Source organism: Nelumbo nucifera, chromosome 2, assembly GCF_055504915.1.
Source record: "Nelumbo nucifera cultivar China Antique chromosome 2, China Antique-T2T, whole genome shotgun sequence".
In the NCBI taxonomy this organism is placed as follows: domain Eukaryota; kingdom Viridiplantae; phylum Streptophyta; class Magnoliopsida; order Proteales; family Nelumbonaceae; genus Nelumbo; species Nelumbo nucifera.
In genome coordinates this window covers 56,509,499-56,653,677 of record NC_142650.1, presented here as the reverse complement: position 1 = coordinate 56,653,677, position 144,179 = coordinate 56,509,499, and the positions used below count along the sequence as shown (strand labels likewise).

The window sequence follows — 144,179 nt, the reverse complement described above, 5'->3', positions numbered from 1 at the left end:
AACCCAAGTTGCAGTACAACTCATATCAGAAAGATATGATATCTAAAAAACTTCTGACCAATCGGTTGAAAATTGATAGGCAGGTTTTAATGGGTCAAAACTCTTCTGGTAGCATGTATTTTCCACATCATAGATTTTTTCTAATAGTAAAACATATATGAGTTATAACCTAATCTCACATTTGTTACTTGGGTTTAGGGGTGTCAATCAACCGGTTTTGGACTGGATACAATCTGATCCAAATCTTATTAAATTGGATTTGGACGTCCATTATAATAATTGGATTGGGACAATCTAAAATAAATTGGTTCATATTCTTATTGGTCTGAATTGGATCTAAACCAATTTTTCAATAATCCGTTAATGAGGCCAAACCCTTGTCCAATTTAAAACTGATCAAAACTGAAGTCGGCATAAAATCACTTTTATGGAAGCACTTTTACAAACGCACTTTTATGAAAGCATTTTTATAAAAGCACTTTTACGAAAGCACTCTTATGAAATCACTTTTATAAAAGAACTTTTACGGAAGTACTTTTACGAAAGCACTTCCATGGAAGTACTTTTATAAAAACACTTTTACGAAAGCACTTCTGTGGAAGTATTTTTACAAAAGCACTTATACGAAAGTAATTTTATAAAAGTACTTTTATGAAAGCACTTTTTCAATATCAAAAGGGCATATTTTTTGTAATTTTCAAATTTTCTTCATTTTAATATATTTTTGTAATTTTTTATATTGTTCTGTTTTTTATATAATTTGTTATATTTCATTCGGTTTGGATTGGATCCAATCCAGTCCATATACATTTTAATGGATTGGATTTGATTTAATTTGGACTGAATTGAATCCAGTCCATTTGTAAGTGGACTCACATTGGACTGGATCGGGTTGGACCAAATCCAGTCCAATTGACACCTCTACTTGGGTGTGGTCTATCCTGATCTCACTGGATTCGGTTGGCACCGATTTGAAAAAAAATTAAAGGGGAATAATCTCTGCTTTGACTGAAAAAATAATGTGGGTGAGTCCTACTGATGGAACCAGATTGAGACGGGGACTCGTACGAGTAATGCATAACCCACAATTACAAAATTGACCCACCATGGTGGCATGGAGGGTTTGCCCTTACCCTTAGTCAGCCAGCCACTAAATCCAAATTCCAAACGTAAAGATGATGGTAGAATTTGAAGTTGGTCCCTTGTTTCCTGGCTGGTTGCACTGTCGATCGGGTGTCACTAGTGGGACCCAAAATCACCGTTTGTACTGACGTGGACTCCACACAATTTCAAGCCTTGTACAAAGTTTGATCTTACCCATGCTTCTCAATTTCAAGCCTCCACACAAAGTCATTTCATTTAATAATTTTAGGCAAAATCTATAATGCTTTTGTTGTGTTGTGCAACAAAAGAAGTGATTGGTTGAACGTGATGATAAGCTTCTCTCTCTCACACACAATGGGGTAGGGGTAGCAGATCCCCCAAACCTTGGTGGCAATGGGGTTTGATCCTAGGTCTCTGTTATAAATACGATGATAAGTAAATCTTGTTAAATGTGAAAAATACACTTTATGAAATATGAACCAATGAAAATGTAAGCAGACTTTAATGTGATTAGTTAAAATCTGGCATGATGAATATCGAATATTAAAGATATGCCTGTTTCTTTTTTTTTTTTTTGCAAATTTTCATTTTTTTTCCTAATTTTATTTACTTTTATATGTTCTTTGTTCAATTTATGCTATCATGGATTAATTTATTTGACTTAGATGGTTGAACCATCAATTTACCACTTACATGAAGACATGGTTCCATTTTTCCATTGGTTTTTAAAACATTAATTCCAAAGGCTCTTTATTCAATGTTTCAGTTTGGTGTTAATGACTAGCATCCTAAATCATCTAAGCTTTGTCTCAACTATAAACGTCCAGTTATATGAATCCTGTTTCACCATTCTATCATGTTTAATGATATATCTATTGTTAAATTATGAATACTTAAATCATTTCTTATTATTTTTGCTCATGTCATTTTCAATCTATCCCTATCTCTTCTAGCCCTTTTAACTTATAATAAATGGATTTTTCCAATTTAGTAGATTCCCGGTGTGAACATGGTTAAGAGAGGGGATCAAGTTGGGGAAGGCATTGAAACTGGGTTCTGAGTGGGTGGATGAAGATTTCATTCAAAGATCCATGAAATCTTTTACTTAATTTTTAATATTTGCTTCTAAGCATGGATGAAAACGATTGTCTACTGTATTTTTTTTTTTTTGTGTGTGTTGTGTGTGGAGAGAGAGAGGTTGGATCAACAGTTTCACTTTTCCTAAATATCTGAATTGGACCATTTCTATTGTATCCACTCATTCATTTGCTTTTGGAGTTCGCGCGGGATATATATAACAATCAACATACAAATATCTCTCACCTTTCCTTGCTTTATCCCTCAGAACAACTTCAACTTTAAGATAAGCTTTGGATGGACCTTAGCGACTCTTATTAAAGTACATGGTTTTTAAAACTAAATTGGTCAGGGGTCTGGTTATCGGTTCGAACAGTCTGACCGTTTGACCCAAATGGTTGGTCCGTTTTGACAAAAAAAAAATTGAAAATTGGTCAAAACTGGTTAAATAATTAATCAGCCGATTCAGTAGTTTATTGACCAAAATCAACAGTTTTAGAGAAAAACAAAACCGATCATATGACTGATTCTCATTTTTTCTGGTCCGATCCAATTTAGAAAACCATGTTAAAACATAAAAGAAAGGAAGGAGAGAAGAGGAGATGATGAATAAGAAGAAAAGCATCTCTCTCAACATTTTAAGATCTATACTATACTATTGGATTGGATGGTTTCAAAATTAAGGGAACCTCAAATTTTAAGGAACATAATTAAACCCTAAAAAGGATGTAAAGAAATAGAGAATAATTATGTACTTTCAGAGAGGGATTAGACAATGCATATCAGATATTGTCCTTTCTTTTTCACCAAAGAAGCTGAAACAGTGAGCTCCATAGGTCAAATAGGGCCAACAATTGGCATTTTGTGGACATGAATTAACTATTCTATTGCTGAAAGGAGGTTCTAGTGTGATCTAATTCTTTCTTTGGGTGTTGATAGGAGGTAATAATATGGAAGCCCTTATAAAGAATTAAGATGACCATAACACAAATGGAGGGGCTGCATCTATATCTTTTGGTGTAATCAATAGTGCTGATCCAGAACCCACCAATTGGATTTTCCCGACTTTGAATACATGGGAGATGGGACCCAATTCAGCTATGTTGATGTAGGGTATTAATAGCCTAACTAGCAGGGGGCCCACTTCGCAAGGGTTAGAATGGAACCGTCGACCAGTTGACCCGGTCTTTGGTTAAAAACCATTGAATTGGTCAACGATTCATTGATCCGAGTGGTTGAACTATCGACCCATTGATCTATAAGATGGTTTTTGACCATTTTTTATTTATTTCTAATTGGGAATCATCCAAGTAATTCGTTCTGTTTTATCCTAATCTCGGTCCCTAGTCAAAAAGCGTTGAATCGGTCAACGACCCATTGACTAGGAAGGTCGAACCATTGACCAATTCAATGGTTTTTGGTCGGTTTTTGTTTTTAAATTTTGTTGTTAGAACGAGCCATCTGTTCAAACCAAATAGTCAAACCGAAAAACCAATGGCCAGAACGATTCTATTTTTAGGTCGGATGAGTCACACGCTCGAATGACATAACATGTATGGTACTGCTTAATGAACCTCGCACACTCAATTTTTTGCCTATAATTTTTGTTGTCAAAATGGGTCGTCCATTTTTTTATTTTTTTTAATTGGGAATCGTCCAGGCAACCAATTCCGTTTTACTTCAATCCCGGTCCTTGGCCAAAAACCGTTGAATCGGTCAACGACCCATTGACCTGAGTCATCGAACCATCAACCCGTTGACCCGTTCAATGGTTTTTGGTCATTTTTTATTTTTTTAATTTTTGTTGTCAGAACGGGCCGTCCGTTTGAATTGGCCGGTTGAACCATCAACCCGAAAACCAGTGGCCAAAACGGTTTCATTTTCGGGCCGTATGAGTCACACGCTCGAATGACAAAACATCATGGTTTTTAAAACCAACCCGGACAAGGTCGAACGGTCCGACCATTCGAACCGAACAGTTGACTCGTTCTGACAAAAAATTAAAAAAATAAAAAACTGTTAAAATTGTTCGAACGGTTCAATATCTAGTTATTAACAATATTTATAATAACTAATATATATTTATATAATTATCGAACGGTTGGACCGTTCTGACAAAAAAAATTAAAAAAATGGTCTCCCAACGGTTCGATATCTAGTTATTAACAATATTTATAATAACTATTATATATTTATATAATTATCATTAGATAATTATATATATCTAATTATCTTATATAATTATAGAACGGTTGGACCATTTTGACAAAAAAAATAAAAAAATAAAAAACGATCAAAACTGTTCAAACGGTTTGAACGGTTCGATATCTAGTTATTAATAATATTTATAATAACTATTATATTTATATAATTAGATAATTATACAAATCTAATTATCTAACAATATTTATATAATTAATAGGAAATGGGTTGCTCTCACGTGGGTACGAGTAGATTCCATTTTTGTACGGAGAGAGCACCCCAATCCTATTAATATATATACTAGCGGAGGGGGTCCTGCGTTGTAGGGGCTTGCTCATAAACTATTAGGCTCAAGCTCAAGCTCGGCTCGAGTCAAAAGCTCGGAAGTTTGAGCTTGGCTACCTTTGATTGTAGGTCTCTAAAGCAGCCGAGGTGTCGAGCTAAGGTTTCGAGCCGAGGTCTCCCTCAACTGTTGAAGTATCGAGCCGAGGTTTCCCTAGCAATAGGTGTCGAGCTAAGGTCTCCCTTAGTTGACAAGGTGCTGAGCTAAGGTCTCCTTTAGTTGTTGAGGTCCTGAACCGAGATCTCCCTTAGTGGCTGAGGTGTTGAGCTGAGGTCTCCCTTAGTGGCTGAGGTGTTGAGCCAAGGTCTCCTTCAGTGGTCGAGGTGTCGTCTAGCTCGAGCTCGATTCGAATTAGAGACTTGAGCTTAAGCTAAGAAGTTCGAACTCGGCTCAACTTGAACTCGACTACCTTTGGTTGTAGGTCCCCTAATAGCCAAGATGCCGAGCTGAGGCCTCCTTAATTGGAGAGTGGGAGTCTTGTAATTTATAAGGAGAGAGAGAGAGAGAGAGAGAGAGTGGCATTCTTGTAATTTGAAAGAAAAAAAAAACAAGAAAGAGAGAGAGTGGCATTCTTGTAATTTGAAAGAAAAAAACAAGAGCGAGAAAGAGAGAGAATTGGTAGGAGAGAGAGTGGCATTCTTGTAATTTTAAAGAAAAAAACAAGAGCAAGAAAGAGAGAGAATTGGTAGGAGAGAGTGGCATTTTTATAATTTGAAAGAAAAAAACAAGAGTGAAAAAGAGAGAGTTGGTAGGAGAGAGTGGCATTCTTATAATTTGAAAGAGAAAAAAAAAAAAAGAGAGAGAGAGTTTCACAAACAAATTCAAATAGTCTGATTTGGAAAACTTTTTAAAACAAGAAACATGGAAAACATGTTCTTTGTTGCAAATCTGTTTTGTATTTTTAAACTGAAACCAAAAATGTTCTCTTGAATTTCGTGTTTGAAAAATATGTTTTTGTTTTAAATCGTATATTATATCTCATCGTCTTTCATACCTGTACTCTAACATTTCTCTTTTTAAAAACGTGAATTGTTTTTACTTTTTTTTTAAACAAAATCAACTTGTTTTTGCTTCTTAAAACAAAAACATGTTCTTGAACAAGGTTTTTGTTTTCAAAGGAAAAAAGAATTTGGTTTTGTTAAAAAAAAAAAAACAATACATGTTTTTGAACTATAAAAATAATGATTTCTAAAACAAAAAACAAATTTTATAATGTAAAAATATAAATAGGTGAAAATATGTTTCTAAAACCATACATTCAAGAACATGTTTATTCTTTTAGTCAAGCTTTTGAAAGCCGACCCAGAAATGGAATCGTTCTGGGCATCGCTTTTCGGTTCAATGGTTCAACCATCTAGTCAAACCATTTGAACCATGACATCATAAATAAATTAAAAACAAAAATATAAATAATAAAAGTACCATAAAATTAAATAAAATATAGAAAAACAAAAAATCGTATGGAGAATTTAAAATATATAAATATAAAAATAATAAAATATAGAAAGTACAAAAAATACAGAAAAACACCAAAAAATTAATGAAAATAGGAAATAATTTCCTAAAGAAGGAAAGTAGAAAATAGAGGATGAGATTTTGTAGTGGTTCAATGGAGTTTCCGCTACTCAATACTTGCTAGTCAGCATAAGTGGTGGTTGTAGTGCAATAAAGCCCCAGTGTTGTAAAAAAAAGGGAAATTTCCCAATTAGTACCATGCCCTTTGGGCCTAATGCCACTTTGGTCCCCAAACTTTAAAATGCGACAATTTAGTACTCAAACTTTCAAATTGTGTCAATTCAGTACCTATCATTAACCAATCCATTAAGCAGCCGTTAAGTGATATTTGAAAAGACAAAAATGCCCTTTGAGTATGATCTACAACCATCCACATGTTGATAAAAGTGATCAGTCTCAAATCCTTGCCTCTTCTATTCAAGGATTTGGGACTGTTCATTTTTTGTCAATGTTTGGATGGTTAATAAAGAGAATTAGATGACACTCAAAGGGTATTTTTGTCTTTCAAATGGCGCTTAACGGCTGGTTAACGGGCTGATTAATGGCAGGTATTAGATTGGCACATTTTGAAAGTTCGGGTACTAATTTGTCGCATTTTAAAGTTCGGGGACCAAAGTGGCACTAGACCCAAAGTACAATGTACTAATCTGGAATTTTCCCTAAAAAAAGAAAAGAAAACCTAGATGTCTAATGCGCAGAGATCTGAGAAAAAAAAAACAGGAGCAAGTTTTTTACTTGATAATCGTGGTTGCAATCCTTCCACAGTGGTTGTCGTCAGCAGTTGGTTGTTCGGAAATGTAGGTGCCAGTATGCCACCATCTCTTCAAGAGATGTTGTACTGTGGAATATGGATTTTTACCCTGAACCAGTCACTCCGTCATGGTCGCTGATTGCCGCCATTTCTCTTCTTCGATGAAGCCTGAAGGAGATGTTAGGTTTTGGCAAAAGAAAACCCTAAACAAAGAGGCATCGAACGAGAGAATAGTTGGGACTTGTTGGCCATTTTTTAATTTGTTTTATTTTTATTTTAAAATTAAATAATTAATCAAAATAAATTTAAATGGCAAACTGCTACCCATTACCCGGGTCGAATGGGTTGATGGTTCGATTGTCCGGGTTAACAGGTTTTTGACCATTTCAACGGTTTTTAGCTAGATGACGGTTCAGGGTAAAAACAAAACCATAGGAGTGACCGGTTTTTGGTCTGACCATCTAGGTTAACAATGGTTTGAAAACCTTGGTTTTTTGTTTTGAAAATAAAAAACTCATACACAACCAAAAACATGTTTTCATGTTTTTGTTTTGAAAAACAATATGTTTACATATCAAATGGTTTTGATTTGTTTTTAAAACCAACAAAAAAATAATAATTCACATTACACACATGGGGTTGTGACTTGTGAGTGGAAAACTAGTCTATGTCCAGGATCAATATTTGTTCCAGACTTCCGGTACACCCATTATTAAATATGGTTATGGTCGCATGCATATAGTAGGAAACTTAAACAAACCCTAGGATTTGGATCCAAACCGTTTGCATAAGAAATGAAAAGAAAGAACCAAAGAAACAACCCAATTGAATTCCAACCCATAGAAATGATAGATAACTCGAAGGACCCGAAACCCAGAAAGCTCTAATCAAGTTAGAATCAGATCATGCCTTGTCCAAGAAAATCCAATGCTGAATGATTCTCAGAACCATGGCATATTGAGGGAGTAGTCTCAGAACCATGGCATATTGGGCTGATAAGTGTGGAAACACGGGCTCGAATTTGAGAGCATCCACTTAATACAAAAAAAATAAAATAAACGGTGAAGGTTAGGTTCGCATCTAATCCACCCCTCCCATGACTACATATGAGTGAAAAATGTTGGGTAATGGCCGTTTTTATAATTGATAAGAAAAGTAATAATTAATTGAACAAACTTGAGTGAAATATAAAGATACATAATAGAAGATCAGGACCATCCATTTGAGATTGATGCCGATTTTTCAGAAATTGGTGCCACACCACAGTTACATCCGCGATTTTTAAATTATCAATTGGGTAAAATACAGAAATCTTCCTGAAGTTTCTGACAATCATAAAAACCTCTTACAATTTTATTTTAGTAAAAATCTTCTTTCTATTTTTGATAAAATTAATAAAGAGATGATCTTTCTTTTCAAAATACCTATTTTATCATTTCTCGAATACTGTTCATCTTCTTCCCCCTTCGAACCCAGAAATAGATGCAGCGGAGACACCCCTCTAAATCCAATCTTTTCCTCTTCTCTCATCTTCTTCGGCTTATTGTTCTTCCCCTTTTTCCTTTCTTTGGTTGCAGCGGCAGATTCGAACTCAACGTCGATCCTCCTTCTCCCACCATCTTTCTCCCCCGTCTACGCTCCCTCTCTTTCTTCTTCTTCTTGTTCCTCCTTCCCCTCCTTTCTTCTCCTTCCCCTATCTGCGTTTTTCGTATCGCTTTCCATCACTGTTATCTGATCATCACCATAGTCGCATCCATGACAAACTGAACTTTAAATCCTACATCTTCAACAACACCTGAACTCTAGAGCAAACAAAGAAAAAGCAAAAACAGAACTGAAACCAAATCATTAATGGCATTTAACGCAGGAAACAAAATCTCAAAGATAAAACGGAAAGAGAGAAAAATAAATAATGACCTAGCACACGAGAACAGACAAGAATGTTCAGATCGGACTGGGTTGAGAGTAACATATACGGGAGAGAATCTGATGGAACCTATTCCATCGATCTTCTCCCCAACCACAAATCCTCCCTGTCAAAGGAAATATAGAGAAGATCCGGTTCAGGGTGAGTATCTTACTAATCTCCTAATCGATGGTTTGGTGCTGCCAACGGGAATTCTAGTGAGTTCGATGTGTTCAATAATAGAGAAAGAGGGTATGGAAGGGTGGAATGATCGAATCTGCTCCCACCTACAAGCTTGAACTAATGGACGACGACCTCCAGGTGCTTGACTCACGACAGTGTTCAATTGAAGGAATATCGTTCACGGAGCGAGGACCTTGGATGGTTGCAAAACCGGATGACGACGGTGCGGTTTCACCTCTGTTAGTTTTCCCCCATAACCGGTATGAACTCAGAGATGCGAAGGAGATTTGAAAATTCCACCGCGTAAGGCAAAAATACGCTGATGGTTTGCAGGGATGAATTCAAATCTGTCGCTGCTCGAGAGGAAGAAGACGATCAATAGTTCCTTCGAGTCTACTACCACTGTCACCGTTGCTGCGCTTAGTCTCAAATGGAAGGCGATGAACAGGGGGGGAGGGGGGGGGTATTTCCAAGTAACTAGAAGAAGAAGAAGGAAATGAAAGAAAGGAAGAGAGGGAGGAAGGGAGTGGCTGAAAGGGGGTGCCGCCGCCGCTACTCTGCTTTGGGGTTCGAACAGGGAAGGGGAGGAATAGTGCCTTTTTGATTGATTTATGTTGAGGGGGAGAGGGGCAATAGGAAAGAGAGATTGAGAGGGAGAGAATGGCGGAAAGGTCGAGGTTTTGCATGAAGCACCACCGCTGCTGAGAGTTGCAGCGGGGTGGTAGAAAACAGGGGCGATGGAAGGGGACAATGTCAGGAGAACAAGAAGCCGAAGAAGATGAGAGAAGAGGAAGAGATCAGATTTAGAGGGGTGCCACCACTGCCTCTGCTTTTGGGTTCGAAGATGAACAATATTCGAGAAAGGGTAAAATTGGTATTTAAAGAAAAAATATATCTATCTCTTTTAACATTTTTCATCTTGATCATTGACGAAAGGGAGATATTTTTTTAATTTTGTCAAAAATAAAGGTGAGGCTTTACTAAAATGAAACTATAAAGGAGGTTTTTATGATTTTTAAAAACTTCAGGGGTGATTTTTGTATTTTACCCATTATTTTATTGTTTGATTGATCAATTTCTGATAAATCAACTATTAAAATTGGGCTGAAAAGAAGAATCATCAATAATGTTTTAGGCCAATTCTGATTATTTTTGGATAATTTGGTATTTGACATGGATAGGGGAAATAGTTACCATAAACACAAAAGTCACTGCTGGTAATCGATACTGAATAAATTCAAAACCGATTTCTGCGAATGATACCAACTATCAATTCTCTGATTACTAAGAAACCAGTGATCTCATAAATCAGTGATTTTTAAAAAATTTCACCAAAGAATCACATTTATCCCAAACATCTATGTTAAACCACTCATTATGGTTGTGGCTGTGTTTGATTGCACTTCTATTTACAACCTTTCCTTTTAGCTTGGTCAATAGACATTTTGTGAGAATATGAGTGGTCAATACAACCACTCATTATGATTGATTGTGTTTGATACCAAATGCATTGATTTATCAATACAATGCATGAAATATCAAATATTATATTTTTACTAGAAATACCAACACCCAATTCAATACATATATTTTTTAATTTCCATAAATGATCAAAAGAGACATAGATATATAGATGGCCTGACTTGAGTTAATAAAGCATTCTTGTTTTAGCTCGATTCTTAAAGCAAAGCAAGCTTTGACAAGTAACAATTTCATCACTCATCACAATCAGTCTTTTGTGCAGATATGAAGCCGACCAGGAAAATTTGTTCGAATGGAATGTTATTGAAGAGCCAGTTGGGCCAAATTTCAAGTGAGGACTCCTACTATGCAATGTTGTATACATTAGATTAGCCAGTACTGTAGAAGAAAATTACTACTGGAATTTAAAAATAATGTGAATTGCTTAGAAGTAATCTAATCTTATAGACTTTTGGTGAGGAGTACACAATCCAATGAAATTGGAGAGTGGGTCTTGGTCCAGATGTTACATGCACCAACCCGTTGGAGAAAGGTAGGTCTTGACTCTTGACCGTTGGGCACACACAAGAAGAAGGGATACCACTTGTCACATGCCCCACATAAATCCACCTACAATTTGGCCATTGATTTGATCGTTCAAGAAGGGGAGAATTGCATTCATTCCAGAAGCAACATGAGTTTGTGAAACTATATATTTATATATTTACGATTAAAATAATGGCCCTAAGTACCTCCTAAGACCTTCGAGTCTTGGAAAAAACAGTGGAACAATATAAAACAAACTCAGTTTACTGATGTTTGACAATTGGAATCTTACGTATGGGGTGAGCAAAAAACCGAAAAATCGGTTAACTAAATCGATCGATTTTGGTTCAGTGTTTTAAAAAAAATTGAAGGTATCCGTTTGGTTTCAGTTAATCAATATAAAAAATTGGCTGTTAATTAAACTAAGTAGTATACATATATTTTTATATATTTTATATATACTTGTGTATAATATATATATATATATATATATATATATATATATTATAAATTAATAAATATGTATTATATATAAATATATTTATAATATATGATATATTATTCATTATTTAAAATATAATATTTTATATATTTATAATTGTTTATTATATTTTTATAATATATTGTAAAAATTAAAAAATCAAAAAACCGACGATTAACTGAACTAGTCAATCGATTGGCTTTGGTTCGGTCTGGTTACCGGTTTTTCAAAAACCAGTAGTACTGGTTCGACTACAAAAAAAAAAGGCCACCGAACCACTGTGAGCACCCCTAGTGTCAGAGAGAGAGAGAGAGAGAATTAGGGTGTATTTGGTTCATGGGGTTTGGTATCGAGCACACTGGTATTTATTCTTAGCTGGATGGTATTCACCCATTTGAGGAAATAGCCATTCTGGCCTCTCACCTTCAGCCAAAAAAGAAAAAGGACAAGTGACTTAAAAATGACTCTTGATCTCCTGCCCACACAAATTCTATCCACGTCCACCCACAACACACTATGTCACTACCCCCGTTAATTGAGAACATCTCCCCATGCATAATACTATGTAGGAAGATGAGATGACTTTATGTATGGCTGCGATGTTATGTGGGTAGACATGGACAGAGTTTGTATGAACAGGAGATCCATACTCCTTATAAACCCCCTCAACCTATTTTTCTTTATCTAGCACCAACCTTCATCGAAAATTGTACACATCTTATGAAATCTGATTTTAATTCTGATATAAATCAAGCAGATAGAGGAATAGGTGATTCTGATTCTAACTACAAACCAAATAGAACCTTAGTATCCAGGGTGACATGCTTTGTGGAGAAAAGTAGTTATCAAGTCTTTGAGAGAAATAGGGAATCGATTGCTAAAAGTTGGTCGGTGTGGGAGTGGGACATGAGTATTGACATTGTCATATATATTGATGTGGCATGTGTTTACAGGGTCACTAATTGTATTTATTTTATTCTTGAAGGAAACACAACCATGTTATTGTTCTTATCAATATTTATCTTGTGAGAATGAGACCTGAGAGGGTTTACCCCTCCTAATTAGATCACTTTTTATTTTTTTTATATTAAATCTAAAATAGCTGGAACAAGGAAGAAGAAATGTAATAATAATAATAATAGCCCAAATCTCTATAAGATATTTTAAAACAAGATTGTTATGCTTTTTTAAGAAAAAATTAAAAAAAAAAAAAGAGATAAACAATCACCACATGTTGATAAAGTTTCCTATAAATTTGTAGACCAAAAGAAGTTGGTTTGAATGGGTTTCTATGAAATCAATCGTCAAGTTTGTATTATTGGACTGTTTCAGCATATAAATTTTCATACTTCTAGGTTCAAACCTCCTTGCCAATAGCCTTGTTAGCAACTGAACGGACTGTTTGGTTCAGTTTTTCTACTAATAGAGGAGGAAAACGTCCATTCAATGAAGATTGAAGACTGGATTAAAGAGAGAGAGAGAAAAGAAACTTAGATCAAGTCCAAGCACCAGTAACCTGACCAACCCAATTAAAAGATTTGTTGTTATTGTTTTTCCTACCTAACAGGGTTATGCGAGCAAAATTTCCCGACCATGTTTTGAAGCTTGTTTCTAATGGGTCTCACCGTCTTTTGATGGCTATTAATGATTTCGACTTTGAGAAATATTTACACCAAACCAATAAGGTTTGATAAATTTTAAAACTAAATTAAATCATTTTAGTATAAAAATCAAATTAGCCCAAACCATTTTATTACGATTTGATCTGGTTTTTAATATGATTTGGAACATTATATAAGACTTAGGTTGCATTTGGTATTCTTTATTTTAAGGACTTTTCTTTTTTCAGTTAAAAACTATGGGCATTTTAACAGCAAAAAGGAGACAAGTCCTTAAAATGAGGAATGCCAAATGTAGCCTTAATCTAATTAAAAAGTCCAAATAGCATCCATACCTACATAAATTAGAAATATAATTAAAATATCAAATTGAAATGTTAACAATTTACACCTATTACTACTATACATTCGCACTTTTTCAAACATAAATTTCTTCTTGGGCATTAATTACAAGGTAAAAATTGAAACAAACAATAGCAATGTATGAACAGTTAAATTAATATATGTGATACATTAATAAATACACCAATGGAGCTTTTTGCTTTTTTTCCAACTCGTCTTCTTGCGAAAAGACTCACGAATAAACGCGCCTTAATCAAACAATCTTCAAACTGTTAAGATCTTGATGCAAAAACTTACATCGTCTTTTGACTATCAGAGTTTCCAAAAGATCATTCAAAAGAGACTTACCAAACGACCCCTATATTATTAATAATTCAGTTTATGATTTGCTCTAGTTTCTAAAATTTAGAAAACAAGCCTAAACCGTTTGAAGACTGAACCTGACAAAACCATCACTTTCAATTTGATTCGGTGAGATTTGAGAATCTAAACCATATAATGAACACCCCTAGCTAAGGAGTGATCTGTCCCATTCATGTGTGTTTAGAAAATACAAAATCACTAGTACAAATATATAGGAGTGTAAATGAAAAAAATGCAAATTATCATTTATTTTTTTTTGGCTTTACTTTATTCTACTTCACGCCTTAATTTACATCATTTGTACTACAATCAAACAAGATAAGTTAAAATTTGAAACAAAATTAGGTCAAATTTTACATTCAAATCATTTGCATTGCCATAGTTTTGTATCGGTGCAAATTTATTTGCATTGCAACCAAACACAGCCTAAATAACAATAACTTCCTCAAAACAATTGATCTTCTTGACAGAGTTCCTCAAAGATAAAAAAAATAAAAATAAAAATGACTAAGTGTAAATGATAAGATAATGATGTATTTATTATTAGGGAAAATTCCCAATTAGTACCTTGTACTTTGGGCCTAGTGCCACTTTGGTTCCTAAACTTTAAAATGCGACAATTCAATATTCAAACTTTTAAAACGTGACAACCCAGTACCTGTTGTTAACTAGCTGTTAACCAGGCGTTAAGTGGCATTTGAAAAAAACACAAATGCCCTTCAAGTGTTATTTAATTTTCTTTATCAGCCATCTAAACGTTGACAAAAAATTCACAATCCCAAATCCTTGCCTTCTCCATTCAAGAAAGTTGGGGTCACGTTTGAGTGAGCATTCTGGTGACCCCAACTTTCTTGAATAGAAGAGGCAAGGATTTGAGACTCTTAATTTTTTGTCAATGTTTGGATTGTTGATAAAGAAAATTAGATGACACTCGGAGGGCAGTTGTGTCTATTTCAAATGTCGCTAAACAGTTGGTTAATAGTTAGTTAACAACAGGTATTGGATTGTCATGTTTTGAAAGCTCGAGTACTGAATTATCGCATTTTAAAGTTTTGTGACGAAAGTGGCACTAAGCCCAAAGTACAGGGAATTAATCGGAAATTTTCCCTTATAATTACATTGGGCAAGATTTCGTGTTTTAGTAGTACAAATTCCAAGGAAAATGTGATGGGGGGGGGCAAATGAACATTGACACAGAATCATTGAAAGGTATCAATTGCCAAGGCCGTGTTTGGCTTTTTCCTTGTTAAGTTTCATAAGCATTAAGCAATGAGTTCTTAAGGCCGTGTTTGGTTGCAGTGCAAATTTATTTGCACTAGTACAAGTGTATGGGAGTACAAGTGTAAAAAATACAAATTCTTGTTTAATTTTGTTTTGGATTTCACTTTATTCTGCTTCGTGCTTTAATTTATTTCATTTGTATTGCAATCAAACAAAATAAGAAAAAATATGAAATCAAGCATGCTTTAATTTACTTTACTAGTACATGTACTGTTTCATGTTTTGCATCAGTGCAAATTTATTTGCATTGCAATCAAACACATCCTAAAGGAGGGATATGCTTGTATATGCTCTCTACTACAAATAATCAGAATTTAGAAGGACAAGAAGAAATCACAATTTCAATGGGAAGTCCAATATTTTGGACAATTTAGCAATAGTGGTGCAAGTTGGGTGGGCCTACTCCAAATCCGATCCGATTCAACCCATGATTTTGCATGAATTGGGCCTGAGTTTTTGGGCTTGGGTTGTGTGGTATCAGGTAGTTATAGCCCGGCCTGGCCCAACCCAACCTGAGCCTGTCCAAATAAATGCATTTATACATAATTTTTGAAGCCCAATAAAAACGATTGTTTAAAAAAATATAATCATAAAATCTTTTAAAACTGACTAACCCAACCAAGCCTGGATCAATCCAAATCGAATCCGAACCAAATCTGAATTGTGTTGAGTTATGCTCAGGTTAGGCCTGATTTAATAAACTCAAGGTTGACCTTGGGTTGGGCCAGACCTGAGCCCGAAGTTTGTATCTTAGGGCTGGGCCTGACTGACCCCCCACCTGACCCAACCCGCCCAAGTTGCATTCCTTTTCGATCTTTTTTTAAGAAAAAAAAATCACTGATCAATTAAAAGTGTAGAAATAAAAAAGTGTAAACAATTCTAAATTTAATAAAATCTATGTCACAAAATAATAGAAATCAAGTTACCATAATTTCTTTGTAAGCTTGGGTTATGAGTCAAGGCAGGCTACGTCATCCTCTATATCCTTTTATTATCTGAGATAGGATTAGCTGAATGTAATAGTTATTCAGCATGTGCACATCTATTATATATATGTATGTGTGTATTAAAGGAAGGTTTTCACGCAACAGTCATCACCCTTTAGACATGTGGCATTGTAAATTTCAATAGATAAAATTGTAGAAGAGGTTAAACTCTCACTCCTAAAAAGTCTATTCATTCACAAAAAAGTGATAACTCCACTCTCTTAAAATTTACACACCTAGCATCTTAATCCCTAAAAAGTGGCCAGTTTAAATGTTATGGTAGTAACTGAATTTTATTCAAACACAACCATTTCAAAAGTAATGATTAAACAAATAATTTAATTTAAAAATATTCAAAATATTAAATGGATAAAAATAAAAATATATAGCATTCATAAAAGTGACTAAACAATTAATACAAATGGTATGAGTTGCATTCTTTTAGATGAAATAGTTTATTAATTGCAAACTAGATTTAACTTTTTTTGGAAGAGTAACCTAATTTAGCTTTTAAAAATAAATTTATCAAATAAATAGTAAATACCAATTAAAGTGGGTTACTGCTTACAAATAAGACCTCATTTAATCTCTTAAATTATATTAAAAACAACATAAATTAATAGTGATTTTCAAACAAAATAGGTCAAATAGATTGTCAATTACAAAGATGTAAGACCCATGTTAATTTTTCTAATATTTTTTTATAGTTAAATAGTAAATTTCAAATTCAATAAAAAGCTTAACCTAAATGTCTAAAATAAATAATTTAAAAAAATGAAATAATTCAGATTAATTATCTCGTACATAATACGGGGGATCATTCCTAGTCAGTCATAAAAGCCCACAACCTTTCGACCTCTTAGTGTGGGCTCCATTTATTTTATTACTAGTGTGGGGCATTATAATTGATCCCACAATCTGCTACACAGCTAAAGCGCTCAATTAATGGTTAATAATGGCATGGTTTTGAAAACCGGACCGGAGTGGAAAACCTAAGAACTGGTCAGTTAACAAGTTCTGTTTCACCCTAAAATCGCTTTTTGGCCAAAAATCATTGATTTGATCAGTAACCTGCTGACCCGGGCGGTCAAATCATCAAACTATCGACCCGGACAACGGTTTTTAACCGTTATTTATTTTTTTATTTTTTAAGCCAAAACAGACCGTCGATTCAAACCAAATGGTTGGATCGGTTCTATGTCCGATCCGATTTTAAAACCTTGAATAATGGTTAATAAATTTTTAAGTGATCGCCCCTTCACCTGGAGTAAAGTGTTAAAATTCAAAAAAAAAAAATCAAACTGTCATAATTTTGTTGCGGATACATTGGATGGAATACAGGGTTAGCACTGCTCTAGCCAAGATAAGCCCAGGCGCACCTTGCTCCACTTAGTATGACAATGAACTACAACCAGGCCCAAACTCAGCCTGAGGTGTTGATCGTAAACCCAGCCCAACTATGTGGTATGGGATTCAGATGTCAGGCCGACCAAAACCAACCCAACTACAAATGGGAGCGGCTCTGATCGACAGGTGGTTAAACAAACTCACAGAACAACCTAGGAATCCACCACGTGGCAACTTAGTGAATACTCCACACCTTTTTATTTATTAAAAAAAAGAATGTTGGCCCAATTATCTTCGCCAAATTGTCAACCTCATTCCATAATATATTGGGAACGTTGGAGGACATGCCTTCTATTCTACCACCTCCTGATTTTTAGATCTAAAAAATGTTTAAATCCTAAATCTACCATCTCCTGTTTTTAGATCTGAATCTTAAATTCTTAAACCCTAAATTTTAAAATCTAAATCCTAAATCTTTAAATTTTAAGTCTCTAATTCCTAACCTTAAAATCTTAAACCCTAAATACTAATCTTAAATCTTAAGACACTAAAAATCTAAATTCTAAATTTAAGCCCCAAAACCCAAACCTAATCTAAACTCTAAACCCTTAAATCCTAAACCTAACACCCCTAAAATCTGCAATGTATAAAATGGATATGGTAGGTAGGACGCATGTCTTCCAACGTGGTAGGAACCCAGTATTTTTGGGCACTGTGGGCCTTAGGATGGGCCGTCCGATTCTCTAGCCTCGCAACAAAAGATTCTAATCCAAGCGTATGAGCTTGGATCTATCATATCAAAATGTAGCCACTTCCAGAGATCAGTAACCCAACAGGTGGGAGCTCAAAGGATGCATGCATGACTGAAAGTTCTGGACGTGTCTGTCTTGTAACAAAGTCCACCCTGCATGGTCGCCACGCTAGACGCTAACGGCTGCCCCTCAATTTACAATTTTAACCTTCCTCTGATTTTCTCTGTCTCCTGCTATTCTCTATTTTTTTAGTTATCTCACGAGGATAATTACGTAATTTTGGCATAGGCACGTCCACTCTTAAGTACTCCATCTCTGCAACTGCTAAAAAGAAGCTCTCCTTCTCCATCCATCCATCTATCTCTGGCAAAGAAGATGGGTCGAGGTGCTCTAACTTTCACGGTGGGTGTTGTGGCCTTAACCTGCACACTCACAGTTTCAGCGGTTCTCGGGGGCAGTATAGAAGAACCGAGAATATTTCAAGTCACAGATGATCCGACCAGCAGAAAGTTCGGGGGAGATTGGCATCTGGGTACTGAGAGAAAGTTCCAAAGCTTCGTGAATAAGTACGGTAAGAAGTACTCCACCAGGGAAGAGTATCTTTACCGACTCGGTGTTTTCGCTAAGAATATCATCAGAGCTGCCGAGAACCAGGCTCTTGATCCAACTGCAGTTCATGGAGTCACCAAGTTCTCTGATCTCACGGAAGATGAATTCGAGAGGTTGTTTACGGGGTTCAGAGGTGGATCTCCTTTCAACGATGTCTCTGCTACTGCACCCACCATGGAAGTTAAACGCCTGCCCAGGAATTTCGACTGGAGAAAGAAGGGTGCCGTCACCGACGTCAAGATGCAGGTTTGGAGCTCTCTCTCTCTCTCTCTCTCTCTCTCTCTCTCAGCTCCCACTGCTCTGAAATTTCAGTGGAAAGTTGAAAACGTCGAAATTGATGATGCAGGGAACTTGTGGAGCTTGTTGGGCATTTAGCACCACAGGAGCTGTCGAAGGGGCCAACTTTATAGCAACTGGGAAGCTTGTCAGCCTTAGCGAGCAACAGCTTGTGGATTGTGATCACATGGTTCACTGCTTTGATGACTCTAACCATAGCTCCATTTATCAGAATTCAGAAGCAATGTTGCTTCATACTTCATTTTTGAATTGATTATGATTTGTTCCATGTTTGTGTTTGTTTGTTTAGTGCGATAAGACGGACAGGACTTCCTGTGATAGTGGATGCGGTGGAGGCCTAATGACCAATGCCTACAAGTATTTGATGGAGGCCGGTGGCTTGGAAGAGGAGGAGACATACCCTTACACTGGAAAACCTGGTGAATGCAAGTTCAACCCAGAAAAAGTGGCTGTTAGAGTCGTCAACTTCACAAATATCCCTCTTGATGAGAATCAAATTGCAGCCCATTTAGTCCACCATGGCCCTCTTGCAGGTGAGCATTTTAAGTTTCTGGTTTAGATCTCTGAGACTACTGATCTTACACCATTGCTAGCTTCCTGTATCATCTCATATGAAACCAGGTGTTCGACTGTTTGTGTTTGTTTGTCTGATAGCCATGAAATTTATATATGCAGTGGGGTTGAATGCGGCGTTCATGCAAACCTACATTGGTGGAGTCTCTTGTCCTCTGATTTGTCCTAAAAAATGGCTAAATCATGGTGTGTTGCTGGTGGGTTATGGCGCCAAGGGGTTCTCCATTCTCAGGCTTGGATACAGACCCTACTGGATCATCAAGAATTCATGGGGGAAGGAATGGGGAGAGCAGGGGTACTACCGCCTTTGCAGGGGTCATGGCGTCTGTGGAATCAACACCATGGTCTCATCAGTGGCAACTGTGGCCTAGTTTATAAGCTTCTACTTCCTCAAAGCATGACATGTGTAGTTACTACTTACTAGTTAGACATCAAGTTGTAGCCAAATGGCAAGAAAATTACTACTGTGTAAACTAAATTTGGTGATGCAGATGTGATCTCGCATCATGTATATATAGCTAAACACCTTTAATTGCAAGCAAAAGAGATATGTGATGAGCCTCTCTAATGAAACTTCGGTTAACCCACCCCTTCTTATGAATGCTTCCAGCGTCCATCCTCTTGTATTCTTCCAACGTCTATTCAAGTAACTCTCGAGTAGGATCTTGTAGCATATACATGGGGAAAGAAACCTATTAACTGATAAATTCAAATTGGAGAAGGATAAGCTTAAAGGGAACCCAGAGACATTTCCTCCGATTCTTTTGCTTCTGTGTCGTTTTTAGTTTCGGATCTGTGGTTACCACCTATTTGCATTTCACTGGATCCCCAACAGGACTGCGCACTACAAAACCTCCATGATTATTCTTCCTCTACAATTTCACACCGCACGCCCTTCTTGGTATTAGCTCCCAGAAAGCAAATCTTCAAGTGTGGTGGTCTAATCCATCTCTCTGGTAGGATCAGTTGTTTAACTCAGAATTTTTTAGTAAATTCTAATTTGTTTATCTATAAAACAAAAACAAAAAAAAAAAAGATGAGAGAAATCCCATCTGACCAACATGAACTTCTTGGAAGTCGGGAACAACTTTTATTTAGAACGAAAACAACACGGCTGAGGTGAAGATGGTGGCATTGATGACAGAAAAAAAAAATAAAAAACTAGAGTTTCATCTCCGAGGAAACCTATGATTGCATGTAGATGTCATGGTTTTTAAAAACGAACCGGAAACAGAACCGATCAGGGGACCGGTTTCCGGTTAAGCGGTTCAACCATCAGGGTGACGTCATAAATAAATTAAAAATAAAAAAAAGCATAAAATTAAATAAAAAATAGGAAAAGTTACAGAAAATAAAACTATCTAAATAAGAAATAATACAGTAACAAAATATAGAAGATATAAAATAAAATACAGAAAAAAACATAAAATAATTCAAAAAATATAGAAAAATAAAACAGAAATTTGCAAAAATACAGAAAAAAAACTCTAGAATGCTAAATCCTAAAATGCAGAAATCCTTGACCTTCCCTGGCACCAAAATAAAAGGGGAGAAATATGAGCATTTCACTCTAGAATTTAATATTGCTATGCAACTTGTATGTCCTTAGTTTCAATCAAAACAATATACATTTATGTGTAATACCCTTAAACTGGACACATATGAGACTCGTGTTAGTTTATAATCTTCACAACCGTTGGATAGATCTGGGGAGATTTATCTTGTCAAGACTTACACTGATGTGCCGCCAAGTTGGTTGGGGTGGCTTGTCTCAGCTGCTAGGGTGAGACCTGAGGTACATGCAGTGAGTTTTTCTTGAAACCCTGAATCGGATCAAAATTCTAGTATTGCCCTGGACCTTTGAGATAGATGGGTAAAACTGAAATGTTACACCTAACCCCTAGACTCGATTATGATACTACACTAGGTATCGGATTAGGTTGTCTTTGATACGTCAATCAGTGAGATCCTTAGAAGGGGTCAAAACCTGGGTATATTAGGACAATTCAAGAATTCATCTAAGTGGGTGATCATAGTAACAGGATCAACCCCTTTGTCAAACAAAGTGAATGATCGGGGATGCACTTTCTCTGATGGAGAGGTTAAGTGCCATTGAGGGTAATACCTGATGGGCTAATCTTGCATCTGCCCACAGTCCTTGGGTTTTTATAAGATGGCTTGACCCAATGACCATTTAATGTAAATGTTGGGCTCATTAAGAGCCCATGGTGATTGACTCAGGGGTTCACTGTCTCCTACAATGAATTCAGCCAGGCCTTGTAACAGAGGCTAGGCTGAACCCATGTGGTTGATGTGTAGATCAATATTTAGGTCCCACGCCATACAAGGATAACCAACTGGGCAGCAGATTGAGGGGCTAGTGAACATATAGACTTAATGGGCCTAAAGCCCAATTCGAACTGGCATAATGAGATTAATTAAAAGGGGGTGGTTCTAGGATTTAGATCAACAAATAGGATAAAGAATTATCCCTATCCACTAAGAGAGTCTGGATCCAAATAAAGATTTGGATCAGGAAACTCCTAATTAGATTAAGAAGGTTGATCTTTATCTGCAGATAAGATAAGGGATTATCCTTATCTCTTAAAAAGAATCTAGATCCAAATACAAGATTTGGATTAGGAAACTCCTAATGGAATTAGGAAAACCTCTCTTTAAGGCTATAAATAGGAGAGCAAGGCGAACCCTCAGTACACATCAAAAATCATCTGACTAACTGTTGAATTCCAGAGAGAGACAACACAGTTTGACTGCACTGTCTCCTTCTCTCCTGCTCTTGTCGTCATACCAGTTCGACCTCCACTTGTGGGAGCGATCAAGAAAAGTTCTTGATATTACCTTTTGGTAGAAAAGGTAATCTGAAGTCGTGCTCACTAGCCCTCAATCACATTCTTACTGAAGAATTTGGTTCTTGTTGAAGAATCGTCCTGCTGATTCTACTTCATCCTGCACCGTGTCATCTTCGATGGAATCAGTCTTTGGATCTTTCCTTGGGCGTGAATACCTTCATTGGATTTGGTCTTTGGATTCTACTTCGTATCAGGCATATCCCTCCACTCCATTTTGGTTTCAGATTTGGTCTGGTTTTGGTTCAAGATTGATCCTTGAAAATGCAGTTTTCCAAAATAGGGAATGAGATTCTCACATGAGAGAGAGAAATTTTTGAAATTTCGCCCAACCTTCCTGCAGGGTTCGGCCATCCATATGATGGATCTCTCATCCCTTCAAATTGATCTCTAAAAGACTTCAATATACATTAATTTTACCTAATTGATCAAAAAATTACATTAATTTGTACCTAAGCACCATGCCAAATGCTGCTCCCTAAGCTTCAATCAAGCAAAACTTCAAATTTCTTTTTTTTTAATTTCTGAGAATTTTTTTAGAACTACTCCCAGGTGTCAAAACACTCACAATCAATCTCCAAATCTTTAGAACTACCCGTCACTGCAAACTTGCCTGCCGCAAAGCCTAGAAGTGCTACAAATTGCAAAAAACGCTGGCCACCGCTGCAAATTCACCATCACCGATCGTAGTTAATCGTTGCAGGTCGGTGTGTCACCGTCGAATGCCGGAGGTGTTGGCCGCTGCAGGTGGTCAATTGGGTGTGAGGGATGGCCACCGCTACAAACTCACCTACCGCAAAGACTATAAGTGTTGCAAATTGCAAAAAACGCTAGTCGTTGTTGCCGATCACTGTTAATCGTTGTCGAACGCCAAAGGTGTTGGTCGTCGTAGGTGGTCAATTGGGTGTGGGGGCTGAGAGGAGGGAAGAACGAAGGGTTAGAACAAAAATGGGGTTCTAACCCTACTCTCGATTAATCGATTTGGGATGGGGATATTAAAGTAATTTTATTTTTTGTTTTTTTTATTTTAATTAAAATAGTGAAAATAAAAAAGAGAACCCATGACCTACTGCCCGGGTCAAACGGTTTAGTGGTCTGACCGCCCAAATCAGCGGTTTTTTAACTTTTTCAACGTTTTTTAGAGATTTCCAGTTTTTAGTATAATCGAACCTGGGGGCCTGACCAATTACCGATTTTTCCGGTCTGACTGTCCGATCCAATCCGGTTTTAAAAACCATGGTAGATGTTATAAAAGGGTCCTCCAGGACATACGGTTAGACCTGACAAAAAGTTGATCCACAAAAAAAAAATTGGATTGGGTCATGGGTCAATTATTAGGTTTAATTGGGATTATTTGTATATTCTTAGACGCTTTTTCTCTTTCATCTTTACTATTGTTACTCTTTATCGTTTATGTTTAAGATTTATTTAGAATTTATAAGGTTAATTTCTTTAATTTTGATATTTTTATGTATTTTTTATTTATTTTATAAAAAAATTTATTATTTTAGGGATTATCCAAATTGACCTGTGCATCAAACCCTAACCCGAACATTTAGGGTTAGGGTCTAATATTTGTTGGCCCAACTCCAAATTTAACCCAACCCGAAATCAATATAGACCCAACCCGAACCCGATCCACCAGGTAATGAAAATGCATCAGTGAAAATTAAAGGCTCTATGCCTCTTATCATGCGTAGGCGTAATTTGATGTCACGAGGATGAATGAAGTATGCTTTAGTGTGACGGGATCTGCTCCTCACAAATCGCCTCACACGCACATCCACCGTGTGTGTATTGGGAGCATCTCCCGTGAATATTTATTAACAAGTACGGAAGATGTTCCCAATGCATGATAGGATGTGTGTGTGAGGCGCCAATTGCGAGGAGCAGATAAAAAGGAAAGACGGGCCAACATCCAAGCGGCCGATCTCTAGGGCTGAGGTAGAGCATGGAAATGGAAGATGTGAATGTGATTGCCTTAAATAAACAGCAGAATTTACATTATCCACCTTGCTCGCAACTGTTGAAATCATGAATTATACAAGATCACATCTCCGCCCCACAATGCCCCACAGTACATCCCCGCCGGGTATTGTGGGGCGGCTCCTTGTGGGGGCGGAGATGTGAAATCGAATTTTACCAGGTCTATTACTATTAATTAGTACTGCAATATTGGAGCCTAGTAGAGATTTTCAAATGGACAAATTGTCACAGACTCGGACCATGAACAAAAAAGTTATTTTAAATGAAATTGTTTGATTATTGTCAGTAACTTCCAACAACACGCAAGAACGGAAGAGGTATGAATATTATAGACGAAAGCAACCTTCTGTAACCACATCAGGTTAAGTCACAGACATCAGGATACGAGTTAATAACCCTTATCCACCTAAAGTACTACCATCACAATAATCAGAAAAACTGGGCTCAAAGAAATTGTCCTGTGTATTCATCTTTGTGATTGAAAATCAAAAGAACGGCTGAGTTGATTTCATCGAATTGATGTTAGATGCAAGATTCTTATTTGGGTACTTTACGCTTTACACAAGTCAGCTTATTGCTAGGAAGCAATTATGACATGGTCAAGTCTGCTTCATATACACCAAGATATTTTTGACATTGAGCTTATACATGATGACTGTTGTGTGTCTTAGGAGAATTCACCCTAAAAACTCCCTGTTAGAGGGAGGGAACCCAAGCACATATATACCCCACAACAGCATCCCATACTACCTATATGGGATACCTCACATTAACATCCCATACTACCAATGTGGGATACCTCACATTAGCATCCCATACTACCAACATGGGACAAATGGATCGTAACAGACTGCTGCTTAGCAGACCAAGGAATTGAATGGTACCAGCTTGAACAGCTTGTTGAGGAATTTATAGTTGGCTGTTTTCATTTGAACATGAGATAAAAGCTGACTTCTACTGGTGTTCAGTTGGTAATAGAGCCACAAGGAAGAGGCTTACTTTGTGATAAATGTTAAGCCTCGGTGATAATTGTTAAGACTGAAGTGTTGTTCTGTGAGCCCAATGGAGAATCAGAATACAATAAGGTGGTGATGTTTATACTTCCCCAGATGACTCAAGGAATCAGGAATGCATTGGGGCAGTGGGGAGAAGGGAAGAGTGTTGAAAAATGGTATTAAAATGGGATAGAGGAAAATTTTTAGGAATTGGGACGAAAGAACGACTTAATGGGGATTAAAGAATAATAACCTAAAAGAAACAAAGACAAAATGTGGATCCCTCAACCCAAAATGTGAAGTATTAAGGTATCCTGGACAGCTTTGAAAATAATTGGATCTAGGGTCTAGAAAACAGAAGTTTAACCATAGCTGTCAACGGGCCAGATTTGGATCTAATATACCTAGAACCTATTACAATACAGACATTAAATTTTAACCATTGGGTTCTGATTGAACTTGGGCTGAATTAGAACATTATACAGCACCAATGAAATATCATTGACAGTATGAATTAGATACTAGTCAATGGCTTCTGTTTTATTAATGAAGTGAACTAAAGATAATTTCCATTAGACAAAAACAATCAATTTAATTAAATATACAAAACCTACAAAAAAAATAAAAAATACAACACCTAAATCAAGTCCAACCATATTGGATTGGATATGGACCTGATCCAATTATAACTAGACCCATATCCAGATTAATCAATATGAATCTAATTGGATCATACATCGACTACCCTATTTCACAAATCTAGAAGCAGGTCAGAATATATTATGCTAAGGTATACAAGGTCTGTTATAAATCTCATCTAAAAATACTTCCAATTTGATTAGTCCCCCTATTAAGAAGATGTCAAATAGTTTCCTATGGACCTATCTGCTAAGCAAGGAAACAATGATCATCAGATGTGTTGATAGGTCCTGAAAATGACCAACCTGCAGAAATCCCATGCAAATTGATTCTTTTATCAGTAACTGACTTTTATTAATTTATGTCAAAAAAAATGTGAATATATACAAAAGGTAAGACAACCATCCCATATTTAGGCTAGCCTTGCCACCTAAACCAAGCTCGCTTCCTTGTTAGATTGCATCATCATTCATTTCTCCTAGGAATGATTCCCCAATACCAACATATTCTGTTGACCCTTTGTTTAGCCAAATCAGTAGGAAGAGAACAATATTATAGACTCATGATATGCAAGAGGTTTTTCTTCCTTTTTCCCCGTTAGCATATAAACTGGAGGTATATCAATAGATTGAAGTTGGGGTGCAGAGTTTCCAGCATTTTTTTATGAATGTAGCCAGCAAAAATATTGAGCACCCTATGAGAGAAGGCCATTAACCAGCTTCGTTCCTAACTGCAGTTTTGGGAGTAGTGAACCGGATAGACCAAAACTCCAACATTTTTAGCACAAAGTGGAAACTCTTAGGCTCACCCAATTTCTTATGTTTGTCCACCCGAAAATTTCCCCTCTCACCAAGCAATGGTCCCTACTTGAATGGCTACACACAAAAGATTAAATTATTTAAGATTTTTTTATGAATAAGCCATTTAAGAGTTCTCCTATGATAAATAACAATGTTCTGAGAACCAGACCGGGCATAGAACCAGAGAGGAGAGAGGTTCATGAGTCAGAGGTTCAACCTGGGTCAAACCGGAGGTCAAACCATGATGACATGGCATATACAAATATACTAGAGGTCATATAGATATTATATAATACATTTTACAACTTTTAATATACTTAAATATGGTGTATTGATGGAAAGTTCCTTAATTTTTAAAGCAAATTATTAGGGTTCAAGTCTCTTAATTTACATTTTCTTTAAATACATGCATAATAAAGTAATATGTACAATAAAGAGTCATTAATTAACAAAAGTTAAGAGGTGGACTAATGGTAATTAAGCAATATATAAAAGTAAGAGGTCATAGATTTAAATCTTGCTAAGCACATTTTAAACTTTCTATTAATTAAGGACCCGGACGATTTCATGAAACTGGGACCGTTCACTGGTTTTCCGGTTAAACCGGCCGGTCAACCGGTTTTCACCAGTTTTTTAACCAAAGCGATTATCGGGGTATGACCAAACCAGCCAAAGTCACGGGTTACAACTCAATCGGTCCGACCGGCCATTCCGGTCCAATTTTCTAAACACTGATAAATAACCATTTTGACCAATAAAATGTGCATTTTGTCCATGAACACAGAATATAAAACTTTCAAAAGGTCAACAAACATATGATCCTAAGACTAAGAGGATTGTTATCTCAGTGGCTTCAGCAGTTCGAACCCGAGGAAGAAGAAGAAGAAGAAGAAGAAGAAAAGGAACAGTCGAATCCGATAGCTTAAACCCTATCAGTCGACTCTAATATGAATTAGCCTCTAATTAGTTGTACAAAGACTAAACTACCCCCCACTTAAGCCTTTTGTAAACAAATATATAGTTCACTCCCCTGAGCTTAAGCCTTTTGTAAACAAATCTGCCCATTAATCACCTGAGCCGACATGTTCTATGTTTATCTCTCCAATAAGGACCTTCTCCCTCACAAAGTGGCAATCAATCTCTATGTGCTTTGTTCTCTCATGAAAAACAGGGTTAGATGAGATGTGGAGTGCAGCTTGATTGTCACGGTACAATTTCATAGGTCTATCCATGGAAAACCCGATTTCTTGTAGGAGATTCCTCAGCCATACTAATTCACATGTAGTGTGCCATGGCTTTGTATTCGGCTTCAGCACTGCTCCTTGCCACAACCGCCTGCTTCTTACTCTTCCATGTCACAAGATTTCCTCCAAGAAATGTGCAATAACCTATAGTAGATCTTCTATCAGACACAAAGCCTGCCCAATCTGCATCTGTATACCCAATTACCTCAAATCTTCCTCCTGATTTGTACAATAACCCACGGCCTGGAGCTCCCTTCAGGTACCTTACAATTCTAAGAACTGCATCCGAGTGAGGTATCTGAGGGTTCTGCATAAATTGGCTCACCACACTGACTGCAAAGGAGATGTTTGGTCTCGTGATAGTCAAATAGTTCAACTTCCCCATTAACCGTCTATACCTTCTAAGATCATCAAATATTTCCCCTGTATCACTGCTCAACTAAGCATTTGGCTCCATGGGAGTTTCAGCCGGTTTTGCACCTGACAGTCCTGTTTCATCCAGCAGATCAAGAACATATTTTCTTTGGCACAGGTTTACACCTTGTTTTGATCTAGCAACTTCTATACCCAAGAAATACTTCGATGTCCCAAAGTCTTTTATTTGAAAATTGTTTTGCAAAAAGACCTTTAGTTTATCGATCCCAACTTGTCACTACCAGGTATGACAATATCATCCACATAGACCACTAATAAAATCTTTCCGACTTCTGAATCATAGTTGAACATTGAGTGGTCAACTTGGCATTATTACATTCCAAAATTCTTCACCATTTCACTAAACTTCCCAAACCAAGCACGAGGCGATTGTTTCAACCCATAAATTGCCTTTTCCAATCTGCACACCTTACCATCTTCCCCCTGAGCAACAAACCCAGGTGGTTGCTCCATATATACCTCCTCCATAAGGTCACCATGAAGAAAGGCATTTTTAATGTCAAGTTGAAACAAGGGCCAATCATACATAACTGCCAAGGAAATTAAGACACGGACAGAGTCAATCTTAGCCACTGCAGAGAAGGTCTCAATATAGTCTACCCCATACAACTATGAATAACCTCTAGCAACTCTGACCTTCAAACACTCCACACTACCATCCGGCAATTATTTAACAGTATACACCCATTTACAACCCACAACATGCTTACCAGGAGGAAGAGTAGTGAACTCCCACGTTTGAGTATGCTGAAGGGCAGAGAGTTCCTCCTCCATTGCCTGCCACCACCCAGGTGAGCTAAGAGCCTCTTGGACATTCTTAGGTATAGAAATAGATGACAACAGTGAAACAAACTAGCGATGTGAAGCGGAAAGGCAAGAGACTGAAACAAAATTGGAAATGGGATGGAGGGTACAACTACATTTACCTTTCCGTAAAGCAATGGGAAGATCAAGTCCTGAAGGTTCTCGGACAAGAGCAACAACAGGATCCATAGACAAGATAGAAGTTGGAGGAGCCGGTGTCTGTCGATGAGTATACACGTGCCGGATCGGTGGTCATTTAGTAGGGATCTGCACTGGAGGAGGTGAAGGGTTAACCCCAACTGGAACAACCGGAACGGGATCACGAACTGGAAGAGGAAGAGGAAGCAAAGGTGGAGACACCAATGCTTCAGGTCCTCTGAGAAGAAGGGGACAGACTCAAAAAATGTGACATCAAGACAGACATGGCACTTTCGAGTAATGGGATTGTAACACTTATACCCTTTTTGAGTCCGAGAGTAGCCAAGAAAGACACACTTAATAGAGTGTGCATCCAACTTGTCTATCCCAGGACTCAGATTGTGAACAAAGCACACACAGCCAAAGATGTGGGGTGTTAATGGAAAGGGAGACAAGGTGGGGAACAAAATAGAAAAGGGAGACCGACCATGAAAAATGAAGGAGGGCACCCGATTAATAAGGAAACGCGCAATAAGTACAGCATCACTCCAAAATCATTTAGGAACACTCATATGATGAAGAATAAACCGAGCAGTTTCAAGGAGAAGACGGTTCTTTCGTTCAGCCACCCCATTTTATTGAGGAGTGGATGCACATAAAGTTTGATGAATGATGCCATGTTGTTCTAAATACTGTTGAAAGGAAGTAAGAAAGTATTCACAACTGTTATCTGAATGAAGAACTTTGATTGGAACACCAAATTGTGTATGTATTTCAACATGAAATTTTTGAAAAATGAAAAATAATTCACTCATTTCTTTCATTAAATAAATCCATGTCATCATTGAACAATCATCAATAAAAGTGACAAAATACTTGTAACCATTATAAGACTCTATTTTAATTGGACCCCAAACATCTGAATGAACCAAAGCAAAATGACTCAACATACGACTATCAACTCTAGGGCTGAAGGGAACCCGACGATGTTTCCCATACTAACACGACTCACACTGTAAAGACAACAAATGACTCAAAGACGGAACCAGTATCTTGAGTGCCTTGAGAGATGGATGTCCCAATCGACAATGCCACTGTAGAGGAGTGAGTGAAGTCTGAAGTGCAACTAACAATCCACCACCGTCAAGGTAATACAATCCACCAGCCTCATGCCCCCCACCAATCTTCTTCCCCGTCTTGGGGAAAAATGTAATAGATCAATTAAGAGTCTTGGTTAATTTGCTAACAGACATAAAATTGAATGAAAACTTAAAGACATATAGAACAGATGATAAAGAAAGAGAAGTTGTGTCAACATTACCAACACCACAGATGGAAGAAGAGGAACCGTTAGCAAGGGTAACAGTTTGAGATGTGGAAGTTTCAGAGAGCAAGGGTAACAGTTTGAGATGTGGAAGTTTCAGAGAGAGAAGAGAACACACCTGGAGTCCCGGTCATGTGATCAAAGGCTCTAGAGTCAATAATTCAGGGAGAGGGTTTGGATGCCAGACAAGCTATACCTGAGTGGGCAAGGGTGGTTGTAGTATGATGTGAAGTAGCTTGGAGGAACCTCTCATACTCATCGCGCGGTACACTCACTATCTCCTTCCCGGAAACAGATGTAGATGTGGAAGGTGTTAGATCTGCCTGTTGGTTATCACTGACATCAACCCCACCAGCTACTGCATGATTAGCCCATGTAGAAGGAGGGACATGGAGATCATAATAGAAATTCACCGAATGTCCGTCCTTGCCACAATGGGTACACTTCCTTGTAGAGTTACTTTTTCCTTTACCACGGCCTCCCCCTGAGTCACGACCACCACCACGGCCAAATACGAAACCACCACGACCTCCTCGGGAGGCATATCCTCCCCCTCTAGTACCACGTCCACCTCCTCTGGCTATCACAAATGTTGATCTGTCAGACTATGTGGGATTCTCTGTAGATCCCAAAGAAATCCTACAAAGCCATGCAAAAACTTCCTCAAGTGTAGGAAGAGTAGAGCCTCCCAATATTTGGGCCCTAACTGGTTCATATTCTGATTTCAACCCCACTAAGAACCTAGTGACATCTAGTTGTTCCCTCTGTTGTTGCTGAACCTTAACATCTAGAGTGAGGGGATGATAGACATTGAGTTCATTTCTGAGGTTCTTCATACTGGCATAGTACTTTTCTAGGGTTTTATTCCCTTGCTGCAGATCGAAATACTCCTGATAGAGCTGATATACCCTTGTAGTATTATCCTACCCAGAATAAAGCTTCTTAGCATGTTCCCATATGTCCTTAGCTGTATCTAAGAACATAAAGTTGGCAATTATTTTGGGTTCCATACTATTCCATAACCATGTCATGATTTGGGCATCTTCCTATTCCCAGTCATCAAACCTTGGAGAGTCAGTTGATGGTTTATCTTCCTTCACGTGTTTCACTTTCCTCTTTGCCTTGAGGAAAACTTCCACTGACTTGGCCGATGGCACATAATTCTCACCATTAAGTTTAATGGAGGTCATCTGCACACCCAAATAATAAGAGGGGATCATCACACTCGGTTTCTGGTCACTAGAACCATCTCCCGTTGCTACCATTATGTCTCCCCCACTACTATCTCTAATGCTGAACTCTCAGTCACCAACCAAATACTACAGCAGCCAAGGCAACACTATAGCAATCTCTAAACTCAGGTGATAGGTTCACAACAAGTCACAATCAATCACCACTGTGCACAAACTACCATTCAGATTAAGAACAAAAGGTAAACCAACATTTAGACAACACCAACAAGGCAAAAAACTGATGTAGGCAATGCGGTCATTCCTTCCAACCAAAAAAACAAACAACTTTTGTTCTTGCTCACACCACTACTAATTACACAGAGCCATAAATCACCACTACAATAATTCAGCAATTTACTAACCACATACAAGCCCTCTTGAGGCTGCTCAATAAAGGGTGAGCATCAAAAGCATCACCACACCACCATCTCTGTCCTACATAGTACAGGTCTGTCTAACCCTTTTAAAGGTCACTACCAGTCCAAAGACATCAACTACAACCACTACAGTAACCCTTACACCATTCAGTCACTGTAAACAAAGCCTGTTCTTGGGCCTTTTGCCAAGAACCAAGGCTACAAATAACCTAGTTCTTTAAGTTCTGATCAGTCCAAGCAGATTTTTGAGGGTTTTCCAACCCAGAAACACCAACAACACAAAAAAAAAGGATAACCAACCTTGATGGAGAGATTCAGTCGACCATCCACTTATTTCTGGAGTTATTCTCTTGAAAGGCAATCAAGTTCTAAGCAGAGAAAGAGAGGCCGAAGTGTTCTCAGACCTAAGTCGAGTCTGTGTTCTCCATTTGCAGTCCAGAGAGAAGAAAAAGAAGTCACAAACAAAAAGGAGCAACAGTCACGAGCAGAGATTTAAAGAGCAACGTCCTACTCTGATACCATGTTATCTCAGTGGCTTCAGCAGTTCGAACCAGAGGAAGAAGAAGAAGAAGAAGAAGAAGAAGAAGAAGAAGAAAAGGAATAGTCGAATCTGATAGCTTAAACCCTATCAGTCAACCCTAATATGAAATAGCCTCTAATTAGTTGTACAAAGACTAAAGTGCCCCCCACTTAAGTATGGGACAGGAAGTCTCTATTAAAACTACCACATAAGCACATAACTTAACAAAAATAAAATAACTAATCTACCCTTATTCAGCTAGCTCTAACAAGGATAATTTATGATGATGATGACGATTAAAACCGCTTGTCCAAATGAAAGCACAAAATATATACAACCTCCTATCTACAAGATAATAACAAAGCATATCGCCAATCTTCTATGTTCAAACCATTTTCTCTTACCAAATTTAGGCATTAATCAAATGATATCACTTATAAAAAAAAATATAACTGCTACACATAAAAATTAGCTAGGTAAAGAAATACATCAACAGCTACTCTTTACTACTGCAGATAAAAATAAGAAATTAACAAATATGAGAGGGGATTCTTATCCTGTTTTTTATTTTTCGAGATTTCTTGAATAGAACATGTTTCAACAAACACTTGAAAGGAAATGGCGAAGGCCTATAACTTATCCTTCGTAATCTACTTTTACCTGCACAAAACAGAACAGGAAGCAATAAGTAATCACTGAAATAATATGTAAGTAAAAAATAATTACAGCGCTAACTCATATTAGGAGAGGATAAAATGATGATCCCAAATCCCAACTCAAACAAATTTTAAGAATCAGATAAGCAGAAATTATGAGTTTATTCACTGATGAAACTTAATATTTGACAATAAAGTGAAATTTTTGTTAAACAATACTTAGCAAGCCCAAGCATCAAAACATTTCAGATAAAAGGCTATATTCTTTCAAATAATACTGCAGGCACCAAGTCCTAAAGTAAAATCATAGAATTTTAATCTTATGGAATGAAGTTTAAATCAAGGTAAGCCCCTTACCCAATTTAGACTTGTCCAATGTCATGGTGTTGTTTTGAGTCTTTTGACAGTTAACTCCTTTTTGCTCTTCTGTTTCAATTAAAACCTCCTTTAGTGGCTCATCGTCTAAGATCAAGTCTGCATCTCCTTTCATCTCATCATAAGATTCTGGGAACTGCATCTCACCTATAAGAGGAACTACACCATCTCCATGCTCCTCAATCCCTTCTGCTTTTGCAAAACCATCTTGCAAAGGCACATTAGATACACTCAAATGAAAGTCTCTTTGCTCCTGGTCTACTCTCTCAGCTATGACTGACTTCATTCTAATATCCTGGACACCTGAAACTGCATCAACATTTTTTTGCAAACACCCAATGTCCATGGATGGAGTAGAGTGTTCCAGAGTATCAACCGATGATACCAGATCGCCTTCAATAGGAGAAATACACTTTGATGGTGAAACCACATCCAACATACCAGACTCCATAGGCTCATTGCATGCATCAGAAGCAGGAACTATAGTGGTATCACCTGGAAATGCAGGATTTTCAGAGGTAGTCATGAGATCTCTGGACGCTATATCATGCAGTTCTGTTCCAACTGTAGCCAAAATGGGGTCACACCTATTTGAACTCCTAAGCTCCCCATCCCATGGTTTAGGAGTCTCTTTCTGGGAACCAATGAAAACTGCTGATGTATCATTTGGTGTCACAGGCTCCAGAAAACCTTCAGAACCAGAGGTTTGATGCTTTAACGGAGATGTCCAATTTTCATTAGGAACTTCATTGATGCAATTTGATTGATTGGACACTTTAACAACAGCAGCTAATCCCTCAGGATTCTTGGCTGCATGTAACAGGTCTGAAGTATTATCTGGTGCCTGCAATTCAGCTCCAGTGCCATACACTGAATCCATTAATTGCATATTGTTTAACAGTGTTCCTTCTGAGATTGAAGTAAAATCAATGGCTTTTAAAATCTTGGGGTCTTCAGCAGATGAAGAGAACATCTTGGAAATATCATCTAACAGAAGATCACCATCACCACTAGAAATTTGATCCCAATTATGACATTCCACAAACCAAGGCTCCGACTTCATCTGTTCCCCAGATGAAATTTTTTCAATTTTTATGGCCTCCTTGAAATATTTCTTCTTCTTCAAAGAACCAGCTATCAGGGTCCTGCAAAATATAAAATAGAAGATAGAGAATCTAAAAATCCAAGTTCTATTTCTTAAAAGAAAAGGAACACCAGCAATTCTGCAATTTAACATACCTGCAGTTCTTGGAAATAGCTGCTTTAGCTCGTTCCATAGAAAGGCCAAACAATGATGATAAATTTGCAACGTCATATGGCCCTCTAAGTTCATTTACGGTAGGGACAGCACTTGAGAAAATGAGATTTTTCCCTCGTGTCCAGTCCACCAGCAACTGAAGGTTGTATACATGTTTTTGATTGTTAGGTTGTAGATTATATATTAGATGAGTAAATTAATGCTCACTCTAAATGACAAAGTACAGCATGCACAAGATACACATGGAGGTTTAAATAAATGAATCCAGCTATTCCTTGTTCTGCCACCAAATCTTGTCAAATTGAAACTCCACATCAATGTCCCAAAAAAATTCACTCATTGAGATTAATAAACAAAAAATGCCCATATTTTTTTATCAAATGTATTTATTTTGTTCAAATTTTCTGAATAACGAATACCAACTGCTCCTATTGGATCTTCCAAGAAAGTGTTACATAATAACTCACAACTGAATGTGGATGCAACTTTTGATTTTTCTTTACTAGAAACCATACTGGAAATGATGATATACTTCCCAATACAAGCATTTCTTGTTCAGTCCTATTACTAGCATACCTGCTCGTTTTCTCAAGTAACAAAGCAAGAGATACCCTCTGTAGATGTCCAATTCAATTGATAAACTCATAGTTAATTTTCCTTTTGATATTATCAAATGATACTATGGTAAGATAAATGTTCAGAGGACAGTTTTTCCTATTGTCACCCAATATCTTTCATGTGTCATTTTAACTGATTTATTCCTAGTAGGATTTCATTACTGATCTTATCTTGGTTGGTCAATTGTTTAGCAAGCACAAGTCATATCTTACAGAATTTTGTGCCCTTCTCTATCTACTGGGACATCTAGAAAGAAAGAAATCTCAGAGTCAGCTTGGTCATGGGAAAGGTGGAAGTGCAAAGTCTTTTGCTGGTCTTCCAGATAAAGAAATTTGATGGTCTGATGTTCTCTCAATTTTGTAATGCCTAGGCCACTATCTTTTCCTTTATGGTTTGATTGTTGTCTGAATGTATATTTCGTATCTGAGCACACATTTTTGCTATAGAGTATAGGCTCATCCCCATCATGGCTCTCTATATAGTTGCTGCATTTATTTAATGGTTGGGATTGACCATCAGAAAATGAGACGCCTGAATAGTTATGAGTTATAACAAGCCTAGACCATTCTATGGCTATGTAGACCCTAAACGAAGATATTACCTTTTAAGAATATGTTCAATAACTCAAGCCGCAAAAAAAAAAAAGATGAATATCAATAAACTACCTGTTCAAAATGTGGGATAATAGACCACAATTGTGTGTATGTAGTGTAGTCTCCATATAAACTCGTTTTTCAATAGATAACAATACAATATTGTCAGAAAGAAGATAGAGCACCAGACCTTAGCAAGGAGGCTGGCTACAAGAACAAAGAAAAAGATGCAACAATCACCAAGGTGATTGCATAAGAAAAAGGAAGTAGCAATACAAGCCCAGGTTCATAAAATCACATTGGGTTTGGGAGTCATCTTTTGAGAAAATGGTTCACTTCCCACCTTTTTATCCAGCAATAAAAGAGCATTGACGTGCCTTACCAGCAGCACACAAACAACATGAAGGATTTTGATTTGGCATTGGACATGTACAAAATTTCTTTTATCTTTTGCTTCATTTGTTTCTGTTTTATTTCAGTAAAAAAGTGCAGAACTAGCCTAAGAAGCATGACTGCAGAGAGGAAAATTGTCCTCATTTTATGACACTAATCAATATAGAAGATATTATTTTATATGAAAACAAGACAAGGAAAGTTATTAATATGAGCAACAATTAACAATTTGAGACTATTTATCAAAAAAAAAAAAGAAACGACTAACAATTTGAGACACAACAAGCAGCGAATATTTATATCCAATTATACATGATTTCGCACCTTTGCATTTGAAATCATTTGCCTCCTAGCTTGAATGTCAGAGATAAGGGGAGAGTAGGTAATCTCGAAATATATCCCGCGCTGCACATTGATATGCAAGTAAAAGTTTATTGGATTCATTCTTCAATAAAACAGAATAAGAAAAATAAAATAAAAACCTTTGAGAAGTGAAGAAGAAACCTCTATTGCTGCTTTGACCATGGGTAGCTTCAAACGAAATGGTAGGTTCTGAGAGAAATCTATTGCAATCAAATCTACCTACGTCGGAAGTTTGAAGCGAAGATAAGGTCCACTTTACATTGATGATTCACGATAGAATTGAAAGAAACAAATTGTAAAAAGCAAAAAAGAAAGATCTGTGCCCCACAAACCTCAGAAACCTTGCAGGCTTCTTCAAACGTAACCTGATTCAGAGGGCGAACAGCAACCAAATCGTAAGTCTTGAGCACAGGATTTCCGGAATTCAAGGCGCGAATCTGAAGAGAGCTGTCGACAATGACCGTCAAACGAGTATACTGACGAAAGGGAGAGGATGAAGGAAGTCCCAAGAGCTCTCTGTGAAACTTAACGGAGGTGGAGAGAGAGGGGGCCACTTTGAGAAGAGAAGAGAGAGGAAAGAGAGAGATGGTGCATCGATCGGAATCGGACATGACGCCTTTGATGGAACGATTAAAAGCGACTCCAGTGTAGCCGAGTTCCATTGCCTTCACTACAATCTTTAGTCTCGTGTCCTTCTTGCTGCTCTTATTGGGTACATGTTTTTCTGATCCTCCTCCCTCCAGGTAAGGCACGTTGAGGTCGAAGAACCCCATTCCTCTTTCTCTTCACTTGTTACCTCACCAACTGCAGAGACCCGCGCGAACTAGAGCTAGGCGGCAGCACAGACTTTTTACGCTTATGGGTTTTGGGTTTTGCTTTTAAAATTGGGGTTTTTCGACTAAGGAGTATAAATACAAATATGTGCAGGGCAAAACCTTCTATTTTATATTATTTTGTATGTAATTGTATTGTATATATTTATATTTAAATTTTTTTTAAGTTGAACCATAAATATAAATATAAATATCTACTGTATATATACATATATAAAATTTTGTACTTTATATATTTGTATTTGTATTCCTTCTAAACTGAGCCAGTTGTTTGGATCAGGGTAAGATTAATTTGATGTATTGATGTGGCATTGTCTAAAATCAGTTAGTATTGAATCTAAAATTATAAATCTTTAATATTTTTTGTTAGTCAGTTTTGATTGTACTTGAATCCAACTCACCCAATCCGTTGATAGCCCTAAATAACTAAACAATCATGAACATCCCTTTTACAATTTATTTTTCTTTTTTTTAATATATATATATATTAAAAGAAAAAGTCTAAAATTTTTTCCTTTTTCTGAATTTTTCGATAGGATGTCTAGATTTTTCGATAGGATGACTAAATTCATGATCTATTCTTTTTTTATGATTTTTTGACATATTTCTCTATTTTATCTGAAAATTGAATGAATGTAATGTTCCACATCGGCCAATGGTCAAGCACTAATGGTTATTTTTGTTTTACAAAGCAAAACTAAATGTAGAATTACAAGAAGCAACTCTTAAAGAGATGTCCAAGCATTAACTATTAATTTTATTTTGGGCTAGCACCTTTTTTAATTTCGGGCAACTCATGGACTATTTACAACAGCCAAGACAAAGAGGTGTTGATGAGTTTCGGCTTCTTATCTAGTTGCAATGATTCATGACAATTATAATGATGGTTACAAGATGGAACAATGATTATAGGAGAGTGGCAATGAGTTTCTAACAAGGTTATTGACAGGGGACTGATACATTGCAAACATCAATAGTTGGGACTCAACTAAATGAACAAAAAAACTAATTCGGCACCATTTCATGGCGTTTATTCAATAAACTCTGCCACATAGGCATTACCTTAGTTTTCCTCTCTTGTTCTTTCGTATGAATCGAGAATGACGAAAGTGGATTTTGTTTTTTGTACATGCTTACCATTTGGGGAAGTTATTTTTTAAAACTTCTACTAATGATTAAACGTTTTTCACTGTTACACTGATGTGATGCCTAATGGCGCTTAATGACACTTACTTGTCATAAACGGTTGTAATTATTATCTTTATTGATTTTACAAACAAATAAAGTACAAATGTTGAATGAAAAAACATAAACGAAACCAAACACATACATGATCGAAAAATTACTCAAACGATAATGGAACATTAGCCTCAGTGTACAAGATGAACTCAAACAAGAAAGGAAATAGAACTTAACTGCAACAAAAAAAAAAAAAAATTGTGAAAGATACTTTATGGAAAAGTCGAGGCTTGCTGGTTTGAAAATATTATTTTCGACGTAGTGAAAGCATGAGGCCACCGGGGGGTGCTACTATAGAGGCATAGGCACCATCTGATATCATCATGTGTTCCATTCTCGCCTTATTGGCAATGACACCATTCTTCACAACTTCAATTATTATCAGCCCCCTTCATTGTAAAGAAACGGTGAGCAACAACAACAGTTCTATTTTCTGTCACTCTCTCTAATGCTTCATGCACAGTGCACCACACACTCTGATTTTGCATCCAATGCACTTGTAGCCTTATTGAGCAAAAGGATCTTTGGATCCTATATATGAAAATGTTATTCTTCCAAGATCTGCACATCTGAATGTGTTAGGTATCTGATGCTAACATGTTTGAAGCAATGATTTAAAAGGCATGCCTAATCGCACAGGCAAGACGCATGGCCTAGGTCCTAGATGCACCACTTTCAAAAGGCATGCACCTAGTAGTCCTTGCACCTCAACCCAGGTATTTGCCTTTTTTTTTAATATTTTTTTCACTTTTTAGTGTATTTTTTAAGCATGGTAGTTGGGCTTGGACCCTCGAGGCCTTGACTAAGTCTTTGAAGCAAGTTCAAACAAGTCCATATTAAAATCTTAAAATTCTTAATCCCTAAATAATGATTTTTATAATTTTAATTATCTTTTAGAAATATCTTTTATCATAATGAATGAATGAATGAATAACATTAGAAAATACGGGGCTCATTCAGTCATCATAATAAAAGATAATATCATTTTTTAGGGATTGAGAATTTTAAAATCCTAACATGGACTTGTTTGGACTTGCCTCAAGGGGCTTGGTATAAAGGCAGCTTGTAGAAATAGGAATGAAAGATATAATACACTAATACCACATTAACTATTTGAAATAATGCAATTGAGAAAGAAATAAAGAAATTAAAAGTTTGACATACTTGAATATGTTTTGTATGCTATTATTTTTTTTTTACTTTATCTTCGTAATTGTCACTTTGAATATGTTTTATATGTTAATTTTATGTATTTAAATTTGAGCTAATAGTGTGATTTTTTTCACCTTGTGCTGTTAAAACACTGGTTTGAGGTCAATATGACCTTTTCGACATTAGCCAGGGTCATACCTTCTTCACTGCTTGAATCAATCTTAAGGCTGTGCTTGGAAATTATGCAAATGGAGTGTAAATCCCAATTCAGGATAAATTTGCACTCTGGTAGTCTAGTTCACTTTTGCATGTTTTTGGCAACATGACATTTATATATTGACAAATGACAGAAAATGCATTTTCCAATACATATTTACATTGACGATAAGATGTAAAAGTACATTAATAATAAAGAAGTGAATTTGCATTCAAGTGAGCTTTTGATAAAAAAAAGCATAGGTTTTATTGGAATTTGTGTTTGCATCCATCATAGTGAAAAGTCTATTTGGTAAAAAGGTAAATTTGTCAATGCAAAATTAACCCAACTTTACGATTTACATAAACCACTTTACACTACATATTTGCATTCACACTTATTTGCATCGTTTCCAAACGCAGACTAAATTTGCTGTCTAGAATGTTGAAAACAGAAGTAGTTGAATCTTTTGCGTTGTTCGTATATAGAGCCATTGCAATTTATCAAAAAAAAAAAGGAGCTGTTGCACTAGTTTGTGAAATTCCAGATGCTGATATTGTCAAAGGCAAAGAAAACCCGCAAAAGTCAGGCCATTAGAAACGAAAACAAACACTACTGAGAAATAGGAACAAGAAAACAAATCATCACAGTTCCATTACCTTGAAAACTTGTCCAAATGTTGCATGAAAACATGTTGCACAAGAATAGCTCCAAAGTAGAAGTATAAAGCACTAGTGCAAAAAAGCACAAGGAGAACCATATCCTCTGCTGCCTGCGACTCCAAGTTGGATTCCGTGTTTCATTGGAGCATCACATTTTTTCTGGTTTAGACTCTGCACAGAACGGTGCAACTATTCTAATACTACCTAGTGCATCATTTGCAACTTGACTTGCTTCTTCATACATTACCTGTAAGAGATTTGATAATTTTCTTAGCAGCCCAACAATTTCTGCAATGTATATTATTTGGAAATCACATTACAACCATTACTGCTGAAATCTATAATTAGTGTTAATCAAAATTACCATGTGTGTTTTTGGAAACCCCATCATCTAATTCTTTCAATGCATCAACCTAACAATAGAGTAAGGGAAATAGCCTTGACATCTGCACTAAATCCCTCCTGCAGAAACTTCATTTGAGCATATCCTTGCAGACCCACCTATGGTAACAAAACCAAAACTATTAGTGCCAATCTCCAATTAGCCAAAGATGCTATAATAAGTCCTGCTATGAGTGTTGATATGATCTGAACCATCAAGGTCAAGGCATCACCTACAAGACACTGCACATTTGAAGCATGGGCAGATAACCTTGCACCAATAGCCCCACTGAAATGGAATCAGAACTTTCTTGTCTTAATATATTAGAAAAAAAAATGGGATAAGTAAACTGCACTCCACCTCAGAATTCTGACTTAAACTGCAGACCTATAATAATTCAAAATTATAAACACCTCCACCTATAACACCAATACCTACCCGTGAATTGGCATCAATTCTGATCTGACACCTACCCCCAACTGTACAGTGGAACTAGGATTTCAGAGGGTGGACTAAACAGTAAAAACCCCTAGAAAATTCTATGTATAGAGGGAACTTCGGGGGTTAGCTAGAAATTGGTTAATCTACCTTGAATCTGCAGGTTCATCAAACCAACTAATTTCCTGGTGTACCACGTTCTCAAATGTCATAGATTGAATATGTTGTATCAATTTACCTCCAGGCTCCAGCAACACCAAATAAATATTGTTGCATTGGTACAGAAATTAGAGCAATGCAACCTCGACCTATATACTTCAAAACCCAAAACATGGACTCTTTTTGAAGTTCATGAGGATGAATACATTCATTTGTTCAAAGAGGAGAGCCACTTTCATCATCCATCAGCATAAATAGGACTGCAAACGGATTGAATTGAATTCAGATTGCAATCGAGCATTCAATGGTATAAATAACTTAAACTAAAATGATCAACATATCAAGGTTCAAAGTATCGATACGTATCATGCCGATGGCTTCCCAATATGCCCCTACAGGGGGTGTATCGGGATTCTGACCGGTTCAAGGGGTGGAGGAGCCTTAAACCGGTCCCCCTGAACCAGTTTTGCAAAAAAAAAAAAAACACTTTCGATATCGCCCGATACTCCCCTACCGGCATATCGATATTTTGAACCTTGCAACATATTATATATTATTAATAAAATAAATTAAAGTGAAAATAAAAATAAATTAGAAATGACTCTAATATTGTATTTTCATGAGAAAAATGAATTGAAAAATGATTGTATAAAACTTAAATTTTGATAAAAATACAACATTCAAACCAAGGATTATATTATATCGGAAAGGGGTATGATACAATTACAAATGGATCGAATGGGGACCACCTTAAATGTGATAGAGTACGGACAACCGGATACTGTTTGCAACCCTACCAAACCTATGGGATTGAACTGGGTGTACCTTGATCCCTATTTGATTATCAATATTCAGATTTGAATCAAATCTTATCCGGAGTTTACTCAACTAATAAATTCCATTTCCATTACTAAAAGACCCTTCAAGTGTCAAATACAATGAACAGCTCCTTCAGGTGCTGAAATTGATCTATTTGTCAAGTGAGGCGAGACATTTTCCATCCATTCTTTGTATGACTTTTCACCCCAGTGTACTTTCCAAGAATTAACAGCAATCAAAGGCTAATCCAATATTGAGTTCGGATATGCTGACAACACATTGCTGTCCATGCTCATCCAGCCACACGTTGATAATATCGGTGATCACAAGACAACCGATATATGCGGCTGTGCGGCTGGGTGAGCGTGGCCAGCAATGTGTTGTGGTCAGCAGATCAGACTCCCAAAATTTCACCACCTGTCAAACAACAAGATGAATCCTCCAACGTTTCCTCATCTTTTTTGCTACAATCAGTATTAGAGTAGTTGTACAATGGATTGCACTCCACACACGTCTGCAATTCACAAAAATCCCTAAAGTCCAGTAACAATGGGCATTTTTATTGAACAGGGGAAATGTTCCTCTCTCTCTCTCTCTCTCTATATATATATATATGTATATATATATATGAAATCATATTAACCTCTGAAAGAAAAAGAAGAAAAAGCATTTAGAAATGCGAGTTTTGTTTAGTTGTAAAGAGTAAAGCTTCAACTTTCAATCAGTCCTGTTTCTTATCATCTAAACCCACTGTTGGTGTGATGGAGTGGGGTAATGTGGCTTGCTCCTCCACCTGCATAGAACAAGGATTGCCAGGTTACATTCGCATGCTGCACAAAGCTGTAAAGGACTACCGCAGCATGGACTGAAACATCATGCATTTACTTAGAACATAAAGCATTATGTTGAAAGGGTGTTTATGGAGAAACAAGGAAAAGATATCCGTGGCACAAGGTATAATTGCTACAGGTTGTGTCGGACAAAAACTCTTATCTGTGAAATAAGATCCATAGGCAATTAAGAGGCAGGTATCAAATCAAAATAACAAAAACAATTGGATGATTTGTTTCCAAATGCTTCCACAATTGGTTGTTCTTTTGGACCATTCAAAATACATATGGAGTATGGTACAGGATGGATATGATTTGTAGACAAGATAACATTAATACTAAGAAGAATCATCTATAGAGATTATGTATAAGCATATATTATAATTATCATGTATCACATATAGAATGACCATTATATATGCCAGAATACCATGGCCATAAATCTCTACCAGGACCCAAGAAACTTAACCTTTGGCATTTTCTTGCACAAAGTGATTGCTAAGTTGCTCTCAATGGTAAATTTTATAAATAACTTAAATTCATAGCTATTTGCTAGCTGGAGAGTTTGGTTATCCTGACCCACTTGCCAGACTTATACCAAAGGCAACTAGCTAAAAGAAAACGGAATGCAAGAGCATAACTGGATTACCCAGTATGTCAGTTGGGATATCATCATCACCATCATCCAAGCCCTCAATAATATTAAAAGAAATTTATAGAAAAAACAGAAAAAAAAATGGCATGATAATTGATTGGCCCCTAAAGAGTTTCTAATCCCAAGTCCTAACCAGCCTTCAATAACTTAAGATAATAGTTCCTAAACCATCTCTAAAACACCATGCCCCAGATTCCCTATGTAGTTTGAAAACCTTGTTCATAGATATCTAAAACATGAGAGTTGAATGTTAGAACAAGGTGAGCACAACCTTGCAATACATTGAAAATTCAAGCGAGACATCACAGAGTTGGTTAACAATGACCATTTAATGAGTGAGAATCATGGTTAAACCTAGAATCCATTTGCTACTTCATCAACTTGGTGCACATTGCAGAAATCAAGGTTCAATGATCAACAGAGAACCTACAAACGAAATGCAGAACCTCAGCCACAGCTCCAGACTCAAGAAAATTTGGTTGCATTACATTTCTTTTAGATATAGATATTCTAGTTAGAAATAGAGAGCAACCACCTAATTCTAGACAAGAGAATGATGAAGCATCAAGAGAAGGAAGACTATGCAGAGAGGGCATACAAAAATGGTCCATGTGGCTAGAGGATGACCACAGATTCCTCACAAATTGGTCCAAAGTATAGAGAATTAATAATACAATACAGCAAATTAAAAGTAGGCACGTGAAAATAAGAAAATGAAGTACAGGTTATATACTCAGAGAAAGAGAGAACTGCCCGGTATAGTTAACAGCAAGTAATAAGTATAGGCACCACATCCTTTATTTTTATTTCTTTTATTCATAAATCATAACAACAAAATCTATATATTTTAAGCTACAGATGTATGTAGCTTTACCCCAGCACAAAAAAAAAATCCATATATTTTGTGTGTATGTATATACATACATACATACATACATATACATATATACATATATATATATATAATATGGTGCAATTACTGATCCTGATCTTCAAGAAAGAAGAGAAGGTAGTTCCTATAACAAGGATAACCAAAAGGGCAACAAAGAACCAGAAGCCACACCAGTTATACAGAAACCCAATATAGCTCCAAGTTAAAAACTAAACTCACAAGAAGTCTATATAGTATATATGACAAGGAAAAGAAGAAATAATAGCTATAGACTCGTTAAACATTTCATAACTTATTAGAAATCAAAAGAAAGAAAATTACTATAAACAATGAACATATGACTTAGTATATAGCAGTAAACTTCATTCAGTAAAAACAGTACCTTCTAAAACTAATAAAAACATCATTACAAGAAAAAAAACTAGTAGTAGTAGTAGTAGCAATAGCAGCAGTAGTTCTTTTGTACATCAGATTCTTTTCAGGGGTCCAGGTCCATAGTAGAGCTTACTGGTTCTTTCTCCACAAAAAAAACAGGCAATCAATGTTTGACGGCATCATTGTTCTATTAGTACCCAACAGTAGGTGCAATTTTCTACTATGAACTTACTCTTTAACAAACCAATTCCAAATTATACTCACCAAACCCCAATTTTCTCTTCCATCAGATACTACCTTATCCAGCATATCCATGGCCTTGATACTGTCCCGGCCTTCTTGTGCAGGCCATATTAATATTGGGTTATTCCATAATCTATACAGTATCACATCTAAACCATCGAAATATTTGTAACAACACTTTCCTCTTTAAATTCAACGATATCAATTTAAGAACAGTTTCAAGATTATGTCCATGCATTTCTCTATTTTATGGTCCTAGGCAGTTTGCGGATTATATGAAAAACTAACAGACAAGTTAAAAATAAGGATGGGGCATAAATTTCTTCTTTTTTTCACAGCAGGAATCTATGAATTAGGCTTACTTTATTATCCTTCCTCGCTACGGGTTTGTACGGACAAGCTGGTGGAGCCCTTTCTGGCTTCCTGTATTCCCAACCGAAAAGACGATACACTTTTGCCTGCAAAACAGGGGAAATTAAGCAAAAGAAGAAAGCAATAAAGCGAATTGCGAAGTAGATAGAGAATCGTGCTTATGGGGGAAGACGGGTAGTGGAAAAAACAATACGACTAAAATCAAATAAGATAATCAAAACAGACAAAAGTGAAGGGGGAAATCATCTAAGCTCAGAAAAGGGATGAAAGGAAGGAAGAAAACCCAGATGCGAAACGAGGATAAAAAAACATGCAAAGGATTTCTAAATTCTAACCATGATGAAATCAAATAGCAATGGCAAGGCGTTGGCGATAGGGACGAGGAAGAGCGGCAACAAACAAGCCAAGCAAACCTGGAAGGAACCACACAAATAAAGATCAAAACCTGGGAAACTATAAACACTTCAACCATCATGGAGACATAAGGAAGGAATTAATGCAAAACATAACAAAAATCCGGTTAGATTTACCATCTTCACGACGTTTTTCTGACTCTGTACTTTTCTTCTTCTCTCGCTCTATTCTATATTCTCCCGCGGGCGGAAAATTCTACAACAAAATCGACGAACAACCGAGAATTCTTCGTTTTCTTCTTGCCTGACAAAGTAAAATCAAATCTTCATTTTTTCTTGCTTGTTTTTTACGCACACGCGCGCGTTCCGCTGACCTGTGACACTGTGTGTGTGACATGATCTTCATCTTCCGAGTGTTCTGAGTTCTGACGATGACTTCTATTCATCATAGGCTTCACAGCACGGGAGTGGGATATTGCTTCGATTTGAATTCGAATCCGAACCGTTTATTTCGGGTTTGAAGCTATTGAGTCTTGAGATGGACTACGTATATACGTATAACGTATCGGCACAATATGTCTCTGAATCTGGTCGTCGTATTACATTGTATCGGTGAATACCGTCCGATACAGATATGGAAATAATTGGTGCCTAGTTTGATGAAATTATATATTGAATGTTTTTTAATTTTAAATAAATTAAAATTTATAATTATAAAAACTGAAATAAATAATTAAGATTTAATTTTTCCCAAAAAATTAATAAGAATTGAAAGTTATAAAAATGATTTATTTTATCTACTTTAAATGGTTTGTGTGTTTTATTTTATATAAAAATTATATGTTAAAAATGTAAACATGTTTATTATTTGACAAAGTAGAGTTATTATTTGCATAAAAATACTAAATAAATAAACTTTTTCAACAAAATTAATAAAATTTAAAATTATAATTATAAAAACTGAAATAAAGTTATAATTATAAAGGTAAAATAAATAAATTAAGATTAAAATTTCTCCCAATTTTCTAATAAAAACTAAAAATTATAAAAATAGTTTACTTTATCTACCCCAATAAGCACCTTGGTGTTAGGTCTTACCGACAAATAGTAGTACCCTGCTTGTGCTTCTTCAAGTGGAGAAAATATCTAAACATCGGCAGGGTAACCTCAATGCCCTTGAGAGTGCAATAACAGAGTAACTCGACCAGGTACCGAAACGAGTTCGACATCAACTAAACAGGTAGGACCCAATACCACCTCAAGATGTCCACTACCCCGGTATCTAAAGGGAACCTAAGGCCGATTATCAAACTATGGACATATACACAAATCTCTTTGAGATGAGCTAAAGTGGCCCTCTCCCCAATCCCAAGACACCTCAGTACGTACTCCTCGAGAATACGATACACTTCCCAAATCTGAGCTAGGTCGATCAGGGAAAGACTACATGAAGCCGAGGCAAACCGCTCTTGAGGCTCCACATTGGCCTCAGTTGCCTCATTAGCACCGATCTCTTGGACCTTTGTGCCGCCCTCATCACCGACCTTGACCAAATTAGCATCGGTCTCCGGTGCCCTAACCTTAGTCGCCTCACGCCAAGGACTACCATCGCTCTCACCCCCCAAAGTATACCTAGTAAAAAGGGAAGACAAGGAAGATGAAGTGAAAGACTTTTCTCAAAGCATAGTTCAGACTCTTCTCAAATGACAAAGTGAAATGGCTCACCTACCCTCTTTTTATAAAAACAACTAACGGTTCAGACCAAACCAGATCAACGACGCCGACCTTCGCAAGTGCGTGACATCGAGAAGACGAAACAACGCTTCTGTCGACCTGCCTCGGAAATGGAACTGTCATTGAACCAACCGGTTCGCCCAACAAACCGGTCTAACTCTGGGCTAGTCAACTCAAAGAAATTAAAGTTCCTTATTCGATGACCGCAATGCTCTTCTATGTCTAGTCGTAGCCGAGCACTACAATCCTCGACTTCGGGATTGGGGGAGTGGTATTCGGGTGATGGTTGAGCTGGCTAAGGATTCCACGTGGCAACCTCTGTGGTCGTCCTCTCTCTCTAGCCACGTCGACACCACGTGTAATGGAAGAGCACGACTATGAATAAGTGTCCTACATGGACAAGGAAGCGGACTCCACCGGGGAAGAGGAATCCTCCCGAAGACCTTGGCAGATGACCTCATCCCGACAACCCCGGAAGTCCTATTCATCTAGAACATAGACACCCAACTATAAATAGGTATTCCCCGCTCGAGGTAAGGGACATTTTGGAAGAACACTCTAAATATCTCTCAACTATCTCTTCAGCTTGGACCAGCATTATTCCAACTTGCTTGGTCCGATCCCCTCTTTCTCTACCCAACTAACTTGAGCATCAGAGTACCTACCCGGGGAATAACTCCTCTGGCCTCTAACATCTCTCTTGATTGCAAATCTCAGTGTGCGGCTTCGTCCTTCCACTTTAACATTGTCCAGCTAGCAGGATTATCTGATTGTGTCTTCGATTCGAAACACTTCGGATCAAACAACATCAAATTGCACAACTCAAATTCCACCGCTTTTAATGTACTGATCATCTCCAACCCATGCCATATTATGTTTATCATCGACGAAAGACTAACTTGGATGAGCCACAGTCTATGCTCACAAACACTACAAAATGGGACCGAGAGACAGAGATGATCATCGCCTTGGGTAGTTCTTCAAAAATCCATGTCGGTTTGGAGCCTAGCCAAAAGGAATGAGAAGAGGATATCGTCAATGGCTCCAAACACATTTGAACGTAACAAGGGACCCCTATGGACAAGAATTGGTTCGATGCAGTGGCAACAAAGATTAAGTGGCTTCTCTTCTTTGTCTCAGGCGACAACGATTCAACGACTTCTCTTCTCTAATCTAGAATAGAAATAAAAAACTCCTTCTCTTCTTTGTCTCATGCGAAAACTCTTCAACCTTTGCCATCTCTTCTTCTTCCCATCATTTTTTGTCTCCCTTGCTTTCTACCCACCACTGCAAATCGAACCAGCACTGGTAGAATTCTCTCCATATCTCTACCCTAATCCAATGAGAACCCCAACCTCCTATAAGCTCTGCCCTTTGAACTAGACGGATTACCAGAACAGTGATTTGTCTTGCTCTTACTGGCCTTTTTGCTAGTCGTTGAGTCCATCCTTGTGCAAAAGGCAAGCAACATGAGGTGAGAAGCTCGTTGAAATCCCCTTTTGCTGCATCAGTCGTTCTCAAGCCATATATGCAGGTAAATCCACCATCGCTGAGTTCTTTTTTTCTTTCTTTTCCTTTGTTTTTTACTTTGTAGTGGATTTATTTTGAACCCACCAACACCGCATCCGACGTCTTCATTGCATACACCTTGTGTCATCCTTTTACAAGGTGAGAGAAGAACCACCACCTAAGGTTGTAGGGGTGTTTCCACCGTGTGTGAAGGAGGTGAGGATAGAGTGAGTGAGAAAGATAAAGATTCTAAATGGTATTTTCGGAATTTTGAAAAAAGCAGTCACGTGATGTCATATCTGATTGAGTGTGACATAAAGTTAATGGTAGGGGAAGTTTTAGACAACTCTCAGAAACATAACATGCTTTGAGACAATATTAAAATAGTAGGAGTATAGTTAATTAATTTCCTAAATGTAGGGGTTGTTTAAAAAAAGTTGCCATAAATTAAACTATTTATAAGATACTATTCAAATGATACAATAGGACACAAAGTGGAGCACACTCGAGCAACAATATAGAAGAAACTTCAATTAGGTTTTGCTTCCCTGAAATGTGCCCAATCTCAACTTCTTTAAAACCACCTTTTGTTAGGGTTGGGCTTTGCCTTTCTATTAACATAATATGTCAAGCTCAAGCCCAAGCCCTATCCTTATGTAAAGTTTGAAGTCCAATTTAAAAATAAAAGCTACTACCTACAATAATTTAATAAACTAATATTATATTAATTTTGAAATAATTTAATAAATTAATATTATATATTATTTATATATATTTTTATTATATGTAATATCACTGGATTGGGTTCGGGCTAGTTAAGCTTATTTGAGAAAGCCTAACCTTCGCCGAAAAAATAGTCAAGCCCGATGCTTAGAGTTCGAGCATGTTACCTAAAAAGAGGGTAGATTTAATAAGGGTAAATTGATGAAACTTCCCTTGAAGTTTCTAGTTTTTGCTAAAACCTCATTTGGTGTTTGGTAATTACAACCATGGAATCCTCTAAAACCTCCCTTGAAGTTTCTAGTTGCAAGTAGACCCCCTCTATTAGAATCCTCTAAAAAGAGGCATGGAATGTTCAAAATACCCATGCACTTATTTTTAATCAAAATGGCTACTTCAAACCCTTCCAAACTCTTTCCTAAAATTGACTTATTTTCCAAATTTTGCATGTTTTCAATTTGTAGTTGTTACTTTGAAATATGATGAGAGTTTCTCAAATTCAACCATTGCTAGTTGCCAAGACTTTGTGGGGAGCTTCGGCCATCAGTTTCTCTCATAGGTGAGACCTGATGAACCTACCGACGCCAATCTTGTCATTGCAGACATCAATAGGGGTGGCAAATGGGTGGTTTGGGTTGGGTTGGGTTGGGTAAGGGTTGAATACCAACCCACCCATATTGATCCACCAACCCACCATGACCCATCACCAATCAGTGTTAAAGAGTCATAACCCACCCTAACCCACCCATATTGACCCACTTGACCCATTAACCCTTAACCACCCTAAACCATACTAACCCACTTACCCTCACCTATAAATGCAAAAATGGGTCGGACGGCCTGTATACCGAAAATAATTTTTGAGTGAATGATCTATTTTTCAAGACTGCCATGTGACAAAAACAAGTCTGGTCAAATCCGTATACCAAAAAATGCAAAAATTGTAGATAAATGCAGAAAATAGTAGAAATTTTGTAGAAAATGCAAAAAAAAACCATTAAATTACCAAAAAAAAGCAAAAAATTAAAAATTGCAGAAAATTTAGAACTTTTTGTAGAAAAAAATCAAACAAGACCAGAAAATGCATAAAACACTATAAAATGCAAAAATTATGCAAAAAAAAGCACAAACATTTTGTAGAAAATGAAGAAAAATACCAGAAAATTATAGAAAGTGTAGAAAAATACCATAAAATTACAAAGAATGAAGAAAAATACCAAAAAATTACAAAAAATAGCATAAATTGTAGGAAATGCAAATGCATAACTTTTATAAAAGTGCTTTTATAAAAGTACTTCCATAAAAGTTATTTCATACAAAAGTACTTTCGTAAAGTGCTTTTATGCTTTTAAAAAGTGCTTTCATAAAAGTACTTTTATAAAAGAGCTTTTATGCTTTCATAAAAGTGATTTCGTGTAAAAGTATTTTTGTAAAATTGCTTTCATAAAAGTATTTTTATAAAAGTGCTTTTATGCTTTCATAAAAGTGTTTTTGTAAAATTACTTTCATAAAGTGCTTTTGTAAAAGTACTTTTATAAAAGTGCTTTCATAAAAGTCCTTTTCATAAATGTACTTTATAAAATTGTTTTTTGTGCAAAATTGCATGTGAACATGACAGTTAATAAATTCTATTTTATTTCACATTTAATCTCAAAATGAAGTGTGGTATGGTGGTTTGGAATTGCAATGAAGTGTGGGTGCCGCTAGGAAGCCTGAGTTTGAGTCACTTCACCTTTTTTTGAGATTTGGTGAGTATAGATAGAGTTGACTTTGACCCAACCCATCCTAACCCTAATGGGTACCCTTGACCCAATCCACCCTGACCCTAATGGGTTACTCGACCCATACTGACCTACCAATAGATTGGGTGGGTATGGGCAGGTGGGTTGGGTGGGTCAAATGGGGTTGGGGACAAGATTGCCAGTAGGGCTGCAAGTCAAGCCAAGTTAGGCTAGGTTAAGGCCAACCCTAGCCCAACTGTAAGTTCTAAACCCCTAACACTAACTCTAACCCAACCCGACCTTCAACCCAATCTACCCAAACCTAACCCTAACCCTAACCCTAATTAAATTCCTTCAACCCTAACCCAATCCAAAGTTGACTTCGGGTTGGGCTGGGCTTGGGTTAGGCCCAACCCAACATTCTTCCCCTTTAAAATCTCATAAAACTATTTAATCTCAAATGTTAACTCACTTTTCACTATATATTAATTCTATGTTTTATTAGTATTTGTTTGTTGATATTTTTATTAGTTCTTTTAATACAAAATAAAAAAAGAAGTGTTTGAAATGATTATAATTACTATGAGTTATGGCTTTTGATAGATCTTTTATAGGCACCAAACATTAGAGAGGAGATAGAGAATAAAATATTCAAAAAACATTGAACATGTTATTAAGATTTTAGTCTCTTCATTTAGTAATATCTTTAAAGAAATACATGATAGTATGTAGTGAGGGCTATACAACTATTGTACATCTAAAAAAATCAATGTAAGATATATAATATATAACATATATTTATATATGACATATACTATAGAGGCAGGTTGGATGGGGTTGCCCAATGGGTCAACCCTAATCCAACCCGAAATAAAGTCGGATTCCTAAATTTCAACCCTAACCCTAACCCGAGCATCAATCCGATAGAATCGGGTTCGGGCCAACCCGGCCCAAGTTACAGCCATAATTGCCAGCCCTAGACGTCAATCACCAAGACTTCGTGGATAGTCTTGGCCATTAACTTATTGTAGAGGTGAGACCCAATGAACCCGCCGGCGCCAATCTTGCTAATATTATCTAGTAAACAAAAAATTTGCCACGTAAAACTATAGGGGTATATAAGTAATTGACACTTCAATCATCTAGCTCGGTCGAAACAGGACACTCGAGTCACTGAAGTAAATTGTAAATACAGGCGATAAAACGGTTGAAAATCGCAGGAAAACCTCTCCTTTTTACCTGCGGACTACAACAGTGTCGGAGTCGCCTCCCCCCTACCCTTCCTTTTGAAACGCTTTTCCTTCTCACAGAAGTATACTCTCCCTGCCTTTCTGCATCACATGTCGAACAGCCATCTCTCTTATCTACCCGAAGACGATGAAACAGAGAATGAACATGAAGACGAAGGCGAAGACGAAGAAGAAGAAGAAGACGATGATGACGAAGATTATGTTCCACCTACAGGGATAGACATTGTTCCACAAAACCCACTTTCAGATTTTGTTCAACATGCTTCCATGGAAAACGAACTGCAAGAGCAAGGCGCAGACGGGTTCGTTCCTCAGGTTCCGGCAAATGCAGCACCACAAATCATCGAAGTAGAAGATGAAGAAGAACAAGAAGAGGATCGAAGAAGAAGAAGAGAACAAGGAGAAGCATCGTCTTCATCATCAAAGAGAGTAGTAGAATGTGAAGAAAATAATACCACGACACAACCGAATCTGAACGATGTGGTTGGTACAAGCTGTTCTATTTGCATGGAATGTTGGACCTCTGATGGTACTCATCAATCCAGGTTCGAAACCCCATTTCCCTCACCTCAAACCTCTTTTAGGTTTCTCTATCCGTTTTTTTTGCAATTATATTCTGAAGAGTACTTCAATTTCAGTCTGGTATAGAGACATATTAACATGGAAATTATGCATTGGTATTGCTTTGGTTAATTATTTAGTTTCTGAAGGTTTAGTTTGAAGATTTATGTTTCTGATAGAGTGCCATATTAACATGGAAATTATGCATTGGTTAATTATTTGGTTTGTGAATCTTCAAGTTAAATAAAAGTAGAATAAAATAAGAGGGGAAACCGGTAGAAATCTTCCCTATTAGTCTCGGCCTGAAAGAGAAAGGCACAGAGAGATATGAGAAGAACTAGAGCTGAAAGCTGTGGAGATTGAGTCTGTTTGTCTCTCTAGCTGCCGCTCACTTTTATTCATTTACTAAATAAATAATAAATAACCGCTTTACCCCTGACTAAGAAAGGAGAGAAAAATAACAAAACATAATGTGTAATCTCAACTAATCCCCTGCCACCCATAAACAGAAAAAAAGATAAATAGACATTTCAACACTCGCCCTCAAGTTGGAGCATAAATTTCATAGAATTCCAACTTGTTACAAATAGAACTCATTCTTGCACGATTTACACCTTTAGTGAAAAAGTTGGCTAACTGATCTTCTGACTTCACATAGTGTGTAACAACTTCTCCACTTGCTACATTTTATTCTCACAAAATGGTAATCCACTTCTATGTGTTTGGTCCTCTCATGGAATACTGGGTTAGTGGATATGTGGGTGGCAACTTGATTATCACAAAACAACTTAATAGGAGAGGGTACATCTATCCCAATTTCCTATAATAAGCGCTTAAACCACACCAACTCACAAGTAGTATGAACCATGGCTATATACTCTGCTTCTCCACTACTTCTAGCAACTACAATTTGCTTCTTGCTTTTCTAAGAAATTAAATTACTCCTAAGGAAGGTGTAATAACCTGTGGTGGACCTCCTATTTGTGTTGGACCTTGCCCAGATTGCATCTGAATACCTTTCTAAGGATAACTCACCTCCCTTCTTATATAACAACCCTCGGCTAGGAGTACCTTTCACATATCTCAATACCCTTATAATTGCTTACCAGTGGCTGGTTCTGGAGTTTCGCATGAATTGACTAACCACACCCACACTAAATGAATGTATGGTCTCATAATGGTGAGGTAAATGAGCTTGCCAACTAGTCTTTTGTACCTTTGTGGATCATCCAAGGGCTCCCCTTCACCATATGAAATCTCCACATTTGGATCAATTGGAGTTTTAATTGGTTTAGCTCCTAGTAATATTGTCTCCTCCAATAAGTCTAGAACATACTTACGTTGGAAAAGGGAGATTTCAAATTTGGATCTAGCAACTTCAATACCCAAAAAATATTTTAGGTGTTCCAAATCCTTAGTCTGAAATCGTTGTTGCAGAAACTGTTTCAACTCCCTAATTCCCTCACCATCATTGCTTGTAATGATTATATCATCACCATAAACTGCTAAGATAATTTTTTCGATTGGTATGTCTTTGCTAAGCATAGAATGGTCCACACTACACTGCTTTAAGCTGATTTGCTTTACCACATTGCTAGGTTTTTCCATGGTTTAAAATGTCATGACATTTCGCTAATGTCGCCCGACTTATGTTGGTGTCGAGACATACTCACTTGAATTAAAAAAAACAAAATGTCGGTTGATATTTCGACCATTTCGGTAAATATCGCCTATGTCGTTTAAAAAAACAAAAAAAATACAATATGTCGAAACATTTCATCCAAATGTCAACAAATCAGCAGCATATTATTCAAAGTGAAGACAATCAAATTTCATCATAAGCAAAAAGAAAAAAAGAGGGAGATTAAATGGGAAAAAAGAAGTTTTCAGTTTACTTACCTGAAGCCGGAAGAACTACAACTTCAGGCTCGAATAGGCACAAGAGTGGCTTCTACCCTCGGTCTTGTGCTGAAATACCTTATTGGAACGAGACGCAGGACATTGGACATGTAAAACTCCAAAAGAAATTGCTCTCATCTCACTCTCAAGTCTCATCTTGATTCAGGTATGCAATACTATCCCTATTTCCCTCTCACAGTGAATAACCATGAAAAATAAGGGTAAACAAGGAAAAAAATAGAAGATGAGGAGTTGAGGAGAATGCTTGTCTTCATCTTCCTCTTCTATTTCTTTGTCTTCATCTGCAGATTCTTAAAGTCCTCGCACAGCCGCACTGCATCTTTGTGTCTTTGTAGAGTCTTCGAAATTTCAGGTTGAGGGTTCGAATGACTAATGAACCCTTAAGCGTAAATGTTATAAAAGACATGCCACAGTACATGATGGTCTATTTAAGTCTATAGACCATCACAAAAGCAAGCCTTTAAATGGAATCTTTAAAACATAATTACAAGTATGTTATAGTGCAATAGGTTCTATTGTAATAGTACAGACCTAATAGAAAACTTATAAAAAGAATCTTTAATATATTCTTATAGTCTTATTATAAGTCATAACCATTGGACTGACTTTTTTTTGATTGGAAACGGTAACTTCATTAAGCAAATTAGGAAATTTCACGTACAACTGTCAGCCCCAGAATAGGTGCTGACTCCAAAAGACCTTTTTTAGAATTCTACCTGGAATAGCCTTTCCCTCAATATCCCCTGTTTAGCTAAAGTATCAGCTAGTCCATTTGAAAGAAGTCCCAATCTCCTTTGTTATGTTGGTGGTCTCATAGTTTTCAAGGTGCCAAGGCGAGGTTAGGCGACCACAGGGCGCCTAGGCGTTGGAATTTTAAAATATTAATTTTCTTGGGTTTTTACTTTATCTATGCTTTTCTAAGCTATTTTATTGGTTTTGTGTGCTAACTAGCAAGCATGTACACTAACTATTAACTCTATAAATCATTCAAATGAATATAAAACTATAAATTTCATATAACTAGCAAGCATGAACACAGTACACTAACTATACACTAACTAGCAAGCATGTGCACTAACTTTTAACTGAAAAAAAATAAATAAATAAGTGCCGAAACTAGGAAGGGAGGAGAGGAGTATAGGGGCGGAAGAAGAAGAGGAAGAAGAAGAAGTATAGGGGATTAGGGGCAGGGAGGAGTATAGACCCTTGTTTTTTTCAAAAGAAAAAAAAAAGGGACTGAGAGTCAGAGACTATCGACTGAGAACAGTCAGGGGCGGAGTCCCTGTTTTTTCAAAAATAAAGAAGAAGAAGAAGAGAGGGGTGGAGCCCCTATTTTTTCGAAAAAAAGCAAAAAATGACTGAAGCTGGGCTGGATGAAGCAGAAGCTGGGCTGGAAGAAGAAGAAGAAGAAGAAGAAGAAGAAGAGAAAAACTTACCTGCTGAAGCTGAGGTGAGATGGAGTTCGGCTGGGGATTGAAGTCTTCGGTTCTCCTCCCTCTCCAATTGAATCGAAAAAACCCTTATGCATGTAACTGAAGAAGAAGAAAAAGGCTTTGTATTTGTTGTCTTAATAATAAAATAATGATAGTATGTAACCGGTTTTATTTTAAAAGAATAAAACATCTAATAAAATATCAAAATACAAATTTAAAAAATTATTAGATGAATGTAGGCGGCCGCCTAGTCGCCGAGGCGCCCGCTTAAGTCATTGGGCTGCAACCTTTTCCAGTCTCTATAAATGTCCTCAGCTGAGAAATCCTTAAACGGGTCAATTAATTTTAGCTGTTAAAGTGAGCCGAATAGGGGTGGTTTAGTCATCTTATGTTTGTTAAGTAGTTTGCTTATGTGGCAGTTTTATTAGAGACACTCTGCCCCACACTTAAGGAAGGGTAGTTTAGTCTTTGTAAAGGTCATTAGAATCTATAAAGATTAAGGGGGTTGACTGTATGGGTGGTCCATCAGATTTCGACAAACCCTTATTTTCTTTCTTCTTTTTTCTTCTCTTCCTGGTTCGGGTTACTGTAGTAGCATTCGAAACATGGTATCAGAGCCATGTTCCTGACCTACTTCAGTTGGTAAAGCACCTCAGCAGTGTTCGTGACTCTTCTTCCTTCGTTTCTGATCAGTCAATGGAGAGAACTGGTTCTCCCTAGGTCTGAAACATCACAGCTCGTCTCTCTCTGTTGCGCATAATCTTCTTCATCAAGAAAAGTGACTTCAGCAATGAATGGTTGGTTGAGACTCTCAAAGGAAGGTCGATTATCTCTTCTTCTTGTGTTGCTGGTATTTCTGGGTAGAAACCCTTCAAGAAGCTGATAGTACTGATCAGAACCTAGAGAACTAGGTTCATTGTTGCCCTAGAACGGGCTGTGTGTACAGTAGCCGAATGGTGTAAGGGCTGCTGTAAGTTGTTGAGTGGTGTTAGGGCTGCTGTAAGTGGCCGAGTGGTGTAAGGTGTAATGCTGTGACATAGCTGAGTTTTTGTGGTTGTGTAGTGTCCTCTTAAAAATGTTAAACTAGTCTGAACTGGGTGTAACAGGTTTGACTATGTTGTGGTGCTTGTGTTGCACAATCCTTATTGAGTGGTTGTAAGAGGGCTTACATGTGATTAGTGAGTGTTAAATTGATGCTTATGTGGTTCGTGGTGTTGTGAAATCAACAGTAGTGTGAATAAGAACAAGGCGTGTGCACCCACTGTTGTGTTTAGGGGTTGCTATAGGTGCTGGAACATCAGCTTTTGAATCATAGCAGTCAGCTTGTTGCTGAGAGTTCAGGTTAGAGGCAACTGTGAAAGAGTACAATGGCAGCAATAGGAGATGGGTTTAATGATCAGAAACCTAGTGTGGTGGTTTCCCCTGACTACCTAGGTGTACAGATGACCTCAATTAAACTGAATGGGGAGAACTATGTTCCATGGGCTAAATCAGTGGAAGTTTTCCTCAAGGCAAAGAGGAAAGTGAAGCACATAAAAGATGAGAAACCACCGGCCGACTCCCCGGGGTTTGATGATTGGGAACAAGAAAATGCTCAAATCATGACTTGGCTATGGAACAGTATGGAACCTGTAAAATAAGAGTAAACAGAGGAAGAAGAAGAATTTGTTGTATTATTCATCAATCTCATATGTATATATACAAGTTACAAATTCTATGTTAGGAAAGAATATATTAGGAAAGAAGACTAATCAAATTTCTACAAATCAGTCCTACAATCAAGGTAAATCATATCTCCCTAGTATTTACTTCCTATTTTGATTATACAGTCTGTAACATCTTCCTATTTTAATTATACAGTCTATAACACTCCCCCTCAAGCTGGAGCATAGATATTAATCATGCCTAGCTTGTTACAAAGATAATCAACCCTAACCCCATTAAGAGCCTTCGTGAAGATATCTCCCAGTTGTTCTCCTGTTTTCACATAACCTGTGGAAATCAAACCTTGTTGAATCTTTTCATGAACGAAATGGCAATCAATCTCGATATGCTTAGTTCGTTCATGAAAAACAGGATTAGATGCAATGTGAAGAGCAGCTTGGTTATCACACCACAACTTGGATGGTACTGAAGTTTTAAGACCTACTTCAGTCAGAAGCTGATATATGCACATTATTTCACACACAGACTTGGCCATAGCTCTATATTCCGATTCTGCACTCGAACGTGAGACAACATTCTGCTTCTTGCTTTTCCATGAAACTAGATTCCCTCCAACAAATACACAATAGCCTGAAGTAGACCTTCGATCTTCCTTGGATTCTGCCCAATCAGCATCTGAAAAACATTCAATTCTAGTATGACCATGATTGCAATACAAAATTCCTCGCCCAGGTGCTCCTTTTAAGTAGCACAAAATTTGTTCTACAGCTGTCCAGTGATTAACTGTTGGAGAGGACATGTACCGACTCACCACACTAACTGAATACGCAATATCTGGACGAGTTACAGTATGATAATTCAACTTTCCAACCAATCTTCTATATCTCTCAGGATCTTCAAATAATTCACCATCTTTTGTGAGCTGCAAGTTAGGAACCATTGGAGTGCTACATGGCTTAGCTCCCAACTTTCCCGTTTCAGACAACAAGTCAAGTACATATTTCCTTTGAGATAAGAATATTCCCTTCTTGCTTCTTGTTACCTCAACACCCAAGAAGTATTTCAACATTCCCAAATCTTTGGTATGAAACTGAGTGTGGAGAAATGTTGTAAGGGATGAAATCTCTGTAGTATCACTCCTTGTAATGACAATATCATCCACATACACAACTAACAAAATGATGTCGGCAGTAGAGTGCTTGAAGAAAACAGAATGATCAGACTTACTTTTCTTCATACCAAAATTCTCGACTGCCTGACTAAACTTTCCAAACCAGGCGCGAGGACTCTGCTTCAACCCGTACAGAGACTTATGAAGATAGCAAACTTTCCCATACTTCTCCTGAGCAACAAAGCCAGGCGGTTGCTCCATATAAACTTCCTCTTGAAGATCCCCATGAAGAAAAGCATTCTTGATGTCTAACTGATGAAGGGGCCAATTATAAGTAGCTGCTATAGAAATAAACAACATGACAGAAGTAAGTTTAGCAACAGGAGAAAATGTATCAGAATAATCCACTCCATAAGTCTGAGCATATCCTTTAGCAACAAGACGGGCTTTCAATCGGGCAATGGACCCATCAGGATTGACTTGAACTTTAAACACCCCTTTACACCCAATAGCCTTCTTATTTGCAGGTAAATTTACCAAGGTCCAAGTACCATTGTCCTCTAAAGCATTCATCTCCTCAATCATAGCATTACGCCATCCAGGGTGAGAAAGGGCTTCTTTAATAGTCTTAGGAACAGAGTAGAATCAAGAGATGCAATAAAAGAACAAGAAGAGGACGACAAATGATTATAAGACACAAATGAAGATACTGGATAAGTACACTTACGCTTACCTTTACGAAGAGCAATAGGAAGATCATCATTAGGGACTGTTTCTGATGACGAAAGAACAGGATCAGTTGAGACTGGATCTGCTGACGAAGGAGCTGGTGCAGGACATGGATCCGGAGGGGTTGGTTGCCGAGAATAAACCTGTACTGTAGGTGGCTTAGGCCTGGCAGGAGCAGATTCAATAGGATGTGAACCAGATGATGTGACAGTATAGATTAACAAATCATCATCCTCCCCCTGACATGAATGAGGAGTAGATGGAAAGAAAGGTGTATCTTCTAGGAAATTAACATCACCTGACACAAGATATCTGTGAAGAGTAGGACAATAATATCTATACCCTTTTTGAACACGAGAATACCCAAGAAAAACACACTTCAAAGACATACGGTGAAGAGTAGGACAATAACATCTTCTAGGAAACAGTGTTTTATTTGGAAACAGAACATGATAAGGAGTCTTACCCTGAAGGACAGATGAAGACATACGGTTAATCAAAAAACATGCTGTGGAAACTGCATCAGCCCAGAAAGGTTTAGGAACTTTCATTTGAAATAACAAAGCTCTTGCAGTTTCAAGAAGGTGTCTATTTTTCTGTTCAGCAACCCCATTTTGAGATGGTGTATCTACACAAGAAGTTTGATGAAGAATGCCATGCTGAAGCATGTAAGTTTGAAAGGATTCTGACAAGTACTCCTTAGCATTATCACTTCTCAATATTTGTACAAAAACATTAAATTGAGTTTTAACTTCAACACAGAAAGCAGAAAAATGAGAAAACACCTCAGAACGATTTTTCATTAAATATAACCATGTCATACGAGAGTAATCATCAACAAAAGTAACAAAATACTTAAACCCAGTTTTGGACTCAACTGGACACGGACCCCAAACATCTGAATGGACTAATTCAAAAGGAGCACTAGCTCGTTTATTGACTCTAGGACTCGAACTAAGACGATGGTGTTTAGCAAACTAACAAGACTGACAATTTAATGACGACAAAACCTGAAGAGAGGGGTGGCCCAACCGACAATGTGCTTCAAAAGGGGTTACAACTCCAGAACAGGCTATGGATCTTGGAACTTGTGTATCAAGGATGTAGAGACCTCCAGACTCGTGTCCCTTACCAATAATCTTCTTCGTCGTAAGATCCTGGAATAAACAATAATCAGGAAAAAATGAGACACAACAATTAAGGGTACGAGTGAGTTTGCTAACAAAAATTAAATTAAATGATAACTGAGGTAAACTAAGAACAAATGACAAAGGAAGTGATGGTGTTGGACTAATTGTGCCAGACCCAATAACACAAGATGTTGACCCATCTGCTAAAGTAACAGGAGAGGTAGATTTATGTAACTGAAAGGTAGAAAACAAATTTGAATTACCTGTCATATGATCTGTATTGGGTTTACCTGACTCGACGATGGCAGTAACAGGAGTAGATTGAGGTTTCAATGATTCTTGGTACTGAGCAAATTTGGCATATTCATCTGCAGATATCATAACAGACTTATCAGAAGTATCTGTGGTGGATGCAATATGGGCTGACTGAGTTTTCTTATTCTGCAACTTCCTGCAATCCCGCTTCATATGTCTTGGCTTTTGACAGTAATGACACACTATCTCTCCTAACTCCTGTCCACGAGTATTAGTATTCCTGTTATAGTTACTTGACCTACCACTACCACTTCTGTATTGTTGTCTCCCTGATTCAAATGTATTATTGCGGCTGACAAGGGCACTACTAGGCTGAACAGGTGCAGAACATTCTGTACGAAGGATCCTATTGAAAGCATATTGTAGAGAAGAGATCTCTGAACTGGAAAGAATATGAGATTTAGCAGTCTCAAATTCAGAAGGTAGGCCAGCTAAAAAACTCATAACAACCATCTTTTCTCGCTGAGCTTGTTGAACAGTTACATCAATACTAAACGAAAGCAGCATATTAAGTTCTTCATATGTTTTCTTGAAATCCATGAAATAGCTTGTAAGAGATCTATTGCCTTTGTCCGCCCTGTAAAAGGCTTTGCACACATCATAAATGCGGGAAATATTCCCCTTTTTGGAGTACAAGAATTCTAGATAGTTTAATTAATTCCTTAACAAATCCATAGTGAGTGACTAAACCAATCACCTCACTTTCAATGGAGTTGCGTATCTGCAAGAACCGACGGGCATCCTCCCTCAACCAAGACTTTCTCAAGTCATCATTAGGAGGGTCATCAGTCAAATGGTTATCCATAACAATACTTAGCAAATATAGGTGAACAGTTTTACTCCAATCCAGATAATTAGAGCCATTAAGCTTATGCTCAGTTATTTTTGACATCACTGGAACAACTTCCGACATAACTACTGATTTCTTGTCTGCCATAATCTCAAAATTCAAATAAACAGAATATTTTGAACACCGAAAATCAACAGAGCACACTTGTTGAAAACACCGGAATGGATATGCATGTAAAAAAGCACAAATATGTGCTATACAGGACGAGGCGAGCCAAAAGACAACGACCGAAAAAATTTTTTGGCGACAGATGCGCCTCCACGTGCCGGCGCGTGACTGTGGCAGAATCTTCAGGCGGTGTGTGAGACACACGCGCAGGGCTGCTGACTGCCGGACTTTGCAGAGACTAGATGCTCTGACTGCTCCAAGGAGGTGACCTGAAACACCCTGGAATTTTCCTCTACCCACTGTTTACTTAAAAAAGAAAAAACAAAAGGGCAGGCAGAGACTAGATGCTCTGATACCATGTAAAATAAGAGTAAACAGAGGAAGAAGAAGAATTTGTTGTATTATTCATCAATCTCATTTGTATATATACAAGTTACAAATTCTATGTTAGGAAAGAATATATTAGGAAAGAAGACTAATCAAATTCCTACAAATCAGTCCTACAATCAAGGTAAATCTTATCTCCCTAGTATTTACTCCTATTTTAATTATACAATCTGTAACATCATATCTCCCTAGTATTTACTTCCTATTTTAATTATACAGTTTGTAACATCTTCCTATTTTAATTATACAGTCTGTAACAGAACCCAAAATTAGTGCCAACTTCATGTTTCTTGATACGGCTAAGGATATATGGGAACATGCTAAGAAGTTATATTCTGAACAAGATAATATAACAAGAGTATATCAACTTTATCAGGAGTACTTTGATTTGCAACAAGGAAATAAAACACTAGAAGAGTATTATGCCTGCATGAAGAATATAAGGAATGAACTCAATGTCTATCATCCCTTCACTCCAGATATTAAAGTTCAGCAACAGCAAAGGGAACAACTAGATGTTACAAGATTCTTGGTGGGGCTGAAATCGGAGTATGAACCAATTAGAGCCCAAATATTAGGGATCTCCACCCTTCCTACACTTGAGGAAGTATTCTCACGGCTTCGCAGAATTTCTTTGGGACAGACAGAGAATCCCACACAGTCTGATAGATCAACACTTGTGACAGCTAGAGGAGGTGGACACAGTACAAGAGGGGGAGGACATGCCTCCCGGGGAGGCCGTGGCAATTCCATGATTGGTCGGGGTGGTCGTGACTCAGGGGGAGGCCGTGGCAGAGGGAAGAATAGCTCTGCAAGGAAGTGTACTCATTGTGGCAGGGAAGGACACACAGTGAATTTCTGTTGTGACCTACATGGCCCTCCCTCTAAATGGGCTAGTCATGCTGTAGCAGGTGAGGTTGACATCAGTGACAGTAAACAGGCATACCGAACTCCTCCCACATCTACATCTACTTCTGGGAGGGAGATGGTGAGTGTACCGCGTGATGAATATGAACGGTTCCTTCAAACTACTTCACAACATACCACTGCCACACTTGCCCACTCAGGTATTGCTTGCATGTCATCTAAAACCTCTCCCTGTATTATTGACTTTGGAGCCTCATATCATATGACCGGGACTCCATGTGTGTTCTCTTCTCTTTCTGAAACCTCCACATCACAAACTGTTACACTTGCCAATGGGTCCTCATCTCCCATATGTTGTGTTGGTAATGTTGACATGGCTTCTGTGCCCTTATCATCTATTTTATATGTACCTAAGTTTCCATTCACTTTTATGTCTGTTAGTAAAATAACCAAAGCTCTTAACTGTTCTGTTACCTTCTTTCCTTCCACTTGTGTTTTTCAGGATCTTAAGATGGGGAAGAAGATTGGTGGGGGGCATGAAGCTGGTGGATTGTATTATCTTGACGGTGGTGGATCTTCAATTGCTCTTCAGACTTCACTTACTCCTCTACAATGGCATTGCCGACTGGGACATCCATCTCTCAACGCTCTCAAGATATTTGTTCCGTCATTGAGTCATTTGTCAGTTTTGCAATGAGAGTCATGTCAGTTTGGGACACATCGTCGTGTGTCCTTCAGTCCAAGAGTTGAGAGTCGTATGTTGAGTCATTTTTTTTGGTTCATTCAGATGTTTGGGGTCCAATCAAAATAGTCTTATAATGGGTACAAGTATTTTGTCTCCTTTATTGATGATTGTTCAAGAATGACATGGATTTACTTAATGAAAGAAAGAAGTAAATTATTTTCCATTTTTCAAAAATTCCATGCTGAAATACGCACACAATTTGGTGTTCCAATCAAAGTTTTTCGTTCAGATAATGGTCGTGAATACTTTCTTACTTCATTTCAACAGTATTTAGAACAACATGGCATTATTCATCAGACCTCATGTGCATTCACCCCTCAACAAAATGTGGTAGCTGAACGGAAGAACCGTCAGCTTCTTGAAACTGCTCGGTCTATGCTTCACCACATGAATGTTCCTAAACGGTTTTGGAGTGATGCTGTATTTATTGCATGTTTCCTCATTAATCGGATGCCCTCTTTCATTCTTCATGATCGGTCCCCCTTCTTTATTTTGTTTCCCACTTTATCTCCATTTACGTTAGTTCCTCGTGTCTTTGGTTGTGTGTGCTTTGTCCACAATCTGAGTCCTGGAATAGACAAGGTAGATGCACGCTCAATTAAATGTGTCTTCCTTGACTACTCTCGGACTCAAAAAAGGGTACAAGTGTTATAATCCCATTACCCGAAAGTGCTATGTCTGCCCTGATGTCACCTTTTTTGAGTCTGTACCCTTTTTCTCAAGTCCTGAAGCACCTTGTTCTCCACCCTTCATCTTCCTCTTCCTGCCAGTGATCCAGTTGCTGATGCTGTTGTTGGAGTAGACTCATCACCTCATTCAGTGCAGATCACCACCGAACGACCACCGATCCGACAAGTGTATACATGTCGAACGACACCGGCCCCTCCCCCAGCTTCTACCTCATCTGCGGATCCCCTCATGGCTCCTATTGCTGAACCTTCAGAACTTGACCTACCCATTGCCTTGCGGAAAGGTAAACGCAGTTCTACCCTCCATTTTATTTTCAATTTTGTTTCATTATCTCGTCTTTTTACCTCACATCGCCAGTTTGTTTCACTTTTGTCCTCAATTTCCATACCTAACAATGTTCAAGAAGCTCTTAGTTCTCTTGGATGGCGGCGGGCAATGGAGGAGGAACTTTCTGCTCTTCAACATACTCAAACGTGGGAATTTACTACTCTCCCACCTGGTAAGCATGCTGTGGGCTGTAAATGGGTGTATATTGTGAAATACTTGCCAGATGGTAGTGTGGAGCGTTTGAAGGCCAGACTTGTTGCTAAAAGTTATTCACAGTTGTATGGAGTGAACTATATGGAGACGTTCTCTCCAGTGGCTAAAATTGGTTCTGTTCATGTACTAATTTCCCTGGCAGTTATGTATGATTGGCCTCTGTTTTTGCTTGACATAAAAAATGCCTCCTCCATGGTGATCTGGTGGAGGAGGTATATATGGAGCAACCACCTGGGTTTGTTGTTCAGGGGGAGGATGGTAAGGTGTGCAAGCTGAAGAAGGCAATTTATGGGTTGAAGCAATCACCACATGCTTGGTTCAGGAAGTTCAACGAAGTGGTGAAGAGTTTTGGAATGAAGCAATGCCAGGTTGATCACTCAGTGTTCAATTATGATTCAAAAGCTGGGAATATTTTATTAGTGGTCTATGTGGATGATATTGTCATTTCTGGCAGTGATAAATTGGGGATTGGCAAAGGTATTTCTGCAAAATCATTTTCAAACAAAAGACCTTGGAACATTAAAGTATTTCTTGGGAATAGAAGTTGCTAGGTCAAAACGAGGTGTAAATCTGTGCCAAAGGAAATATGTTTTTGATCTACTGGAAGAAACAGGATTGTTAGGTGCAAAACCGGCTGAGACCCCTATGGAACCAAATGTTAAGTTGAACAGTGATACAGGAGAAGTATTTGAAGATCTTGGAAGGTATAGATGACTAGTGGGAAAGCTGAACTATCTGACTATCACGAGACCCGACATCTCTTTTGCAGTCAGTGTGGTGAGCCAATTCATGCAGAACCCTTGTATACCTCACTGGGATGCAGTTCTTAGAATTGTAAGGTATATGAAAGGAGCTCCAGGCCATGGGCTATTGTATAGATTAGGAAGAAAACTGGAAGTAGTTGGGTATACAGATGCAGACTGGGCAGGCTCAGTGAATGACAGAAGATCTACTACAGGCTATTGCACATTTCTTGGAGAAAATCTTGTGACATGGAAGAGTAAAAAGCAGATGGTTGTGCCAGAAGCAGTGCTGAAGCCGAGTATAGGGCCATGGCACAGACTACCTGTGAATTAGTGTGGTTGAGGAATCTCCTACAAGAAATTGGGTTTCACATGGATAAACCTAAGAGATTGTACTGTGACAACCAAGCTGCACTCCATATCTCTTCTAACCCTGTCTTTCATGAGAGAACAAAGCACATAGAGGTTGATTGCCACTTTGTGAGGGAGAAGGTTTTTGCTGGAGAGATAAATATAGAACATGTGGGCTCGAATGATCAGTGGACAGATTTGTTTACAAAAGCTCTAAGCTCTGGGAAAGTGAACTATTTATGTAACACGCTGGGATTATATGACATATATTCTCCAGTTTGAGGGGGAGTGTTAAAGTGAGCCGAATTGGGGTAGTTTAGTCATCTTATGTTTGTTAAGTAGTTTGCTTATGTGGCAGTTTTATTAGAGACACTTTGCCCCACACTTAAGGAAGGGTAGTTTAGTCTTTGTAAAGGTCATTAGAATCTAATAAAGATTAAGGGGGTCGACTGTATGGGTGGTCCATCAGATTTCGACAGACCCTTATTTTCTTTCTTCTTCTTCTTCTTCCTCTTCTTCCTTCTCTTTTTGGTTCGGGTTACTGTAGCAGCATTCGAAACATTTGCCAATGTGTGACCCTGATGGATATTCTTTCAATAGTTTCCTCCGTAGATTTCTCCACTCCATTGAAGATTTTGTTATTTCTTTTTTTTCCCAAACTGACCAGAGAACATCTTCTCTTGTTGCTCTCCACATGACTCTACCATGCCTCTTCGGTTGCCTGAAAAAAACTTGAGTTAAATAAGATTACCATTGGACTGACTTCGAATCTTATGGTTGTAAGGTTTTTCAGAAGCACTCTTACATCTATGAGTGGAAACTAGTTATTTGTTCCCACATATGAACTAAATGGCCATTTAGTTGAAAAAAGGTAATGATGGTATAGAATAGAGGTTCTTCAATGGTTCTGAAAGAGAACCTTGTAAGGGTCTAGGGTTTTGCATAAAAACTACAGGAAATCATTCATTGTTTTTTGTTCTCTGCTATAATGAAGTACAAGCTTGATTTGCTCCTCTGGATGTAGGCTTTGATGCCAAACTATGTAAAATCTGCTTGTGTTTTGTTACGTTAATTATTCATTGTTGAAGTTCTCTGCAAAATCGAGGTTGAAGTTGATAGGTCCACTTAAAGCATGTATTTATTGCTAATTGCTTGAATTTAACATTTTGACCAGTAAGAAGCTTGAACACAATTAATTTTCATTCCCAGTTTCATTACTTCTGTAGCATTCATTTTTTTACATGGTTATCACATTTCAAGAATTGCAGTTGTCTTCCTTGTGGACATGTCTATGGTAAGTCATGCATTGAACAATGGATTCGACAATGTGGAAGACATTATGGGAAGGTACTTTCTGTCTGAATAGTACTCTGTTAATTTTTATCTTATTTCTAGAAGAGATACAATTGCTTCCTGTTATCTTTTCACTTAAACTTTGTTTTTTTACAGTGTCCTCAATGCAATAGGAGGTGTACATTAAAAGAAATCATATTGCTTTATCCACCACCAATTGTTGTTGTTGATCAAACGGTCAGTTTGTATTTCATGGATTCTTTCATAAAAAAAGTATTTTTTTATTGCACCTGCTACTGCTATACTAATTACGACATTGATGATAATCATGATGGGCTCTGGTTGTCTGCAGATGATAGAATCTCATGAAGCTAGAATTAAATCTCTTGAGTCCGAACTTGAATATTACAAGTTTACGGTAAAACTTCCTGGAAAAGAAATTCCAAATTTTCTTTGTATTCTGTATTTTTGATTTTATGTTTCTTTTCCAAAATGCTAGAGGGTTTCACATGACTCAATTTGTACTTTAGTGTCTCTTCTCTTTTTCACTTTCTTTTTCTCAAGATTTCTTTTATTTACAATAGTTTTTCTTCTACCCGTCTAAAGGAGGGGCTCATGAAAAAGAAATACTAGTCCTTAAGTTGGAAAATTTTTCATTGCTGATATTTGCATGTATAATGTATGAGACAAAGGGTATGCCATTGTTAGCTATATTATGTATTGAGGAGGATGTTGCTATAATGAAGATTTAAGGCTGCGTTTGGTTTGTAGGAAATAGTAGGGAAAGGTAGGGAAAGGCAGGTAGGTTTCCCTGCCTTTCCCTTCCTTTCCCTACCTTTTCTTTCAAACCAAACATAGCCTAAGGGGCAAGGAGAAGGGTGACGGTCAAACCTCTTGGGGTGGAGGTGAGGGAATGTTTTTATTGTCCAAAAGATGAGAAGAAGAAGAGAAGGAAGAGAGAAAAAGATTTGAGAGCCAAAAAGTTAGGCAGGCAGTGCTAGCTTTTAGTATATTTATATTAGGGCGACATAAACAAATAAAAGAAAGGGAGAAATTACAACAATACCCCTGTGGTACTAATTTGAGTATACTAACAGACTTTTAACACTCCTCTTCAAGTTGGGACATAGATATCAATCATGCCCAACTTGTCACATAAATCATGATGTCGCAAGTGATGTAACCCCTTTGTGAAGATGTCTGCAAGTTGGTATTCAAAATTGACACATGCTTCTCCCTTAACAACCTTTTCTTTGATAAAATGTTTGTCGACTTTGATGTGTTTAGTTCTATCATGCAACATTGGATTAGCAACAATGTTTATGGCTGCTTTGTTATCACAATATAAGGTCATATGTTCATCAACTGCAAATCCCAACTCACTCAACAAGTTTTTTAGCCACATAATTTTGGCCACTCCATGAGACATTGCCCTATATTCAGCTTTAGCACTGGACCTAGCCACCACATTCTGTTTTTTGCTTTTCCATGTGACTAGGTTCCCTCCTACAAAAGTATAGTAGCCGCTTGTAGATTTCCTATCACTCAGGGATCCTGCCTAATCGACATTGGTATACACTTCAACCTTCAAATGCACCTGGAAATTTCTTAAGATATCTGAGGATTCTTTCAGTTGCTTCAAGATGGGTGGTCTTATGGGCATGCATGATTTGACTAAGAACATCCACTACATAAGCAATGTCTGGCTGAGTCATGGATAGATATAGTAATATTCCTACAAGCCTCTGAAATTGTTTCACATCTTTGATGAATTCACCTTGCAAAGTTGCAATCACCTAATTTGTTATTAGGATCAATGGGAGAATCAATAGGTTTCACTCCCAATTTTTTTGTATCTTGGAGTAGATCTAAGACATACTTTCTCTAGGAAATGAAGATTTTTTCCAAGGAAGTACCTTAAAGGACCTAGATCTTTCACCTCAAACTGAATAGTAAGAAATCCTTTCAACTTTTGAATTTCATTTTTCCAATCACTAGTGATAACTATATCATCAACATACACTATCAGGGTTGCAATTTTTCCTTCCCCTCTTTTCACAAACAATGTGTGATTAGATTGCCACTGCTTGTAGCCTCTTTGTTGAGCTACATGAAACCTGTTGAACTAGGCTTTTGGTGATTGTTTCAAGCCATATAATGACTTTTTTAATCTACATACTTTCTGTTCATAACCTTGAGCTCGAAAACTAGGGGGTTGTACCATGTACACTTCTTCTTCAAGATTACTATTTATAAATGCATTCATGATATCTAGTTGATGAAGGTCCCAATCAAGATTAGTGGCTAAAGAGAAAATGACTCTTAATGGAGTTCATCTTAGCAATTGGTGCAAAGGTTTCTGCATAATCCACTCCATACACTTGTGTAAACCCTTTTGCCACTAAACGAGCTTTATACCACTCCATTGTGCCATCAACCCTATGTTTTACTGCAAAAACCCATTTACATCCAATTGGTTCCTTCCCCTTAGGAAGATCCACCAATTCCTATGTACCATTTTTTATTCAAAGCATTAATTTCTTCCTTCATTACATCTGTTCATTCAGGCACCAACAAAGCTTCTGCCACATTCTTAGGAATATGAACATTGTCAATGGAAGAAAGAAAGGCTCAGAAGGAAGGTGAAATGTTCTTATAGGAAACAAAATGGGAAATGGGATGTTTAGTGGTGCAAGACCTAACACCCTTCTGGTGAGTAATAGGAAGGTCAAGATCATCAACAATGGATGTATTAATAGCAATAGGGTCAGAAACATCAAGGAACCAAGGTACTTGGTTGGGTAGGATCCACCCCAAGAGAATTTGATGGCATTGGTGGTACAACTTTTAGGTGTTCCAAAACTCTTGAACATGGTTGGCCTTTGTGACGACGAAAGTAAACACGAAAGGGAGGAGGACCAGGAAGAGGAGGGAGCTGAACCTGTTTTTCCTCATTCCTACACTCCCCCTGAGAAGAAACAGGGAAGAAAGGCTCACTCTCAAAGAAAGAGACATTCATAGAAATGTAATATTTCCGATAGACTGGATTAAAGCACTGGTACCGCTTCTGAGTTGTGGAGTACCCCAAGAAGATGCAAGGAATAGCATGAGAATCCAATTTTCCACGGGTGGGTCATAGGTTTTGAACAAGCAATGATAACCAAACATACGTGGAAGAATTGAAAGGAGCTTTGGGAAAAAGGAGCTGATGTGGGGCTTTGCACTCTAACTAGCGAGAGGGCATACAATTAATGAGATAAGCAATACAAAGGACAACCTCAAGCCAAAAACGTTTTGGGACATTCATATGAATCAGTAACCCCCTAGCCACTTCAAGAAGATGTCGGTTTTTTCTTTCAACAACACCATTTTGTTGGGGGTGTTCGGGCACATGAGCTACAGTGAAGTGATTCATGCAAGCAAAGAACTCTGTGAGATCATTATGAAAGTATTCTTTGGCATTATTGGATTGGAAGACTTGGATTTCAATTTGAAATTGGGTGAAGATCATTCGTTGGAAAGTTTGGATAATTTTTGGTATTTGATCCCTAGTTTGCATGGGATACCCATGTGTATCTGGAGTAATCATCAATAAAGGTGATAAAATACTTGTAGCCACTCTCAGATGGTAAAGTAACATGGCCCCAAACATCAGAGTGAGCAATATGGAAAGGAAATTCAGATTTATTATTTTTGAAGAAAAAAGAGTTTTACAATGTTTAATCAATTGACACGTTTGACACATAAACTCTGATTCAGATATTGACTTAAAAAACTCTGGGAATACCAATTTCAAAGACTCAAAAGATAAATGACCAAGATGACTGTGCCATAAATAAACCTTACTCTTACAGGATTGACTCTTAGACTCTGTGACTAGCCTTATTCTCCAGCATGTAGAGTCCATCCACCATATGTCCTTTAACAATCGTCTTCCTCGATGCCAAATCCTGGATCACACAATAAGAAGGGAAAAAGGTCACAAAGCAATTTAATGAATTAGTGATACTACTAATAGGGAATTTTGGAATATGTAAAACATTAGAAAGGGTAAGACCAAAGGGAAGAGAAATGGTTCCTTGACTAGTTATGGTAGTGTATGACCCATCAGCAAGTCTCACCTTGTCTCTTCCAGAGAGAAGATGACAGGTCTAAAAGTAAGTGGACTTACCGGTCATATGTTTTGACGCTCTAGAATCAATTATCCAAGGAGAGTCAGGGGAATGAGATGATACATGGAAAGTTGTGGCAAAATTACCTGATGTAGACACAAATGAGGTTGGGGGAGGAGGAGCATCCATCTGACGAATTGCCCTACCATAGAGTTCTAAATGGTCACGAAAGGAATTAATGATATCCTCCCTAGGGTCAGAATCAATGGTGTGTATCTGAGTTACAGTAGTAGTAGGGGGCTGATTCTCCTAAGTAGCCATGTTTGCTGTAGTGAGCTTTGTCGGACCTTGCTGTCTTGATTCTTATTCAGATCTGAACCTTGTTTCTTACTCAATTCCTGAGCGCATTTTGGCTTCCCATGAAGTTCCTAACATGTATCATGGGTATGTCGAGACTTTTGGCAATGGGTGCACCACAGTTTTTCTTTCTCATCCACCATTTTTTGAAAGTCCCCCTTCTTAAAGGGATTTCCCCCACTCGTAACCACATTTCCTTTTGCTGCCAACACAACTGCATCCCCCCCAGAATTATTCATCAAATTTCTTGTACTTTCCTCTACTTTTCTAATGCATATATCTCTTGGACAGATGGAAGATCCTTGCTGCCTAGGATCTGGACTCTAATGGATTCATACACGGGGTTCAATCCATGGAGAAATGCAAATACACGCTGTTGGGAAACAAGGGACTTGTATGCTTTTGCATCTTCATCACACTTCCAGTTCACACTCTGATAGTGATCTAACTCCTTCTAGATGGAGGTCAAGTCTGAACAGTACACAGATAGACTCCTTTCCCTCTGTTTGCAAGTAGATGATTCTGCTTGTAATTGATAGATCTTTGCATAGTGGCACAATTCAGAATAGGTTGAGTTTGCTTGTCCCCAAATCTCATAAGCTGTTTCAGCCCACATAAAATTTCTTCTCACTTGAAGACTTTAGGTCTTTGAAGAGTTTGTTTCCTAGTTTGTTTGAGTCAGTTTAGATGTCTAGTTTGAAATGTGAAAGTTGTGAACTTGCAAAGCATTGTAGAACAACCTATCTTTTGAGCAATAAAAGTAGTGTTCCTTTTGAAATTGTGCATACTGATGCTTGGGGACCACATATCATATCACTACTATGGGGGGATATAGATATTTCTTGTTGTTTGTTGATGACTATACTCGTTTTTCATGGGTTTACCTTATGTGTTCTCGAGATGAAGTTCCTACCTTGACCTGGATCTTCCATCAGATGGTTTCAACCCAGTTTGGGGTCAAAATCAAAATTTTTAGATCTAATAATGCTAAAGAGTATTTTGCAAAACCATTGTCTTCATATTTCCTTGACCATGGAATTATCCACTAGAGCACCTGTCCCCATATACCTCAGCAAAATGGGGTTGGTGAGAGGAAGAATAGGCATATATTGGAGGTGGCTAGAAGCATTATGCTTAACTCCAATGTACCTATACATTTATGGGAGATGCTATTCATACAACTGTGTATCTCATTAACCGAATTCCTTAACGGGTTCTAGACATGAAAGTTCCATTCACCCTATTATATATTGACAAGGAGTTGTTTACTATTCCCCTTAAGACTTTTGGATGTACTTGCTTTGTTCAAATTCTTGAACCTCATCATTTCAAATTTGATCCTAAAGCTTCAAAATGCATTTTTCTTGGGTATGCACAAACTTAAAAGGGATATTGCTACTATGAACTTATTTCAGGGAAACGATTTGTTTCTATGGATGCCACTTTCTTTGAGGATGTATTCTATTATCCTAGAGTTTCTTCTCAGGAGGAGAGTAGTAAGGTGGGGGCTCATTCATCAGAAATTCCATTACCTGTCCCAATCACTGAAGAAGAGTGTAGTGAGGAGGGGTGTCAAAGGTGCCGGGATTTGAGGGTATATCACAGGCGGTGGAGGCAGGTTGATTTCGGTCATCAGTAGTTTAGGTCAACTCCAATTCCCTCTGTGGATCCAAATCCAGGTACCCCATTTCCTTTATTTTCCACTACAGATGAAATACCTTCCATTGTTGAGCCTTCTCCTCCATTGGATGATCTTGATCTTCTAATTGCAATCTGTAAAGGGAAGTGCCGTTGCACCTCATCTACAACTCATTGTATTTCCCAGTTTCTATCTTATGATCAATTGTCTCCATCATACAAGTCTTTCTTGGCATCCATTGCTACTATTTCCATTCCTAGAACAGTGCAGGAAGCCTTGTCAGTACTTGAGTGGAAGGATGCAATGAAGGTAGAAATGGATTCTCTTCTAAAGAACAATACATAGGAGTTAGTTGATCAACCTAAAGGGAAGAAACCAGTTGGGTGTTTATAGTGAAACATAATGCTGATGGTTTCATTGAAAGATATAAGGCCAGATTAGTTGTAAAGGGGTTTACACAGACATATGGCATAAACTACTTGAAGACATTTGCACTAGTAGCAAAGATGAACACATTCAGAGTCTTACTATCTCTTGCAACCAATTTCTCGTGGCCATTGTTTCAGATGAATGTTAAAAATGCCTTCCTTAGTGGTGATTTGCAAGAAGAGGTGTATATGCATTTACCTCCTGGGTTCTATAGTGCAGAAGCAGGAAAGAAGATTTTCCGGCTTAATAAGGCCTTATATGGATTGAAACAGTTTCCCAGAGTCTGGTTTGATAGATTTAGATAGGCTCTTGAAAAATTCGGCTATGTGCAAGCCCAATCAGATCACACCCTTTTATTAAGAAAGTAAATTCCTCCCTAACCCTACTTGCTGTATATGTGGATGATATTGTGGTGACAGGGAGTGATACCTGTGAGATTGACTCTCTTGAGCAACTCCTTTACCAAGAATTTGAGGTCAAAGACTTGGGAGAGCTATGCTATTTCCTAGGTATTGAGGTAGCACAATCTAAACATGGGATCTTTGTTTCTCAAAGGAAGTATGCTCTTGATCTGTTGAAAGAAACTGGGAAGCTAGGTGTTAAATTGCTGACACACCTATTGAACAAAATCATAAGATCAGTGTAGAAGGTGGAGAGCCTTTTGAAGACAAAGTCATGTTTCAACGGTTGGTTGGGAAACTTCTCTACCTTTGCCTCACATGACCAGACATTTCTTATGTAGTCAGTGTTGTTAGCCAATATATGCATTCCCCCAGAACCACTCACCTACTTGTAGTTGAGAGGATATTGGCTTATTTGAAGAGGTGTCCAGGCAGAGGTATACTCTTCAAAGATAATGGTCACATGAAAATAAAAGTTTACACAGATGTCGATTGGGTTGGGTGTGTTGATGATAGGAGGTCTACCTCTGGGTATTGTGCTTTTATAGGAGGAAGCCTTGTTTCTTGGAGAAGTAAGAAACAAAGTGTTGTTGCTCGCTCCAATGCTGAAGTTGAATATAGGTCTATGGCGAATGGTGTGGTTGAAATCCCTATTTGAAGAGTTGGGTATTGCTTATGAGAAGCCCTTGATGCTGTATTGTGATAATCAGACTGCTATTAACATTGCTCATAATCCGGTACAGTATGACAGAACTAAGCATATCGAAGTGGATCGACACTTTATTAGAGAGAGAGTTGCTTCCCAAGAAATGTGCCTTCCATATATCACCTCCAACATGCAGCTTGCAGATCTCTTCACTAAAGCATTTACAAAGGCAAAGTTGGAGATAGACTTATGCAAGTTGGGAATGACTAATATCTATTCCCAACTTGAGGGGGGAGTGTAGAGATGTAGAACAATAGTGTGGTCCCCATGCTGTATGCCCATTTATGTTGCTTAGTTGGTAGTTGTTTTCTGTTATCTTTTAGCTTATGTAAGCAGTAGGGGTAATTCTGGTTTTTTCCCTGTTTTAAACCATTAATATTCTCTCTTCTCCTTCTCCTTTTCTTCTCTTCTTCTTTTCTTCTCAGCTTTCTTTCTTGTTTATTTTACATTAAAACTAGGACTTGTTGCAGTCTTACTAGACAAGTACTTGATCAAAATCTAGAAGTCTAAGAGCCCGGTCTGGAATCAGGTTGCCCACTGTTGCTACCAGGTATTCAATACTTTTTGACTTGTCCTAAAAACCCTTCTATTTGTCTCTTTCCATATAGACCAGCATACTGCAAACAGAATACATTTCCAAAGAATTCTAGCTTTGTTGCTTCCTCTAAGTTTGGGCCATTTGGAGAAGATCTCTGCTGGAAACAATGGTTGAAAGACACTTCGAACAAGAAGGAGAAGAATTTCCAAATGAAGTTTGCTATATTGTACGAGAAGAACAAGTGAAGGACTGTTTCTTCCTCCTGGTTGTATAAGTAAAAGCAGCTTGCCAACTGTAATCCCCTAGACTTACAGTGGTCAGAAGTAAGGATACTGTCATGCACCACTAGCCAAGCAAAGACTTCTACCCTTGGGGGTACTGGGTTACCCCACACTCCTTTTATCTGGTCCAACACTCTGACTCCATTCCTTCTCTTGTTATTGCCTTGTAGAATGACTTAACAGAGAATCTACCTTCTCTGCATTCTTTCCACCATAAGCCATCTTCTGTAGATCTAAAAATGTTGGTACCTTCTAATTTTTCCAATAACAGAATACATTCTTCCACTTTTTGGTCCAATCAAGGTTTAAAATGTCGATGTTGATGGAAATGTCGCTTACGAAAATATAGGGCATATGTCGGAAATGTCGAGGGGAAATATTGTAAAAATTAGAGACATTGTGGAAATATGCAAAGATATTTTGTAAAATGATAAAAGAAGCATTAATACATATTTCTAGACTATTATCTTATTCCCAACCATTATATAAAGCTAAGAAACTAAGATCAATAACAAATTAGTAAATGACAATTTACTGATTTATTATGCATTTTGATGTTTTTACATGGTTACCTGATATTTTCTTTTCTTATTTTTAGTTCTGATTTATTATAAATTCTAATATATTTATTTCACACTAGTAAATAGAAATACATTTATTCTGATTTTTTAAATATTAAAGTTATAATACATTATGTTTTATTATAAATTTAATAAACTGATTCTCCTTTTTGTAGTATTAAGATTATGATAAATTCTGATTTCTTATAAAACTTAATGAATTTATTATGATTTTTAATACTAAATTTATAATAAATTATGATTTAGTATAAAATTTATTAAATTTATTCTGATTTTTTATATTAAATGTAGAATATGGTTTATTATAAAATTTAATAAACATTTTCTGATTTTAATAAATATTTTAAAAAATACTAACTAGTTAATATTTTATTACTTGAAAAATATTTTAAGTTTTATATTATAAAGTAATTAATTTATTCTTTTGTTTTTATATTTTGTTAATTATTTTTATAAATATTTTATTTGAAATATTAAATAGAAATATTAATGGAATAATCTATATTAATATACTGTTTTATAATAATATAATATACTAATATATTATATTTTTAATGTACATTATTCGACATCTTGTCGACATAATAGGAAAAACTGTATTTTTTTTTGGTTATTTGGACCGATTTGGTCGACATTTCCGAAATATAGGAAATGTCGACCGACATAATGTAATTTTTATATTACCATCCATTTTCATGTCGGTGAGCCTCGACATCCACATATGTCGGGCGACATTAGCGACATTTGAAACCATGGGTCCAATAGAGGTCTTCGGAATTTCAGATTCCAAATCAATTGCTCCCCTCTCCACTCATTACACTGGCCTATTGAAACTTGTTGTTCTGTCAACTTGTATAATCTTGGGCAAACATCACAAAGTTTCCCTACCCTAAGCCACTCATCTTCCCAAAACATCACCCTAGAGACATCCCTTACTTTGAACTTGACCAAAATTCTAAACTCTTGATTGAAACTCATGATTCGTTTCCAACACTTACTCCATAAGAACTTCTTACTTCCCTTGATTCCCACCTAAACCTTTCCACTGCATATTTTTCAACCACCACCCTCCTCCATAAAGCCTCCCTTTCTCTCTCTCTTGCCTAAATCTCCACAATCATTTCCCTAGCAGTGCTTTGCTGAATAACTTTACCCATCTCAGCCCTAAACCTCTCCCCTCCTTTGACCTACACACCTTCTCCCACTTGACCATGTGAAATTTTTTGGATCCCCTACCCCTTCCCATAGAAAATCTCTTTGAATTTTCTCAAATTTCATAGCCACTTCTTTAGGGGGACACTTGGCAAAGAAAGATAGTAAGTTGGTAAACTGGACAGACTGCGTATAATACAAGATATAACCATACTCCCAAGTTTATGATATACGATCTCTACAAAATCAAATTATTTGGCTGGATCCCACTGGCATGTGTTAAAATGACCAAAATACCCCTACTATACAAAAATGTGGAAATGCATAAAAAACAGAAAAAATCATACATTGACTCTTTGTCTCCTGCATCACTTAAGCTTATGGGGAGTGGCTGTTGTGTGAAAGTCTTGTGATATTATTGGTTATGCTTCTTGGAAAGTTTTTTTAGATACCCTGTTTATCAAACATCAGAAATGCTATCTTGTTCTCACTCATTCTGAGGTTAGCTAATGACTTTGTGGCCGAATTGCTGAAGGAAGAGGATAGCACTCCATCATACTTTGCAGTTGCTGTTTGGACCATTTATGCATTTTTGTTTTTGTACCTGTTTTGGTATTCTACTAGGAAACTTTATCATTATTGATAAAGAGAAAACAAGATTACTGTTTGAAATTTTAGTTCTAGTTATGAAATAAGATTAGTCCTTGATAGAAAATAATACAATTTATTGATGTTCTACAATTGTAATTTGCAGCTTGCTAGTAGAGACATGGAAACTAATCAACTAAAGGCGGTATGCTATGTCTAAAATTTTCTTTTATTCTTACAAAATTTGGACGCGCTTTGTCTGCTTATTACCTTATTACTGGTTTCATTATTGCCTCTTAATAATGGTTCTTGCAAACTATGATATCCATACTCTACAAGGGTGCTGTATTGTGTTGGCTACTTTAAATTTGTGTAAAATTCTGTACCTGACACCATGTCCAGCTGTCTCCTTGCTGTATCTGGGTAACATAGCTTGCATTACGTCAAAATCTTCTTATTCATGGCATATTGATTTTTTTTGAAAAAAGTTAACCAATATTCATTAATAAAAAAAAAGAGGTACATGAGAAGATGTGCAAAGCAGGGGGAGAACCCCTACAAATTACAAAGTAGGAAGTTTGTTGCTATATAGTTGCTCTAAGAACACACCACATTTAGCTAAGCCATCTGCTATATGATTTTATTCCCTAGGAATCCAGACTAACTTTACATTTAGGCATTCCAAAGAGTCCCTGGCCTCTTTGGAATCTGTTGGAAACTCTACAGGCTCAAATCTTTGATCATAATCAGGATGACCAGTGGATTTGGACTTGGTCCAAGGATGGTGTTTTTTCAGTCAAAGCAATGGCTAATAGGCTTGGTAGCAGAGTGGCAGCGGAAGGTTTCCTGCAAAACAGATTTGGAATCATACCTGCCCTTCTAAAGTTAATTTTCTTATCTGGGCAATGGCTTTGGACAAATGTCTGTCCCGTACCAATCTTGAAAGAAGAGGGCTGCAGATTCAGGATAAGTCTTGTGTCCTTTGTGATGATCATCTGGAAACTATGGACCATTTATGCATTCATTGCCCGTTTTCTACTCAGGTGTGGCATCGTTTCTTGAAGACGGTGGGGATTTGTTGGGTCATGCCTAAATCAACTAAGGAGTTACTGTGCTGCTGAAAATCAGCAATTTGAAGAAAAGAGGGAAAGTGGTTTGGACCACTATTCCGGCAGCTGTGATTTGGGCCATTTGGTCTGAGAGAAACAACAGAATTTTTAATCAAAAAGTGAGAGGGGCAGAGGATATAGTTCAGCTGGCTGTTGGTAAACTGCTTTCTTGGATCTCAATCACTCCTGAATTCAGAAACTCAAATGTAACTCATCTATTGAGAACTGAGTCAATCTGGTGTTTGTAGTGGGAGTCCCTCAGACCTGTCCGTTTGTGGGCAGGTTTTGTTCTGTACTTTTATGAGTAAATTTTAATAAATTTACCTTACCTTTTCAAAAAAAAAAGAGTCCCTGGCCTCTTCTAAATAGTGACTTAATCTCCAAGGTTCCCTGTCTTTGTCTCTTAACCATTTTATGGCATTTGCTGAATCACCTGCAATGGTTATATTTTGAATTCCCAAACTTTTTATTATTCTGATTCCTATGAGGGCAGCCATTACTTCAGCCTTTGTGGAATCTGCCACGCCAATTGGACCGCTGAAAGTCCAACAGATGTTGCCCCTTTCATCCCTTAATGTTCCTCCAATACCAGCTAATCCGGGATTACCTAAAGCACTTCCATCAAAGTTTAAGATCATCACACCTTCACTGATGGGTTCAGGAAGTCTCATGGGTGGTTGATGGAGGTGAGGGAGAACTAAGAAAAGGTAAGCATCTCTATTGAGGTCATTGACTGAGACTCCTCTGAAAAGATCTGAATTCACCGTCCAGAGGTTGCACAGGTAAGAGATGTCTGAAATTAACTCCTCCAGGGGCCTTGATTTGTTGTCAAAAAGTCTTTTGTTTCTTTCATCCCAAACACTCCACAACACTGCGTGTAACACTGATTGTCAGTAAATTTTACCCCTCTTAAACCTGTTCCTTGCCACGGATGTAGAAAGTTCTTAACATGCTTTCCCAACTGTAACCTGCCATTTTCAAAAAATGGAACCATATCTTTTGGGTGAATTTGCAGTGAAGGAAAATGTGATCTGCTGATTCTCCTTCACTGAGGCATAAAAAACAAACATGAGGGGAGATGGACAGTCTACCCAAAAACATTTTTTGCAAGAGATCACAAGTGTTAACTTTCTGGAGGAAAGCTTCCCAGACAAAGAAACAAACTCTTGAGGGAATGTGTCTGCACCAGATCTTCTTAAAAGGAAAGGGGGGATGATGATCATCAGTACTCAAAGCCTTGAACATAGACTTAGAAGAGAATTCGCCAGTGGGGTGCAGGGTCCAGATTCGGGTGTTAGACTTGGAGGGGGAGATGTAAGCTTCTTTAAGGGTCTGAATTAATGCTATTAATTCAGCAATTTCCAAATCCCTTGGGGGTCTTCTGGGTTGAAGGTTTAGGGTGTTCTCAACAGTTTGGTCTGGAAGGCAAGCAGAAATAGTGGCTTATTGGTCAAGGGTAAGGGTAAAAAGTCTAGGGAAGGAGGCAGCAAGGGTAGATTCCCCCCCACCAAAGGTCTTTCAAGAATTTTATTTTTGAGGCATTTTCTGCTTTATATCTTTTGAAAGGAAAGAAGGAAGAATAGGTGGAGGTGATACCTTTCCATGGATTTGTGGATTTTATCCTGTTCAAATGGAGATTGCTATCCCACCCGTTTACATTTGATCCGTATTTGCTTGAGATGACAGCAGTCCAAAGAGCATTTGGTTCTTTAGGGAACCTCCACAGCCATTTACCTAAGATAGAAGAATTTTTCTCTTTTAAGTGCCCAATTCCCAAGCCACCTTCCTCTTTCGGCTTGCAAACTTGTTTCCAACTGACTAAGTGACTCCTCTTTTCCCCACCTCCTTCTTAAAGAAAGTTCCTTTGAAGCTTCTCAATCTGATTTTTGATTTTGGTTGGAATCCGGAAAGTTGAAAGGAAGTAGACGGGCATATTTGCTAAGAAGGCCTTCAAGAGAGTAAGTCTTCCCCCTTTTGAGAGATAGCACTTCTTCCAAGCTGAAAGTTTCTTCTCACATTTTTCCACCACTGGTCTCTAGAAATTGAGAGATTTTGGATTCCCTCCAAGAGGCACCCCTAGATGTGAGATAGGAAGGCTCTCCTCTTTACACTCCAACAAAGATTTGAAGCTCTCCAAGAGTTCCACTTCCACCGAGTTTAGAGCAACTATAGAGCTTTTGCAGAAGTTAACCCTCAAACCAGTGACAATTCCAAAGCATTCAATTAACCTTTTAGTGTTCGTGATGTTGGTTATGGAGGCATCCAAGAACAAAATTATGTCATCAGCAAATTGTAAATGTGAGATATGAATCTTGTTTCTTCCCACTTCGAAACCTTTCACCAAGTTAAGGAGCATTGCCTTATTGAAAAGGTAGCTAAAGATATCCATTACTAATGTGAACAGAAAGGGGGAGAGTGGGCAACCTTGTCTGAGACCTCTACTAGCCTTTCGCTTTACCATTTATCAACACTGAAAACCATGAGGAACCAATGCAACCCTTAATCTATCTGATCCATCTGCTACCAAAACCTCTCATCTTCAGGAAATCGAGGATACAGTCCCAATCCACTTTATCATACGCCTTTCCTAGATCTAATTTCACTAGGACCCCCGAATTCCCAGTGGATTTTCTGTCTTCCACACACTCGTTTGCAATTAGAATGCTGTCCACAATCTGCCTCCCTTTAACAAAGGCAAATTGATTTGGGGAAATGAGCTCTTCAAGGACTTCTTTAAGTTTATTGGCCAAGACTTTAGCCAAAATTTTATAGATGCTCCCTATCAAACTTATTGGCCTGAAGTCTTTTGCTTCCAAGACTCCCCCTTTCTTTGGAATGAGACAGAAAGGTTGAGTTAAGGCCTTTGTTAACAATAGACGAAGAGTGGAATTCCCTGAAAAATTCCATAAGATTTGACTTTACTATTTCCCAACACTGTTGGAAGAAAAAGATGGGAAAACCATCCGGTCCTAGAGTCCTATCTCCATCCATGCTGAAGATAGAATTTTTAACTTCTTCCTCTTCAATGCTTCTTTCCAACCAAACCCTTTTTTCAGCTGATAAAATTGTGCCTTCCCATCTATTCAATGTAAATTGGTTGTTACTATCCTTGGAGTAAAGGTTATTGAAAAAGGAGAGAAAGGCTTCCTTAATTTCCTCGGGATTCTCCTCTTCCCTCTGGCTCACTTTCAGCTTGGAGATGAAGTTTTTTCTACTCCTTCCCAAGGCATAGTGTGAAAAAATCTGGAGTTATTGTCTCCTTCTTTCAACCATTTCACTCTTGATCTTTGTCTCCAGTAAATTTCTTTTCTTCTGACCAGTTGTTCCCATTCCTTTTTCAAATATGCACTTCTACTTCTGTTTAGAGCATCTAGGGTCCCATTTTGTTCTCTGCTATCTAGCTCCTCTAACTCTGTAAGAACTTTTTTCTTCTCTTCTTCAACAGTTTTGAATACCTCTCTCCCCCAAACTTTCAGGTTTCTGTTTAGAGCTCTTAATTTCTGTAGGAGCCTAAAGCCAGCCCAACCCTCTACTTTGCGTTCTTCCCACCATTCTGCAACCTTTTTTATTGAAGTCTTAGTGACATAACCAAAATTTTTCCAGTCAAAAAGGGGTCTTTCTTCTGATGATTCTTTCAGTGTTTAGCAGAATAGGCCAGTGGTCTGAAGTACATCTGGGACGAAGTTCTTGTCATAGGTTGGCAAATCTTTTCAGCCACTCCTGAGAAAGCAGAAATCTATCAAGTCTGCAACTTATGACATTTTCTTGCATATTTGACCAGGTGAAGAGTCCATTAGTAAGGGGGAGGTCACACAAGTTATGCCTGGAGATAAATTTTGAGAAGTTCCTCATACTTCTTGTTGGGGCTCTACCATTGGAATGTTCTGAACTGAATCTTGTGATGTTGAAACATCCAGCTAAGCACCATGGGATATCCTCCTCCTTATGCAAGGAATCCAGTTCTTCCCAGAATCTCTCTCTCTCTCTCTCTGAGGGAGAGTTGGGGCCATATACTCCGGTAAGAATCCAGCTGAAATCATCTTTTAAATTTGTGGACAAGACCGAGACTGAGAACTCACCTTTGTTGATCTCCAAACCTGAGATTTCATCTTCCTTCCAAGCTAGGATGATTCCCCCACTGGAACCCACCGCTGGAACAGCAGTCCATTTTCTACCCCTTATTCCCCAAATTGCTTTCATAAGTTTCCTGTCAATAACTTCCTTTTTAGATTCCTGCAGAATAATTATATCTGAGTTTTCTCTTTTCAAAGTTTCTTTCACTAAGCTTCTTTTGATCTGCCCTCCCAAACCCCTGACATTCCAGCTTAATATCTTCATTTAGTCACTCTACCAGAATTCCCCTTGTTTGTCCTACTTCCGTCTGAGATGCGATCCAATAATCCCCACTGAAGTCTCTTTAGTTCTTTTTTGGGACCTTTTTTCTTACTTTTCTCCTGACTCTTTCCGGATTTGATCTTCTCTTTCTCAGGAGTTGTCTGTTTTCCATCTTCTTCAACTCTTCTTTTAATTCCCAATGCTTAAGCTATGTGGCTATGTTACCATTTCTCAAATTCACCTCCGTCTTCCTATCAATGCTTGATGAAGTAGCTGTCTGAGAATCTTTTTGCTTTGGGTGGGATGACAATACATTTGAACCTGAGAATGGAGAAGAAGATAAAATACAATGAGAGTTAGCAGAAGTGACGGGAGGTTGAAATTTAGACGCAGAAGAAAGAGGGGCGGAATGTCTCCCTGAATGCCAATTAGGAATTTGACGGGAGATGGGAGAAGGGGTTGGCGAATCTCTTCCTTGTCTATGAACAGGGGAGTCTGATCTGGGATTGCTCCATAATCTGCATCAACCAAGTGAGTATGTTGAAGTATCCCCACACTTCCCCAAAACTCTTTCCCAGCGAACAGGTTTTTTGCTCTTTCAAGAGCTAAATCTCGATGTTCTGGTTCTGCTTCTGTTGCATATGAGCTGAAGTCTTCCTCTGTGTCTTCTTCTTCACTAGCAGGAGGGGAATCTGATCTTACAGAAGGAGTTGGAGTCTTGAAAACGTTTCCTGAGTGTCGGCCCAAGCTGGGAGGAGTTTCAGGAATGGGCTGACTAGAGCACGGGGTTGCTGGTGGGCTTGAAGTGTTTGGGCCTAAAACTGGGCCTTGGGTTTGAGAGTATCCGCCCAAAATTTCAAACTGGTTAGAAGGTGGCTTATTTTTGAAAAGTCGGATTTTGGGGGGGTATTTTGAAATTTGAGAAACTTCTTTAAGGGGGGGGAGTTGTCCGCCTTTCTTGTTTCTTTTGGCTTCTTCGAGAGCTTTATGTTTTATGGGGAATGAAAGCCCCTGCACTGCTGCTTGGACTCCCACTGCCGACTTTTCATTTCCCCTACGACAACCTCTTGTCCGATTTGATTCCTGAGCATCGAAGGTAGACTTGCCATGTGGATAGGTGCCGTTAGGGCGAGTTAATTCGGAGTGAGAGGGAGGTGAATCGTTCGTCTTCTCCACCTCCACTGAGAGGTAAAACCACACTTTTCTGTCCAGAACGGGGATTGCTCGAGGAATGGCATGAATACCGTGATTCTTTACCTTGATTCTGGCAAAGTCTAACTCCGAGAGGTTTAGTGTCCTGGGGTCTATTTCTTCAAGGCCTCCACAAAGGTCTCCTATCAGGGAAAATGTTTCCTTCGTCCAGAGGTGGAAGGGTAAACCCCGCAGCTTTAGCCAGCCTCTGAAGCTCAACTGTTCTGGGACTGCATTTATCTTAACCCAGCCGCCGAAGACAAAGAAAGATTTAATCTTGGTCCAGGCTAAAATCAGTTCTTCCAAAGGGGCAAAACCCACTGCTTTGTTTTGTTCAAAGGGGCACAGCTTCAGTAAGGATTTTGAGTGAAGATTTTCAGACAGTCCTAGCTCAACTTCTTCCCAGTTCAACGAAGGTGATTTCGAGCAGACAAAGGCCAATTTCCAGTTACCAATGGGTTTATTTTGATGGACTATAGACAGGAACACAGAGGCTCCAGTCTTAATTATCCTACTTTTGGCTTCAAACGAGGGAAAGTGATCTTGCTTCAAATTTTCAGGACTGTGATTCACTCTGGGATTACAAACACAATCCAAGAACTTGATGAAGGAGTTCCAGCCTCCAGTAGCTGGTTCTTCTAGGATGCAAATAGATCTAGCCTTGTCTGATTTTTCCCATCTGCTGAGACGAATGAATCTCCCCCAGGTATTTTCTTTGAGCTGTAGGCATAGGATTCTTCCCTTGTTAACTCTTTTACGGTCTGCTAAATATTTTCACTTGTTTTCCAAAGCTTCTTAAATATAAGTTCTGGTCCAGAAGATGTCCTCTTGAGAAAGGACTGTTCGTGTCCAAATTCCCTTGCCCCTTTCCGTTAATGCAAAATCGTCTCCATGGTTGACACTTCGTCTGATTTCAAAGGACTTTGAACCAACTATCATAAATCTCCTTTCCATCTCCCAGGTTTCCTTTCCAACTCAAACTGATTCGTGTCTATTCATGTTTCTTCAACTGCCTTCAACTGCAACTGCAACTGCAACTAACACCCTCCCATTCCACTGTTCTTAGACAATGGTCATTTCTATATTCTCACATATTTCACAATGTTTCCAGACAGTATAAAGGAGATTCTTTTGGACACATGGTTGTGGTTTCTCCATAAATAGAGGCCGAAGAGGCAAGCATGTCAGGTTCTTCTTAGCCCAATTAGCAATGATTTGAACCATTGATTTTCTAACTAATATTGTTTAAGATGTTGGACTTTTACTTTTCTCTTCATCTAGCAACTCTCTCTCCATACCATTCCCTGCCCCCTCCAAAGGGAAAAAGAACTACTTCACTTCAAATTTTGAGCTTTTTTTTTCTTTATTTTGTCTTTGTAGGAGGTGGCTCGCTTGAAAAATGTGTCACTTGGACAGTCTCAAGAGGAACCATCTGAATTTATTGCAATGAGGGAAAGATATCAAGAAGAATGTATATATGGTAAAGTGAAACATAACTTCCTCTTTGTAATTCTTATTGTGAAAATTAATGAATTGTGTTATTGATAAAAAAATATATGGTAAAGTGAAACATAAAAAAGGCATTTAATCTCTCTTGCTTTCTATTGCTGGTTCCCTTGTTCCATATATTTTTTTTCACAGTGGGAATTACTTAATTTTATACTTGTAGTTTTGGGCTTCTGCTTGATGGAGAGAAACTGTTGTATGATTGCCTAATTGATAGCAGACCTATTTAGAAGCAGAGAGAATGAGAATAAACATTGAGTAGAAGAAATTTGAGATGTAGATTGCTGACCAAAAAAAGGAGATGCAGATTTAAAGATGAAAGATGAAATGTAGCTGGCTAAACTGTTTGTTCTTCTGCTAACTAAGAGGACTGGAGAACTGGAGATGTATGAGAGCAGTTATTGCCATCCCCTTTGTGATATCCTCAATAGAGTACACATCAACAATAGATACAGTTTTGGTCCAACATACCGCAGCAAAATGGTTTCCACCCCCAAGTAACTTTCTGCTGCCCAACACGTGTTTCTCTTGGGGAGCACATGTGTGTAAAAGAGGAGTGTGAGAGGGGTGGGAAACAGATTGGCTTTGGACAGGTTTTAAGTGATGAGCCCAGAAGTCACAAGTCTTTGGGGCCTGGGTCGAAGAGTGGGCCCAGTTACGAAGAAAGATTTGATCAGAATAATAGGTCTGCAGGGGTCGAACCAGGTTATGGCTTTAATTTTTGTGAGTTGAAGAGATCGGCTCTGAGGAGAGAGACAACAAAAGATGGGAGATGTGATGGCAACCAACGAGATATCCCATTGATGGGAGATGTCTGATAGAGAAGGAAGTTACAGAAGAGGCAACTGGTGATGTCGAAGGTTTTGTATGGAGAAGGATAAGATATTCTGTCAAGAAGAAGAATACTTGAGCAATCCTAGAGAAGATAGAAGGGGAGCAAGAAGGGTGGGCAGAAGAAAAGAAAGGTGTGCAGACGGAATCTGAGATTAGATTTGTTCAACAGGAAAAAGAGGAGGATGAGGAAGACCTTTTGGTCCCCAAGGAGGGCTAGAAAGAAGGTCTGGAAAGGATAGAGGGAGTGGATGGGGGACGGCTAGAAGCGGTTGTGGAAGAAAAGAACGAGGAAGAGGTCATTCTTACCTTGCCAGGAAGTAATGAAAGCAGAGCCACTGAAGACAGGGGGGGGGACAGAAAGGGAGATGAGGGAACCAGGACTGAAGGGGCAAAGGAAAAAGGAGTTTTGAAGAGAAGTGGGGGAATAGATGTGGAGAAGGGGACAGATGTGTGGAAGAGGAGGAAGGAGGAAAGAAGGATTGAGGGTGAGGGAGGTGAAGGTGAAGAAGAAACAGAACTTTCCCACTAAAGGAGAATGGAGAAGAGGGGATGGAAGGGGATTCAGGGGAGGAAAATGAGTCTGAACCGATGATTGGTGAGATGCATATGGTAGAAAAGTCTGTTAACATCAAGGAAGTGGTGAATAGGGGAGTGAAAGAAACCTTTAGATCTGTGGAGGAAACATTTGGGTTGAAAGGTCTGATAGATACAGTTGTTCATCCTAACTGCACTAATTCAACAAGGCAAGAGGCGGAAGTGAGTGCTGGAGGTTGCGGGGACTTCATAGAGGAGCCAGAAGAAGAGGTCGAGGGGGTGATGGGCGAAGACAGGGATCAGAAATTAGTGGGGAATTCTGAAACAGCAGTGGGAAGGCTAAATGCAGTTAGAAGAGTCAGAACTCAAAAGCACAAAAAATTACAACAACAGATCCCAGTCTCTAAGGTCTTCACGAGGTTAAAAGGTGGTCTTTTCATAATGGGACCTAACAAGGTTGTCAAAAAACCCAAAGGAACGGTCAAGAAATGACAACAAATTTGTACACAAAAAACTGAGAAAGATGTTTAAAGCTGCTTGTTGGGGTTTGGGTGTATAGCTTGGGCTTTTTTGGGCGTTGGGCTGGTTTTGATATTCTGGTTTTGTTTTGTCTCCTGTTTTGTATTGTATTGTTATGGGTAAGGGGCTTTTGTTAGAAGGGTCTTTTTAGCTTGTTTCTGGTTTTGGTTGATTTGGGTTTGTTTCTGTCTCATTGGGGTTGAGTTTGAGTTGGCCTTTCCTTTTGGGTGATTGCTTATCACCTTCCTCGTATCTCTCTTTTTGTTTTTCTTGACAGTGAGGCCGGCCAGAAATAAAAGAAGGAGAAGAGAAGAGAAGAAGAGGAGAGGAAGGAGAGAAGAGAAGAGATTGGCAATGGAACAGTGCTGGTGGCGCCAACTTTATTATATTATATAGGGCAGCAGAAATAAGTAGGGAAAAAATCTTTGTGCCCCTGCTGTAAGTGAGTACAATAACAGACATAACAGAAATAAAAAACGCCTTAACTAGCCAAACAGACCCTAACACAAATAACTAAATTATTTCAACACTCCCCCTCAAGTTGGAGCATAGATGTCAATCATGCCCAACTTGTCACACAGATCATTGTGCCGCACATGATGAAGACTTTTGGTGAAGATATCTGCAAGTAGTTCTTCTGAGCTGACATATGGAGTACACACTTCTCCATTTACAAGTTTATCTCTAATAAAATGCTTGTCCACTTCAATGTGTTTCGTCCTATCGTGCAGGACTGGATTAGTAGCAATATTGATGGTAGTTTTATTGTCTCAGTAGAGTGACATAGGATTGCTCACTGCAAAACCCAGCTCACCTAACAGATTTCTTATCCCCATGATTTCAGCAACCCCATGACACATCTCTCTATATTCTGCTTCAGCACTAGATCTATCCACCACACTTTGTTTTTTACTTCTCCATGTGACCAGGTTTCCTCCTACGAAGGCGCAATACCCACTGGTAGACTTTCGGTCATCGACTGCTCCTGCCCAATCAACATCAGTATATACTTCCACCTTTAAGTGACCATGTTTCTAGAACAACAAACCAGCTCTGGGAAACTTCTTGAGGTATCTAAGGATCCTCTTTGCAGCTTCAAAGTGAGTTGTCGTAGGGTTGTGCATGAACTAACTAAGGACACCCACTGCATAAGCAATATCAGGCCTGGTCATAGACAAATACAAGAGTCTCCCTACGAGTTTCTGGAACTTCTTCACATCTTTCAAAAACTCTCCCTGACTGTCTCCCAGATGATGATTAGATTCAATTGGTGAGTCAATTGGTTTTACCCCCAACTTGCCTGTATCTTCTAGTAGATCTAGTACATATTTCCGTTGGGAAATAAATATGCCCTTGTGAGAGCGTGCAACTTCAATTCCAAGGAAATAACGTAAGGGGCCTAGATCTTTCACCTCAAATTTAGTGGCTAAGAATTTTTTTAGTCTCTGTATTTCATCTTCCCAATCTCCTATGATCACTATGTCATCCACATACACAATAAGAGCTGCAATTTTCCCCTCACCTCTTTTCACAAATAGAGTGTGATCTGACTGGCATTGTTTGAACCCCATCTGTTGGACTGCTAAATGGAACTTACTAAACCAAGCCCGAGGTGATTGTTTCAACCCATATAAAGATTTTTTTAACCTACACACCTTTTGTTCACTGCCTTTGGCACAGAAACCTGGAGGTTGGGTCATTTACACCTCCTCTTCCAAGTCACCATTCAAGAAAGCATTTTTGATGTCCAATTGGTGAAGTTCCTAGTTAAGATTTGCTGCCAATGAAAGAAGGATCCTGATAGAGTTCATCTTGGCCACTGGAGCAAAAGTCTCTGCATAGTCCACTCCATATACTTGTGTAAAGCCTCTTGCCACCAGTCTAGCCTTGTACCTTTCAACAGTTCCATCAGCCTTGTGTTTCACTGTGAACACCCACTTCCCACTGGTTCCTTCCCTTTAGGAAGGTCCACCAACTCCCAAGTGCCATTTTTGTGTAATGCATCAATTTCTTCCTGCATTGCATTTGTCCATTCAGGTTTAGATAAAGCTTCTGCCACATTCTTAGGAATGGGGACACTGTCCACAAAAGAGAGAAATGCACAGAATGAAGGTGAAACATGATCATAGGACACAAAATTAGAGATAGGATGATTAGTGGTACAAGATCTAACACCCTTTCTCTTAGCAATAGGAATATCAAGATCATTGATGACAGGTGAATCAACATTTAGAGGAACAGGCATATCAATAGGAGCAAGTGTACCTGGCTGATGAGACAGATCTGCCTCTGGTGAATCCGATGATGTTGGTTGCATAGTATCAGGATTTGCATATAAGTCAGTCAGGATTTGGTCGGAAAAGCTGCTGTCAGCCTGTAGATGGAAGCGAGAAATCCCAGGAGAAGGAGGCCACCATAAAAGTGCCAAAGGGTCGGAGATCTCTAGAACGATGGTTCTTGGAGAGGAGGGTGTTTGCTGAAGTACAACAGTAGATGTGGAAGAAGAGAAGAGAAGAGAAGAGAAGAGAAGAGAAGAGAAGAGAAGAGAAGAGAAGTTTGAGAATGGGCGGCAATTCAATCTTAGCCGGCCCTAGAAGCTATTCTATATATTTACAATAAGAAGTTACAGAAATAGACTAGAATGCCTCTGATTAGTGATGGGACACCTAGACATAATGTAGTAAAATAAAACAGGTTTAGGCTCAATAACTAAAGGCCCATAACAGACTAAAGAACTTAAACATAAAAGATAAATTAAGCCCACCAACAATTAACCACTCAAACCAACACTCCCCCTCAAGCTAAAGCATGGATGTCAGTCATGTTTAGCTTGCCAAGTAAGCCTAGGAACTTTATTGAAGATAGTCCTTTTGTCAAAACATCAGCAACCTGCATCTCAGAGGGAGTATAAGGAATGCAAAGTTCACCCGAGACAATTCTCTCTCTTACAAAGTGTCAATCATTCTCAATATGCTTAGTCCTATCATGTTGTACTAGGTTATTTGCAATGTTGATGGCAGCCTTGTTGTCACAATACAGCTTCAGAGGACCATCAACCTTCACCCCAAGCTCACCAAGGAGAGCCCTAAGCCACAACAGTTCTGCAACACCATGTGCCATAGGCCGATATTCAGCTTTTGCACTAGATCTTGCAACCACATTTTGCTTTTTACTTCACCAAGTAACCAAATTACCTCCAACAAATGTACAATATCCAGAAGTAGACTTCCTATCTCCAACTGATCCAACCCAATCTGCATTAGTAAACGCCTCAATTTCAATTTTAATGTACTTTTTGAACAAAATTCCTTTTCCCAGACATGTTTTTAAATACCTGAGAATCCTTTCCATTACTTTCATATGAGGAATCTTTGGAGAGTGCATGAATTGGATGACAACATGTACTGCATAAGCTATATCAGGTCGAATAAGAGATAGATATATTAATTTTCCCACCAACTTTTGGTATCTTTCTTTATCAGGGTATTCCTCTCCAACCGATTCCAAGAGTGGTCTACTCCCCGTCATACCTGCCTCCTCTAGAAGATCAAGGAATACTTCCTTTGACATATATAAATGCCCTCTTGTGACCTTACAACTTCAATTCCAAGGAAGTATCTCAGATGGCCTAAAACTTTGATCTCAAATTCAGATGCCAATAACTCCTTCAATCTTTTTATCTCTTCCGGATCATCTCCTGTAATCACCATATCATCCACATAGACTATAAGTGTTGTAAGCCTGCTGTCCTGTTTCCTTATGAACAAGGCATGGTCTGCACCACTCTGAGTGTATCCCACTTTCTTAATGGTCCAATAGAGCCTTTCAAATCAAGCTCAAGGGGATTGCTTAAGTCCATATAATGCTTTCCTTAGCCTACATACCTTCCTATCAAAATCATAACCAGGTGGAGGATTCATGAATACCTCCTCATGTAGATCACCATTTAGGAAAGCGTTCTTCACGTCCAACTGATGTAGCTTCCATGAGAAATTTGCAGTTAATGACAGTAGAACCCGGATTTTGTTAAGCTTTGCAACTGGAGCACAAGTCTCCTTGTAATCAATCCCTTCCTTTTGAGTAAACCCGTTCGCCACTAGCCTGGCCTTATATCTTTCAATGGACCTGCCTTCCTTATGCTTCACAGTGAACACCCACTTACATCTCACAGTGCTCTTTCCTTCTGGTAGATCCACTAATTCCCAAGTCCTGGCCTTCATTAAGGCTTTCATTTCTTCATTCATAGCCTCTCTCGGTCTTGGGCCAGACACTGCCTTTGAGTACCTAGCAGGGACATGAACAGAAGAAAGATAAAAAACAAAGGAATAATTACGAGGAGACAAACATGAATAAGAAACGTATTCAACAATGGGGTGTCGGGTAGTACAAGAACGGGTAGGCTTACGAAGAGCAATGGGAAGATCCAAACAAAAGTATGAGTGATAGGATTGCTTGGAACCATTGAGACAGATTGGTCCGAGTTCGATTGGTTGTTGCCATAAGTTGGAGGATCTTTTTTTCTTTTTTCTGTGGGGAATTCTCATATCTTTTTGCTGCCTATTAGTGTTATCAGTCACATCCTCAACATCCGGAGCAATAACGGGTTTAGTGGGAATCCCACTGGATTCACCTGGGCAGCTAAAACTGGGAGGATCAGGAGGAGAAGATGGAAGACCCGAGGCTGAAAGAGGCACAAAGAAGGAGGGAGAAGAAGAATCCTCTCCCATCCTACTAGTCTCCCCTTGAAGAGGATTCCTGGAGGACTGAAAATAGGATTGAGACTTAAAAAACACCACATTCCCACTTGCTGTTTGACTCTTTTGAGGCTTCTTGTCTTTCCTTAATGCAGCTGGTTTCAGGTGAGGATAAAGAATCCAACAAGTCTCTTTCAAATGTCTGTCACCTCCGCAATGAGAGCAATTGAGATGTCTCTTGTTTGAATGCTTGCCCCCTTTCCTTCTAACCTCTTTCTTTCCCTACAAGATAGTAAATATGATGTAAATCTGGAATTTCATCCCTTCTCAAGATTTGGGATCTTATTCTCTCATACATCGGGTCTAGGCCACACAATAACTTAAAAGCTCTGCCTTCTTCAATTTGTTTATCATGCCTCTCCTTATCTCTTGTATTTTCCCAATCAAGTACAAGGTGGTGGTCAAGTTCTTCCCATAGTCCTTCTAAAGTTGCAAAGTAAGTTGCAATAGACATATCCCCTTGTCTCAATGCAACAATATCTTGGGTAAGGCTATTAAATTCTTGCATTGTTCTTCCGCTGTCCATAGGTTTTATACACCTTCTCTCAAGTCTTAGAGGCAATAGGGAAGTGTTGAACAGTCCTAGCCACTCTTGGAGTCATTGAGGCAAGCTGCCAGGGCATAACAGTAGCGTTTTCCTTACGCCAGATTGAGTAATCAGCATCATCCTCTTTAGGTTCCTTCTTCTGTCCATCTAAATAACCCATAAGGTACCGGGAAGTAATGAAAAGCTTGGCTGAAACAGACCATTCTCTGAAGTTGTATTCATCTAACAACACACCGGTGATCTGCACACTATACATATTTGGGTTTTCCAGGTTTGAAGACCTCCCACCAGTCCTATTGTCCTTAGAAGTCACTTCTCCTGATATTGAAGACATATTTTTCCTCTTACAGTAACCACAACTGTAATCTCAACAAGAGGAACAAGATTTCAGACTTACCGGAGCTGTTACTAAGCTGAAAATACCCTCTGTAACTGGACTGATGCACTCTCTGTAACCAGTTCCGGGCTGAGAGTAGTTCCAAAGGTCAAAAAACACCGCTTCTGGAAGTCGAATGTGGGCTGTGACCACCCCCTGCGAACTGTTCAATCTCCCAGACAACTAGGACTGTCCACTCAGTCCTTCTACCTAGATCTGTTCTACACAGATCTCTCTAGTAGCCGATTGGCTACTAACTGCTGCAGAACCACTAGTAGGGCATAAACTTCTGGGAAAAGCTCCTCTTGGGCCCTACAGCCAAGAGAAATCCTAGACACAGACCTTTTTGTTGTCAACGATCTGTCCTAGGGCTTCTTCACAGTAGCAGAGATAAGAGAAAAGAAAAAAAGAACAGAGAAGAGGGAAAGAAGAAAGAAACTTTCTGCAATCAGTCAGGCTGAATGGAGAGCTCTGATACCATGTTTGCTGAAGTACAGCAGTAGAAGAGGAAGAAGAAGAGAAGAGAAGAGAAGAGAAGAAGAGAAGAGAAGAGAAGAAGTTTGAGAATGGGCGGCAATTCAATCTTGGCTGGCCCTAGAAGCTATTATATATATTTATAATAAGAAGCTACAGAATTAGACTAGAATGCCCTTGATTAGTGATGGGACACCTAGACATAATGAAGTAAAATAAAACAGGTTTAGGCCCAATAGCTAAAGGCAGATAACAGACTAAAGAACTTAAACATAAAAGATAAACTAAGCCCACCAACACTTAACCACTCGAACCAACAGAGGGAAAGAACTTCGTTTCTAAAGATAGCAGGAGGAGCTGTTCTGTTAGCCCCTGTCTCCTCAAGGGATGTTGGTCAGGGTGCCTCCAGCTAGGGTCGCCAGAGGGGGAGAAGATGATGGGGAAGACAAGAAATTATAGCCGTCCGATCATTTTGCCTTTGGATGACCAAGATTTGAGAGGAGGAACAAAGCCCGAGGTGGCAACTCTCGTGGTAGACAAACAGGTTGAAAAAGGGGACTCTAGGGCGGAGCTAGGAGTAATTACTCACTTGCCTATGGGGCTCGGAAACGGTTGTTCATATCCATTTTCAAGCGTTGATAGTTAAACCAATATCTCTTCTTCTTCTTCATGGGTGACGTCAAAACTTTTGGGGTTGGGAATGTTTTTGGGGGTTTCTATGGAGGGAATGGAGGCGGAAACAATAAAATACCTTGAAGGAGTGGAGCAACGAATTTTAATGGAAAGAGGAAAATTAGCAGCCAGAAGGGGGGGGGCTTCTTCAAAAAACAATAGGGAGTTGATGGGGTTGATGTGGGGTTTAAGTGACAAGGCAGGTAGTAGTGAAGGAGTGTCAAGGGGCCAGAAATAATAGGCTGGTGAAGAAGTGTGTTTAGGATTAAAAATATATAATATATATGATGAAAAAAAAACATATATAAGGCTTGAGGGGCCAGATTTGACACCTGGCCCACTTCACATAAATTTAATTTTTAAGTTATTGGTTATGGGGGGAGTTGAGCAACCACCCCACGTATGAAGAGTGGGGAGGTTGTCCTAACTTCCCTACCCATAACCATGGTTCAAAGTATCGATACGCCCCTATGTATCAGCAGGGGCGTATCGGTACAAAAAAACAACCGCTTAATGTTTTTGTTTTTGTTTTTTTTTTCAAAACTTGATTTTTGGAATTTTTTTTGTCTTTTTTATTAAAATTAATGGGGGTCCCGAAACACCTGTAAATAGGTGTATCAAGACCAAAAGATACAATATGATACGCCCGATACGGGGTGTATCGTATCTATACTTTGAACCTTGCCCATAACTGCCTCCTCTATATAAGGGAGAGAGGAGAGGAAAAATGAGCGGCAGATAGAGAAAAGAGAGAAAAGAAGGAGAATAGAAAAAATAGAGGAGGGAATTTGTTGATTGAAGAGGATAAATATACACAGGTACATATTTTATTTATTTATTTTTATTTTATCTCTTATCTTCTATCCCTAAACTTTATCTACTCTCAATCCTTATCTCTCTCTCTCTCTCTAGAGTTCTGTTGAACTCCAACTCTTATCTCTCTTATCTCAATTGTTTTCTTATATATCCGGTGGATTCTATTCACCACGAAAAAGGCTGTATAAAATAAAAAAAGGGATTAGTACTGGGGAGCCTTTGTTATGATCGGTGGATTCTATCTACCCCAAAGAACTTTCAGTAAGCCAACCCAGTGTGCTGGTTTATCACCTATAACAACACATTTGCCACCTGTTACAGCATTGTTACCCACCTGAGAAGGGGGATACTGGTTTGCCACATGTGACAATACTCATTATCACCTGTTATTGACAAACTCCTGGGACCCATTGTTTCAGTTTGCTGCCAAGTGTTACAGAGGGACCCACTATCATATGATGTGGATCTTATCCACCTTGAAAGGATAAAATTATACCACCACCTATAAACAAACTAAAATATATAAGTTAAGATTCACTCCTCAGTCATAAAAAGATATATAAAATATAATTTGACCCCACCATTGACAACTGGAACTGTCATGAATTGGTGGGTTCCTATCAAATTACCTTGCAATAGTAGATCAGTGTTGCAATCGGTGGATCCTGTTCACCACATTCAAAGCTAAATATAAATTGATTGGGGGGTTGTCACCCATTGTTGAAATCAACATAGTGGACCCATTGTTATAATTGCTGGTTTGGTGGGTCCCACCCACTATAAACCCAAATAAGATTTAATAATAGATTGTAATATTTGGTAGATTTTATCCATTTCAAAGGAAAATTAGCAGTGAATAATCCACTGTTACAAAATTCTGAATTGTTTTTGGCTTGGTGGGTCCCACTCACCATATATAAAAGTAAAGTTTAATAATGAGTTAATGCTGTAGTAGGCCATACCTATAACAGGTTTTAAGTAACTTGACTTGGTGGGACCCATGCAACATAGTGAGTCCTACTATCAAATCAGTATAGTGGGTCCCACTGTTAGAACATTTAAGCTTAAAATATTAAAGTGGGCCATGACCACTATTTAATCAACATAGTGGGTCCCACTTATCAATGGGGCCCATTGTTAAAATATTCAAGTTTAAAATGTCAAAGTGGGCTATGCCCACTATCAAATCAACATAGTGGGTTCCACTTATCAGCAGGGCTCACTATTAAAATATTCAAGTTTAAAATGTCAAAGTGGGCCATGCCCACTATCAAATCAACATAACGAGTCCCATTGGTTAACATGGCCCATTCTTAAAATATTCAAATGGAAAACACCAAAGTGGGTCATGCGCACTATCAAATCAACATAATGGGTCCTGTTTGTTAGCAGGGCCTACTGTTACAATATTCAAGTTTAAAACTATCAAGTCATCATAATGGGCCCCACCCATCAGCGGGGCTCACTGTTAAAATAATTGTTTAAAATATCAAAGTGGGCCATATCCACTGTCAGATTAGCATAATGGGTCCCATTTATTAGCAGGCCCACTGTTAAAATATTAAAATGGGCCATGCCCACTATTAAATCAGTATAGTAGGTGCCACTTGTCAATATGACCCATTGTGAAATACTTAAATGGGCCATGCCCACCATTAAATCAGCATAATGGATAAGTACCCAATAGTGGGTGGGTCCCATGACGTTCCACCAATTGTGGGGCCCACTAATGGGTATAACCCATTAAGAGTCCAAGCTGATGGACCTGCTTATACCTGTTATTGGGTTTAACCCTTACAAAGTAACTCTTTCACATAAAATCAAAATCAAAGGGTATTTCCTCTAAGGAATATAGTTAAGGGGTTTTTGCAGACATAGTGCATACTTATATACCCTGAATAGGGAAACCCTAATTCTACTCAAGTTATTTTTATTTTTATTTTTATTTTTTTTGTGAATTATGAGCAAAACAAAGTGTTTACCCTTTCTTTTCTTTAGTCTTAGTGGATCTAAAAATTTTATCTTGGAATGTTAGGGGTTTAGGGTCGGGAAGAAGAAGGCTGGTGGTGTGTGATGCTTTTAAAAGATCAAACTCTCAAATCGTTTTGTTGCAAGAAACTAAGCTGGAAAAAATGGATGCGGGTGTTGTTCAGGGTATTTGGGGGGAAGGTCAAGTTAAGTGGAGGGCTAAGCACGCTGCAGGCAGTGCTGGGGGTCTGTTAACTCTTTGGAATCCTGTGGGTTGTAAAATCCTCTCCCACAGAATTGGGCAGTTCTCAGTCTCAGTGATTTTGGAACTTTTGGATGGGAAGCGGTGTAAAATAATGAATGTGTATGGTCCAATAATTGCTAGCTTGCAGAATTCCTTTTGGGAGGAATTGGCTGATAAGAGAGTTACCTTCACTTACCTGTGGGTTATTGGGGGTGACTTCAATGCTATTTTATCCACTAAGGGAAAAAAACTCAAGAGGTAGAAGAACATGGGTGATGAACCTGTTTGCTGAATTCATAAATAATTTCCTCTTGTAGGAGCTCAATACACATGGACAAACAACCCGGAGTCCCCTAAGGTCGAATCGATTCCTAGTTTCTTCAAACTGGGATGAATCGTTTTGGGAGAAAACCAAGACTCCCTTCAAATTTGAGAATGCTTGGTTTGAAGAAGAAAATTTTATTTCTTTGCTGAATTCAGTTTGGAGTGGGATGCAGGTAGAGGGTACTAGTTCTTACATCCTTGCAAAGAAAATGGGGGAAATTAAAGAAAAGGTCAAATTCTGGAAGCTTGAAAATAGTCTTGGGGTCGAAACTGAGAAAAAAGATTGTCTGAATGTTATTGAAGAAATAGATAGGGCTGAAGAGGTAAGTCCAATCTAGGCAGATTTGAGACAAAAAAGAATCCAGGCAAAGGCTAATTATGATAAGTTGGCAGAAAAGGAAGAAATCAAATGGAGACAGAGAAAAAGTGGCTTGGTTGAGGTTGGGTGATAAAAACACATGCTTCTTTCACAAAATGGCTAATGCAAGGATAATGGCTTCCTCAATTAGCAAGTTGGAATGGGATGGAAGGGTGGGGGAGTCAATGACTGAAATAAAAGTGCTAGCTACTTCTTTCTATAAAAACCTTTGTAAAGGAAAATGGGTCAGAAGACCTTTCCCTTTGGACCTTCCTTTCAAGCAGCTAAGTCGTGAAAAATCTCTGTTTCTTGAGAGACCTTTTACCGAAGAGGAAATCAAGGCAGCAATCCTTAAGATGGATGGAGAGAAATCCCTGGACCGGATGGTCTATCTAATCTCTTCTACATCAAATGCTTGGGTGTTATTAAACGAGATCTTCTGAAGATCTTTCAGGATTTTCTCAGTAATGCTTCCTTGCAAAGAAGCCTTAATGCCACTTTTGTGACACTGATTCTGAAGATTGAGGGGGCCACAAACCTTAGGGACTTCAGACCTATTAATCTCCTGAACAATTTCTACACAATTCTGGTAAGTGTTGGCTGAAAGAATGAAAGTGGTGCCGAGTAGTGTGATCTCAAGCAATCAGTGTGCTTTTGTCCTGGGGAGACAAATGCTTGATTCAGTTCCTGTGGCAAATGAGCTCATTGACTCGAGACAAAGGGAGGGGACACCTGGACTGGTGTGTAAACTAGACATTGAAAAAGCCTATGATCACATAAATTAGAGATGTTTGGATTTGGTGCTGGAGAAAATGAAGTTTGGTCAGAAATGAAGAAATTGGATCGAAGTGTGTGCTTCCTCCCCTAAGTTCTCAGTGCTAATAAATGGTCAATCTACGGGGTTCTTTGAAAGCTCTAGAGGCCTGAGACAGGGAGATCCCCTCTCCCCCCTTCTCTTTATTTGCCTAATGGAGATTCTTTCTCAGTTCTCCCTAAAGGCTGCAGAGAATGGGCTTTGGGAAGGCTTTGCAATTGCTCCTCAAGAAAAAAAGTTAACATCCTGCAGTTTGCTGATGACACACTCTGTTTCCTAGATGCCTTAACAGATCAGTTGGAAATCTTATTAGGGATCCTTTATTGGTTTGAGGTGGTGTCAAGCCTTAAAGTTAATCTGCATTAAAGTAAAATCATTCCGGTAGGGCATGTCTCAAATTTGGAGGAGTGTGCAAGGGTTTTGGATTGCCAGGTGGATTTCTTCCCTGCGAAGTACTTGGGGCTTCCTCTTGAGGCAAAGTGCTCCTCTTCTGCTATATGGGATCCAGTCATTGAGAAATTAGAGACAAAGTTATCTTCTTGGAAGGCTAAATACCTTTCAGCTGGGGGTAGAGTGGCCCTCATCAAGAGCACTCTGTCCAACCTCCCCACCTATTTCCTGTCCCTCTTTCCTATCCCAGCCAAAGTTGCCAAAAAAATTGAAAGGCTGCAGAGGAACTTTCTTTGGAGGGATTGGGAAGAAGAGAAGAAAATTTATCTTGTCAACTGGGATAAAGTATGCTTACCTAGAGAGGAAGGGGGTCTAGGTATTAGGAAGCTGAAGGTGATAAATTCTGCTTTGCTCAGTAAGTGGTGCTGGAGATTTGCTGCTGAAAGAAACTCCTGGTGGTGAAACTTAATTGCCTCCAAGTATGGGGTGGACTGGGGTAATTGGAAACCTCAAGACCCTCTCTCAAGTTGGGACTGTTGAGTTTGGAAAGACATAAAAAGCCAACCTGTTTTCTTGGAAGGTGTGAGGTTCAAGGTGGGCAGAGGTGTCAGAGTAAAATTTTGGAGGGATCCCTGGTGTTTATGTTTCAGTGGCTGAGTCCTATGTCTTCTCCAACAGCACAGTGACTTGGAATCCCCAGTTTAGAAGAGCCCTGTCTGATTGGGAGGTAAATGGGGTGTTGGATCTGCTGGAACTATTACAGGGTCAGAGTATTGATGTAATTAGTGAAGACAAGTGGATCTGGAAATGGAGTAGGGATGACTACTTCTCAGTCAAGTCCTTGACCTCTAAGCTTGGCAGCACAGGGCTTGTTAATTTTCCCTGTAAACAAATCAGGAATGCAGTTTCTCCTTCCAAATCCAATTTCCTGGTGTGGACTATGGTGCTTAACAAATAGCTTTCTAAAGTCAGCTTGGAGAGGAGTCTGCAGCTCTCAAACCTCTCTTGTGGGCTATGTGGACTGTTGCCTGAATCTACAGATCACCTAAGCATCCATTGCTTGGTCTCTTCAAGAGTGTGGGAGCATTTTCTTAAATCTGCTGGAGTTTGCTGGGTCATGTCGAGATCAGTCAAAAACCTCCTGTTTAGCTGGAAACTTTCATGCTTGAAGAAAAAAGGAAAATTAGTCGGGAAAACAATTCCTGCAGCTATTCTTTGGTCCCTGTGGTCAGAAAGAAACAATTGTCTTTTGTAACAAGCCAAAGAGCTCTGATGAGGTAGTGCAGCAGGCGGTCAGCAATCTGATCTCCTGGGTGTCTATAACTTATGAATTTAAGCACATGAATGTGCCTGAGTTGTTCAGATCTCAGTCCATTTGGAGTCTGTAATCTATCTTTGATTCTGGACTAGTCTTTCTATTGTCTTGGAATCTGTTGTACCTTGTGTTTTTTCTATGAAATAAAATTTTACCTTACCTTTCAAAAAAAAAAAAAACAAAGAAATAACAGAATTTTCTCAGGAAAGGAGAGATGCATAGAAGTGGCAAGTGACTGTATTTTGGTAAGGGTGATAGTCGTGATACCTTGGCCGCGGACCCTGGATTCTTTTTTCTCTTGGTCCTTTGATGACATTTGGAGAAATTGGGCTGTAGTGTCCAGAAGTTCTTCCAGAAAAGAAAAGGAAAAGATGTTATGGAAATCCCCAGTTGCAGACTTTGTGAAACTAAATTTTGATGGGAGTAGTCAAGGCAATCTTGACTGCTTGCGTTGGGGATTCCATCAGGGTGGAGCTGCTTGTGTCTATGAGAGGGCTTTGGATTGCAAATGAGATGGGCGTAACAAATGTGGAGATTGAAGGAAACTCAGAACTGGTGATAGGGTGGCTCAAGGATCTGGGGTCTATAATATGGTGTTTTAGGGATGTAATGAAAAAGTTTGAATGGATAACCAGAAACATGAACCTGAAAATCTCTTGGATTAGGAGAACAGCTAATGCTATGGCAGATGGATTAGCTAAAAAAGGGGTTAATAGGGACAGTTTGTATTGGGCACAGTTGTAATTGTTTTGATTCTATCTTCTATAAAGTTTAAGTGAGAGGTAACACTTCTTGCCTCCCTGTGGGATGCTTGTAATGCCTATTCTCTTTGCTTTTTAATAAATTCTTTGTTTACTTATAAAAAAAATGCACTTGGTGTGTACAATATTTCAATTGATAAAACCTAAGACTTTTGCATACGATGTTGGATAGTACAATTTGGTTGGTGGTGTTATATTGAGAGTCCATAACTGTCAACATTTATTTTAAACTAGTGCTAATGCAATTCTTGCAAAATATTTTTTCAGGACAGTCTCTTTCCTCAAATATTGGACAATGGGGGTCTCCACTTTGCCACTTTGTATTAAAGGTGATGCATTGGTTATTTGTTATATACATAGATACTTGTTTTTTAATCATTATATATAGATGCTTGTTACTAGAGGAACTTAAAAATTGAAATATAAAGTACTCTTGTTGAACAATTCAAAAACAAAAATTAAAGAAATAAATAAATTCTGGTGTTAAAACAAGAAGAGAGCAGAAAAGAGAGAATAATGAGAGGAAGATAAGAGGAGTGGAAAGAAAATCATATCGTGGGGAAAATGGAATCTCTAAATATAGGTGCGAAATGGAGTACTGCATCCAAGAAATAAACTGAACCTCAAATCAGCCTTGAACCACAGAACCAGGCCAAGGGGTATTGGAGCAAACCAAAGTTTTCAGGTATCAAGCTGAATAACTCCTCTATGAGAAAGATCAATGGTCTGAAGTTGAACCTGAAGTATAATTTCTGAAATACAAGAACCAAAGTTTTCTCATTGTTAATCAAGGGAACATCTGTAATTTTGCAATTTAATATAATATTAATAAAAGAGGGTGGCAGTTAGAGGTTGACAGTTGAGTTTGATTTCCTCTGTTTTCAGCCTTAGTTCTTTCTTTCTTCTTCTCATATCGCTTCTCTTTCATAATCAAGGGCACATCTGTTGTTTACTTTTTTATGTCCGATCACACACACATACAACTTTTATATCATTGTTGCACATATTTCGTGTCCAAAAAACATAACCAATTATTGATAAAAAAACTGAATATTTGACCTTATCAATTTTAGTCATTGCAAATATATTGCTTCTAAGAGTTTTAGTCTCTGCAGGAAGAATTGGGTCTCGCTGGTGCGCGGATTTTTGATATTGATACTTCTAGCCAAATTTTGATTCTTGCACGGAGGCTTTCTGGAATGGGTGGAGCACATGTGCTCACAAAAGTACTGTTTTTTAATGGCAACCTAATATATTGATTTAACAACAATGTAATCTCTTTGATTGTTTTTTGAACTTCGCTATGATACTTCTAGAATGACTGGGTTGAAAATCTCAATTTTTATAGATTAGTCTGATGTATCCACATGAAAATGAAGATATACAGCTTCCTCCCAGCACCAGAGCTGTGAAAGATTTGCATTTGTCCCCTTCTTCTGGTAGATTATCACTTCTAGCTTTCCTGGGGAAGAAATTATCAGTTCTCAGGTACACTTTTCATTAAACAGATGATGCTTTCTGTTATTGCAGTGCTACTAATGTCTGTTTTGGAAGTACTTGACTTGGTTTGTTCCATTTGTTTCAGCATGGAAAGCAACAATATTGTCCTCTCATATGATTTACCGGTAAGGCTTTAATCTCTGTTGTGTGATACTCATTTCCCTAATTAAAAGAACTTCTACATTAAGAATTGCATGCTCTAAACCATCTTTTTAGAATATTCCATTTATTATATTTTTATGTATCTCGAGGAAAATGACGAGCAACGTAGAGTTTTATCTTGTATGCCAACATTTGTATCTCTGTCATGGTTTTTTGATAATCTATGCTTTATATGAATGAAATGTTTACATTGCATACCAATCCGGGACAAGTTGGAGCTGTTTGATATAATGAACTTTTGGCTATCCCTACAGTTTAAGTTTTAAGCAGTGTTTTCAACCTGTACCTGGGCGTTCAGACCTGTGACCAGTTACAATACTGGTTCTTTTTTATTTTTTTTTGGTAGTGTTGAAGTTTGACCTGCCCTAGAATTCTGTCTTGTTCGTTGACTGTAAAGTAAAGTGAACAGCAAGAAGTAGAAGTAAGAGAGGAAAGAAGAAGAGAGAAAAGAGAGAAGGTCTGGTTCGAATTGGAGAAAAAGTTATCCCTAGATTCGGCCAGACCTGTTATTATATTATTAACTTATTGGAAAAGACTTAAGTGCCCTTATTTAAGTAAGAGGCACTCGAACTAACATAACAGTACACATCAACATTCTCAACAAGTGCAAAGACCAAAATACCCCTTCACTAACACCACTAACACTCCCCCTCAAGCTGGTGAGTATTTATCATATAATCCCAGCTTGATACATATGTAGTCTACTCTCCCTCGACTCAAACCTTTTGTAAACAAGTCTGCCCACTGGTTTCCCGTACTAACATATGCAGTTTCTATCACTCCATTCAGCACCTTCTCTCTCACAAAATGACAGTCAACTTCGATGTGCTTGGTTCTTTCATGAAACACCGGATTGGAAGAGATATGAACCGCTGCCTGATTGTCACAATAGAGCTTCATTGGAGTACTGATGTCATATCCTATCTCCTGTAGAAGGTTCCTTAGCCACACTATTTCACAAGCAGTATGTGCCATGGCCCTATATTCTGCTTCTGCACTGCTTCTTGCCACAACTGTTTGCTTCTTACTTTTCCACGTTACCAGGTTACCCCCAGGAAGGTGCAATAGCCTGTGGTAGATCGTCTATCAGACATAGAACCTGTCCAATCAGCATCAGTGTACCCTTCTACTACCTGTTTTCCACCACTCCTGTACAGCAAATCACGACCAGGAGCTCCTTTCAGATACCTCACAATCCTTAGCACTGCATTCCAATGTGGGACCAAAGGTTTCTGCATGAACTGACTCACCACACTAACCACAAATGAAATATCTGGCCGAGTAATGGTTAGATAGTTTAGTTTGCCTACAAGTCGTTGGTATCTGCCAAGGTCTTCAAATACTTCACCTATATCACCTGCTCAGCCTCGTATTTGTTTTCATAGGTGTCTCAGTCGGTTTAGTACCCAGCAACCCTGTTTCTTCCAGTAAATCAAGCACATATTTTTTCTGACACAAATTAATGCCATGCTTAGATCTTGCTACCTCTATGCCCAAAAAGTATTTCAACTTGCCAAGGTCCTTTGTCTGAAAGCGTTCCTGTAGAAATGCCTTCAATCTGTCAATGCCCATTTTATCATTCCCAGTCACAACGATATCATCCACATACACCACCAATATTATTTTGCCTGTCGAAGAGTCAAGACTGAAGACAAAATGATCAACTTGGCACTGTTTCATACCAAACTTCTTGACCACTTCACTGAACCTACCAAACCATGCTCGAGGGGACTGTTTAAGTCCATATATAGCCTTCTTAAGTCTACATACCTTACCATCCTCCCCCTGAGCAACAAACCCTGGTGGTTGCTCCATGTAGACCTCCTCGAGCAAATCACCATGCAAAAAGGCATTTTTGATATCTAGCTGATGTAGAGGCCAATCATACATAGCTGCAAGGGAGATGACGACACGAACTGACCCTATCTTAGCAACCGGGGAGAATGTCTCTGTGTAGTCAATGCCATAGGTTTGGGAGTACCCTTTGGCAACCAGCCGCGCCTTCAGGCGCTCCACACGACCATCTGGCAAGTACTTAACACTATACACCCACTTACAACCGACAGCCTGCTTCCCAGGAGGAAGAACGGTGAGATCCCAAGTGTGATTATGATGCAGAGCAGAGAGCTCTTCTTCCATAGCACGGCACCACTCTAGAGAGGTAAGGGCTTCCTGGACATCCTTAGGAACAACCACGGAGGATAACTAAGAGATGAATTGGCGATGGGAGGCGGAGAGGTGAGTAAGTGAAACAAAATTGGAAATAGGGTGAAGGGTGCAGGTACGTTTACCTTTTCGGAAGGCAATAGGAAGATCTAGGTCGGAAGCTAGTGTCGGAGCTGGAGTTGGATCTGTCGACGGTGATGAAGTCGGAGGAGATGCAGCCGGTACACGCGGGTGATGTGTATACACGTGACGGATGGGTGGACGGTCAACAGACGGTGGCACCGGAGGCAAGGACGTAGGCATGACATGAACCAGAGGAGGTGGATCAGCCACAGGAAGAGGAAGAGGAAGAGGAAGAGGAGGTGGTGATGTGGAGGAAGCAGCATCACCGGACCCCACGAAGAACGGAGTAGACTCGAAGAATGTAACATCAGCACATACCAAGGAACGACGAGAACTGGGATGATAACACTTGTACCCTTTCTGAGTTCGGGAATAGCCAAGGAAGATACACTTTAGGGAACGTGCATCTAACTTGTCTGTCCTGGGACCCAGATTATGAACGAAGCAGACACACCCAAATACCCGAGGAGGAAGCGGAAACGGAGACATGTTGGGGAATAAGACACTAAAAGGAGAACGGCCATCAAGAATAGACGTGGGCATTTGATTAATTAAGAAACAAGAGGTGAGCATTGCATCGCTCCAAAAGGTTTTGGGAACATACATGTGGTGCATGAGGGAGCGTGTCGTTTCTACTAGATGTCGGTTCTTTCTCTCAGCAACCCCATTTTGTTGCGGAGTGTAGGCACAGGAAGTTTGGTGTATAATGCCATGTTGGTCCAAGTATTCTTGAAAAGATGAAGACAAGTATTCACGACCATTATCAGAATGGAAAATTTTGATGTGAACGCCAAATTGATTGCGGATCTCAGCATAAAATTTCTAGAAGATGGCAAATAATTCACTTCTTTCTTTCATTAAATAGAGCCACGTCATTTTTGAACAGTCATCAACAAAAATAACAAAATATTTGTATCCATTATATGACATCATTTTATAAGGACCCCAAACATCTGAATGAATTAAAAAAAAAGACTCGACACACGATTATCGACCCTAGAACGAAAGGGAACACGATGGTGTTTCCCAAATTGACATGACTCACAATCTAAAACAGAAAGTTGACTCAATGAAGGGACTAAGGACTGCAACACTTTCAGTGAAGGATGACCAAATCTACAATGCCACTGGAGAGGAGAAATGGATGACTGAAGGGCCGTTGACGTTCTTCCACCACCATCAAGATAATACAGTCCACCAGCTTCATGCCTTCCACCAATCTTCATCCCCGTCTTGAGATCCTAAAAAACACACATAGAGGGGTAAAATGTGATAGAGCACTTAAGGGACTTGGTCAGCTTACTAACAGACATAAGATTAAATGGAAGCTTAGGTACAAATGAAACAGAGGATAGGGATACAGGGTCTAGGTCAACATTACCAACACCACAGATAGATGAGGTGGAGCCATTAGCAAGGGTAACAGATTGTGATGTTGAGTTATGGGTGAGAGATGAAAACACACCTGGAGTTCCCGTCATGTGATCGGAGGCTCCAGAGTCAATAATCCAGGGGTTGGGTGTGGATGCCAAACAGGCCATACCTGAGTGTGCAAAGGTAGCTGTGTTCTACTGCGACTTGGATTGAACAAACCTTTCATACTCATCCCGAGGAACACTCACCATCTCCTTGCCTGGACCATCTGAGGGAGTAGAAGGCATCGGATCAGCTGCCCGGTTCTCCTGTCTAGAGCTGAAACTGGTGTCACTAGTCATGGCATGGTTGGCCCACGTCGAGGGAGGACCATGTAAGTCATAGCAGTAGTTAATAGTATGTCCATCCAAACCACAATGAGTACACTTCCGTGGACCCGAGCCATGTCCTCTACCACGAGCTCCCCCTGAATCTCTGCCTCTAGTACGACCACCACCACGGATATGTGTAGGTCCACCACTACCACTCTTGCCAGGCTGGGCTCCTCGAGCCCCACTTCTGCCACCTCGACCTCCGAAGACGAGCAAACACCTCCTCTAAAGATGGAAGAGCAGATCCCCATAGTATCTGGGCTCGTACTGGTTCATACTCAGACTTCAGCCCCACCAGAAACCGTGTCACATCAAGCTGCTCTCGCTGTTGCTGTTGAACTTTGACATCAGAAGTGAGAGGATGATAGACGTTTAACTCATTACGGATATTTCTCACACTGGCATAGTACTCCTCAAGGCTCTGATTTCCCTGTTGCAGATTGAAGTATTCCTGATACAGTTGATATACCCTAGTGGTATTATCCTGACCTGAATACAGTTTCTTAGTATGATCCCACACCTCTTTGGCTGTGTCAAGAAACATGAAGTTTACACTGATTCTGGGTTCCATACTGTTCCACAACCATGTGATGATCTGTGCATCTTCCTGTTCCCAGTCTTCATACTCCTGAGAATTAGCGAGGGGTTTCTCCTCTCTTATGTGCTTCACTTTCTTCTTTTCCTTCAGAAAAACCTCTACAGACTTGGCCCAAGGGACATAGTTCTCTCTATTCCGTTTAATGGAGGTCATTTGGACATTCAGGTAGTCAGTAGATATCATGACACTAGGTTTGCTATCACTGTTATCTGCCATTGCCGAACTCCCTTATCACTGAATTCTGAGCACTACACACTGCACACTACACACTACACACAAACACTTCACCGAAATCTGTACACTGATTTCAACAGTAGTAAATGCTGAGAACGACAACACCACAAACCCTACTCACCGAAGTCTGCACACTAATTTCAGCAATATTAAATGCTGAAAACCACATTTGTAACACCACAAACCCTAATCCACAGCTACTGGAAGTTTCACCATTAAGTAGACACTATTGCCCTTCGAATCACACACAAACCAGAATAAACCCTAGCATAAACCCTAGCATACTGCAATCTGAAAACCCATCATACGAACTGTACTACACCTCTCATGTATTCCATAACAGAAAATATGCATAAAAAGAAACTTTACCTCATTGCCTGAAGGCCAACCACACGAAGGACTGAGAAACCACTGCACCACACGTACCAGCCCTAATTAGGGCTTAGAAAACACAGCAACCAATCACCAACGACACAATCGGAGGCATAGGAACCTCCAAGGTAAGAGGGCGATCACTCCTTTTCAGCCCTTTTCCCAGTCTCCAACTTACAGCTGAGAAACCCAAGAGAAACCCTAGTTCGAATGCGCAGAAGACAGAATTCTAGCAAGTCTGATTTGTTCAATGTGGCTCTGATACCATGTTGAAGTTTGACCTGCCCTAGAATTCTGTCTTGTTTGTTGACTGTAAAGTAAAGTGAACAGCAAGAAGTAGAAGTAGGAGAGGAAGAAGAAGAGAGAAAAGAGAGAAGGTCTGGTTCGAATTAGAGAAAAAGTTATCCCTAGATTCGGCCAGACCTGTTATTATATTATTAACTTATTGGAAAAGACTTAAGTGCCCTTATTTAAGTAAGAGGCACTCGAACTAACATAACAGTACACATCAACATTCTCAACAAGTGCAAAGACCAAAATACCCCTTCACTAACACCACTAACAGGTAGAAATTACAATACTGGTTCAGGTCAACCTCTAACTTGCCATTTTATAAAAAGCCATCGAGTCCCAAATCCTTACACCCCAACTGCTCCACAAACCCTGCCACTTAGTCTTGTTCGTTTTTTTCACCCTCCCTTCCTTATCCTCTACCAATACTGTCTTCTATCGAACCTGGAGTTACTTTCTCATTGCTATTCTCATTATTAGTGGTTTTGTTTTTCTCCATCTCCTTCCTCTTTAGGTCTTCTAGTCACTGTTCAATTAGGTCCCAAATCCTTCTCCCCATTCACCCCCCTATCGTTCTTTTCCTGGGTGCAAGGAGGGTCACAGTCTTTGCTAGGTTGGTTCTGCTGAGAACAATTTTTTAGGAAAGAATCTACTTGCGGTTTCCTTCCAAAGCTCTGTGGCTTGCCCCTTTCCACAGCCCTGTTCTTTCTCTCTTTTGAGGGGAACCCATTGCATAGAGGTTCTCTATCCAGACTTGGCTTTGGGGCTACTGTTAGCCCATGTTGAAGAAGATGATAGATCTGAGCTAACGTCCCCCATTGTGTTATGGTTCCTACCACCCATGCGACTGTTTAAAGAGTCACATGGGCCAGGCTCTTTTAAGGGACTTTGATCAACCTTTCCTTCAACTCACAATTCACAATAAAGCTATTAAACTTCCAATAGATTCCACCACCTTCTCTAACTCTCGTTGACTATCCTTGAATACTCTTCTGTTTCTTTCTCTCCAGATAGACGAACACACAGCAAGGGAATGCAGCTCCACACTACTCTTGCTTTTTTGCTGCCCTTGTAGGAAGGCCATTTGGAAAAGATCTCTTCCGGAGACTCAAGGAGGAAAAGCTGCATACCAAACAAATCTGAATAATAACTCCAGCATGTCTTAGCCATTGAGCACCAGAAGAACAAGTGGAGAATTGATTCCTCACGTTCTTTACACATATGGCAAATGTTTGCCATGTGAAAGCCTCTTGACTTCATATGATCAGTGGTAAGGACACTATCCATAACCACTAACCATGCAAATGCCTCCACCCTAGGTGGAACAGGGTTACCCCACACACCCTTACAACTTTCTTCCCCCAGCTGGTTTCTACCCAGAGCTAAATAGAATGACTTCACTGTGAACTTCCATTCTTACACTCCTTCCACCACAGTTCGTTCCTTGAGGAACTAGAAACCTTTGAATCCTCCAAAGCTTCCAGAAGCTTTATACATTCCTCCAGCTCCCTATCCCATAGAGGTCTCCTAAACTTTGGGCACCAGATCACCTTGTCCCCCCTCTTCTCATAGCAATGACTGATTGAAACATCATGGTCAACCAGCCTGTAAAGTTTGGGACAAACCTCACACAACCTCCCCACTCCACACCAGTTATCCTCCCAAAATTTAATTCTAGATCCATCCCCGACTAAGAAACAGGTAAGATCTCTTAAATCTTGGTTGAACTTCATGATACCTTTCCAGACCTTCACCCCAAAAGATGCTGAAACCTCTCTAGACTCCCAACCGAAGCCAACCACCCCTTACTTACCAGCCACCACCCTCCTCCATAGAGAATCCTTCTTCTTTTCTAATCCGACTCCACAACCGCTTACCCAGTAAAGCCCTATTAAACACTTTCAGCCTTCTAATTCCCAACCCCTCATTCTTCTTTGGTCTGCAAACCAAATCCCAACTCACCAAGTGAAACTTCTTAGGACCTCCCACCCCTTCCCAGAGAAACTCCCTCTGCAGCCTTTCAATTTTCTTAGCCACCTCAGCTGGAATTCTTAAGAGAGAAATATAATACGTTAGAAAGCTAGACAGAACGCTTCTAACCAAGGTAATTCTGTCTCCCAAGGATAAATACTTAGCCTTCCACATATCCAGCTTCCTCTCCACTCTCTCAATTATTGGCCTCTAAATAGATAAAGCGGAAGATTTGGCACCAACCAGCATCCCCAAATACAGAAATGGGAGTTCCCCAACTTGACATTCGAACAGAGCAGCACAGTTCAACAATACTTCTCTCTCCACTTCCCCTATCCCAATGATATTGCTCTTTGCTAGATTCACTTTTAGACCTGTCAACATCTCAACGTTCACCAGAATTGCTCTCAGGCTAAGGACTTGGTCAATAGAAGCATCTAAGAAAATCAGCGTGTTGTCAGCATATTGCAGGTGTGGTATACATGGGCCATCAGACCCAGCTTTGAATCCCTCAATAAATCCATATTGGACCCCTTTAGCAAACAGCAAGCTAAGAACCTCCATTACCAATACAAAGGGGAGAGGAGACAGGGGATTTCCCTGCCGCAGGCCCCTGGATGCTTGAAAAAACTCTGAACAAACTCTGTTCAACAGCATTGAGAAAGAAACCGTAAACGCACAAGCGTAAATCCATCTCCTCCATTTTACCTGAAACCCATCAATCTTTAAATTTCCTCCAAGAAACCCCATTCCACATGGTCATATGCCTTCTCAATGTCGATTTTACACACCAGCCCTGGCCTACCAGACCTGATCCTGGAGTCAATACATTCGCTAGCTACAAGAACTCCATCCAGAATTTGTCTTCCCTCCACAAAGCCATTTGAGATTCTCCCACCACTTCATGAAGCACTCTCTTCAACCTCCATGATAAGACTTCACTGCCAATTAAACTTATGGGTCTGAAGTCTTTAATGTCCAAGGCCCCACCCCTTTTAGGCACCAAAGAAATAAATGAGGCATTTGTTAGCTTATCAAGGTACTTTGAGTCAAACAACTCTTTAAACATTGACATGAACTCGTTTTCTGGCATAGACCAGCAGTGTTTAATAAATGCAAAGTTAAACCCGTCCGGGCCCGGGGCATAGTCTCCTGAAATTCTTTTCAGAGCTTCCTCCCCCAAGATCGTCTAACCTCCTCTAGCTCCTCCTAGTACTCCTCCCTCCTACCTTCCTCATTCGGGCCATAGACATTGGTGACTCCCCAACTCCACTCACCTCCCTGTTATGATTTGAGACAGACCGACACTGGAAATTCTTCCACCTTCTCCCCTACCTTCAAGAGCCCATTTGGGTCCCAGATTATGACCAAGCCCCCTGAAAGCCCTACTGCATTCAATTCCAATCATTCCCCAACACCTGAACCCCAGATTTCAGACTTCTCCCGTAACCCAAACTCCTCCGGTTTAGTTTCTTGAAGGCAGACCACATCTGGCTTAATCCTTCTAATCAACTCTCTCACCACCATCCTTCTCTTATCCTCCCTCAATCCTCTAACATTCCAGGAGAGGATTTTAATCCTTTTAGTCTTCCTTTCTTAATTACCTTTCTTTTTTCTTTTTTTCTTGTCAAGACTCTACCTCAGGATCTCCCTAATAAGCACTGTCTAGTCGCCCTCAACACATCAGTGCAATGGATTCTGCTACTTCTTGCCCACATAAGCAAGCTACTTAACAAGCATAAGAAGACTAAACTACCCCTATTCAGCACACTTTAACACTCCCCCTCAAGCTGGAGAATATATGTCATATAATTCCAGCTTGTTACATAGATAGTTCACTTTCACTGAGCTTAGAGCTTTTGTAAACAAATCTGCCCACTGGTCATTGGAGCCCACATGTTCTGTATTTATCTCTCTAGCAAGGACCTTCTCCCTCACAAAGTGGCAATCAACCTCTATGTGCTTTGTTCTCTCATGAAAGACAGGGTTGGATGAGATATGGAGTGCAGCTCGGTTGTCACAGTACAATCTCATAGGTTTATCCATGTGAAATCCAATTTCTTGTAGGAGATTCCTCAACCACACTAATTCACAGGTAGTGTGCGCCATGGCCCTATACTCGGCTTCAACACTGCTTCTGGCCACAATCGCCTGCTTTTTACTCTTCCATGTCACAAGATTTCCTCCAAGAAATGTGCAATAGCCTGTAGTAGATCTTCTGTCATTCACTGAGCTTGCCAGTCTGCATCTGTATACCCAACTACTTCAAGTTTTCCTCCTGATCTATACAATAGCCCACGGCCTGGAGCTCCATTCAGATACCTCACAATTCAAAGGACTACATCCTAGTGAGGTATACGAGGGTTTTGCATGAATTGGCTCACCACACTGACTGCAAAGGAGATGTCGGGTCTCGTGATAGTCAGATAGTTCAGCTTTCCCACTAGTCGTCTATACCTTCTAGGATCTTCAAATACTTCTCCTATATCACTGTTCAACTTAACATTTGGTTCCATAGGGTCCTCAGCTGGTTTTGCACCTAACAATCCTGTTTCTTTTAGTAGATCAAGAACACATTTCCTTTGGCACAGATTTACACCTTGTTTTGACCTGGCAACTTCTATTCCCAAGAAATACTTTAATGTTCCAAGGTCTTTTGTTTGAAAATGATTTTGCAGAAATACCTTTAGTTTGCCAATCCTCAACTTGTCACTACCAGTTATGACAATATCATCCACATAGACCACTAATAAAATCTTTCCGACTTCTGAATCATAGCTGAACACTGAGTGGTCAACCTGGCATTGTTTCATTCCAAAATTCTTCACCACTTCACTAAACTTCCCAAACCAAGCACGGGGCGATTGTTTCAACCCATAAATTGCCTTTTTCAATCTGCACACCTTACCATCTTCCCCCTGAGCAACAAACCCAGGTGGTTGCTCCATATATACCTCCTCCACCAGATCACCATGGAGGAAGGCATTCTTTATGTCAAGCTGAAAGAGAGGCCAATCATACATAACTGACAGGGAGATTAGTACATGAACAAAACCAATCTTAGCCACCGGAGAGAATGTCTCCAGGTAGTCCACTCCATACAATTGTGAGTAACCTTTAGCAACAAGTCTGGCCTTCAGACGCTCCACACTACCATCTGGCAAGTATTTCACAGTATACACCCATTTACAGCCCACAACATGCTTACTAGGTGGGAGAGTAGTAAGTTCCCACGTTTGAGTATGTTGAAGAGCAGAGAGTTCCTCCTCCATTGCCTGCCACCATCTAGGTGAACTAAGAGCTTCTTGAACATTGTTAGGTATGGAAATTGAGGACAAAAGTGAAACAAACTGGCGATATGAGGTAGAAAGACGAGATAATGAAACAAAATTGGAAATGGGATGGAGGGTAGAACTGCGTTTACCTTTCCGTAAGGCAATGGGTAGGTCAAGGTCTGAAGGTTCAGCAATAGGAGCCATGAGAGGATCCACAGATGAGGTAGAAGCTGGAGGAGGGGCCGGTGTCGTTCGACGTGTATACATTTGTCGGATCGGTGGTCGTTCGGTGGTGACCTGCACTGGATGAGGTGATGAGTCTACTTCCACAACAACATCTGGAACTGGATCACTGACAGGAAGAGGAAGAGGAACTGAGGGTGAAGACAAGGATGCATCAGGACTTGAGAAGAAGGATATAGACTCAAAAAAGGTGACATCAGGGCAGACATAGCACTTTCGGGTAATGGGATTATAACACTTGTACCCTTTTTGAGTCCGAGAGTAGCCAAGGAAGACACATTTAATTGAGCGTGCATCTAGCTTGTTTATTGCAGGACTCAGATTGTGGACAAAGCACACACAACCAAAGACACAAGATAGAGAAGGGGGACCGACCATGAAGAATAAAAGAGGGCATCCGATTAATGAGAAAACATGCAGTAAGTACAACATCACTCCAAAATCGTTTAGGAACATTCATGTGGTGAAGCATAGACCGAGCAATTTCAAGAAGCTGACGATTCTTCCGTTCAGCTATCCCATTTTGTTGAGGGGTGAATGCACATGAGGTCTGATGAATAATGCCATGTTGTTCTAAATACTGTTGAAATGAAGTAAGAAAGTATTCATGACCATTATCTGAATGGAGAACTTTGATTGGAACACCAAATTGTGTGCGTATTTCAGTATGGAATTTTTGAAAAATGGAAAATAATTCACTTCTTTCTTTCATTAAATAAATCCATGTCATTCTTGAACAATTATCAATAAAGGAGACAAAATACTTGTACCCATTATAAAACTCTATTTTGATTGGACCCCAAACATCTGAATGAACCAAAGAAAAATGACTCAACATACGACTCTCAACTCTTGGACTGAAGGACACACGACGATGTTTACCAAATTGACATGACTCACATTGCAAAACTGACAAATGACTCAATGACGGAACCAACATCTTGAGAGCCTTGAGAGATGGATGTCCCAATCGGCGATGCCATTGTAGAGGAGTAAGTGAAGTCTGAAGAGCAATTGAAGATCCACCACCGTCAAGGTAATACAATCCACCAGCTTCATGCCCCCCACCAATCTTCTTCCCCGTCTTGAGATCTTGGAAAACACAAGTGGAAGGAAAGACGGTAACAAAACAGTTAAGAGCTTTGGTTATTGTACTAACAGACATAAGGTTGAATGGGAACTTAGGTACATATAAAACAGATGATAAGGGCACAATAGCCATGTCAACATTACCAACACCATAGATGGGAGATGAGGACCCATTGGCAAGTGTAACAGTTTGTGATGTGGAGGTTTCAGAAAGAGAAGAGAACACACATGGAGTCCCGGTCATATGATCTGAGGCTCCAGAGTCAATAATACAGGGAGAGGTTTTGGATGACATGCAAGCAATACCTGAATGGGCAAGTGTGGCAGTGGTATGCTGTGAAGTAGTTTGAAGGAACCGTTCATACTCATCACGCGGTACACTCACCATCTCCCTCCCAGAAGTAGATGTAGATGGGAGAGGAGTACGGTCTGCCTGTTTACTGTCATTGTTTTCCACCTCACCTGCTACAACATGATTAGCCCATTTGGAGGGAGGGCCATGTAGGTCATAACAGAAATTCACTGTGTGCCCTTCCCTACCACAATGAGTACATTTCCTTGCAGAGTTATTCTTTTCTCTGCCACGGCCTCCCCCTGAGTCACGACCACCCCGACCAATCATGAAACTGCCACGGCCACTTTGGGAGGCATGTCCTCCTCCTCTTGTACCGTGTTCACCTCCTCCAGCTGTCACAAGTGCTGATCTATCAGACTGTGTGGGATTCTCTGTCTGTCCCAAAGAAATTCTGCGAAGTCGTGAGAATACTTCCTCAAGTTTAGGAAGGGTGGAGCTCCTTAATATTTGGGCTCTAATTGGTTCATACTCTGATTTCAGCCCCACCAAGAATGTTGTAACATCTAGTTGTTCCCTTTGCTGTTGCTGAACTTTAATATCTGGAGTGAGGGGATGATAGACATTGAGTTCATTCCTTATATTCTTCATGCAGGCATAGTACTCTTCTAGCGTTTTGTTTCTTTGTTGCAAATCAAAGTACTCCTGATAAAGTTGATATACCCTTGTTGTATTATATTGTCCAGAATACAACTTCTTAGCATGCTCCCATATATCCTTAGCTGTTTCAAGGAACATGAAGTTGGCACTGATTTTGGGTTTCATACTGTTCCCTAGCCAAGTCATGATTTAAGCATCTTCTTGTTCCCAATCATCAAACCCTGGGGAGTCAGCCGATGGTTTCTCATCTTTTATGTGCTTCACTTTCCTCTTTGCCTTGAGAAAAACTTCTACAGATTTAGCCCATGGAACATAGTTCTCCCCATTCAGTTTAATTGAGGTCATCTGTACACCTAGGTAGTCAGAGGAAACCACCACGCTAGGTTTCTGATCATTATACCCATCTCCTATTGCTGCCATTGAACTCTTTCATAGTTGCTTCTAACCTGAATTCTCAGCAACAAGCTGACTGCTGTTATTCAAAAAATTGATATTCCAGCACCTATAGCAACTCCTAAACACAACAGTGGGTACACACGCCTTGTTCTTATTCACACTACTACTGATTTCACAACACCACTGACCACATAGGCATCAATTTAACACTCACTAATCACATGTAAGCCCTCTTACATCCACTCAATAGGGATTGTGCAACATAAGCACCACAACATAGTTAAACCTGTTACACCCATTTCAGACTAGTTTAACAGTTCTAAGAGGGCACTACACACCCACAAAAAAACTCAGTTAGGTGACACCATTACACCTTACACCACTGGCCACTCACAGCAGCCCTAACACCACTCAACAACTCACAGCAGCCCCTACACAATTTGGCTACTGCACACACAACCCTTTCTAGGGCAACAATGAACCTAGTTCTCTAGTTCTGATCGATACTAGTAGCTTCTTGTAGGGTTTCTACCCAGAAATATCAGTAACACTAGAAGAAGAGATAACCGACCTTCCTTTGAGAATATCAACCAACCATTCACTGTTGAAGTCCCTTTTCTTGATGAAGAAGGTTATGCGCAGCAGAGAGAGACGGCCTGTGATGTTTTAGACCTAGGGCGAACCAGTTCTCTCCATAGACTTACTAGAAACGAAGGAGGAGAGGCACGAACACTGCTGAGGTGCTTTACCAACTGAAGTATGTCAGGAGCATGGCTTTGATACCATGTTTCGAATGCTGCTAAAGTAGTCCGAACCAGGAAGAGAAGGAAGGAGAAGAGGAAGAAGAAGAAAGAAAATAAGGGTCTGTCGAAATCTGTTGGATTACCCCTACAGTCGACCCCCTTAATCTTCATTAGATTCTAATGATCTTTACAAAGACAAAAATGCCCTTACTTAAGTGTGGGGCGGAGTGACTCTAATAACACTGCCACATAAGCAAGCTACTTAACCAGCATAAGAAGACTAAACTACCCCTATTCGGCACACTTTAACACCTCCAAAGATGAAAAGGCACCAGTACCCCATCTTCAACAACGTAATCCTTAGAGTTAGAGAGAGGATTCCATATGAAGATTGTAAAAGCTCCTAACTCGTCTGAAAATTAATAGCCGAGAGGTCTACTTTATTCTCTCAAAAGTCCACTAAAAGCTTTGCATTTATCAAATGGGGTTACAATGAACTCATTTTTCAGTCTTAGCTTCAAGGTTAATAGATCTGCAACTTTCCTCCAATCCATAACCCGTATCCCTGTTTGGATTATAAACTTACTTTCCCATTCTTCCTTAATCGGGTAATCCGAAAGTCTACACTGTTTGTTGGCTTTCACTATAACCACAGGCTCCTGTTCCATGTTTCCAGACAAGGTAGCCCCCTGAATTTCCACCTCCTCCCTTACTGGACTCTCCTTCGTAACTGTTCCTCCACGGCATAAAAACTCCTCAAATACCCTGCTAACATCCTTCCATCCTTGTTTCTGTCTTCCTTCCGGGAAGCATACCATCTGTTTCTTTCCTTTGCCAAAGAACTCAATCAAAGTCAGATAACATCCCTTAGTCTTCTTCCTGCTTTTGACCATATAAGTCTTACCTTCCTTTGTTCCAACCTCTTGTTTGTTGCTTTGCTTGCCTTACTACTTCTACCCAGTCACCAGAACCATAGCCCTTCTCCCTTCCCTTATCTTTAAGCTCATCTTACCTTGGACTCCAACTTCCTTGAACCAGAAATTCTTAGCTTCAACCTTCAAATTTCTTCTCCATCGCCCTACCTCCACGGGCCTACGCTCCATCTCTCTTCAGCCGAGTCACCTGGCCTCTTTTATCTGTGATTGCCTACAGAAGATATGTTAGGATTGTTGAATACATGAAGTTACCAAAAAAAAACCCTCTTTTAGTAATTTTAAAGTAGAAGGAAAAATTGCCCTGCTTCCTACTCTAAATTACAAAACAACTTATGCCACCCATTCTAATATGAGTAATATTACTTCTAACACAACAATAAAAAAATGTTATTTTTAACACTTTTTATTGTTGTTGGTCTTATTATTGGTTTTCTTTACTTGGATCTTTCCAACTGTCTTTAAATCTCCAAGGTTTATTTTTAGAGATCATTGTTGGTTGAAGAGGATTAGTTAAATGCAATCTGAAGGGGTGGATTGAATTGTAGAGAGAAATGGAAATTAAATTTTTGTGTACTTGAAACAATGTTATGCCTAAGTATATATAATACAGCATGGCAACAGGAAAGGGAAAATCAAAATACTTTCTGCATAACTCCATCCCCTAGTTCTATTTTGGTTCTTTATTAATTTTTGGTCTCGTTTATGTACCCCAGGAAAACTGGTGTACTTCTTTCTTTATCTTTGTTTTCGTATTTTTTTGGTACCACTTAACTCTGTATAAATATTTTCTGAATAAACATGGTATTTCTAGGTCTCTGCATGGTCATGTTCGTGGGATCTCAATAGTCCACATCATATATACGCTGGATTACAGGTTGGATTTTTGACACTTTTCTCTATTGTCAGGATACTGATTTGTTTGTGTTAGATGTTTGCTTTATAATTTAGATCACAGTTTGTGCATAAATAAAACTTTTATACCCCCCTTGGTCATTGATGTGAAAATAACAAAAAATTAGAAAAGGAAAAAACTTGGAGAGAAAAGAACAATTTTGGGAGAAAGGTTAGCAGCTGATTACCCTTGTAGAGCCATTGTTTATGTAAAAGATGTACAGAGACAATAAATACCTTGATTATGATACACAGCTCCCCATCGAGCTATTCTTACCAAGTAGAAAGTGCAAAAAACTGATCTGATTTAAAAACTGTATAGAAAAGAAAAGAAAAAGATTGTGCAGAGAAGAGAAGATGAGAAACATTGAAGAGAATGGGGAGAAGCCAAAACAGAATTAGGTCTGGCTGCCCCTTTCATTGTCTTATATACTCAAACTAAAAAAGGGATACAATGACAAGTATACCCTTAGTAAGTCGGCCACTATTAAAATATAAGAGCATACTATCAACTAAACATAAACCAATGGGCCTTGGGCCTGATTACTCTAACTAAACATTATAAATAAAACAAAAGATAAACTAATGGGCCTTGGGCCTAATAACTGTAACTAAACATTATAAATAAAAACAAAGGATGTTATCAGCCCAATCTCAACACTCACCATGCTTTGTTTTCTGAGATTTCCAACTTGGTTTTCACATTGCCTTAGTAGGAAAATCTGCCAATTGTTTCCCAATTGTCATGAAAGGAAAACATGCTTCTTGAGAAGTAAATCCCTTGATTACTTCCACCTCGGGTGGAAGCTTTTGCTTGGCTGATGGCTATGGACAATGTGTTGACAGTAGACCATTTGAAGACAAGAGGAATCAAGCATAACAGCATGTTCAGTTTTTCTTGGTGCAAAACTAAACTGGGTTTGCATGCTTCTCTATGAACAATTTTGCATTAACTTTTTTTGCACTGTTACAAGTTATAAAATTCAGCATTTCAGCCTATATGAGAGCGCTAAAAATTCTGGATCTGCAAACATGCAGGTTGTGGGGCATTATGGAGGATGGGAAAGGGGGATGGTTTTTGGAGTTGGCTTGGGAAGTGATTATTTTTTATGGTGCATATCTCTGTTAAGTATTAGTCAAGTGCTTAGAATTGATTGATTCTTGGGGAAAGGGGGGATTGCAGTCCATGTGGTTTGAGTGTTTTATTAGTTTTTTTCTAAACTTTTATTGCATTTGTTGTTAATGTATCCTGTTTTTATTGAATGGTGGATTGTTTCCTTGAGGTAGTCTGTAGGCTATAATTGAGGGGTTTGGTTGATGAGGAGATTTCATTGGATAAAAAAATAAGGCTTTTTGAAGAATCCAGTTGATTACCTGCTAAGAAGTTAGGGTGTAATAGGAGTCATTCCCCCTCAAAGAGAGTCTCACTACATTCGTCTCCCTAGCAGCTGGTGGAGTTAAATTAAACTTTGATGGTTACAGATTGGGCAACCCAAGAGCGTCCGGAATAGGAGGTTCCATTAAAGATCAAAATAGAAGCATCATGGCACAATTTTATGGGCCCATAGAGGTAGGGAACTCAATTGGGGCTTAACTGTTAACATTTCTGCATGGACTAAGAATGACAAGGACTCTAAATTTGAGGAATATTATAGTAGAGGGTGACTCAGAGGTTGTGCTGTAATGGCTGCAAAAAAGCAAAAAAGGCCCATAGCTATATTTGTACCAATTGAAGGAGCTGAGAATCTTGGCTTCTGATGTAAATGCAAGTTTCACTTGGACTTACAGATCATCTTATGGACTAGCTAATGCAATGGATAAACAAGGGGCTGAGGTAACTGTTGTAAGGAATTAACTATAGGGTGAGGAAATGCCTCAATAGAGTGCCTTACACTCACTTCTTTGGGGTGCTTGGAACTCTGTACATATTCATTGTTTTTCATATATTAATAAAGTTCACCTGCCACCAGATCTGAAATTTGTAAGACCCTATCCTATCTTAGATCAGTTAGTCATCTATTCCTCACTCTGGTATTTTTTTAAACCTTTTTAAGGAGAGATAACAGAGTAACTGGCTCCTGGATGAACTATCCCCCAATATGACTTTCCTCCCAACAACATCATTGACAAGGCTATCTATTAAAAAGTTGGCTAATCTTGTGTACATATGAATGAGATATTTACCTTGGAAGCCAAAAGATCTAGCATATCTAATAAGATGTTAAAACAATATAAGTTTCCTTTCATCTCTACTTTCTCTTAGTCATTTAGCCTTTGGACCTGAATAGACTAGTATGGCTTCAGCATCATATCTTCTAAAAGTTCCACAAACTTCTGAGTGCCTGGATTCCCAAGGGAGCACCCATCAACATTGGATTTTTTCTTCTAAGAGAAACAATCTCTGTACTACATTCTATTTATGAATGATGAACTTCACTGCCCCCAATCTTCCAGTTAAACTGTCTGCCAAATACCTTAGAATTTTTTTTTTAGGTTTGGTCTAGTGGGTAAGTTATGTCGATTAAATCAATGGTTTTTCAGTTGGTTACTCGTGAGTAAACATTCCACCATTACTCTCCTCCTAAATGCTCTATAAATTCATGCATGGACTCCACATAAATATTCCTCTTCTGGTGGAAGGGAAGGGTGAAAAGGCTAGGTTTCAACTCTCAAAACAAATTCAGGATGTCCATAGGAGGCTTCCAGTTTGGAACCGAAATGAGATGTGGAGAGGATCCCAGTCCTAGTGGCAAAATTTGAAATAATGAAGATGTGATGGATAATCATAACACTGACCTCAGCATGTATATGAGGTGTTTAACTTCATGGTTTTGTCTCATTGGTTCTCATTTGAATCATCCCCCAGCAAAAAGCTTGGATTTTTTGTGGGGCCAGGCCAAGCCAAGTAGCTTTTATTGGAAAGTCCTGCATTGACAAGAGTATTCAGATCAAGGACCTTTGAGCAATCTGATACAAAGTTGTTAATGCTAAACAATGAAGAACTAGAAAGAGAGTAAATCCCTTTATTATGATATGATGTGCTGTAATCACAATAATAATATGTCACAACTCACAACACTTTACTTATATTTTTTGCAGAATGGCATGCTTTTAGTGTTTGATATGCGCCAAACCTCAAGGCCTATGGAATCTTTAAATGGAATTATCGAAAAACCTGTTCATGCCATTTACTCTCTTGTAAATGACTCTGCTCCTCCTTCCGGTACTAGAACAGTACTAAGCGCATCAGCAGCTGGCCCTTGTGTGTGGAATGTTGGTGATTCTGGAGTAAGGTTAGTTTATATACGTGCGATTTATACATTGATGCTTGTTTTTATTAGTTAACAATCTGCTTTGATTGGCTTCCAGTTCATATTGAGTTCTATTTTTCTTCCTTTTGGATATTTTCTGATGCATTTAAAATTATTCTTTTATTTTTTTTATTTGCTGATTTTATATTTGTGGTTCACAAAGTTAACAAGATGTTGCCTAGGCAGGCGCCTAGTTATCACCTGGGAAACCAAGTAGTATATGGTTAGTGATCTATAGACCCACCATTTTTTCACAAATATTAAGCACCTGCCTTGCCAGTGCTGCTTACGCACCCACCTAGGTGAGGCAATTGGTAAGGCATATGCCTTGTATTACATATTGAGGTTGTGTGTATGCATGTCTTTTTTTTTATGTACATTGAGGTGCATAGAGTCAAATTATATATTGGTCATTGATGATATATCTTTAATTTTTTATTCAAGGTTTCAATGCAAGTTCAATACCTAAAGAATTGATTGATAAATTTCATAGTGTCTTATTAATTGTTTTTTGATATTCCTCTGTAATGTTCATTTTTACTCATTTTCTTAGATTATTGTTGCAGTACTTCTTTTCTTGGATTCAATATGTCGCTTCTTTGCACTCTTTTTCTTGCATTGTATGTGATAAAATGCTCGTCTTCTTGAATTCATTGACTTTTTGTCATGGTGGCAAAGAGGTACAGACACATATATTAAATCTATTATAAAGAGACTTTCACACCTTTGACAATATTGAATTCTTTTGACTGCTACTGGCTCTTGCTGCTCATTGCTTTTGGCCTCTTAGTTAATTGGACATCAAGAATGCATTTCTAAACAAATATTTTCATGAAAAAGTTTACATGCAACTCCTCTTAGGTATCATTGTGCAAGGTCTATAATCTAAAGAAGTAAATGGCCTAAAGCAATCACCTAGGGCCTGGTTTAGATCTTGGGAGTCCGTTCAACAATTCGATTCAATCAATGTCATCCAAAGATGCCACTGTTAATTCCTGTATCCAGTCCTCGCTCTCTGGTTTTAACTGGAACCTAAATTTCAGAAGACCTTTAAGAAACTTAGAGATTGATGAGACAGCAAATCTTTCAAGTTCTCTAAGTGAGGTTTACATTTCCTCAGCAAACCCAGACCAACGCATTTGGACACTTCAACCTGATGGCAAGTGCTCAGTTAAGTCCTTTAGAGCCTTGGTTACAGAATCCCCCTACTCTAATTTCCCCACAAGAGGGTCTGGTGCTCTGACATTCCCCCTAGGGTCTCTTTCTTTGTTTGGGAGGCCTGCCTTCACAAAATCAACACCTATGACTTGGTTCAGAAGAAGAATAAAGGCAGATTGTTTACCTCCCCCCATGCTTTCCCTTAATGTCTGAAAGAAGGTGAATCCACTGATCACCTCTTTCTTCGCTGCCTAGAAACAAGGAACTCTGGTTCTACTTCCTTAATCTTGTAAGGCACAGCTGGGTCTTTCCTAGAAATTTAATCGATTTCATCTGGCAAGGGAGGGGCAATGGTCAGAAGCAGGGGGAAAATTTATTGGTGCACAATTGCCCAAGCAGTATTATGGTGTGTTTGAGAAGAAAGAAACTGTTAGAGTCGGCAGAATAAGGGGCAGTCTGGTCATTTTGTCATATAATTAGAAGTGAGTTGTCTATTTTGTCTGTGTTTAAGTCGTGTCCCATACTTAATTAGGGACATAGTTGTCTTTTGTATTCTAATGCGTAAGTTATAAATACAAGGTGGGTCACCTGAAAGAGAGTGATTCTTCGCACTAGCCAAACCCTTTCTTTCTCTCCTCTCTTCTTTTTCTTCTCTTCTCTCCTTTCTTATTTCTGAACTAAGACTGTACTAGTGTCAATCGATCCACAAACATGGTATCACATCACTGGAAATCAGTTTGCTTCCTTCCTTTCTTTTCTCCTTGGATCGCCATATCAGATTTGAGTTTTGTTTTTTTTTTTTGAAAGTTCTCATCAATCAGTTGGAGGATCGATAAGGGGCCAAAAATGAGTCATCGTTTTTCCTAGGAGGTAACTATGCTTCCAGTCGTTGCGGTGATGTTTGTCTTGGTGGTGTACTAGAAACCCTCTACTCGACAACTTGAAGAGGGCTGGTTCGTGGACAGGTGTGAATAGAAGTCTATGGTCAGCTGATAGCATGGTATTTTCTCTCTATTTTGGATTGGGTTTGAACTATGTGGCAGTGCTGATTGATAGGTATGTGTAGGAACTGTGTTTGTTTCCTATTTATATCTGAATGTGTGTGACAGCAGTAGGGCTTTTAGTGTTGAACCCTATAACAGTGATTTTTTCAGCAACAGTTGCTTAATTGTGGTGTTGTAAACTTGTGTAATGATTTCCTTTGATTATCTAAATGTACAAATGACCTCTATCAAATTAAATGGTGTGTGCCGTGGGCTAAGTCAATGGAAGTGTTTCTGAGAGCCAAGAAAAAGGTGAAACATGTGAAGGAGGAGAAACCCTCGTCTGACTCTCAAGGGTATAGTGAGTGGGAATAGGAGGATGCACAAACTATGACCTAGTTGTGGAATAGCATGGAACTGAAAATTAGTGTGAACTTCATGTTCTTGGATACAACCAAGGAAATATGGGATCATGCTAAGAAACTTTATTCTGGCCAAGATAACACCACTAGAGTATACCAATTGTATCAAGAGTACTTTAGCTTGAAGCAAGGAAATCAGAGCCTAGAGGAGTATTATGCTAGTATAAGAAACCTTCGTAATGAGCTTAATGCGTATGACCCTTTGACTTCTGATGTTAAAATTCAACAACAGCAATGGGAATAACTTAATGTGACAAGATTTTTGGTGGGATTGAAATTTGAATGTGAACTTGTGAGGGTACAAATACTAGGTGGATATGCTCTTCCCTCTCTTGAGGAGGTGTTTGCCCAACTCCGAAGGATTTCTATTGAACCTTCGGAGCATTCCACTCTCTTGGACAAGTCTATTTTTATGGTGGCGAGAGGGGAGGTTGTGGAAATAGAGGTGGTGGAAGTGGACGTGGATTTCCAAGGAGCCAAGGTGGCCCTTTGTTTAATCATACTAGTGGTCGAGGTGGAGGTCATGGTAGAGGGTGGAGTAATGGTCCTTGGAGGTGCACACATTGTGGATTAGGACATACTATTAATTTCTCTTATGACTTACATGGTCCGCCCAGCACTCGGGCCAATCATGTTGTGTGACTAGTGATGGTGGCACAGTTAGTGAAAACCAACAAGTTGATCAAACACCCCCCACATCTACACGTGCTTTTGGGAAGGAAATGGTGAGTGTCTGTGTGATGAATATGAAAAATTTCTTCAGCCATCCTCTCAATAGAATATAGTCACTCTTGCTCATTCAGGGCTTGCTTGGCATCTAAACCTTCACATTGGATTATTGACTCTGGAGCCTCTGATCATATGATTGGGACTCCATGTGTGTTTTCCTCTCTTTTCCCAGTCTTTGACATCTCAAACACTGACACTTGCTAATGATCTACTTCTCCCATTTGTGGTGTTGGTGATGTTGACCTCACATCTTTATCATTATCCTCTGTCTTATGTACCCAAATTTCCTTTTAACCTTATGTCAGTTAGTAGGTTGACTAAATCTCTTAATTGTTCTACAACCTTTTACCCATTTTCTCGTGTGTTTTAGGATCTCAAGACGGGGATGAAGATTGGTGAAGGGCATGAAGTAGGTGGATTGTATTACCTTGATGGTGGTGGCCTATAAGTAGCACTTCAATCTTCTCCTACTCCTCTCCAGTGGCACTACAGACTTGGTCATCTGTCTCTCAAGGCTCTGAAGTTACTTGTTCCATTATCAAGTCATCTTTCTTCTTTGGATTGTGAGTCATGTCATTTTGGAAAACACCATAGAGTCTTTCTCAGTCCTAGGTTTGATAGTTGTGTTTTGGTTCCTTTTTCATTAGTTCATTCAGATGTTTAGGGTCCAAATAAAGTAGTGTTGTACAACGGCTACAAATACTTTATAATTTTTGTTGAGATTATTCAAGGATGACCTCACATCTTTATCTTTATCCTCTATTTTCCAAAAATTTCATACTGAAATTTGTACCCAATTTGGTGTTCATATTAAGATTCTCCATTTGTATAATGCAAAAGAGTACAACTCAACACCATTTTAGCAATACTTAGAACAATACGGTGTGATTAACCAAACTTGTTCTTATACCTCGCAATAGAATGGCATGACTGAACGGAAGAACCGACACTAGAAATTGCTTGGTCCATTTTGCATGATATGAATGGTTCCAAGCATTTTTGGAGTGATGTTGTTCTTACATCATGTTTTCTCATCAATCAAATGCCCATATCTATCCTTGGAAGTTAGTCACCTTTTTTCAGTCTTGTTTCCTACTCTATCTTCATTTCCTTTTCTTCCTAAGGTTTTTGGTTGTGTTTGTTTTGTTCATAATCTAGGGCCTGGACTGGATAAGTTAGACGCACATGCTACAAAATGCATCTTCCTTGGCTATTCCAGAACCCAAAAAGGGTATAAGTGTTACAACCCTAGCTCTTATCATTCTTTTGTGTGTTTGGATGTTACTTTCTTTAAGTCTGTCCCCTTCTTCACTAGTGTTGATTTTCATCATTGGAAGCTGAACTACTGTAGTCAAAGTAGCAGAAAAGAGGAGGAGAAGAAGAGATGCTGGAATGTCGAACTGTACTAGCCAATCGACCATGCTATTATTTATATTTGAATGTAGTACAAGATACAAGAAATTACTGGAATGCCTCTGATTAGTGATGGGACACCCAGTTAACTTAAAACATTAAACAGGCTTAGGCCCATTAACATAGGCCCAATTACAGGATAACTTAAACTTAAGTATGGGCTAATAAGAACTCTTATCAGCCGAACACTCATACAAAGAGACATCATTCTAACATTCTAACACTCCCCCTCAAGCTAAGCATGGATATCAATCATGTTTAGCTTGCCAAGTATGTCCCTGAACTTTGTTGTTGCCAGTCCTCTATTCAATACATCTGCAATTTGCATCTCTGATGGAGTATAAGGCACACAGAGTTCTCCTGAAACAATTCTCTCTCTGACAAAGTGTCGATCAATTTCAATATGTTTTGTCCTGTCATGCTGCACGGGGTTGTTGGCAATATTGATAGCAGCTTTATTATCACAATACAGCCTGAGAGGACTCTGAGCCTTAATACCAAGCTCATTAAGAAGAGTTCTGAGCCATAAGAGTTCAGCAACCCCATGTGCCATAGCTCGGTATTCTGCTTCTGCACTTGTTCTAGCCACAACAATCTGCTTCTTACTGCGCCATGTGATCAGGTTTCCTCCCAAGAATGTACAGTAACCTAAGGTTGATTTTCTATCTCCAGCAGACCCAGCCCAATCAGCATCAGTGTAGGCTTCAATTTCAAATCTGCTGTTTTTCCTGAATAGAATTCCTTTCCTTGGGCAAGTCTTCAAGTATCTGAGAATTCTTTCCACTGCTCTCATATGAGGGGCCTTTGGTGAGTGCATGAATTGACTGACAACATGCACTGCATAGGCAATGTCTGGCCGAGTAAGGGATAAGTATATCAGTTTTCCTACCAATTTTTGGTACCTCTCTTTATCACAGTATTCCTCACCCATTGATTTTTGTAGTCCATGGTTTGGTTCTATTGGAGTGTCTGCTGGCCTGCACCCCATCATGCCTGTTTCCTCTAGGAGATCTAGCACATATTTTCGCTGACATATGTAGATTCGTTGTCTTGATCTAGCAACTTCAATCCCAAGAAAATATCTCAGATTTCCCAGGTCTTTGATCTCAAATTCTGAAGCTAAGAACTCCTTCAGCCTCTTCATCTCTTCCACGTCATTTCCAGTAATCACCATATCATCCACATAAACAATGAGAGTCGTAAGTTTGTCATCCTGTCTCCTTGTAAACAATGTATGATCTACACTGCTCTGAGTGTACCCCACTTTCTTCATGGCCATACAAAGTCTCTCAAACCATGCCCGGGGAGACTGCTTCAAACCATATATTGCTTTCCTTAGTTTACACCTTCTTTCCAACATCATAGCCAGGTGGAGGTTCCATGAATACCTCTTCATGAAGATCACCATTTAGGAAGGCATTCTTCACATCCAGCTGATGGAGTTCCCAAGAGAAATTTGCTGCTAGTGACAGTAGAACCCCGATTGTGTTGAGCTTTGCTACTGGAGCAAAGGTTTCCTTGTAGTCAATTCCTTTCTTTTGTGTAAATCCCTTTGCCACATGTCTGGCCTTGTACCTCTCGATTGACCCATCTTCCCTGTGCTTTACTGTGAATACCCACTTGCACCCAACAGTGCCTTTCCCCTCTGGCAGGTCTACCAATTCCCACGTTCTTGCTTTCATTAGGGCTTTCATCTCTTCATTCATGGCTTCTTTCCACCTTGGATCAGATGTCGCCTCTGAGTACCTGGAAGGGACACATACAGAGGAAAGAGCAGACACAAAGGAGTGATAGGCAAGAGATAAGTGTGAGTAAGAAACATAATCAGCTATGGGATGCCGGGTGGTACAAGAACGAACAGGCTTACAGAGAGCAATAGGAAGATCCAAATCCGAAGTGAGTGAGTCAGAAGTACCTTGGATTGCAGAGACAGATTGATCTGAGTTCAACTGGTTGCAATCATGAGGTTGAGGGCCCTTCTTCCTTCTGCTGTATGTAAGTATCTCTTTCTCTTGCCTATTGGAACCTTCAGGAGCATCTGCTGTATCAGAAGAAGTAACTGGCATAGTGGGAGACCCACTAGGTTGACCCGGAATGTCACAGCTAGGAGTAGTGGAAGGTGATGAAAGGGGAACAAAAAAGAAGGGAGAATGAGAATCTTCTTCCAACCCACTAGTCTCCCCTTGAAGAGGTTTCTAAGAAGACTGGAAATAGGGTTGAGACTCAAAAAAGACTACATCTCTGGTGACATATTTTTTCATGGAGACGGGATCATAACACTCATACCCCTTTTGTGTAGGAGAGTACCCCAAAAATATTCCCTTCGTAGCCTTGCGATCCAGCTTGGTTTTCTTTGGATTCTTCACATGTATGAAGCATGTACAACCAAAAACCCGTGGAGGAAGAGGAAATTTTGGAAGAGTGGGACACAAAACAGAGAAAGGAGTCTTCATACCCAATACCTTAGATGGCATCCGATTTATCAGGTATGATGCAGTGAATATAGCTTGAGACCAATATTGCTTGGGCACTTTGTGCTGGAAAAGTAGGGCTCGAGCTGTCTCCAATAGTTGCCTGTTCTTGCGCTCAGCAACCCCATTTTGCTGAGGGTTGTAAGCACATGATGATTGGTGTAACATGCTTGCATCTTCCATGAATGAGTTTAGGGATCTTTCAAAGTATTCAGTTGCATTGTTCGACCGGAATTGCTTAATCTTCTTCTCAAATTGTGTTTCAATCATCTTGCAAAAAATCATGGTTATCCGTAGAACTTCATCACGTCCTTTTAACAGATAAATCCAAGTGCACCGAGAATAATGGTCAATAAAACTGATAAAGTAACGAAAGCCATCAATGGAAACAATGGGTGAAGGTCCCCAAACATCAGAATGAACCAAATCAAAAGGAGCTCGAATTTCATTATTGTTTTGACATTTGACACACATCACAAATTAAACTTTGACTTGGAATTCCCTTTACATAATTCGGGAAACATTGCTAAAGAAGAGAAAGACACATGACCTAGCCTAGCATGCCACAGGTGCAACCTATCTATTGACTCCACACTTTCTGGACTAGTAGTAGCAGAAGCTTGTAGGGCTGAGATGATGTCTGCATCAAAATAGTAGAGGCCCCCATACTCATGACCACTCCCAATCGTTCTCCTCGTCAATCTGTCCTGGAAAACACAATGAGAGGGAAAAAAAGTTATACTGCAGTTCAAATTTTTTGTAAGCTTTGAAACATACAACATATTTGAGGTATGATTAGGAACATGTTGGACTGATTTAAGAGAGAGATCCTTGCTTAGGTCAACCACCCCCTTTCTCGAGATGGTGGAGAGAAACCCATCTGCCACTCTCATCTTATCCTGGCCAGACAACAAATGATATGAAGAGAATAAGGAGGATATATGTGTCATATGGTCAGTGGCTCCGGAATCAATCACCCAAGAGGTAGAATTAATGGAACTAGTTGCACTAAATGCAAAGGCTGTACCTGATTTGGCAAGAGAGGTGGAAGCTAAAGGATTGTTCTTCAGACGGGCTAATGCTCGACTGAGAACCTCTACCTCACTAGCTATGAAGCCCAAAGTACTTGGTCCAGAGGAGTCGACAGCCTGCCCTGCGGAGGAAGAGGACACTGTCGGAGTATTCTGTGAGTTGTCACTACTGTTGTTGGTGGCAAGATTCCCACTTGCTGTGTGACCCTTATGTTGCCTTTTGTCCTTTCTCAAAGCAGCTGGCTTCAGATGAGGATACAAGACCCAACATTTGTCCTTTGTATGTTTCTCACCACCACAATGGGTACACTTGAGGGACTTCTTGTCTGGATATCTATTTCCCTTAGTGGAGACTAGGGCTGAATGTTCTCTAAATAGTCCAGTTGATTGTGTCTGGGAGTCAACTTGCATCTCCCTTCTCCTGACTTCTTCATTCCTCACCAGGTAATAAACATGGTGAAGCTCTGGTAATTCATCTCTCCCTAGAATTTGTGACCTTATACCCTCATATACTGGGTCTAGGCCAGCCAGAAACTTGAAGGCTCTGCTCTCTTCAATTTGCTTATCATGTCTCTCCTTGTCCTTGGCATTTTCCCAATCTAATATCAAGTGATGGTCAAGTTCTTCCCAAAGACCTTCCAGAGTTGCAAAGTATGTTGCAACTGTCATATCACCTTGCCTTAGGGCAGCAATCTCTTGATTCAATTTGTAGATTCTCGCATTGTTTTTCTTCTATCCATAGGTCTTAGACACCTTTTCCCAAATCTTGGCTGCTGTAGGAAAGTGATGAACAGTCCTGGCAACCCGAGGAGTCATAGAGGCAAGCAACTAGGACATAACTGTGGCATTCTCCTTGCGCCACACAGCATAATCTGCACTGCCAACATCAGGTTCCTTCTTGCTCCCATCTAGGTAGCCTGTGAGTTTACGGGAAGTAATAAACAACATTGCAGAAACGGACCACTCCCTGAAGTTGTATTCATTCAGTAGCACACTTGTAATCTGCAGGCTGTGCAGATTAGGGTTTTCCAGATTTGAAGACCTTGCTGCAGGTCTGTTATCCCTAGAAGAAACATCTCCGGATATTGAAGACATCTTGACTGCAGCCACTGTGTAGATGGCACTAATTTAAGGCTAGCTGAAGCAGTTCTGAAAGTTCTGAACCAGTTCTGATGTAGGTTCTGATTAGCCGAAGTAACCTCAGCAGGCCCTGACAGCTCGCAGCACAGTTTCAGACTTGCCGAGAATGTCACAGTTCTGAAGCAGTTCAGTTACAGCAGCAATTGAGGTGTTCTGGGCTGGTAACCGACCTGTGCTATGAAGACTCCACTTGAACTTCGAGTACTGCAACTGTAAAGGGAGTTCCCCTCCTTACGGCCAACACTAGGACTGCTGAAATCAGTCCTCAACTAGGTCTGTCCTATACAGACCTCTCTTAGCAGCCGAATAGCTGCTAACTACTAGAAACTAGTAGGACATCAGCTTCTGGGTCTTACCTCCCTTGCGCCCTACAACCAAGGGAAACCCTAGGTCGAACCTTGTGTTGTTCTCCTGCAACCCTAGGGTTTCATAGCAGCAACCTAGATAAAAAAGAAGAAGAAAGACATCAAGAAAGAGGAGATGGCGTCGGCTGTAACCAGGAAGGTGCTTAATGCTCTGATACCATGAAAGCTGAACTACTATAGTCGAAGTAGCAGAAAAGAGGAGAAGAAGAAGAGATGCTGGAATGTCGAACTGTACTAGCCAGTCGACCATGCTATTATTTATATTTGAATGTAGTACAAGATACAAGAAATTACTGGAATGCCCCTGATTAGTGATGGGACACCCAGTTAACTTAAAACATTAAACAGGCTTAGGCCCATTAACACAGGCCCAGTTACAGGATAACTTAAACTTAAGTATGGGCTAATAAGATCTCTTATCAGCCGAACACTCATACAAAGAGACATCATTCTAACATTCTAACATTCTAACATTCTAATAATCATCCTCCTATGCCTCCTCTTCCTGTTCCAATTGAGGACCCCATTCCTACAATTCCTGTTGTTTCTCCATCATCATCTCCTCCAATGCAGGTTAGCACCAATCACACAAGTGGTATTCGCAGAAGGACATCAGCTCCTCCTCTAGTTCATTCCTTGCTGTTGGATCCAAAAGTTGTGCCCTCTCCTTCTGTTATTGATCTTCTCATTGCATTGTGGAAAGGTTAACGTAGTTGTACTTCTCATCCTATTTCCCATTATGTTTCTGCCACTCACCTTTTTGCTTCCCATCGACAGTTTATATCTTTCTTATCTTCTGTTCTATTCCTAAGAATGTCCAGGAAACCCTTACCTCCCTAGGGTGGTGCCAAGCAATGGAAGAGGAGTTTTCTACACTGGCAAGTAATCACACGTGGGACTTACCATTCTCCCTCTTAGTAAGCATCTTGTCACATGTAAGTGGGTGTATACAGTGAAGCATCTTCTAGATGGAAGAGTTGAAAGGTTGAAGGCTCGGTTGGTGGTAAAAGGGTACTCTCAATTGTATGGTGTTGACTACATGGAAACATTCTCTTCCATAGCTAAGAGTGTTCAGTTCGGGTGTTGATCTCTTTAGCAGCAATGTATGATTGGCCTCTCTTTCAACTTGATATTAAAAATGCCTTCTTATATGGTGATATCCTTGAAGAAGTATATATGGAGCAACCACTAAAGTTTGTTGCTCAGGGGGAGGATGGTAAGGTTTCTAGACTTAAGAATGTGATCTATGGGCTGAAATAGTCTCTACGCGCGTGGTTTGTTAGATTTAGTGAAGTGGTAAGGGACTTTGGCATGAAGCAGTGCCAAGTCGACCATTCTGTGTTCAACTATGAATCAAAGGCTGGAAAGATTTTGTTAGTGGTGTATGTAGATGACATTGTTATCATTGGTAGTGATACTAGTGGGATTGCCATGTTGAAGACTTTTCTGCATGAACACTTCCAAACAAAAGACTTGAGTAAGCTGAAATATTTTTTGGGAATAGAAGTTGCAAGATCAAGAAATGGTATTAACTTGTGCCAAAGAAGAGATAGGGTTACTAGGTGCCAAAGCAGCTAAAAGACCTATGGAACCAAATGTCAAGTTGAGTATTGATGCAGGTAAAGAGTTTGAAGATCCTGGGAGGTATAGGAGGTTGGTGGGTAAGTTAAACTATCTGACTATTACTTGGTCAGACATATCATTTGCAGTGAGTGTGGTGAGTTAGTTTATGCAGCATCCATGGGTTCCACATTGGCATGCAGTTCTAAGGATTGTTAGATACTTACAGGGGGCTCTAGGTCGTGGATTGTTATACAAGAGTGGAGGAACTCTTGAGATAGTGGGATACATGGATGCTAATTGGGCCGGTACTATTTCTAACAGGAGATCCACTACAGGGTATTGTACCTTCCTTGGAGGAAATTTGGTGACTTGGAAGAGCAAGAAACAAACTGTATTAGCAAGAAGCAGTGCTGAAGTTGAATACAAGGTCATGGCACATACTACATGTGAACTAGTGAGGCTGAAAAATCTCTTGCAAGAGATGGGGTTCTCAGTTGACAAGCTGATGAAGTTGTATTGTGATAACCAAGCCATAGTTCACATCTCTTCCAATCCAGTCTTTCATGAGAGAACAAAGTATATTGAAGTTGATTGTCACTTTGTAGGAGAAAAGGTGATCAATGGGGTGATAAGTACGACACATGTAAGCTCAGGAAATTAGTGGGCAGATATGTTTACAAAAGGGTTTTGTTGTGGGAGAGTGGATTACATATGTAACCATAGTTTTCAAGGCGCCAGGGCGAGGCTAGGTGACAGGGGGGCACCCCGCCTAGGCGATGGATATTTTTATATAGAAAACATAGATCCTAGGGTAATGCCCTAGGTACCATAACCATATTTCCTTAATAAGTATTCATAGTTTTCATAAGAAAAGTATAAAGTTCATGTTAAAGTATAGAAAATCAACATATTCATAAGAAGAAAAAGAAGAAGGAAAAGAAAATTCAAAAAATATAGGGGCTGAATTTGTTATAGGAAAAGAAGAAAAGAAAATGTGTTGATTAGACAAAATTTTTAACTTCTTCCTTTTTAAAGTCTTTGGGGGTTCAATATAGCGTTTAGCAATGTTTATATTGATTAAACCCTATTAAATAAGAAAATAATAAAAAGAAATTAGTATATAAACACACAAAATGAATATTTTAGTTTAATAGTGCCTATTTTATAAATTATAATGTCAAAAAATAATGAATAAAAAAGTATTTTATAATACATAGTAAAAACTGTTTGGCGGTTAGGTGAGGCGAGCCTCAAAGGGCGCCTTGTCGCCTTGACAACTATGTATGTAACAAGCTGAGATTATATGGTGTATACTCACCAGACTGAGGGAGAGTGTTAGGGTCGGCAGAATAAGGGATAGCTTGGTCATTTTATCATATAATTAGAAGTGAGTTGTCTATTTTGTCTGTGTTTAAGTTGTGTCCCATACTTAATGAGGGACATAGTTGTCTTTTGTATTCTAATGCATAAGTTATAAATCCAAGGTGGGTCGGCTGAGAGTGATTTTTCTCACTGGCCGAAGCCGAACCCTTTCTTCCTCTCTTCTCTTCTTCTTCTTCTCTCCTTTCTTGTTCTGAACTAGTGTCAATCGATCCACAAACAGAAACAATTGCCTCTTTGAAAACAAAACCAGATCTTTTGAAGATTTACTCTCCCACATTACTTTGATTTGCAAAGAAGTTTGGGGGAAATTCTGTTCTCACCAGGACCTTCTTGCAGGTCAATTGGTATTCCTGCAAGGTTGGTATCAGAGCTGACTTTAAATTTTGATGGCAGTGCTTTGGGAAACCCTGGAGTTGCTGGGATTGGTGGAGTTCTTAGAGGAAGGGAGGAAAGCATTATGTGGGCATTTAGTGGCCCAATCGGGGTTGCTTATTCATCAAAAGCAGAAATCCTGGCTGCACTCACAGGTCTTCGAATTGCTAAAGAGAAGGGCTGGTCTGTTCTAACTCTTAAAGGAGACTCTGCTAACACAATAAGATGGTTAGGGGAGAAGGAGGGAGGCCCTTGGAGACTAGCTCATTACTTGGCTGAGGCCAGAGACATTTTGAACACCATGACTGTAAATTTAGTCTGGATTCCCAGGGAACTAGATACTGCAGCTGATGGTTTAGCTAAATCGGGTACCTTCAGGGAAATTCTTTATGGTGAAAGAAGTCTGCTTCTGTAATTTCTTTTTGCTGGTTTTGCTGTAGTATGTACATCTCCTCATGTACCTTTCTTTTTATTAATACAATCAGTTAATTCTTATTTCAAAAAAAAGTTAAATGGTGTTTACTATTTTGCTCAAGATGTGCCAACACCCTATATAAATTTGACAGTGGCAGATTGGGGTCTTCAGGAAGAATAGTAACCTACGATTATTTGAAAATGATTCTTTTTTTTTTGTTCTATAATTGTTTTGGTCGATGGGGATTTTGAAGATAGGGTTGGCTGCTTCCCTGTAGACCTCTTGTTAGGGCAATCCTCTTGTGTATGCTTGTATCTCTATACATTCATTTATTCTTTAATATAATTTTGGTTATTCACAGAAAATGGCATCTGAGGCAAAACATAGGTGCATTATTCTGCAATATTTTAAACTTAAACATATCTTGTTTTATTGTTTCTAAGGCTCTTAGGTAATGATGCTTTTGAGAATAGTAACATTTGAAGCTTCACATGATTTACTTGTTGAGTTGCACTGATATTTCTTTAACTATCATTGAAGGCCATTTCTTGTTCCTGAATTGGAGAACCAAGGGGTCTGTATGTCACTTGCTTATTGTTCATCAACTGATGACATTGTTGCTTCCTTTCGTCCCGATGGGACCACTGATTCTCAACTTTCACCTTCTCCTTCACCCACTGCCCTGGGACAAGGAATACAGGGTTCTCATGTTCTTGTCAAAAGAATTGGTAGCAGTGGTTACCAGAACTTGGGTTCTACTTCTGCCACTATAAGTAAAATTCGAATACCAAGGTCTACAATTGTAAAAGTTGGCGCTTGCACCACATTGTTTGCGTATGGGGATGACATAAACCGTGAACTATGCTTGCGGGAGTTGCCATCTTTAAGGGTTATTCAGAAATTGCAGCCACATCAGTATCCCATCCTTGATGTGAAGTATGCACATTCCTCTGGCCCAGGTCTGCTTGGTTGCATGAGTGAGGATAAATTACAGCTTTTCTCTGCAAGGGTTTCTTGAAAAGGTAACTTTATTATCATGGATTGTGTCTCTGCCTCACTTCAGTTAAAACCATGGAAAAAAAAAAAAAAGAAAAGAAAAGAACTGCCTTTCAGTTGATTCTAGTATCTCCATTTCGCTTTCTCACCCGTAAAACCTATAATTACTTGCTTAATCGTTTCCTGCTCCATACAGAGACACAGTGCGGACTGCCGGTGCTTATGAAGAAAAAAAAATTAAGAAAACTGTTACAAGTTTCAAGGACTTGAAAGAATCTTCCTTAATCATCTATTTATGTTCCATGACTTATATCACTTTGTGCCATATTTGGTTCTCTGCAACATGGTCATCTACTCATCTCACTCAGTTCTGTCAGCAGACTCTTGGGAATTCACTTTTTGGCGGGGAAAGTAAGTTGCAACTTTTGACAAGTCATTGGTCGGTCAACCAGATGCATCCATACAACCTTGTATCCATATACATGTATCTATGTAAATATTTGACTTTATAATAGATATGTCATATATGGCAATAATGTTCTGTCAGAAAAAAATTAAGGTAAGAAAAATAATCCCTTGCATCTTCCATCTTTGCCTTTTCATTTAGTTCTGAAAGTGAAACGATAAAATCAGAGTTTGGGTTGGTTTCCAACTCACTGGCGTTATTTATGGCATAATTATCAACACCAGAGTTCACAGATAAAAGTTAAAACCATGGTTTTCAAAACAGGACCGGAAAAACCGGGAACTGGTCACCTGACCAGTTCCGTTTTCCCCAAAAACCGGATTTCCCTCCAAAACGGTTGATTTTGCTCAGCGAATTGCTGAACTGTTCAAATGGTTTTGACCGTTTTTTATATTTCTGAATTTTTTTATTTTTGTCAGAATGTGCCGAGCTTTTGGTTCAAACGGTTGGACCGTTTGACCCGGTAACCGGACTCCTGACCGATTCGGTCACCGGGTTGGTTTTAAAAACCATGGTTAAAAGCAACCCCCCCCCCCCCCCCCCCCCACACACACACACACATACACATTAAGAAAATTGTAAGTTTGGGTTTTTGTTACTGATAATTCTAGAGGGAAACTCTATGATGATTTATAAAAGAATGCAGGACAATGTTACCATGGATAGCCGATTCCCCATCCATCAGATTCTGTTCAATGATGGTGCGGTTTTAAGGGTTTTATGCTCTTTGCGTCCATGTCCTCATGTTCCAATGTTTTAAAAACTGACCTAGAGGCTACACCGTTTTTGCCCCGGGTCATTGGTATATTTAATTTATATATTTTTTTAATTTAATTTTAATTTTTTATTTATAAAAATATTAAAAATTGTAATTTGAGACCAAAAAGGAATTTGGAATGGGTTTGTATATGCATTTAAGTCTATTTGGTCTGTGGGAATGGAGGTTTCGAATTGGAATCGGAATTTGGAATGGGTTATTCCGATTCCAACTGTTTGGTTGGGTAGAATTGGAATCTCATTCCCAGTCTCGGTGGAATGGTTTTCCTCCATTTAAGGGAATGGCTAATCCCTCCTCTCTTTGGGAATGAAATCTCATTCCAGCTGACACCAATTCCCATTCTTATTCCTGTCTGAACCGAATAGACTATGGGAATAGATCATTCCGATTCCAATTCCAAAGGATTCCGATTTTGACTGTGAATCAACCAGACCCTTAGTGTGCAACCTGTCATTTGGTCACCAGATTGAATGGGTCAACATGATTTTTTGACTAATTCCCAGATTTTACTAAAACCAGATGATGGATAAATGACACTAGCTTTAGCAGTTTGGAGTAGTTCATCCTGTGTTTTCTGATTTCGACTTCATTTTTGTTTTTTGCTAAAATCAACTTAACACTTCAAATTTAAATCATGATGTGGGAAAAGCAAAACTGCCTGAAGTTTGCAAAAGAATAAAATTGAAGGTGCAATCTGGTAAAGTTTTCATCAGGTTTAAAAAATAATTCAGAAATCTTTAAATTTATGCATTTTTTCCAACTTTAGATTTAAAGGTAACTTTGTCTGTTTGTAATCTGAAATTACAATTTAGGGATACTTTAAAAAATGACAGGGGCACAGATGCAGCCAATCTATAGAGTATAGACTAATGCAACATCAGAAAATAAATGAAAAAAAAATGTAGAAATCTGAAAATCAAATTTTTGTATGGGTGAAATCCCCCCTTTTTTTTAATTATATGCACTTACAACCATGTCAGCAAATGGATCAGAAGTGACGGAAGAGTCGGTGACCGGATTGAACAGACCTGTCCTGTTTATAAAACTCATCCTGCCTTTCAGCACTTTGATCAAGTGGGATAATGGTGCACATTTGTGTCCTTTAATTAATGTATACAAAAAAGAGGGTAATTGTGGGGGAATGGATTTTGTGCTCAGGAAATTATTTAATTTAATGGTGAATAGCTAAATTCAAGAGAAATTTTAAGTTTTGTATTTTAAGATTTCAAAAAAATGTTAAATTTGTGTACATGAAAAATAAAAAAAAAATTATATTTGTATAAATAAAACCATTCCGACCTGCCGGATTCGAACCAGCGACCTAAGGATGTCTATTAGGTCAAATCCAACTACAGTCCTCCGCTCTACCAACTGAGCTAAGGTCGGTTTGAGGAATAATCAGAAATTTAACTATATATACAATAGAAAGGGTTCCAAGGACATGGTTTTTATGAATAATCTAATCAGATGAGACGTTTGACCACATCCAATTGTCCAACGTTCCGTAACAAAGAAAAACAGCAATATAATCTTGGCCCAGATTCAAAAAGAGTCCCACGTGAAGGGTCATTTTTCAACCTTAGGAGTGGTGTCAGAGAGCGTCATCTCATCTCATCTAACCAAATACCAACGCAAACAGTATAGGATTTGAGCGTCATCTCATCTCATTTTTCAAGATAGTTCTCTTTGATGGCTGAATTGAGAGGCTTATTGTTTCATTTCAGTTCAACAAGTCGGCATATTTTATGGTCCATCATGGCCCACTTATCCAATTCATCATGATATATTGCCACATGTGTGGATCATGACATTCAACATGTAAGTCTAGGAAGTTAATGAATTATGATTAAGGATTGATCACATGAACTAATTTGGGTGTCATTTGGGAAGTCTTTTTTAAAGATCTTATGAAAGTTCTGACTTCTGACAGCCAAAAAAATGTAGTGGACTTTTACATAAAGATTTTGGTAATTCATAAATCGTTTGGTTAGAGATGCATCTTTCTATACATTCTTCTGCTTAAAAATAAAACGAAAAAAATTGAAAAACTTTAATTGGAGTTTCTCGAATTTAGCCTAAAATGGGCTTCTTATGTCTTTTCGGAACACAATCTTTCAGCGGTTAAGTCTTCTTCCAACCAAACAAAAAAGGATCAAAACATGGACTGCCGGGTTTATAAACAGCCAATGGCCCACGCAGATAAACATGCCAAATGGAGCGGAGCGGGTTATCTTTTCACATGATTATCAAAACATTGCATAACCAAATCCATAACCTGCCAGAATCAGAATAGAGTGAGATTGTGAGAGGAAGCAATCATATCTATTTAGTTTTTGGAAACATTCTTACTTTGTATCTTTTCACTCCAACTCGTAAAAGGCTTCAAAGACCCATTATTTTCTTTGGGGCATGCATCGGCTTATTTGCCTTTGCATTATTGAGTGCTAAAGCATCACTCAATCACATTCAAAGGTCACCTTGATAGAGAAAAAATAATAATTTGCACCTCCTCCTATTCGTCATCATCTAAGCCTTGTCCCAACTATATGAAATCGGCTATAAGAATCATATGTCGGTCATATGAATTGTATTCTATTTAGTGTCATTTTCATCATTAAATTAATCATCTCTTATTACTTCCACGCAAGTTATTTAATTATTTCTTATTACTTTCATCCAAATTATTTCCCATGTGCTTCCAACTCTTCTAGTCTTTTCATCTATGCACGTGACTAAATCCTCTCTATCTACTTTTTCTCATTTTTCACTTATTGGAACTATTCCTAGGTCTCTTCATATAATTTCATTTCTAATTTATCCTTTTTAGTTTAATTATTCATTTATCTAAGAATTCACATTTCTGCCACACCCTTTTTTTTGGGCATGCTATTTCTTAATTGCCCTACATTTTTGCTCCATACAACATAACTGGTTTTACAATTGTTTTATAAAATTTTCCCTTTACTCGAAGTGGCATTCGCTTACCACATAAGATTCCATATGTGCCATTCCATTTTGCCCATCCTGCTTTAATCTATGAGTGACATCCTCTTCAATCTTAACTTTGTTATGAATTATTGAACCAAGGCAATGGAGGAGGCCACATTGATTTATCTCTTGATCTTCAACCACAGGTCTGCCCTGGTTTGCACTCTTATTATTATTAAATTTATATTGCATGTATTGTATTTTAGTTTTGCCTGTTTTTAAACCTCTTGTTTCTAATGCAATTCTTCAAAAACCTAATTTTACATTTAATCTTTTATTAATTTCATCAATTAATATTATACCATCATCAAACCCTCCATGGTACATCCTCTTGAATATGTTTGGTCAACCTATCTATAACTAATGCAAATAAATATAGACCAAGTGCTGAACCTTGGTGAAAAACTTATTGTAATTATAAATTTGCTTCTCTCATCTCTATTATATTCTTATCTATCAAAGGTGTATCATCATCATCTGAGCCTTATCCCAAACTATATGGGAGTGGGCTACATGAATCCTGTTTTGTCATTCCATTCTCTGTTTGGTTCCATATC

General features: G+C 38.8%; 5 protein-coding genes, 1 long non-coding RNA gene and 1 other non-coding gene across 10 annotated transcripts; 3 read left to right on the top strand and 4 right to left on the bottom strand.

Annotated features, from left to right (window-relative positions):
• Window positions 1–8,174: 8,174 nt before the first annotated feature.
• LOC148802242 (uncharacterized) lies at window positions 8,175–10,576 on the bottom strand. Its single transcript, XR_016082016.1, has 2 exons — window positions 9,074–10,576; window positions 8,175–8,826 (listed from the first exon to the last, which is right to left on the bottom strand). It is a non-coding gene; the product is annotated as an uncharacterized LOC148802242 (long non-coding RNA).
• An 8,013-nt stretch (window positions 10,577–18,589) lies between these two features.
• Window positions 18,590–20,282, top strand: LOC104587380 (Papain family cysteine protease). The gene is made up of 4 exons (XM_010244966.3): window positions 18,590–19,114; window positions 19,215–19,334; window positions 19,455–19,698; window positions 19,841–20,282. The coding sequence occupies exons 1-4, from the start codon at window positions 18,635–18,637 to the stop codon at window positions 20,107–20,109; spliced, it is 1,113 nt and encodes a 370-aa protein (XP_010243268.1). The 5' UTR covers window positions 18,590–18,634; the 3' UTR covers window positions 20,110–20,282.
• A 13,225-nt stretch (window positions 20,283–33,507) lies between these two features.
• GAF1 (Polymerase/histidinol phosphatase-like protein) lies at window positions 33,508–38,231 on the bottom strand. 2 transcript variants are annotated; one of them, XM_010244940.3, is made up of 6 exons: window positions 37,688–38,231; window positions 37,497–37,574; window positions 37,317–37,397; window positions 35,370–35,524; window positions 34,113–35,275; window positions 33,508–33,759 (listed from the first exon to the last, which is right to left on the bottom strand). In XM_010244940.3, exons 1-6 carry the CDS (start codon window positions 38,126–38,128, stop codon window positions 33,629–33,631), a joined length of 2,049 nt encoding a protein of 682 aa, XP_010243242.1. In that variant the 5' UTR covers window positions 38,129–38,231; the 3' UTR covers window positions 33,508–33,628. The 2 variants fall into 2 exon arrangements, with proteins under 2 accessions (XP_010243242.1, XP_019051542.1); XM_019195997.2 differs by having other exon boundaries at window positions 37,497–37,570; window positions 37,688–37,827.
• A 2,784-nt stretch (window positions 38,232–41,015) lies between these two features.
• On the bottom strand, window positions 41,016–47,442 carry LOC148802241 (uncharacterized). Of its 3 annotated transcripts, XR_016082072.1 has the most exons (5): window positions 47,113–47,442; window positions 46,938–47,015; window positions 46,593–46,688; window positions 41,802–44,028; window positions 41,016–41,684 (listed from the first exon to the last, which is right to left on the bottom strand). XR_016082072.1 is itself a non-coding variant. In XM_088897131.1 (4 exons), exons 1-4 carry the CDS (start codon window positions 47,359–47,361, stop codon window positions 43,957–43,959), a joined length of 348 nt encoding a protein of 115 aa, XP_088753257.1. In that variant the 5' UTR covers window positions 47,362–47,411; the 3' UTR covers window positions 43,775–43,956. The 3 variants fall into 3 exon arrangements, 2 of the variants coding, with proteins under 2 accessions (XP_088753257.1, XP_088753258.1); XM_088897131.1 differs by lacking the exon at window positions 41,016–41,684 and having other exon boundaries at window positions 43,775–44,028; window positions 47,260–47,411; XM_088897132.1 differs by lacking the exon at window positions 41,016–41,684 and having other exon boundaries at window positions 43,775–44,028; window positions 47,133–47,383.
• Window positions 47,443–53,870: 6,428 nt separating this feature from the next.
• On the top strand, window positions 53,871–139,976 carry LOC104587363 (uncharacterized). Its single transcript, XM_010244941.3, has 14 exons — window positions 53,871–54,434; window positions 69,303–69,381; window positions 69,484–69,564; window positions 69,680–69,745; window positions 80,278–80,316; window positions 88,127–88,226; window positions 104,220–104,281; window positions 105,068–105,178; window positions 105,301–105,440; window positions 105,538–105,577; window positions 121,559–121,621; window positions 124,738–124,931; window positions 138,935–139,416; window positions 139,587–139,976. Exons 1-13 carry the CDS (start codon window positions 53,980–53,982, stop codon window positions 139,410–139,412), a joined length of 1,908 nt encoding a protein of 635 aa, XP_010243243.1. The 5' UTR covers window positions 53,871–53,979; the 3' UTR covers window positions 139,413–139,416; window positions 139,587–139,976.
• Window positions 64,331–65,602, top strand: LOC148802240 (uncharacterized). The gene is made up of 2 exons (XM_088897752.1): window positions 64,331–65,165; window positions 65,468–65,602. The coding sequence occupies exons 1-2, from the start codon at window positions 64,382–64,384 to the stop codon at window positions 65,473–65,475; spliced, it is 792 nt and encodes a 263-aa protein (XP_088753878.1). The 5' UTR covers window positions 64,331–64,381; the 3' UTR covers window positions 65,476–65,602.
• Window positions 139,977–141,927: 1,951 nt separating the features above from the next.
• TRNAY-GUA (transfer RNA tyrosine (anticodon GUA)) lies at window positions 141,928–142,020 on the bottom strand. The gene is made up of 2 exons: window positions 141,984–142,020; window positions 141,928–141,963 (listed from the first exon to the last, which is right to left on the bottom strand). It is a non-coding gene; the product is annotated as a tRNA-Tyr (tRNA).
• Between the last annotated feature and the right edge of the window lie 2,159 nt (window positions 142,021–144,179).

Bases quoted from the DNA above. Each gene is read 5' to 3' on its own strand.
- GAF1 (XM_010244940.3), bottom strand. From the start codon at position 38,128: ATGGGGTTCTTCGACCTCAACGTGCCTTACCTGGAGGGAGGAGGATCA. The intron at 37,398-37,496 runs GTTTCTTCTTCA...ATCAATGTGCAG, and splicing joins TGGTCAAAGCAGCAATAGAG to CGCGGGATATATTTCGAGAT. The intron at 35,276-35,369 runs GTATGTTAAATT...TATATTTTGCAG, and splicing joins GCTATTTCCAAGAACTGCAG to GACCCTGATAGCTGGTTCTT.
- LOC148802241 (XM_088897131.1), bottom strand. From the start codon at position 47,361: ATGAAGATCATGTCACACACACAGTGTCACAGGTCAGCGGAACGCGCG. The intron at 47,016-47,259 runs GCAAGAAGAAAA...GGTTCCTTCCAG, and splicing joins ATTTGATTTTACTTTGTCAG to GTTTGCTTGGCTTGTTTGTT. The intron at 46,689-46,937 runs GTTAGAATTTAG...CCTGTTTTGCAG, and splicing joins TGCTATTTGATTTCATCATG to GCAAAAGTGTATCGTCTTTT.
- LOC104587363 (XM_010244941.3), top strand. From the start codon at position 53,980: ATGTCGAACAGCCATCTCTCTTATCTACCCGAAGACGATGAAACAGAG. The intron at 69,565-69,679 runs GTCAGTTTGTAT...GGTTGTCTGCAG, and splicing joins TTGTTGTTGTTGATCAAACG to ATGATAGAATCTCATGAAGC. The intron at 80,317-88,126 runs GTATGCTATGTC...TTGTCTTTGTAG, and splicing joins AAACTAATCAACTAAAGGCG to GAGGTGGCTCGCTTGAAAAA.
- LOC148802240 (XM_088897752.1), top strand. From the start codon at position 64,382: ATGTTTCTTGATACGGCTAAGGATATATGGGAACATGCTAAGAAGTTA.
- LOC104587380 (XM_010244966.3), top strand. From the start codon at position 18,635: ATGGGTCGAGGTGCTCTAACTTTCACGGTGGGTGTTGTGGCCTTAACC. The intron at 19,115-19,214 runs GTTTGGAGCTCT...TTGATGATGCAG, and splicing joins TCACCGACGTCAAGATGCAG to GGAACTTGTGGAGCTTGTTG. The intron at 19,335-19,454 runs GTTCACTGCTTT...TTGTTTGTTTAG, and splicing joins TTGTGGATTGTGATCACATG to TGCGATAAGACGGACAGGAC.